The 144,179-nt window shown below is 47.6% G+C and overlaps 2 protein-coding genes, 1 long non-coding RNA gene and 1 gene segment (V, D, J or C); 2 read left to right on the top strand and 2 right to left on the bottom strand.

The window, feature by feature from the left end:
- Positions 1–10,836: 10,836 nt before the first annotated feature.
- ABHD4 (abhydrolase domain containing 4, N-acyl phospholipase B) lies at positions 10,837–21,352 on the bottom strand. The gene is made up of 7 exons (XM_048834276.2): positions 21,245–21,352; positions 19,965–20,053; positions 18,982–19,357; positions 13,026–13,180; positions 12,710–12,821; positions 12,022–12,208; positions 10,837–11,735 (listed from the first exon to the last, which is right to left on the bottom strand). The coding sequence occupies exons 1-7, from the start codon at positions 21,265–21,267 to the stop codon at positions 11,646–11,648; spliced, it is 1,032 nt and encodes a 343-aa protein (XP_048690233.1). The 5' UTR covers positions 21,268–21,352; the 3' UTR covers positions 10,837–11,645.
- A 2,674-nt stretch (positions 21,353–24,026) lies between these two features.
- Positions 24,027–29,976, top strand: DAD1 (defender against cell death 1). Of its 2 annotated transcripts, XM_048834279.2 has the most exons (3): positions 24,039–24,312; positions 28,529–28,675; positions 29,784–29,976. In XM_048834279.2, exons 1-2 carry the CDS (start codon positions 24,078–24,080, stop codon positions 28,657–28,659), a joined length of 366 nt encoding a protein of 121 aa, XP_048690236.1. In that variant the 5' UTR covers positions 24,039–24,077; the 3' UTR covers positions 28,660–28,675; positions 29,784–29,976. The 2 variants fall into 2 exon arrangements, with proteins under 2 accessions (XP_074975078.1, XP_048690236.1); XM_075118977.1 differs by lacking the exon at positions 28,529–28,675 and having other exon boundaries at positions 24,027–24,312.
- A 1,344-nt stretch (positions 29,977–31,320) lies between these two features.
- LOC125629005 (uncharacterized) lies at positions 31,321–38,239 on the top strand. Its single transcript, XR_007354334.2, has 3 exons — positions 31,321–33,855; positions 35,297–35,530; positions 36,633–38,239. It is a non-coding gene; the product is annotated as an uncharacterized LOC125629005 (long non-coding RNA).
- A 2,058-nt stretch (positions 38,240–40,297) lies between these two features.
- Positions 40,298–88,150, bottom strand: LOC125628999 (M1-specific T cell receptor alpha chain-like). The segment is given in 5 exon segments: positions 40,298–41,959; positions 42,641–42,748; positions 43,292–43,336; positions 45,020–45,298; positions 88,057–88,150. Coding segments are annotated over 4 exon segments (510 nt in total).
- Between the last annotated feature and the right edge of the window lie 56,029 nt (positions 88,151–144,179).

Raw genomic sequence — 144,179 nt, forward strand, 5'->3', positions numbered from 1 at the left:
CTGTGAAGAAGATTATTAGAACCACATTTAGGGTGAGAATTTGCATGTAACCAGTTTCTTTAGTGTATTAAGCTTAGTTTGCGTGCTCCGTTTTATTTTCTTAGTAATCAGCCTTGTTCTGTCTGCTCCCTCCTTAACTACTTAAAATACACCTGTTATAGTTAATAAATTTATTTCCGGTTTAAAATACAACCCAGTTTAGGTGAAAGGAAAAGGAAAAGGAAAAGGTGAAAGGAAAAGGACCTAGGGGTGACAGTGGACGAGAAGCTGGATATGAGTCAGCAGTGTGCCCTTGTTGCCAAGAAGGCCAATGGCATTTTGGGATGTATAAGTAGGGGCATAGCGAGCAGATCGAGGGACGTGATCGTTCCCCTCTATTCGACATTGGTGAGGCCTCATCTGGAGTACTGTGTCCAGTTTTGGGCCCCACACTACAAGAAGGATGTGGATAAATTGGAGAGGGTCCAGCGAAGGGCAACAAAAATGATTAGGGGTCTAGAACACATGACTTATGAGGAGAGGCTGAGGGAGCTGGGATTGTTTAGCCTGCAGAAGAGAAGAATGAGGGGGGATTTGATAGCTGCTTTCAACTACCTGAAAGGGGGTTCCAAAGAGGATGGCTCTAGACTGTTCTCAATGGTAGCAGATGACAGAACGAGGAGTAATGGTCTCAAGTTGCAGTGGGGGAGGTTTAGATTGGATATTAGGAAAAAACTTTTTCACTAAGAGGGTGGTGAAACACTGGAATGCGTTACCTAGGGAGGTGGTAGAATCTCCTTCCTTAGAGGTTTTTAAGGTCAGGCTTGACAAAGCCCTGGCTGGGATGATTTAACTGGGAATTGGTCCTGCTTCGAGCAGGGGGTTGGACTAGATGACCTTCAGGGGTCCCTTCCAACCCTGATATTCTATGATTCTATGATTTCTAACTGGGGGTGGGCCGAGAAATTGGGCATACCCTCTTCCACATTGAGGAAAGAGGTGAATACAATATATCTTTGGGTCTGTACTCCAAGAGAGGTGGACACCTGAGTGCTGGAGTAAGTCCCTTAAGCGGAGTCTTCCCAGAGCTGATCTGCGGCTGGGTTTGGCCCTGGCTGTGCGTGTGTTAGAGGAGGTTTTAGGAGCCTGGCTCAGCAAGACAGATTAAAGGGGGCTCAGGCTGGCAGAACAGATAGACCAGGGGTTCTCAAACTGGGGGTCAGGACCCCTCAGAGCATCGCGAGGTTACTACATGGGGGGTTGTGAGTGGTCAGCCTCCGTTCCAAACCCTGCTTTGCCTCCAGCATTTATAATGGTGTTAAGTATATAAACAAATGTTTTTAATTTATAAAGGGGGTTACACTCAGAGGCTTGCTGTGTGAAAGGGGTCACCAGTACAATAGTTTGAGAACCACTGAGGTAGACTCAGGGGTATCTCAGCACATCAGGTGGTTTCCCAAGGAGCCCAACCCAACACACCAGAAACCAGTCTCCTGAGTGGGCCTGGGAGGGAAGAATTTTCCCATCTCTCAAGAATTTTTGAGATTTCATATTCCAAATCGAAATGATGAAGAAAGTTGAAATCTCAATTTTTTTCATGAACTGAGAAATTGGAAAAACAATTTAGTTAGGATCAGTTGAAAGCTGTCATGCTGATAACCTCAAAATGTTTGTATTTTGACCTTTCCTAATACAAGTAGGGGGTAACGAACCACTGGTGCGACTTGCCAAGGGCTGTGGTGGATGCGCCATCACTGGAAATCAAGACTGGCTGTTTTTCTAAGCGATATGTTCAAGTCCAATAGCTGCGATCAAACTCGAAGCAAGCATGAATTTAGGGAAGTCCTGTGCTATGCAGGAGGTCAGACCACATGGTCGCACTGCTCCTTTCTGGCTTTTGAATCTCTGAAAGTGTGTGTGTTCTGTATGATGCAAAGTGTCTCATATACCCAAAAACAGAGGTAGCCTGCTGTGAGAACCTGGAGGACTGCCAAGGATAATAGCCTACTACTGCTTATGTCGCTGAGAGCTAGAGCTTGATCCGAAGCCGACTGAAGTCAACTGGCATCTTTCCACTGATTTCAATGGGTTTTGATTCAGACTCCTATTAATTTTCAAAGGAATTTAGGAGAATTGGGTTAAGTCCTTAGAATACACCATGTCTTGGGCTTTCACCCTAGTAGTAGAGGGAAGACATAGTGACGCCAAAGATTGTGGGTTCAGCTCCTACTGCTGACCCAGGAAGCTGAATTGCCATTTGCAGAAGGTCCGAAGAGTCTTCTGCAATTTCCCTAGACCTAGCACGTGTTGTTGTGTGGCTTAAAAGTAAAGTGATGGGAGCAATTAGGCTATCAATTCAATGCGTAGCTGGCTCTGCTTAGTGTCCACAGGGGAGTTTCTGAAGAAAGCCATTCCCTCAGCCGCACTGAAAGTTACACCTCCCAGATACCCAGGGGGCAGGGATGGCTTAAAGGTTTTTTGCCCTAACTTTTTCCCGATGCAAAACTGGAGAGGGAGAAGGGGTGCCAAACGGAAAACTTTCTCTGAAAGTTTCCTCAAAAGTCTTTGCTGTTGTCATCAGAAACCGGAGAACACTAAAAAAAGGCCAGGACTCAAACATTTAGTGTGACCCAAAACGGATTGTTTCCTCCCACAACTGCCGGTGACCCACAGCAACCCAGCTCTCCCAGAGATACCATGGAGACGGCGCCTCAGTCGGGCCCTCGCCCTCCAGCGCTTTTATTCCTCTCGCCGGTGCCCGAGGCGCTCTGGTGGGAGATGGAGCATGAAGTGCCCCTCACCCAACATCTGGGCATAGGCCAGGTACCGGAGAGGCAGCGGGGGCCCCTGGGCCTGGCCCCTCGGCGCCTCCTGGTGGAGGAGTGGCCGGTACTCCTCCATGGGCTCTGCGGAGGACACCAGGCTGCCCGCCAGCCGGTGGTAGCGGTAATTCTCCTCCCACGCGCCTCCGTCTCCGGCCACCCACAACGAGGAGGAGGGGGCAGGCAGGGGTCTGGCCTTGCGGCGCCACCGTCTCCGAGCCGGGGCCGCCCCCCTGGGCGAGGTCTCTGGGGGGCTGAGCAGCGTGTCCGGGGAGCTGAGCAGCACCTCTCGGGGCTGGAAGAGAAGGGGGGGGTTGGGTTACAGAGGGCTCGGAGGGGCGGAAAGCCCCGGGGTGGGGGGGGGTGGGCCCCACCATCTCACTCACCGCCCCCTGGCCCCTCCACCAGCGGCTCAGCAGCCCCAGCCCCCGCGCTCCCTCCTTCCGCGACCTCCTCAAAGAGACCACGTTCCCCATGGCAGGGTCCCCTCCCTGCCTGCCCCGCCTGCCCCCCACGCGGCACAGCCCCTGGGGTGATTGTGACCTCAGGGCTGGCCAGGGGGCTGTCACACTGCACTCAGCCTGGGCTCCCCTGCCTGCTCCCCACCCAGCACAGGTCCTTACTCCCCTCCCGCACACAGACCTCTGCTCCCCCCCCACATACCCCCTGCACCCCCCACCCTGATCCCTGTGCCCATCCCCACTGCCCCATTCCCTCCCTACTTTCAGGTGTCCCCCGCTGCCCAATCTCAACTGCCATCCTTTCTGGAGCACCCCCTCATCTCCCCTCCCCCCATCCATCCCCCACTGCTTCCAGAACATGCCCCCCCTCAGAATCAGCTGCCCTCCCCACTCTGCCACCCGCTTCCTACTGCCCTGTTCATTTCCTGCCCCTCCCACCCAGGTCCCACCACATCCAAAGTACCCCCCCGATCTCTGCTCCCCACCCATTCCAGGGCACCCCCCTCAGCCCTTTCCCTCACTCCCCCTCCCTGCTCCAATTGCCCCCTCCCAGCAAGACAGACATGCCAGGGCCATCCGCGTGATATCCTGCTCTTTATTTTCAGCCTCCCCCTCATCCCCTCCTCAGCTGCCCCGGCGCCCGGCCTGGACCCCCCTTTGCAGCGCCTCCTCCTGGGCGACCGCCTGGCCCAGCTCCGCCAGCGAGGCCTCCACCCGCTGCAGCCCGGAGAGAGACAGGCACCGGTCCCGGTATTGGAAATTCTCCTTCCAGCTCCGCCCAGCCTGGGGAGACGGCGCGGCAAAGCCGGGCCGCGGGGAACTCACGTCTCCGGCGCTAGGGGGCGTCGCCGACCTGGGGGGCAGCGGGGTCTGGCAGGGAACAGGAGAGGCTGCGCCTTAGCAGGAGTGCATTAAGGAGAAGTCAGAGAACATAAGAACGGCCAGACTGGGTCAGACCAAGGGTCCATCGAGCCCAGTGTCCGGTCTCCCGACAGTGGCCGGTGCCAGGTGCCCCAGAGGGAATGAACAGAACAGGGACTCATCCAGTGACCTGTTCCCTGTCACCCATTCCCAGCGTCTGGCAAACAGAGGCCAGGGACCCCATCCCTGCCCAGCCTGGCTAGTAGCCACTGACGGACCTGTCCTCCATGCACTTCTCTAGATCTTTTATGAACCTCTGCACAAAGATGGCTCCGGGCACCTAGAGTATAAAGCCAGAAGGGACCATTCTTATCACCTCGTTGGTCCTCCCGTATCACACAGGCCAGAGAACCACCCTGAATTAATTGCTATTTGAACAAGAGCAACATATCCAATATTGATGTAAAAAGCCATTGCTGGCCAATATGCCGTGACCCCAGTAAGTTGTGTTCCAACGGTTCGTTTGCTCTCACTGTTGAAACCTTACTTCTAGTCTGAATGTCACCAGCTTCCAGCCATGGGATCTTCTTAGACCTTCTCGGCTAGATTATTATAAAATTTCTGCTCCCCATGGGGGTACCTATAGATGGGATCAAGTCACTCCCAGACCTTCTCTTTGTTAAGCCAAATAGATTGAGCTCCACACATCTACCACTGTAAGGCATTTTCCCCAGTTCTTTAATCATTCTCACGCTCATCTCTCAACCCTCTCCAATTTATTAACCTCCTTCTCGAATTGTGGGCTCCTGATCTGGACACTGGATTCCACCAGTGACCAATACAGAGATAAAATAACCTCCCCGCTCCTCCGCGAGCTTCCCAGTCATTCCTCCAAAGTTCACATTAACCCTTTTGGCCACAGGGTCGCACTGGGAGTAAATGTTCCGCTGATTCTCCACCATGACACCAACTCATTTTCAGCAACACTGCTTCCCAGGATAGAGTCCCCCGCCCTGTAAGCATGGCCTAACTCATGTGCGTGCATTCAAAGTGTGGATTAACTACACTGGTTTACACACACCCATTAGGTTCAAAACACAGCAACCGTCCACACACCCTCCCCACCCCTTACAAAATACACTCAGCATACCCAGCACCACGCAAAATACACCCTCCCACAACACACACAGACACAATCATAGAAGATAAGGGTTGGAAGAGACCTCAGGAGGTCGTCTAATCCAATCCCCTGCTCAAAGCAAGACCAATCCCCCACTAAATCATCCCAGCCAGGGCTTTGTCAAGCCTGACCTTAAACACCTCTAAGGAAGGAGATTCCGCCCCCTCCCCAGGTGACCCATCTGCCCATCCATGCTCTGGTCAGGAATTTTGACCAAATTTTTTTTTTTTTAAACAGACGAACGTCCATTCATTGAAACCAAACCTTTGGGCTGGGAAAGGACAGTTTCGATGAATTTTTCAACCGAAAAAAGCTTTGAAGTTGTTTTGACATTTTCAAACCAAAAAGAATCTGTTTTTTTTCCCCTGGTTCTAGGAACAGCTTTTCGTTTGGATATTGGAGTGAAATTCGAGTAAAAATAAAATTTAAAAATCGCCACCGCCAAAGTGAAACCTTTCTGTTGACCCCAGGGGCTGGCTATAAATTATGTACCACGTGTCGGGGTGATTTTCAGGATGCATGCACCCCTTGCAGCGCTGACATGAACATGCAAAAGTAGGACCCTCCCTCCTCCCCAGATATTATGGACACCCCACAAAACAAAATTGTTGGGGGGCATTTCTGAGGATTCCAATTTGCGGGATTTGCGGTGGGAAACTCGGTCTGTCTGGAAAACGCTCCCTGGATGGAAGCAGTTTTCCCAGCCAGTTTGCGTGTCAGTGAGCGTCTCACACATGCTGTGCGTTGTACACGGATTGCGCGGGGGACACGCAGAGCATACGCATGGGCACACACAGAGCTGATCGGGGGGATAATTGTAACAGGGTGTGACGAAGTGGGACTGTTCTTAATGTTTCCTCTGAATCGTGTGGGGGTGCCTCAGTTTCCCCTAGGCAGTTCTTAAGTCTCTAGGTGGTGGGGTAAGGGTGTATGATCACTGCAGAGCCCTAGAGGCCAGTGTGACGAAGTGGGACTGTTCTTAATGTTTCCTCTGAATAGTGTGGGGGTGCCTCAGTTTCCCCTAGGCAGTTCTTAAGTCTCTAGGGGGTGGGGTAAGGGTGTATGATCATTGCAGAGCCCTAGAGGGCAGGTGTGTGCAGGGGTCTGGACACAGAGAATGGCCGACACCCTGTTTCCTGGCAACTGATGGCCTGGGCCCTTCCCCCCTGCAAGGTGAGAGCTAAAGGGTTGGAGAACAAAGGAATCAGGTGACCACCTGGCCCGGGAAAGGAACAAAGCCCAGAGGAGGAGGGGCTGGAGGGGGTTTTCAGTTTGGGGCTGGCTGGGACATGGAGTGAAGTGCAGACGTGGTTGTCTGGCTCACTACCCCCCAAAATGGACCCAGCTGAGGGGTCCCGTTCTCTGCACCTGCAAGCTCTGTTTTAGACCATGTTCCTGTCGTCTAATAAACCTTCTGTTTTACTGGCTGGCTGAGAGTCACGTCTGACTGCGAAGTTGGGGTGCAGGACCCTCTGGCTTCCCCAGGAGCCCCGCCTGAGCGGACTCGCTGTGGGAAGCGCACGGAGGGGCAGAGGATGCTGAATGCTCCGAGGTCAGACCCAGGAAGGTGGAAGCTGAGTGAGCTGTGTGTCCTGAAGACAGGCTGCTCACAGAAATGCGACTACCCCAGAGTCCTGACTGACTTCATGGGGAGCAGTCCCAGAGCATCACCCAGGGACTCCATGACACAGGACCCCAAGCTCAGGGGAGCCCCCCAAGCATCAGTGCAAAGAAAGTGAGATGGGAACGGACACGAAGTACTGGGCCCCAGATTTCTCTTGCCAGGCCTGTGTCCCCCCATCCACTCCCTGCGCCATCACTCACTGCGCAGCCGCCGGGCCCGCAGCACCCAAAGAGCCACCGTCTCTCCGCAGCCTCGCACCGGCTGCAGGCTCCCCCTGGCGCGGAGATCGGCTGCAGGGAGGCGCCACTCCCCATCCCCATGCACCCGCTCCGCGCCTGGGAGCACCGCACGAGAGGGGGAAATTGTGACCTCAGAGTCCAGCCGTGACCTCACAAGAGGCCGACAGCCTCACAGAGGGAGGTCTCAGCCAGATCCAGAGTGATCTCAGCGGACCCTCACCAGAGCCCCAAATGATCCCCCCAGGCCACCAGCCAGATCCCAGATGGGCCCCAATTTATCCCACTGCATCCCCAGCCAGATCCACCTAGCTCTCATCAAGTCTCCTTGGGTCCCACCCCACACCCTTATCCCTCTCCGGGATCTCTCCCCCCCAGTCTAGCTCCCAGGACTCTGTCCCATCTCCCCCAGACCTGGACACCCTCCATTCCTCCCCTTGCTTACTTCTGCCCCACCGCTCCTGACAATCCCCTATGGGACCCCCTAATGCTCCCCACAGCCCAGGGCAGCCCAGAGCCAGACAAGGAGGCAACCCACTGGTCTGGGATGGAGGAGCCCTGGGAGAACACGATGCAATCGCCGAAAAGGCGAATATTATTCAGGGGTTGGAACAATGTAAATCTCGGGAGCCGATGGTCCAGCCCTAGTCAGCTTTGAGGAGGCCCCGGCTGGATACTGCACCAAAGCCAGGCCCCAGAGGAGAGCAACCCAACCGATCAAAGGTTTAGAAAACCCAACCTCTGAGGAGAGGTTAAAAGAACTGGGCCCTCGTCTGCCGAAAAGAAGACAGAGGGGCTCAGATATGGGAAGGGCTGTTCTAGAGAGGCTGGGGGTCAATTGTTCTCCAAATCTGCTGGCGGTGGGACAAGACGTGATGGGCTTAGTCAGCCACAAGGGAGCTACCCAGCGCTGCAAGGAAAGAGGGGCCGGGGCTCCAGCAATTATTGTCCAGTCAGAACTGACGCAGCGAGCCCAGAGGGGCTGGAGCTGCAGACTGCCTGGTCCTGGCACACATCGCCCTGGAGAGAGAGGAGAGGTTCGAAATTAGGACGCCACCCTTTCGAACACTCAGGGGAGCGACGCTCCGGAACCGGCTCCCAAGGGAGGTCGTGGGAGTCCCGGTCCTGGGAGGTTTTTAAGAACAGGGGGCAAACACGCATCAGGGCTGGTCTCGGGTTACTTGGTCCTGCCGCAGCCCCGGGGACTGGCCGGGATGTTTCTAGGATTATTCAGGAGCAGCAGCGGGCAAGGGGGGCACCCCGCTGGGAGGGGCCACAGGAGGGCAGCAGACGCTAAGGAAGGAGACCAGGTCTCGGCAGCAGAAGGATGGACGCCCCAGGCAGAGACCTGCCCTGCAGGCCGGGCATTGGAGTCGGCACCCCCAGCTGAGCCCCACATACCCCGCTCCCTGCAGCCCAGTGCCCCCTAGCGCTGCACTGGGGCATTAGGGGCAGCTCTGACAGCTGGGGGAGAGCGCCCCCTGCTGAGCCCCCCACGCCACTCCCTGCAGCCCAGCACCCCCTGGTGCCTTGCTGGGGTCAGCCCTGCCTGAGCGCCCCTTTCTGAGCCCCCTGCCCCGCTCCCTGTAGCGCAATACCCCCCAGCTCTGCACGGGGGCATTAGGGTCAGCTCTGGGGAGAGCACCCCCTAGTGAGCCCCCACTCCCTGTAGCATAGCACCCCCTAGCCCCGCAATGGGGCCAGCAGTGACAGCTAGGGGAGAGCACCCCCCGCCCCGCTCCCTGCAGCCCAGTGCCCCCTAGGGCCCCCCTCCCATGAACCGTCCACCCTGGAGCCCCCTGGCCTCACCCCACACCCAGCCGCAGCCTGTGAACTGTGTCATCTGGGAGTCTCTTTATTGCACTTTGGCCTCTTCTCCCAGCACGGACCCAGGGTAAGATGCCCCCTCTCAGCCCCCAGCTGCTCCCGTCCCCTTCGGGGCTACCCTGACGGCCCCCTGCCCCGGAGGGGGCTCTCCCTGTGCAGCTCCAGTACCACCCCGGTGAGGAGGAGCCGGAGGGCTCCGACCCAGCCTGCGCCGGCTCCCCAGGGAGGCCCTGCGGGATGATGGAGGAGAACGGCAGGGGGTCAGAGCTGGGAGGCCTCCGCAGACCCCTTCTGCCCTGGCTGCTTCTTCTGCCCAAGGAGGGCGCTGAGAGGGGCGCGCCCAGCTGGCCAGGGACCTTCAGCAGGGGGCGCCGTGCAGCGGGGTCAGGCTGAAAGAGAGGAGCAAATACTTGGGGCACATGAGAGGGGCAGGACCGCGGAGCCGAGGCACGTCCCAGGAACGGTGGGTGGGTTTGGTTATTTCTGAGCAAGCCGAGGGGTGGAAGGGTCCGGGCCGGTCCCTGGACAGAAACCGCCCGTCTCGCTCCATGAAAAGGTCGCAGGAGCAAGATTTTTTAAACTAATTGTTTTTTCACCTAAAATGGAAAGTATGCACCAAATTCAACACGCAACTTCGGGGCGGCGGGAGGGGGGACGGGGAGGGGGACACCAAACGAAGAGAATCCAGACATTTCGCTCCGACGCGTTTCATGTCGATGCGAAAGGGCATTTCAGCTTCAAGCTTGGCCAAGGAAACACATTTAAAAAAAGGCAAAAGGCACCCGAAACGGCCAAATCGGAACAAGACCGTGGGGGAGCGGGGGGGGATTATTTCAAGTCAAAAGCTTTCCGCCCACTCTAACTTCAAGTGGAGGTTTTTGATGCAGCAACAACCAAATGGGAAACGTCTGGTTTTGGTTCCATGGAGCCAGTTCCCTGCCAGCCACCCCGGGATTTTTCAGTTCTGCCCCCAAAGCCAAAAGTCCCTTATTTATACAGCTCTGCCCGGTGGCCTTTTTGGCGACCTCATTCCCCACGCGGCCCAGATCTCACGCCGGCCACTAGCTTTCTGTGCCACTGGGACCTGATCCCCGGCTGGCATCAGCCTGGCACTGCCTCCTGGGAGTCAACATGGCTGCAGCACTGTTCACCTGCTGGAGGACCCCCACCAAGACAGCCCTTGGAGATGGGCCCCCCATCTCCGCTCCCCTACTGAATTGCGGGGGAGCACAGTGAATCACGGCCCTGGCCCAGCGGCTGGGAGACACCCTCGGCTCTAACTCACAGCACATTTGCTCCTCGGGGAGCGGCTCCGCGGAGCCCGGCCCCCCACTGCCGGCGCCAAGGGACCAGCCACCATCCTCTCGCGCTTCGACTTCTTCCCAGCGGAGACCAGGCTCCCCATGCCGGCTGCTCCTGTCTCCAGCCAGCGCCTCGGGAGGCCCTCGCTGCCAGGGGGCACCACTGTGACAGCGAGGGGCGACCTCACAAGGGGGTCCCATGGGGCTGCCGAGTGCAGGGGCTGGCTGAGACAGAAGGGTCTTAAAGGGGGGGGACTGGAAGAAGAGACAAAGTCCCGCTGCAGCTGCCTCTGGGGTGGGGCGCCGGGCTGCTCGAACAGGGGCCCTGTGTCCGGTGAACCTTGGCGCCCTGTTGGGAGCCAGGCCCCTGCTGAGCCCCCCACCCTGCAGCCCGGCACCCCCCCGCACCAGACTGGGGCACTGGCATCAGAGCTGAGCGAGGGGGGACCGCCCCCCACCCCACCCCATGGCACGGCACTGAGGGGAGACCACCCCTGCTGAGCCCCCGCCCTGCAGCCCGGCACCCCCCCGCACTCCATGCAAAGTTTTCCAGTGTCGTTTTGTTTATTAAGGTAGAAACTGGGTACAAAGGGGCGGGTCCAGGGCAAGGCACCGCGGCAAAGCGCCCGGGGCGGCCCGCAGGAGCCGAGGGGTTCGGAACATGGCACCGTTCGACGGACGCTCCTGGGCCCAGCCAGCCACCAGCGTGGGAAGATCCCTTGTGCTTCAGTGTCGCGTCCCCTGCCCACGGCAGAGCTGGGGCGCGGGCAGCCGGCGGGCTGTTCAGTCCAGCACAGGCGGGGGCCTCGCCCCCCAGCCGCTTGCCGGCCACGTGCATTCAGAACCGTGCGGTGCTCACACCACCGGGGGCCCTCGCGCCCCAGAGCCGGCTGCAGCAGCCTAAGGCACATCAGAGCAGAGGGAGATTCAGGCGGCCAGGGGTGGGGAGCCCCATGAAAAGGTCCCCCTCCCCCCCCCCCGACTATTTCCCCAGAGAGCCGGTCCCTGGCCCTGAGGCCGGATCAAATCTAGCACCCCTAGAGGGGAAAGCCCCCCGTGTCCCAGTCCCCTGCCCCCCCTGTCTCCCCCCACATCCAGGGGCCAGAGGGACGTCTCAAAGACCGGCCCTCCCCTGGGTACAGCCTGAGAGAGTGAGAAGCAAAGGGAAAGGGGGGAATGAATCAGCCCCGGAGATAGAGGAATAAACCCCTTAATCAGCACAATCTTGATGCCTCTCCCCCTTCCCGGCGCCCCGAGACTTCAGTGGCAGCGAAGGAGCCTAGGTGGCTGGGGGCTCTGGGGAGCCACAGGGGGCCGTACCCCCGCGATGGGGTGGGGTCAGACCCTCCGTCCGTCAGTCCACGGAGTCGCAGATCTCCTGCACGGCCGCGTTGAAGGCAGCAGGCTGGTCGGCGTAGACGTGGTGGGAGGCGCCGGCGATGGCCTGGAAAGGGGTGGGGGGGAGAGAAGGGTGACAGGCAGGGGTCAGGAGACAGGTCTGCCCCCCCACTTTCCGCATCCCGCCGTATTTCCCCTTCCCACTCCTCCCCAACCCCCCCATTCCCCTTAGGGTACATCTACACTGCAACACCCCCCCGCTGCAACTGCCCCAGGCCTCCCCACCCCTCTAGGCCTGGCTCCCCCCAACTGCCCCCTCCCCAAGTCCCTGCCCCCCATACGAGGGGGTGCACAGACCCACCCCATCAGCCCCAGCCCCCCTTCCCTCGTACCAGGTACCGGACGTAGCTGTCGGGCCGCAGCTCCCGCACCCGGCGCCCGGTGCTGGTGTCGATCCAGGACTCGGCGCCGTAGATCAGGGTGATGGGCAGCTCCCGCGGGAGCAGGTGGATCCGCTCCAGCATGGGACGGCGCGCCCAGCCCAGCACCTGCGTCATGGCCTTGAACGCCGTCTCGCCGCTGGGGCGCAGGGGGAGGGTGAGCCCTGCCCGGACGCCTGGGTCCCTCGCTCTGCCCGCGCCCGCGCCCCCCTCCCCCCCGGACGCCTGGGTCCCGCGCCCCCCTCCCCCCGGACGCCTGGGTCCCGCGCCCTGTCCGCGCCTCCCTCCCAATACCCCACCCCCTCCCCCGGACGCCTGGGTCCCTCGCCCTGTCCGTGCCTCTCTCACAAACCACCCTTCACCACGATCACCCCCGGGTCCCCATTCCCCCTCCCTAGGGGTGCTATCCCGGATGCCTGGGTCCCATTCCCCATCCCTGCATCTGTCAGGACTGCAGGGTCCCTAGGGATGCTGTCCCGGACACCTGGGACCCATTCCCCCTCCTAGTCTCTTCTCCCTGGTGCTGGGGCCTGTGGGTGAACTCCCCGCACTGGCATCCTGGATGCCATTCCCCCCCTGAGGCCTGGGAGCATGGTGGTGATCCCAAGGGGCTGGGGTTCCCGGGCGCCCCACCCCTCACCTGGGCGTCTGGGCGTTGCAGTGGTAGATGTACTCCGGGATAGTGTCATCCTCAAAGAACTCCGCGAATTTCTGCTTGAAGTCAGGACGGAAGCGCTGGACGAGGCCAGGACCTGGACAGAAGGATGTGGAGACAGACACCTTGTTACAGATCTGCCCCGGAGATTCACTTTCCTGCCCCCCAGTCCCACCCCCTACCCTTAGTTACCACTCAAAATAACTCACATCCCCCAGCCCCATTCCTCCCCTTCCACAGCCCTTCTCCCCTGCCCCCCAGCCCATCCTGCCCCCCTACCCCTAGCCCTCTGGTGACTCACCCCAGGGCCCGGCGACTCTCAGCACAGCCAGGGGGTTGGAGCGCCCCAGGACAGCGGCCATGGCCTTGACCCAGGTTGGGGGGGGCTGGATCTGGTTGGGGTCAGTGGGGCGCACGGGGAAGCCCCAGGGGTCCACCAGGATGAGGTGCTTCACCCTATGCCAGGCCGGGTGGGGGCAGCAGCAGAAAAGGTGAGAGAAGGACGCACGGACACCCCCACAAGGCGACTCACAGTGCCCCCCCCGAAAAGCCCCCCACCCCACAGACAGAGACAGCCCCAGACTCAACCCCCACCCCCCAAACACCAACCCACCTTGGGGAGATGGGACCTGAACAGCAACACCCTGCCCCCCAGGGGGAACCATAACTCTGCCCCCCACCTCTGTCCTCTGAGCCCCTGGGCATGGGGGAGTCTCACCCCTCTGGGGCACCTAGGCTGAGCCCCAGCGGGACCCTGGCAGGGATGGAGGGGGGTGGACGGGGGAGAAAAGGGCTGAACGGGGACAAGGCAGTAGGGGTAGAGGAGAGACGGGGGTGGGTAGCGAGGTGGGGGCGGGCCGGGGCAGGCAGTGGGCTGCGGGGGGTCCCTCACCTCTCAGGGTACATCAGGCTATAGGATCAGGGGGCGGGCAGGGCGGTATGGGGGAGGGCAGGTAGTGGGGGCTGGGTTGCGGGGGTGCCCAGGATCGGGGGGGGCAGGGAGGGCAGGTAGCGGGGGGCTGGGGTGGTCCCTCCCCTCTCAGGGTAGGTCAGGCTGTAGGATCGGGGGGCAGGGTGGTATGGGGAGGCTGGGGGGGGGGCCCTGACCTCTTGGCGTACGTCAGGCTGTAGGATCGGGGGGCAGGGCAGTATGGGGAGGCTGGGGGGGGCCCCTGACCTTTGGGGTACGTCAGGCTGTAGGATGGGGGGGAGGCGGGAGGGAAGGTAGTGAGGGTGGGCTGCGGAGGGTCCCTCACCTCTCAGGGTTCGACGAGCTGTAGGATTGGGGGACAGGACGGTATGGGGGGCCAGGGGGCCCCTCACCTCTCGGGGTACGCCGGGCTGTAGGATCGGGGGGGCAGGGCGGTATGGGGGGACCAGGGGGTCCCTCACCTCTCGGGGTACGCCGGGCTGTAGGATCAGGGGGCAGGGTGGTATGGGGGTGCTGGAGGGTGTGACGAAGTGGGACTGTTCTTAATGTTTCCTCTGAATAGTGTGGGGGTGCCTCAGTTTCCCCTATGCAGTTCTTAAGTCTCTAGGGGGTGGGGTAAGGGTGTATGATCATTGCAGAGCCCTAGAGGGCAGGTGTGTGCAGGGGTCTGGACACAGAGAATGGCCGACACCCTGTTTCCTGGCCACTGATGGCCTGGGCCCATCCCCCCTGCAAGGTGAGAGCTGAAGGGTTGGAGAACAAAGGAATCCGGTGCCCTCCTGGCCCGGGAAAGGGACAAAGCCCAGAAGAGGAGGGGCTGGAGGGAGTTTCAGTTTGGGGCTGGCTGGAGACATGGAGTGAAGGGCAGACGTGGTTGTCTGGCTCACTGCCCCCAAAATGGACCCAGCTGAGGGGTCCTGTTCTCTGCACCTGCAAGCTCTGTTTTAGACCATGTTCCTGTCGTCTAATAAACCTTCTGTTTTACTGGCTGGCTGAGAGTCACGTCTGACTGCGAAGTTGGGAGGCAGGACCCTCTGGCTTCCCCAGGACCCCGCCTGAGCGGATTTGCTGGGGGAAGCGCACGGAGGGGCAGAGGAGGCTGAATGCTCCGAGGTCAGACCCAAGAAGGTGGAAGCCGGGTGAGCTGTGTATCTTGCAGACAGGCTGCTCACAGAAAGGAGACTTCCCCAGAGTCCTCACTGGCTTCGTAGGGAGCAATTCCAGAGCATCGCCCGGGGACACCGTGACAAGTGGTGGCAGAGGTGGGATGCACTGCACCCTGTGGATGGCGCTTCCTGCAGTAAGTGACTGGGGAACAGTAAAACGAAGGGGGATTGACAGGGATCAGGCGTGCTGAAGATTCAGAGAGAGATGGTTTCAGGGGGTGGTTAACCCCTGGGAGTGTGTGACCAGCGAGAAGGACTGTGCAGTAATGGGGTCCCCCTGGGGACTGCGGTGAGCAGCCTCAGGGGCGGAGGAGCCTGCGGCTTGGCCCGGGGAGAGCGAAGGACTTTTGCAGTAACAGGGTCCCCGGGGGATTGCAGCGAGCGGTCCAAGGGGCGGAGGAGTCTGCAGCTCGACCCTGGCAAAGAGGTGGTGACCTCGAGAAGGGCTGACACACTAGGGGTTCTCCCTGGAAACTGTGGGGAGCTGAGAGCACACAGGCCTCTGAGTCCACAACAACTTGGGAGGAGCGGAGTGATGGCCTGTCACCGTCTCCGGAAGAAGGACATTGTAACCCTGTGCAGGAAGAGAGGGTTACACATTGGAAAGTTCACCAAAGCAGAGTTAATCGTGCAGCTGGAGGAGGATGACCGCTCTAAGGAACAGATTCCTGACCCAAATGGGGCTATAGCAGGATCTGGGAGCAGCTGGAGTGGTAGCCAGGCATCCCCAAGACTCCTGTCCCCGACCAGACGGGGGGTCTTCACGATCGGGTTCCCCATCGGGGGATCGGAGATGGACGGGATTGGAGCTGAGTCCGAGAGAGCAAGAGGACTGTGGGAGACAGCGAGAGCCCGAGAAAGAGCTGCAGAAGCAGCAGCAGCATGAACTGGCGGTGGGGGAGCAGAGAGGCCTAGGGGACCTCCCGGGGTGAGTGGGGATAGACCCCGGGGGGCCAGTTCCCCAGGGAACCTCGAGAGTAAATTGCTGCCCCTGGTTAAGGAGGGGGGGATGTGGATGCCCACCTCACTGCCTTTGAGCAGGCTGGTGATTTGAACCAGGGGGACCCTGCAGAAAAGCCCCGGTGTCTAGCTCCCTTGCTGGGTCCCAAGGCCACAGACTCCGTCAGCCAGATGTGTGGGGAGGTGGACAGGCTCCCACTCCTGGTCCCAGCCTATATGTCTGTGTGGAGTCTCCTGGGCTCAGGCCCCTCGGACCCCCAGTGGGAGTGGAAGGTGATGGTCAATGGGGAGACGTTCCTGGGGTGGCGAGATCCTGGGACAGAGAGAACTGTTGTCAGGCCCTGGGTGGTGCAGCCTCAGATGCTGAGGAGCTGGGTGAGGGTCCCAGGGACGAAGCCCCTCACCCTGCCTATGGCCCAGATCCCTGTGCAGACCCAGGAGAGGTGGGGCTGGCTGGTCGTTGGGGTTCTCCAGGACACCAGCTGCGAGACCCTGTTGTGGGGTGACTGTGTCTCTTTGGGACAGGAGCCAGGCCCTGCTCCTGTAACGGCCAAGGGTTTGAATTTGAATCCAGGGAACCAATCGGTGGAGAGGGAAATGGTCAGTGAAAATGCAGATGACCTGGCTGGCAGGGGGGAGGAGCGGCTAGGCTCAGGCTACCTGCCTGCCTGTAACCAGACCCCTGGGGCTGGGTGGGACAGAGAGATGCTCCCTGCCCCCTTGCACACCGGAGAGGGGGCTCAGGCTGGCTCTGATGCAGTGAGGAAAGCAGCGAGCTCGCTGCCTACCCCCACTGGGACAGCAAGGGCAGCGCTGAGCATGGGGGGAGCTGAGACCCCAGCTGAGTTGGGGGAGACACAGGCAGGGCAGGGGATCTGTCGGGAGTGGCAAGGTGCTGGGTAAGGAAAGTCTGGATGAGCCTAGGCAGCCTTGTGAGCTGATGGCTGTGTCTAGTCAGCAGGGTGGGAAGGCGAGGAGAGTGGAAGATGAGTGTCCCTGGACCTTACCTGTTAGCTGGGTGGAGAATTGGGACAGTGAAGGAAACGTGCCTGTGTCTGTCAGGGGTATTGACTTGCCTAGGGAGGGAGCTACCCTGATCTCCAAGCAGTTGTCTGTGACCAGCCTTGTGTGCTGGGAGAAGGGGAATGAGATCCCAAGCTGGGTGTCTGGTCAAAGAGAAAGTGTGTCCGGCTCTTCTTTGTCTGTGGAGCAGACAGAAGGGGCCTTTCAGCCTGTGATGGTTGAGGGTCGTGCAGTTGTCTCACAGTTTGTTCTGGATTCAGCTAAAGCCCAGGAAGGGAAGGGTCCTAAGTTTGTGTCTGCTTGGGAGACTGGCCCCGTAACTAACTAGGTCGCATCCAGTTAGTGTCTATGTAAAATCCCAGAGACCAGACAATTCTGGTGCTTGTATTTTGCCTGTTGCTAGTGTGTTGTTGGGAAAGGGTGTTGCAACTCTGTCTAATCAGGGAGAGATTAGCCTAGCCAGGGCACAAGGAGAGCATGAAGGTGATGTGATTGTGTTACCTACTGAGGGTGTGGAAACCTGTAGCAAGAAGGAAAAGATTCCTGAACTTGTGTGTGGCAAAGAGAAGGAGAATGCTTCTGACCTTTTATCTAGGAAGTCTGTAAGTTTGCCTGAAAGGGGATTGTGTAGGAATCCGCCGGATGGGCCAGAGGTAATTCTGGATGTAAGGGAGACCCAGAAAGAGTCTCTTTTTGCTCAGGAAAGTGTTCCTCTAGAGGAAGCCCTAGGTGAAGAGGGTAAGAGCAGAATTTCTGGGAGGGGTGAATTGTTGCACAGAAAAGCCCTAGGGAAAGGAATCCTCATGGAGTCTTTGCAAGCAGTTTACTGCAACTGAAGGGTGTGAAAGTGATTTAAATCAAGAAAGTTTCAGTTCCTAACAGCCAGAAATTTTCTGCTGTGAATGGATCCACTGACTTTCCTGTTGAAAGATCCTGTGTGGAGAGCTTTGAGAAGGTCTCAGATGAAGTGAAAGCTGTTAAGAAAGTTAAACAGTCCTATAACCAAGTGGCTGTGTTTGGCCAGCTTGTTGGGGAGAAGACCCAATCCCAGTTTGACCCCCTGGGGTTTTGGGGGTGGCCAGAGGGCACGGGCCGCATAAACCTTCCCACATGCGGCCTGCGAGTGCTATCGACCACCCCCGACCTAAGGGAGGGCGTGAAACTGGAAGGGCCTGGTGTAACTCCTACCAAGGAATGGGAGAGATGCTGGGGCATCCATGGGAACGTTGGTGGCTTCGAACTTCCCCAGGTCACCGGCTAAAGTGACCCCGCTCAGTTCGATCTCAAAGGGGGGAGAGATGTGACGAAGTGGGACTGTTCTTAATGTTTCCTCTGAATATCGTGGGGGTGCCTCAGTTTCCGCTATGCAGTTCTTAAGTCTCTAGGGGGTGGGGTAAGGGTGTATGATCATTGCAGAGCCCTAGAGGGCAGGTGTGTGCAGGGGTCTGGACACAGAGAATGGCCGACACCCTGTTTCCTGGCCACTGATGGCCTGGGCCCATCCCCCCTGCAAGGTGAGAGCTGAAGGGTTGGAGAACAAAGGAATCAGGTGACCTCCTGGCCTGGGAAAGGGACAAACCCCAGAGGAGGAGGGGCTGGGGGGAGTTTCAGTTTGGGGCTGGCTGGGGACATGGAGTGAAGGGCAGACGTGGTTGTCTGGCTCACTGCCCCCCAAAATGGACCCAGCTGAGGGGTCCTGTTCTCTGCACCTACAAGCTCTGTGTTAGACCATGTTCCCGTCATCTAATAAACCTTCTGTTTTACTGGCTGGCTGAGAGTCACGTCTGCCTGCGGAGTTGGGGGGCAGGACCCTCTGGCTTCCCCACGAGCCCCGCCTGAGTGGATTTGCTGTGGGAAGCGCACGGAGGGGCAGAGGAGGCTGAATGCTCCGAGGTCAGACCCAGGAAGGTGGAAGCTGGGTGAGCTGTGTGTCCTGAAGACAGGTTGCTCCCAGAGAGGAGACTGCCCCAGAGTCCTGACTGGCTTCATGGGGAGCAGTTCCAGAGCATCGCCCGGGGACTCCGTGACAGAGGGGTCCCTCACCTCTCGGGGTACGCCGGGCTGTAGGATCGGGGGGCAGGGAGGTATGGGGGGACGGGGGGGCCCTCACCTCTCGGGGTACGCCGGGCTGTAGGATCGGGGGCAGGGCAGTATGGGGGGGCCGGGGAGTCCCTCACCTCTCGGGGTACGCCAGGCTGTAGGAGGCCGCCAGGAAGCCGCCCAGGCTGTGGCCCAGCAGGATCATGGCGCTGATGCCCATCTGCTGGCGCCAGCCCTCGATGGAGCGGACGAACTCGGCCTCGGCGCCCTGGGCGTCGCGGGGGAAGGCGGGCCGGGAGCTGCGCCCAAAGCCCAGCAGGTCGAAGGCGTGAAGGGGCCGCCGGGTCCCGAGCCGGTCCAGGTTGAGCACCCACAGCCCCACGCCGCCCCCGAAGCCGTGCACCAGGACCAGGGGGGTGCGGCCCCCACCCTGCTCCGGGCACAGCGAGACGGTCCAGATGCGCGCCCAGCCCGGCAGGGTCACGTACCGCCCCACGAACCGGCTCTGCAGGCCTGCACGGAGAGGGGGAGTCAGGGGGGCCCTGAGCCAGCCCCCATAGGGGGTGTCCCCGTGCCCAGCCTGGCCGCCAGGCCCTGACCCATCGCCCCCACAGCCCAGCCCCCCCATAGGTGGTGTATCCCCCTGCCCGGACCCCAGCCCGGCCGCCAGGCCCTGACCCAGCCCCTCACACACCTCTCCTTGGCCCCTGGGTCCCCTAGTGCCCCCCATGAGGGATACACTCCCGAGACTCCTACCCAAGCCCCTGGATCAGCTAGCACACCTATAGGGGGTACTTAACCCCCTGGGTCTCCCAGACCCCCCCCAGAGGGGGTCCTGGGCCCCCTTCCCTGATACACTCCACCCAGCCCCCCATCCACCCAGGCCCCCCAACTGTGACTATGGGGGCCTCTGACCCAGCCCCCATAGGGGGATTACCCCATGGCCTCCTTACTCAACTGCTGATGTTTGCCCCCAGCCACCCCCCCAAAGGAAATACACCCCCAAGCCCTACCCAGCCCCCTGCCCACAGGCACCCCCCTCCCCCCATGGATCACAGGAGAGAGGTCCCCCATGAAGGATACACCCCAGGCTGTGTCCCCCGCCAATTTCACTACTCACACTGCAGGATCCGGGCCTCCACTTTCTTCAGGTGGGACATGGACGTGGGGCGCCAGGCAGGGAGCCAGCCGCTGAGCCAACCCTGGGGCCTGAGCCGGGGGGTGGACATACAGCCCCACAGACAGACAGTGCGGGGGGCCGGAGGGCAGACAGAACAGGGGAGCAATGCGGGAGGGGGAACACATTAATGACCCATTGGGGTCTGGCTCCAAATGAGGGCATCAACTGACCCGCCCCCACATAGAGGGACCCAGGTATCTTCCCCACCCCCCAGGCTGGGGGAGCATCTCACCGTCCTGGGGGGCAGAGGTTCCCCATCACCCACTTTGCCTCTCTCACTGGGTCCCAGCTGCCCCTCACGGGGTCCCAGAGCTCCTCTCACAGGGTCCCACTGCCCCCTGGTGTGTCCCCCCGCCCATCACCCAGGGGCTTTTCAGGGGTTGCTGCCCCATGGCTAGGGGCAAGGAGCTCTGGGGCAGGGATAGTGCTGAGTCACTCCCCAGGGGAGCAGGTGCTGGCTGCCTCTCCCGGCGGGGGTGGGGACACACACCCAGGGGACTCTCCCCCCCCCGCCGCACACAGGGGCACAGGGACACCGGGATTCAGCTGTTTGCCCCCCCAGACAACCTGACAGAATGTGTCAACCCCCTTTCCCTCCTTCCTGCCCCAGATAACCTCCTCCTGCTGCCCCCCTCTGGACCCACCTCCCAACAGTCCCCTCCCCCTTCACTCCATATAACCACCCCCCCCCGCCAAAAGTCCCCTACCCCAATGACTCCTCCTCCCTCCCCTTCTCCCCAAATAATTATCTTCTTCCTGCCCCCCCACCAGCCCCCTCCCCCAAGGATCACTCTCCTCTCTCCCCCATCGCCAAACAATCCCCTGCCCTCCAATAACCCCCTCCATTCTTCCCCCCAAATCCCCCCACCCGCTCCCCAATAACCCCCTCCCTCTGCCCCCAAGAGCCTGCCGTCCTTCCCCTCCTCTGCCCAGTCCCGCAATAGCCCCCCGCCTGCCCCCCCTCACTCCCTCCAGCTCCTCTCCTGCCTTTGCCAGACCCCTCTCCGCCCTCACAACCCTTCCCCCCCGGCCCTGCAGCTTCTCAGCCCCCCAGGTCCAGCTCCCCAGCCCTGGGCATGCCGCAGGGGGGCTCCCCCCCAAAGACGCAGCGCAGCGCTGCCAAGTCCTCGGGGCGCTTAGGGGCCATGGGAACAGGGCCCCCGCCCCGCAAAGGGACCCCAGCGACCCCCCACAAGCGGGGGGGGGTAGCGCAGACTCACGGGTCTTCCAGATCCTCCGCCATACCCGGCGCCCAGCTGAGCTCATCGCAGCTGAGCAGGGCGCGGAGTCCGGGGGCGGGGCTAGCTCGGCGGGGGCGGGGCTTCGGCGGGATGAATGGGGGCTGGCGGGATCCGGGGTCGGTCAGCGGGGGCGGGGCCGAGCCCCCGGGGCGGGGCTAGCACGGCGGGGGCGGGGCTTCGGCGGGATGAATGGGGGCTGCTGGGATCCGGGTTCGGTCAGCGGGGCGGGGCCGAGCCCCGGGGGCGGGGCCTGATGCTGGGCCGGGGAAGGAGTGGGGTGTAAAGGCGGGGTGATGTCGAATGGGCCGTGGACACTGGTTGCCCTTAGGGTGCAGCCAGCAGTAGCGGGGGGCCTGGCTTTGCCCCGGGGTGGACACAGGGTTGGGGAGATCGGATCGTAAAGTGATCTGCCCTGGGGCCGAAGGGCTCTATGGAGGGGGATGGGGGGCAATGCAACAAGGAAGAAATGGGGGGCACGTGGGTTACAAGGGGGGGCTCGGAAGGGGGTGGTTGGGTGGGGGGCACGTGGGTTACAAGGGGGGGCTCGGAAGGGGGCTGGTTTGGTGGGGGGCACGTGGGTTACAAGGGGGGGCTCGGAAGGGGGTGGTTGGGTGGGGGGCAGGTGGGTTACAAGGGGGGCTCGGAAGGGGGCTGGTTTGGTGGGGGGCACGTGGGTTACAAGGGGGGCTCGGAAGGGGGCTGGTTTAGTGGGGGGCACGTGGGTTACAAGGGGGGGCTCGGAAGGGGGCTGGTTGGGTGGGGGGCACGTGGGTTACAAGGGGGGGCTCGGAAGGGGGCTGGTTTGGTGGGGGGCACGTGGGTTACAAGGGGGGGCTCGGAAGGGGGCTGGTTGGGTGGGGGGCACGTGGGTTACAAGGGGGGGCTCGGAAGGGGGCTGGTTGGGTGGGGGGCACGTGGGTTACAAGGGGGGGCTCGGAAGGGGGTGGTTGGGTGGGGGGCACGTGGGTTACAAGGGGGGCTCGGAAGGGGGCTGGTTGGGTGGGGGGCACGTGGGTTACAAGGGGGGCTCGGAAGGGGGCTGGTTGGGTGGGGGGCACGTGGGTTACAAGGGGGGCTCGGAAAGGGGGGGGCACGTGGGTTACAGGGGGGCTCGGAAGGGGGCTGGTTGGGTGAGGGGCACGTGGGTTACAAGGGGGGGCTCGGAAGGGGGCTGGTTGGGTGGGGGGCACGTGGGTTACAAGGGGGGGCTCGGAAGGGGGTGGTTGGGTGGGGGGCAGGTGGGTTACAAGGGGGGCTCGGAAGGGGGCTGGTTTGGTGGGGGGCACGTGGGTTACAAGGGGGGCTCGGAAGGGGGCTGGTTTAGTGGGGGGCACGTGGGTTACAAGGGGGGGCTCGGAAGGGGGCTGGTTGGGTGGGGGGCACGTGGGTTACAAGGGGGGGCTCGGAAGGGGGCTGGTTTGGTGGGGGGCACGTGGGTTACAAGGGGGGGCTCGGAAGGGGGCTGGTTGGGTGGGGGGCACGTGGGTTACAAGGGGGGGCTCGGAAGGGGGCTGGTTGGGTGGGGGGCACGTGGGTTACAAGGGGGGGCTCGGAAGGGGGTGGTTGGGTGGGGGGCACGTGGGTTACAAGGGGGGCTCGGAAGGGGGCTGGTTGGGTGGGGGGCACGTGGGTTACAAGGGGGGCTCGGAAGGGGGCTGGTTGGGTGGGGGGCACGTGGGTTACAAGGGGGGCTCGGAAAGGGGGGGGCACGTGGGTTACAGGGGGGCTCGGAAGGGGGCTGGTTGGGTGAGGGGCACGTGGGTTACAAGGGGGGGCTCGGAAGGGGGCTGGTTGGGTGAGGGGCACGTGGGTTACAGGGGGGCTCGGAAGGGGGCTGGTTGGGTGAGGGGCACGTGGGTTACAAGGGGGGCTCGGAAGGGGGCTGGTTGGGTGGGGGGCACGTGGGTTACAAGGGGGGGCTCGGAAAGGGGGGGGCACGTGGGTTACAAGGGGGGCTCGGAAGGGGGCTGGTTGGGTGGGGGGCACGTGGGTTACAGGGGGGCTCGGAAGGGGGTGGTTTGGTGAGGGGCACGTGGGTTACAAGGGGGGGCTCGGAAAGGGGGGGGCACGTGGGTTACAAGGGGGGCTCGGAAGGGGGCTGGTTGGGTGGGGGGCACGTGGGTTACAGGGGGGCTCGGAAAGGGGGGGGCACGTGGGTTACAAGGGGGGGCTCGGAAAGGGGGGGGCACGTGGGTTACAGGGGGGCTCGGAAGGGGGTGGTTGGGTGAGGGGCACGTGGGTTACAGGGGGGCTCGGAGGGGTGTAAGGGACACTCTATGGGGGGACACACGTGGGGTAGAATGCGGGGGTTCCTCAGGTGGCCGTGTAGGTACGGAAAGTTCCCGGAACCGTGACTCCGGGGTCTCGTTCCCCATGTTCCCCGTCCCCACGTCATCAACCTCCTAATCGACCCAGCAACAGCCTAGCGCTGGATTCTGATTGGACCACGGAGAAACGCAAAGGCTGAAAAAGGGCGTTTCCACGCATGCGCACATGGGGGGAGTTGCTGTTGCTAGGCCGGGAGTGCGCATGCGAATTGTATTTTCAAGCTCCCCGGAAGTGCACCTTGCGCATGCCTCTGGAACATCACAGTCGGCGCCCTATGGCGATCACAATAAGACGCATGCGCATTGAGCACAAATCTGACGTGGAGGTGCCCAAGACGCCTGGGCAGCTATACTGAAGGGCTCAGTCACCGCGCCTGCGCGGTCCGTCATTGGCTTGTCTGCGCCTGCGCGCGCGCGCGGCGCCCCGGAAGTTCTCGCCGCCCTGCGGCAGGTGGCTTCCGGCCAGCTCAGCGCGCGGCGGGGCCATGTCGGGCGCGGCGGCGGCCGGCGGCGGCGGCTCGGTGGGCTCCGTGGTGCGGCGCTTCCTGGCCGAGTACAGCAGCGGCACCGCCAGCCGCCTCAAGGTGCTGGACGCGTATCTGCTCTACGTGCTGCTGAGCGGCGCGCTGCAGTTCGGCTACTGCCTGGGCGTGGGCACCTTCCCCTTCAACTCCTTCCTCAGCGGCTTCATCTCCGCCGTGGGCAGCTTCATCCTGGGCGGTGAGTGCCGGGGAGCGCCCGCCCCGTGACCCGCCGCCCGTCCCCCCGGCAGCGCCCTCCCAGAGCGACCTCTCCTCCCCCGGGCAACGCCATCCCATAGTGACCCGCCCGCCCGCCCGTCCCCCCGGCAACGCCCTCCCCCCGTGACCCGCCCGTCCCCCCGGCAGCGCCCTCCCCCCGTGACCCGCCCGTCCCCCCGGCAGCGCCCTCCCCCCGTGACCCGCCCGTCCCCCCGGCAGCGCCCTCCCAGAGCGACCTCTCCTCCCCCGGGCAACGCCATCCCATAGTGACCCGCCCGTCCGTCCCCCCGGCAACGCCCTCCCCCCGTGACCCGCCCGTCCCCCCGGCAGCGCCCTCCCAGAGCGACCTCTCCTCCCCCGGGCAACGCCCTCCCCCCGTGACCCGCCCGTCCGTCCCCCCGGCAACGCCCTCCCCCCGTGACCCGCCCGGCCGCTCCCCCGGCAGCGCCCTCCCATAGCGACCTCTCCTCTCCCAGGCAGCGCCCTCCCCCCGTGACCCACCCCGGGTTCCCCCGGCAACGCCATCCCATAGCGACCTCTCCTCCCCCGGGCAACGCCATCCCATAGTGACCCGCTCGCCCGTCCCCCCGGCAACGCCATCCCATAGCGACCTCTCCTCCCCCGGGCAACGCCATCCCATAGTGACCCGCTCGCCCGTCCCCCCGGCAACGCCATCCCATAGCGACCTCTCCTCTCCCGGGCAACGCCATCCCATAGTGACCCGCTCGCCCGTCCCCCCGGCAGCGCCCTCCCCCCGTGACGTGACCCGCCCGCCCGTCCCAGAGCGACCTCTCCTCCCCCGGGCAGCGCCCTCCCCCCGTGACCCGCCCGCCCGTCCCCCCGGCAACGCCATCCCATAGCGACCTCTCCTCTCCCGGGCAACGCCATCCCATAGTGACCCGCCCGCCCGTCCCCCCGGCAGCGCCCTCCCCCCGTGACCCGCCCGTCCCCCCGGCAGCGCCCTCCCCCCGTGACCCGCCCACCCGTCCCAGAGCGACCTCTCCTCCCCCGGGCAGCGCCCTCCCCCCGTGACCCGCCCGCCCGTCCCCCCGGCAACGCCATCCCATAGCGACCTCTCCTCTCCCGGGCAACGCCATCCCATAGTGACCCGCCCGCCCGTCCCCCCGTGACGTGACCCGCCGCCCGTCCCATAGCGACCTCTCCTCCCCCGGGCAGCGCCCTCCCCCCGTGACCCGCCCGCCCGCCCCCCCGGCAGCGCCCTCCCAGAGCGACCTCTCCTCCCCCGGGCAACGCCATCCCATAGTGACCCGCTCGCCCGTCCCCCCGGCAGCGCCCTCCCCCCGTGACGTGACCCGCCGCCCGTCCCAGAGCGACCTCTCCTCCCCCGGGCAGCGCCCTCCCCCCGTGACCCGCCCGCCCGTCCCCCCGGCAACGCCATCCCATAGCGACCTCTCCTCTCCCGGGCAACGCCATCCCATAGTGACCCGCTCGCCCATTTCCCCCGGCAACGCCATCCCATAGCGACCTCTCCTCCCCCGGGCAACGCCATCCCATAGTGACCCGCTCGCCCGTCCCCCCGGCAGCGCCCTCCCCCCGTGACGTGACCCGCCGCCCGTCCCAGAGCGACCTCTCCTCCCCCGGGCAGCGCCCTCCCCCCGTGACCCGCCCGCCCGTCCCCCCGGCAACGCCATCCCATAGCGACCTCTCCTCTCCCGGGCAACGCCATCCCATAGTGACCCGCTCGCCCGTCCCCCCGGCAACGCCATCCCATAGCGACCTCTCCTCTCCCGGGCAACGCCATCCCATAGTGACCCGCTCGCCCATTTCCCCCGGGCAACGTCCTCCCCTAGTGACCCGCCCGCCCCTGTGACCCGCCTGCCTGTTCCCCCGGCAACGCCCTCCCATAGTGACCTCTTCTTCCCCCTCCCCTGGCAATGCCCCCCCCAGCAACCCCATCCCATAGTAACCCCCCCATACTCTTCTGTAGTAATCTCCCCACCTTTCCCCTCCCATAGTAACCCCCTTTGAAACCCCATTCTGTAGTAACCCCCTGCCCCCGCATGGCAACAGCATCTTCTCATGGTGGCTGTATCTATGGGAGCGCTACCCCAGAGTAACCCCCATGGTAACCCCACCATATTTTCCATGGCAGCACCATCCCATAGGAACCCCCTCTGATCTTACGGGGGGTTCACCAAGGCCAGTAGTGGGTTGTCACTGCCTGCCCTGGGTGCTTCTGTGCAGCTTCGGCTCCGAGCCCCGACACCAGCAGCCGGTGCGCAGCACAGTGGCCTCGCCCTGCCTTCCACCAGCCTGCTTACCGCTCGCAGGGCAGCACCAGCAGCGTCCGCTCCCTCTGCCGGGACCCTCACGCAAATCACATTCACCGCCTCCGAACAGACAGAGCCCACGCCAGCCTGGGAGTTTAGCTGAAGACCGGCACTTCAGTTCATTAGACATCACTAAGATGGTTTTGTAGCCAAACAAAAATAAGCGTATTGACCAGGAGCCTGGGTTTAAGTGATTACACGTGAAAGAGGCAGGGAAGGTCACAAATAAAACAAACCACAATTCGTAATGACTGAAACGTAATTCTAGCACGTTACAAGCTTTGTCCGAGAGACAAGGTAGGTGAAATAATTCTTTCATTGGACCAAGTTCTGTTGTCAACAGAGACAAGCTTTGGCACTTGCACACAGCTTTTTCCCAGACCTGAAGAAGAGCTCTCAATAAGCTCCGAAGTTTGTGTCTCTTGCTAATGGAAGTTGGTCCAATAAAAGATATTCCGTCACCCACCTTGTCTCTTTAATATCCTGGGACCAACACGGCTACAACAACGCTGCATACAAATCTTTCCACAGTTTCCTTAGGTGAAAGAACGTGCGTTTACCTGTCTGGCCGGCTTGATTCCTGGCAGAAGACAATGAAAGCACATTCTCATCTCTGGTAAACAAAGCTAACCAGCAGCAGCATAGTGAGCAGAGCGGGGGCTCAGACTCTGCACCCCTGGAACCCTTTCTGGCTCTCAAAACACAGTGAACTTTGGGGTAACATAAGGGGGGGGCAGAGAGACATTGGCATCATCCTTCACCTGAGGAGACGAAGAAACCAAATGCCTTGGGCTCTGTTTGGATCTTGGCTGAAGATTGGCCGGCCATACTGGAAGCAAGTGTGGTGAGAAAACTACTTTGAACAAAGACTCTAGTTTAAGTTAGACTTCGGTCTTAGAAGCAGACTTTTACTTTGGTTTGTTTGAGACAATTTCTGTCCCTATTCCTTCTACTTGGTACCACTTAAATCTGTTCCTTCGCTAAGCAACTTGTTTTACTGTAAACCAGCTCAGAACTGTGTATTGAAGTGGAGGGTGTGTTAATTCTCACTCAGCTAACAGACTGCTTGGCCCTGCCTCTTTAGAGGAGCCGCATGCTTATTAAAGTCACGGGGGCTCAGCACTGCAGAAAAACATTTTGGGGAGAGCTTGGGGCTAGAGGTCCCCCTGCAACAGTAGCTGGGCGGTGGAAGCCAGTGTTAGAGCGTTAACCTGGCAGTGGGCACCAGGGCTGTGAGGCACAGTGTTTAAGGCATCCAGAGTTGCAAGGTAGGTATTGGCTGAACCCCTCGCTGGTCTGGGTGAGCCCCAAAGCGTCACACCCCTTATGGCAACGGTGTCTCATTGTAATGATTCCCCCTGCGCTGTCTGGGCACCTTCCTCTTCAGCTGCCTCCTGAGTAGGTTCATCTCCTCCTTGCGCAGCTTCGCTCTACGTGGTGGGCACCAGTCGTAACCTGTCCCCAGGCCGCCATAGTAGTCAGCAGCCTCTTCCCAGAGTAACCCCCATGGCATCCCTACTCCATAGGAACTGCTGCCTCCTCTCCCCCGCCCCCCCGCCTGGGCATCTCTTACTCAAGCTCCTCAGTTCTGTGGGCAGCTTCATCCTAGGCGGCGAGTAACCCAAGGCAACGACATACCACCCCATGGCAACCCCATCCCTGAGTGAGCAGCACTCCTGCCCAGCCTGAGCTGCTTCCTCAGAGCTATGGGCAGCTTCCTCCTGGGGGCTGAGCCTGTTCCCAGCACTGCCTGGATGTGGGCCCCTTCCTGTGGGGGTTCAGCAGCACCATGAGCAGCTCCAGCCTGGAGAAGCTGCACCACCTCCTGCTGTCTTGGTCTCCTTCCCCACCCTGTCCCCCAGACACGGCCCCTGGTGCAAGCTGCTCTCTCCTCCCGTTCCCTAGTTTGCCTGCGGATCCAGATCAACCCACAGAACAAAGGTGACTTCCAGGGCATCTCGCCAGAGCGGGCCTTCGCCGACTTCCTCTTTGCCAGCACCATCCTGCACCTCGTCGTCATCAACTTCGTGGGCTGAGCCAGGGGACCATTAGGTACGGCTCAGGGGTGGGGCCCAGCAGCATCCGACTGGGGGCCAGTCTGTTTGCCTTGGCGGCTTAAACTTCTGTGGGCTGGAAGAGAGCTGGGACTAGAACCCACAGTTTCTGACCCCCGGCCCCTCTGCTGGGCCCCACTCCACTCCCCAAGCTGGGATAGGACCCAGGAGTCCTGACAGCCAGCCCCTCTGCTGTAACCCACTGGGCTACACTCCCCTCCTCGATCTGAGATAGGACCCAGGAGTCCTGACACCCAGCCTCTCTGCTGGGCCGCACTCCCTGAGCCGGGATAGGACCAAGGAGTCCTGATACCTGGCCCCTCTGCTGTAACCCACTGCCCTTCCTCCCCCCCGCCCCGAGCTGGGACAGAACCCAGGAGCCCTGACTCCAAGACCCCCACTGCTCATCTTTCTGCCTGAGGCTGACGTGCCCTTTGAACTCTGTCAGTAGCAAACAGGATTTCTGGAGACGTCTTTTCTCTTTGCTGCTGTGAGGCAGAGGGAACAGGGAGCCTGGGTTCTGTCCCTGGCTGAGAGGAGTGGAGTTAATCCTGGTGTAGTGGCCCTGCAGGAGGCAGAGTGTCAGGGCTCAGCTGGAGACCAAGGAGTGGATGGAGTTTGGGGGGTTACAGGCCTGGAGATCTGTACGATCTACATGAGAGGTTCTCAAACTGTGGGTGAGGACCCCAAACCAGGGTGAGCAGGGATGGTTTCCCTAGCCTCTGTTTGCCAGACGCTGGGAATGGGTGATGGGATGGATCACGTGATGACTCCCTGTTCTGTTCATTCCCTCTGGGGCACCTGGCATTGGCCACTGTCGGCAGACAGGACACTGGGCTGGATGGACCTTTGGTCTGAGCCAGGATGGCCGTTCTTACTGAGCTGCAGAGGACACAGGGCTGGAATTTGGGGCGATGGAGGAGCTTGGACCAGGGCTCTGAGAGGGAAGAAATGTGAGGAGATGGGGGTCATGGAACCTGGCTGCGAGCTCAGGGTCACGGTGTTTCTGGAGGTCGGGGGGGGGAAGTCTGTGTAATTTGGGGGATCCCCCCATCTTCCCCTGCAGTAACTCCAGATATCTTTGTGCCCCCTCTGTCTCCCTGCAGGTCCTGACTACCTCTCATGGTCGGCTGATGCCATGCCCAGGGGACAGATGTGCCAGCCCCCCATGGACGTGGGTCCTGCCCCTCATGGGGAAGGGCTGCAACAGTGCAAACTGATGAGGCCTCTTGAGAAGATGGCAGCCCCTCCCCCTCACCGCTTGTGACCCCATCCCCCAATAAACCCCATTGTTCTGGGGTTCTGTGTCTGGCACTTCTGTGATGGATCAGGGGGTTCCTCAGCTTTCCCTTCCCCAGCTCACCCCCCACCGCCCCCCATTCAGGGAGACTCACCCAGCCCCACGCCTTCTCCCCAGCAGTCACTTCTGCATGACCCAGTTTCGGGGGGTGGGGGGGGAGCAGGAAGCGGGTTGCCATGGAAACCCAAACCCCATGCCCACCCCTCACTTCCCGTCTCTTATCACATGGAAACCATCGCTCTGTGGTCCAGGGCCCCCGGCCTCCAAAGCAATTGCAGGGGGGAGCTGTGGAAAGTTTGGGTTGAGACAGTACTTTGGGGGGAAGAAGGGGGGGTTGTTTCTATTTTAGGATCTTCCAGGCAAATGCTCCCCCACCTGTTTGTGTGTGTGCGTTCTCCCCCTGGCCTCTGAGTCTCCAGAGCAGCTGCAGGCGGGGGAAGGCTCTGTCCCTATTTCACACACACCCTGCCCTGCAGAGTGTTCCCCCCTGTGACCCTGGGGTTAGGGCTGACCCCCGGGGGGAGCTCACCCTCCTCAACCCCCCCTGCTCAGTGCCTCCTTGTGCTATCCTGGAACCAGCTGTGACTTGGGGATGAATGCCCCCTACTGTGTTTAGCAGAGTGCCCCCCGACTCCGCTCTGGGGCATTGGGGTTAGCTGTGACTATGGGGAGAGTCCACCACCCCACTGAGCGTTTGAGCCTCTCTCCTTATGCTACCACAGGCAAGGGCAGCTTCTGCTCCGTGCCAATTGACTGAGAGCTCCCAAATGACCAGCCGGACAATTAATTTCAGTTACTCCCAAGCTGGGCTGGGCTTGACCCACTGTCTTCTGTAGCTGTAGGCTGGCTGGGAAGAGCAAGCTGCTTGCTCTGGGCTCTGATTAGAGTGAGCAGAAGGGAGAAGCTCTCTTTGTGGGGTGGATGTGGGATAGCTGGGGTGTAGAGTGGGGCTCTAGATTAAGAGTGGGCAAACTTTTTGGCCCAAGGGCCACATCTGGGAATAGAAATTTGTATGGTGGGCTATGAATGCTCACAAAATTGGGTTTGGGGTGCAGGATGGGGTCAGGGCTCTGGGGTGGGGCCAGAAATGAGGAGTTCAGGGTGCGGGAGGGGGCTGGGTGGCGGTGTGGGGTGTGGGGTGCAGGCTCTGGGCTGGGGCTGGGGATGAGTTTTGGATGCAGGAGGATGCTCTGGGCTGGGACCAAGGGGTTCGGAGGGCGGGAGGGGGATCAGGGGTGCAGGCTCCAGGAGGTGCTTACCTCAAGCAGCTCCTGGAAGCAGTGGCCATGTCTCCCATCTGGCTCCTATGCGGAGCTGCAGCCAGGCGGCTCTGCACGCTGCCCTGTCCGCAGGTGCTGCCCCTGCAGCTCCCATGGGCCGTAGTTCCCGGCCAATGGGGGCTGTGCTTGGGGGGGGCGGGGGGGGAGGCAGTGTGCAGAGCGAAGCCCCCTGGCTGCCCCTACGCATAGAAGCCAGAGTGGGGCCGTGCTGCTGTTTCCGGGAGCCGCATGGAGCAGCCCCTGACCCTGCTCCCCGGCTGGAGCACCGGAGTGGGGCAAGCCCCTGACCCTGCTCCCCGGCTGAAGCACCGGAGTGGGGCAAACCCCTGACCCTGCTCCCCAGCAGAAGCTGGCGGGCTGTAGTTTACCCACCCCTGTGCTAGACCCTCCCCATTCCTGAGATCCCAAAGCGCGTCTCCCCTCACCCTGATCTCTCCATTAACGCATCTCGGAGCTGAGAACGGGGCAGCGAGGGACCTCGAGTCCAGGCCCTGCTGTGCTAAGCAACTCCTTCCTCTAATCGCCTTCGTAAATTCATCCCGCTCCATCTCCAGACCGGCGAGGTGGTTTGTCCCCACTCCTGCTAGGGGAGGCTGCTCCGGGCCCTCGCGCCTTGGAGAGGGCTGGAAACCTTTTTGTCATTTCCAGATTGTTTATTCAGGGCCGATTTATCCCCATGTGGTCCCCTGTCGACATTGTCTTTACACTTCAAAAGCTCTTCTCCCTTGCTGGTGTTCTACCCCGCAGCCGCACGTAGGGAGAGCAGTCGGCTCCCCTCAGCCCTCCTTCGGCTGGGCGAAGCAAGCCAAGCCTTTCCCGTCCCCCGGGGCTGTGCTTTCTTCCCTGTGTCTAGTCCCTGCTCCGGAGTGGAGCTCACCTCCCAGCTTGCTTTTCAAGCCGCACGTGTTCCAGGAGCAGCGCGTCTCCCGTGGCGTGGCTGGGTTGGAAGGGTCTCCTCTGGGAGGCCAGCAAGGGGCGTGACTTTGGGACAAGAGCCCAGTTCGAAGGTGGGCGCTGGCCTCTCCACGGGTCAGGAACGGCGGGATTCAGGTGGGACAGGGTAACAAGGTGTTGCAGCGAATGAGCAATGCTCTACGCCGACTCGCTGAGTGGACACAGCAGCCCCCGCCTCTGCGCTGGGCTGGGTGGAGCAGGGGCCTCTCTACCTGCTACCCCAGCACCCTTGTGGCTCAAGCCCTGGAGCTTTCCTGGTCCTATATACGTACCTGGCTCCATGGGATCAGGGCCCTGAGCCTGCCTAGCCCGGTGTTCCCCTGCGTACGCAACCCCTGCTGCATGAGACCAGGCCAATGGGTCCTTCTCGCCCCGTGTCCCCCCGCCCCCCAGGCTGCCATTTAAATAGAATGGGGGAGACGGTCCTCCCCATGCTTCCCACCAAGGCATGCCGGGCTGTTCTTGGCCCGTCCCAAGAGGCGGAGGGGCGAGGAGCCAGCTGCCGAGATGCTGCTCGCTGTTCCTGGCATCAGCAGCCAAGCCTGGCAGTGCTGACAGGAGGCCCCAGGCCAAGCAGGGAGCTGTGGGGAAGGGGTGCCTGCCCCGTGGGCTCCTGCCTGTGATGGCAACTCCTTCCCTGGGGCCTAAACTCCCTCCCCCACAACACGGGGTCCAGCCCTGGGGGGTGTATGTCTCAGCACTGGGTGCTCACACTGCGGGACTGGGAGCACCCTGAGGTGTCGAGTAGAGATCAGTGCCCAGCCTTGGCCGTGGGTCCACCCTTCCCATGCTCCCCAGAGGGCCAAGGCCGAGAAACTTGGCTGTTGGCGCGAATGCTGAGCTTGTCTGTTCCAGTTCTGGATTCTCCCAAGTGCGGGGGGCCCTGGGGCTATCTGCTTTCCCAGCTCACCGGCCAGCCTAGCCAACAGTATGGATCCTTGAGCGCCTCCTTGCTTCCCCTCCTCCCGGGTGACCGCACCGCACCCCCCCAGCGCCCGGTCAGGGCAAGCTGGCACCATCCCTTTCCTCCTCCACGGCGGCACCCACCAAAACGCTGTCCTGGGCTGGTCATTTCGCTGCAGTGCCCCTCTAGGACACGTTAAAATCGAGGCAATTGTCTGAGAAATGTTCCCAAAGGACAATGTTTACATTTTATCCTTGAACCCAAGAGCAGCCAGGGAACTAAGCGGCCCTCGGATGTCCTGCCGAAAGTTGCCTCCACTCACTGAAATCCGAAATAAGAACAGCTGTTCTGGGTCGGAGCAATGGTCCAATGGCCCAGTGTCCTGTCTTCCGACAGCGGCCAGTGCCAGGGGCCCCAGCGGGAACGACCAGAACCGGGCAGTTCTGGGTGATCCAGGGTGATCCCTCTTGTCCCGTCCCAGCGTCTGGCAGCTGGAGGTTTAGGGACACCCAGGCCATGGGGTTGCATTCCTGGCTCATTGCCATTGATGGACCTGGCCTCCAGGAACTTAATGTAATTATGTTTTGACCCCAGGTATATTTTTGGCCTTCACAACGTCCCCTGGTAACCAGTTCCCCAGGCTGAGGGTGCGCTGTGAGAAGAAGAACTTCCTTCTGCTTGTTTTACACCTGCTGCTGTTCGTTTCCTTGGGCGCCCCGGTTCTGACTCCTAGGCTTGTGGTAAGTGAAGGGGAAAATAACAATTACTTTCTCCACACCAGGCTTGATTTTATACCCCTCTGTCCCAGCGGCTCTCAGCCATTCCAGACGACTGTACCCCTTTGTCTTGTGTAACCCCAAGTTTCAGCTCACTTAAGAATGACTTGCCTACAAAATCAGACCTAAAAATACAACAGGGTCCCAGCCACCCTCCTACTGAACAATGGCTGACTTTGTGCCATATAATTATCAAATAACTCAACTGGAATATCGATATTGTCCTGGCATTTCAGCGTACAGCATATCGAGCAGTATAAACAAGTTGTCTGTATGAAATCTGAGTTTGTACTGACTCTGCTGTGCGTTTCATGTAGCCTGTTGTACCCCGAGGCTGTACCCCCTGGAAGACCCTTGCGGACCCCAGAGGCCTGGCTGAGAACCACTGCTCTCTCATACCCCCTTAGCCCTCTTTTCTAAGCTGACCGGTCCCAGGGCGTTTAATCTCTCCTCCTCCGGAAGCCGTCCCATCCCCCTCATCATTCTTGTTGCCCCTCTCTGCACCTTTTCCAATTCTAATGTGTCTTTCTGAGAGGAGGTGACCAGACCTGGGGGCGTGTACAGTGGCATTAGGGTATTTTCAGCTTTAGTGCTGCTTTGGGTCATTGCTCTGTGTCATGGGACTTACAAGCTAACGGTGTGTTTGTGGGTAATCTAAGCACTACACCCAGATTGCCGACACTCTTTCCCCAACCTATGTACCGTAGAACTTTTTGTAACATTAGCTTTAATAACATTTTAAAATCTGTCCCTTTCCTAATCTGCTGCGCACACACTTCCTGCTGTGTCAGATCAGACCAATGGGCTCCTCAGCACACCACTCCTCCTTCCTGCCTGCCAGGGCTGATCAGAGCGTGGGAGCTGGTTCCTGCCCGGATTGCTGAGCACCCCATCCATCCACTCCCGGGTCTCTGCCCCACGCCCTGCCACACCAGGGCAGACCAATGCACCTGGCCAACCTGGTGCGTCAGTTCCTCTACGTCCCTTGTGCCCATCTCGGCCCAGGGCAGGGGGACTGGCTGACTCAGGAGGGCAAGGAACGGGGCACAGGGCCTCCCGCTCTGGGGTGTCTGTTCCTATTGACAAGACATGAGTGCCATCTGGTGGGTTTTCACAACTTCACCAGTACCTTGGATTTAAAAGGCTACATTTTCTCCCCCTGGTGGTGAAAGATTTTCCACTAATCGTCCCAAATTACCTGAGAATATTTTTCTTTAAACCCCTTTGTGACTCACAATCCTTTCTGTCTTTCTGTCTTTCTGTCTTTCTTTCTTTCTTGCAGTTTCTGCAGATGCTGCTGCCCTCTGGTGGCTGACTTTATGAATTGCACACAGGCTGACATTTTTTCCTCCTTATATTTCATTCCTTTCAATTTCCCCCTTTTCATCTTCTCTCACTTCCCCAGGCGCCCCAAGGTCCCAGGGGCTGAGTCCTGGCTCTGCATTAGCTGCAACCGTCCCAGAGAGACCCCGAGCCTTGGTCCCTATGTAGGAAGAGGGGGGCAGCGGCAATCTTACCCAGAGGTGTATTTCCAAGGGGAACTCCAGCTCCCTGTGCAAAGGTGATGCAGGAGGAAGGTAGCAGATGACGGAGGCCCATCCTTCCATGGGAACCCTGCCCTGTACAAAGGGGTGTAGAGGTGGGTAGGGGATTATCCCCTGGGGGGACCCTGCCCCGCATAAAGGGGTGCTGAGGGGGGAGGGCGTTATCCCCGGGGGGACCCTGCTCTGTATAAAGGGGTGCACAGGAGTGTAAGAGGGTTATCCCCGGGGGACCCTGCCCTGTACAAAGTGGTGCAGAGGAGGGTAGGGGGTTATCCCCGGGGGGACCCTGCTCTGTATAAAGGGGTGCAAAGGAGGGTAGGGGGTTATCCCCGGGGAGACCCTGCCCTGTACAAAGGGGTGTAGAGGTGGGCAAGGGGTTATCCCCAGGGGGACCCTGCCCTGTATAAAGGGGTGCAGAGGAGGGTAGGGGGTTATCCCCGGGGAACCTTGCTCTCTATAAAGGGGTGCAGAGGTGGGTAAGGAGTTATCCCCAGGGGGACCCTGCCCTGTACAAAGGGGTGCAGAGGAGGGTACGGGGTTATCCCCAGGGGGGCCCTGCCCTGTATAGAGGGGGGTACATCAGTTGGTAGCAGGTGAAAGGGATGTATCCCAAAGGGGACCCCCCCTCCTTGAATGAAAGGGGGAGGGGCAGGGTCTCTATGTAGAGCTCCCCTCCCCCCTCAGGGTAATTTCCGTTCCCCTTGTGTGACTCTATACATAGGTTGTTCTTTCCACACACCCCCGGGTGCGGTCGGGGGCCGCGTGCTCTGTGGGCAGCGTCTCCTTTCTGCCCTGGCTGGTGGTCTAACGGCTGCCCCGCCACGTGCCCCCCTCCCCCCCCGCCACGTGCCCCCTTCCCCCCCGCCACGTGCCCCTCTCTGCCACGTTCATATTTTTAACTCCTCTTTCCAGAGGAAGTGGTTTGCACGGGAGGGGAGAGCTTCAAAGGTGACCCAGATCTCTGGGTGGCCGTGTTGTCATGGAAATGTTGACGTGTCCTTAACCTCACCCCCACCTGGGTTCTGAGTCATTTTCCACTTCCTGTCCTACTTGTTATTTCCTGCCTCCCAGCTGCACGGGGGGGACTTGTTGTTGACATATACAACAAACCAAAGTGGGACGGGGGGAGGAAACCTCAAAGTCTAAAAGGGTCTGTGAAGCAAACTTACTAACTTCTTGGCATCTCATGTGTTTTAGGACAACAGGGACCATGAGATCATCTCATTTGACCTCTGGTAAAAACAGAGGCCCTGGTGGTCTCCCCTGGTGAGTCCAGTGTCTCGCCCGATCACTCGCGATTGAGCGAATCTTTTGGGAAGAGCCAGCCAATCTCGATGCAGACTGGGATTTCCAAAGGGGCAGCTGGATGTTGTGTGCCTAACAGAGCCACTCAGAATGGTCTCATCCAATCAGTTTAGGATGAAAAAATGCCATTTTTTGGCAAAGTCAAAAAGTTGGGGGAAACGTCGAGCGGGATGAGTCCGAGCATTTCGACCGTGTCGAATCCACCCATTGTGGAATGGGGCATTTGGAGTTTTTGTTTTTATATATATATTAAAAAATTATAACATGTTTTAATAGGTCAAAATCAGAACAAAATATCTTGGTGGTATCAAAGGGAGATGTTTGGATTCATCCAGAATGACCTTTTTTTTTTTTTTTTTTCCCGAATTTCATTTTGTGAGAAATTTTTAAAAAATTGGTTGGTTTCAGGCTGGGGAAGAAGTTCAAACTCACAGAATTCCCTATGCAATGGAAACTCCAGCTTCCGAGCCCAACTCCCCTCGGGTTCTTTGGAATCCTAGCCTTAATGACCCCAACTGAGAGAGAATCCACCACATTCCCGGGGGCTTTGCTCCGGTGTTTACTTACCCATGACGTTAGCAATCTGCCCCTTAGTGTCTAGCTCCACTTTCCAGCCATAGGATCCCATTTTGCATTTGTGTGCCAGGTTAGAGAGCCCTGTGCTATCGGAAATCTCCCTGTTCACCTCTTCACCTTCCCTGTGATCAACTCAGTTGATTGAGCGGTGGGACTCTCTCATTGGAAGTTATTGTTTCACGTGGGTTCAATTTCCAGCTGCGCTCAGACTCCCTGGGTGACCCTCCCCCCACCAACTCGTCACTTAATAGCTCTGTGCCTCGGTTTCCCACCTGTGATGAGGGTGTCATGATCCTTCCCGGCCTCACAGGTCATGAGCATGAATGATAGGTAGGGCCGCTCCAAATTCACGGCCATGAAAAACCATGAAATCTGGTCGTTTGTCTGCTTTTACCCCCTACTATACAGAGTTCGCGGGAGAGACCAGCATTTCTCCAATTGGTGGTTCTGGCCCAAAAAGGAGTTGCGGGGGGGTCACCAGGTTATTCCAGGGAGGCTGCAGTATTGCCACCCTGCTTTCTGCACTGTTGCCTTCAGAGCTGGCTGGCCGGAGCGCGGCGGCTGCTGGCCAAGGGCCCGGCACCGAAGGCGGGGCCCGGCCAGCAGCAGCGCAGAAGTGCGAGTGACAGTCCCACCCCAGGCCACCCTACTCTTCCCTGCCGCTGGCGGCGGCTCTGCCTTCAGAGCTGGCTGGCCGGAGTGCGGCGGCTGCTGGCCAAGGGCCCGGCACCGAAGGCGGGGCCCGGCCAGCAGCAGCGCAGAAGTGCGAGTGACAGTCCCACCCCAGGCCACCCTACTCTTCCCTGCCGCTGGCGGCGGCTCTGCCTTCAGAGCTGGCTGGCCGGAGTGCGGCGGCTGCTGGCCAAGGGCCCGGCACCGAAGGCGGGGCCCGGCCAGCAGCAGCGCAGAAGTGCGAGTGACAGTCCCACCCCAGGCCACCCTACTCTTCCCTGCCACTAGCGGCGGCTCTGCCTTCAGAGCCGGGCCCTCGGCCAGCAGCCGCCGCACTCCGGCCACCCAGCTCTGAAGCCAGCACCACCGCCAGGAGTCAGGATGGCAAGTACCACAACCCCCCCTGCAATAACTTTGTGACACCCCCCCGCCCCCCCCCCCACACACAACTCCTTTTTGGTTCAGGACCACTACAATTACAACACCGTGCAATTGCAGATAAAGAGCCATGCACCTGAAGAAGTGGGGTTTTCACCCACAGAAGCTTATGGCCAAATCAATCCGTTAGCCTTTAAGGTGCCACCGGACTCCTCGTGGTGTTTGTGGATACAGACTGACACGGCTCCCCCCGATACTAGCCAAACAGCTGAAATCATGACATTCGCTATTTTTAAGATCCTATGACCGTGAAATTGGACTGTGAATTTGGTAGGGCTCGAACGATCGGACACAGGGCTGGAAGGCGCCTCCCGGGCTGTTGAGTCCCGTACCCTGCTGGCGCAGTCCATCCTGTTCATAAAGGTACCAAACTCCATCCTAAACCTCGTTGGGCATCTGTCCTCCACTGGCTCCTGCTGGGAGGCTGTTTCAGACCCTGCCTCCTCTGAGGGTTAGAAACCTTCTAATTTGTTCATGGCCAGTTTATACCCATTTGTTCTTTGGCCAACATTGTCCTCCAGCTGCTGCAATAGCTCCCTGCTCAGTGTTCCTCGCCCCCCGGTATATTTACAGTGAGCGCTCTGTCCACTCCCTCTCCTATGAGCTGCTCTCCATTCCCCTGATCATCCCAGTCGCCCTTCACCGCACCTGGCCCGGTTTGCATGAAGCTGGCTTGAGCACGGGTGCCTGAATTGCATGCAGGGTTACAGGTGGCCTTGTAGAATCCCTCAAGAGCTGGGCGCGGCTCAGATCCTAGGGTGACGGGGGTCTGTGGTTTGCCTAGAGAGAAGGGCTATTTTGTAGATTTCATGGGATTTCAGGCCAGATGGGAGCATTAGAGCTTCTAGTCTGACCCCTTGTATGACACAGACCCCTACATGGAGGGCAATTGTTTAGGTGAGTGATGCTCAGGTAAATCCAGTGCCCCATGCTGCAGAGGAAGGTGAACTCCCCCCAGTCCCTGTCAATCTGACCCAGGGCAAATTCCTTCCTGACCCCAAATCTAGTGATCCTGATCACATGAACAAGATGCACCAGCCCAGCATCTAGAAAGAGGATTGATTCTCTGTACCACGGCAGCGCCCTAGCCAGCCCTGCCTGGTGTCCCGTCGCCAGCTGGGGCCAATTCCCGATGCTTCAGAGGAGCGGGGGGGAATCCAGAATACATCCGGCCAATCGTGTCTCAGCCAGCAACGGGCTGCAGCCCTGAAGCATGAGAATGGATGCGAGTCAGCGTCTGAGTGCGGAGCTGCAGGAGTTATGAGCATGCTGACAGGAGGGCAGGGAACCCTGTTCTCCCCGTGGCCCGTGGTGGAGCGGAGATGAAGAGGATGGTTGGGCAGAGGCTAGCTATGAGCCGTCCCGTGTGACATCTTCAGGACCATTCCTGACAGCAGCTGGAAACCTGCTGAGCCGCCTCACGCTGGCGTGTGCTGCATCTCTTGCTGGAGAGGCAGTGTGGCTAGTCACTAGGACAGGCCCCGGAAGACCTGGGTTCTAGTTCTGAGCTGTCGTTTCAATGTGGGCCATTTGCTTTGGCTGATATTTTCAGCCAGTGCCCCTTAGAGGGGAAAGACCCCAAATCCCATTCCTCACCCCTCTGAGCCAGCAAGTCCCTCAGCCGTGGGGACGGATTGGAACTGGCTAGAGTGGAGAACTCCAATACCCCATTCCCTGACCCCCCATCCTGCACCGGGGAGAGGCCTTTTATCCCATTCCCAATAACGGCCAACACTGGATGCTGGGGAGAAAAATCAACCATCTTCTCACCCAAGCCCACGCATTGTCCATTAGGTGGAATTCCTTCCTGTATTTCCCCAGCTGGTGGTCCCAATAAATCTCCCAGAGCTAAACACACAAAACAGCAAGGGTTCTCACGATCAGCCAAGTTCTTTAATAGCAGCCCAGGGCAGACCAGAAAGGAAATTTGAGTACATTATCATCTCCTCAATGCGATACAAAGAAGCTTGGCAGGAAATGAAAAAAAAAAAGATACAATCTTTTCCAAAGCATAAACATGAGCAAATATCACAATTTAGAAAGGCTGAAAATAGGGAGATCAGGTTAACAGAGCTAAAGGTCGGTATAAATGCAGATTTGAAACATAAAAGCTAGGTTCAGGCCAGAGCTGGTATAAATTCATAGCGTTTATGGCAGGAAAGACTAGTCCGACTTCCTGGCTATTACATCTCCCCTGCAATGGGCCCAGAACCTGCATGTGACTCAAGCACATCTGGTGCTTGGCTAAAGCACCTCTTCCAGAATTGCTGGAAGAATTCTACACCCGGGGATCTGGCCTCAAATTCTGCAGAGCAGGGACGGTTAGAGACACATGGGGTCATGTGTACAAGTTTCTTCAAGTCACAGAGGCCCGATGGGACCATTCTGGTCTAGCCCAACTTCCTGCCTATAACACAAGCCAGAGAGTTTTGCCCGCTGATCCCTGCTTTGAGCCCGTAACGTCTAGGGGAACTACAGCGGGCCTTTTGGAAAGACATCCGGTCTTGATGTAAAGAGCACAAGCGAGGGGAAATCCACACATGCCTAGTTAAGACAGTCCAATTGTTAATTACCCTCACTGTTAATGTGCACTTTATTGCCAGGCTGAATTTGTCTAGCGTCAACTTAAAGAACCCACTACGATCAGAAATGCGTTGGCTGGATTTTCAAAGGAACTAGCTGCCTAAATGCTATTGAATTTCAAGTGGAGATGGGTGCCTCATTCTGCAAGGCACCTTTGAAAATCCCAGTGTGTGGCAGAGAGTGTAAAATTCAACCTAGGGGATTTTAATGCCCAATTCCCACTGATTTCAAAGGGAAACAGGTGCCCAAAGCCCTTAGGCTTTGAAAAATCTCAGCCTCAGTGTCTCTGTGCTTCAGTTTCCCCTTTTCAAAATAGGGTTAATGGTAAAGCTGGTTTGTTCTGCAGAAAATTTCAATGAAGACTAAAAAAATATTCACTTTTGTTGAAATTTGCACTGGAAAAAAATTGTTAAAAAAAGTTGGTTTTGGTGTTTGACAACTGAAAACTGAAAATTTTCAGACAAAAACTGAAAAATCTTGTAGCCAAAAACTGTAAAAAAACCAAACTGAAAAATATTCAGTTTTTAGCCAAACATTTTCGGTTTCTGATGAAAATTTGAAGTTTTTTTCTAGGAAAATGGGGACTTTCTGCCAAAAAAATTGAAACCCAGTTTTCCATCGAAAAATGTTTTCATGCACATTTGTTGACAGCTCTAGTTAATAGCAATTCCTTGCCCTACACTGGGAGCTTGTGAGGATAAATGTGTCAATCTGTGGAGGGTGAAAGGGAGGAGGGTCATGGAAAAACCAGGCTAGGTAGGTGAGATCCTTCTAAAACTTGCTAAGTGAAAGCACATCAGATCATTATACATCAGGCCTATATACAGAGGTGATATGGGGACCATTCATTTCATTATATTTCCTGCTGCATGGGAAGGTGAAGAGATGACACCAGGTCTCTGAGGAATTCCCATCACTCCAGATTCCATCTGTCCTCTTTCCTTCCACTCCTGTAATGAGAGAGCAGAAGGAGAGTGTCCGTTTATTGTTTACAGTGCAGTCAGGTCTGGAGACCCCAGCCAGGTTGAAGGATTTCATTGTGCTGGGTAGACAACTAGGAATGGAAAGATAAAACAGAAAGAGAGAGATGGATATCCAGATGGATAGCTACTGGCAAGGAAAGATGGATTGACAGAGGTGTGGATAGTGGGTATGATGAATAGACAGCTGTTTATGGGGTTGGATGGACAGAGAGGCGTGTGTGGGTATAGATAGGTGTGTATGGTAATGGATAGATAGTGGGAAGGGAAAATGTTGGGTGGAGATGAATAAACAGATCCTGGGAAGGAAGGAGTGATAGAAAAGAGGGACCCTTAGGTAGATAATACAAGGGCAAATGAAGGATAGAAGGTAATAGGTAGATAGATGACAGATATTGAGAAGAATGGATTGATAAATAATAGAGACTATGAAGCCAGGATAGACAGATGATAGGAAGAGAGATACCATGGAGAGAAGGATGGACAGATAGATTGGACAGAGAGAAAGATACTCTGGAGGGGAAGACGGCTAGAGAGCTACACAGATAGATGCTGCTGAGGAAAGGATGGATGGAGAGAGAGATTTGAGGGTGAAGGAAGACTGGCTGGCTGGATTACACAGATCCCCATAGCCTTCCCCATCCCACTCACTTTAGCTTTTCCACAGCCAGAAGGTCAGGAGCAGGTTAAGTGCCACTCCTTTCACAAAAACGATTCTCAGGCCCAGCAGCGTGAATGACAGGAGGTTTAGCTGATTGTCTGTAAGACAACAGTAAAACAAAGGTCACAAAAGATCAGACACACACACACTATGGATTCTGACATCTGCCTCACTCCTGACTCTTACTCGGGGGTTCGATGCAGCTGGAAGCTACAAGGAATGGGATGACATTGACCCTACCAGAGACTAGCTGACCCTGTTCACAGAGGCTGGGATTTTCACAAGTTGGGTGCCCAACTCCCTTTGAAAGTCAGTCTCTAGCTCCCTTCGGCCCACTTTGAAAGTCCCAGATGAAGCTCTTTGCCTCAGCAATTCCATACAGCAGAGAGTTCCACAGGTTAAAGAAGTGGTGTCCCTAACCTCTGTTTGCCAGAAGCTGGGATTGGGCGACAGGGGATGGATCACTGGGTGATGATCTGTTCTGTTCATTCCCTTTGGGTCACCTGGCACTGGCCACTGTCAGAGGACAGGACACTGGGCTAGATGGACCTTTGGTCTGACCCAGTCTGGCCGCTCTTATGGTCTTATGCAAGTGCTTCCTCTTATCAGTCCTAGCTTTGTCCTGGATGCTGCATCCGTACCTGTCTCAAAATTGTCATCCAGCTCCATTATCTTGCATGTGTCACCTGTAAATAAAAATACCCATCAGCTATTAATAGAAATAATCAAAACAATTTCATTCACATAAGTATCTGTGTCTTTTTATTTAGCATGTTTACAATGGCTGTGCTAAGGGGCCAGCTGAGAACAGGGCTTCCTCATGCTAGGTGCTGTGGAAACACAGACTAAGGTTCAGAGTGTCACAGATTTTATGGCTAGAAGGAATATTAGATCATCTAGTCGGACCCCCTGCATAAGACAGGCCAGAGAATTTCACCCAGGCACCCCGGTATTGATCTCAATCATGTGTCTGAGTAAAGCATCGTCCAGACGGACATCAGGCTTGGGCTGACAATAGCCAGAGCTGGAGAATCCAGCACTCCCCTGGGGATTTTGTCCCAGTGGCTAATCACCCCTGCTGCTAGAACATTGTGCCTCAGATCTCATCTCAGCTTATCTGGCTTGAGCTTCTGGCCTGGGGTTCCTCTTGTGCCTTTCTCAGCTAGGTGGAGGAGCCTCCAGGACCTGCGTGCTCCCCCTTTCGCAGCACTCAGGCACTCGAATCAAGCCACCTCGCCCTTCTGGTCAGATAAACAGACTGAGCTCTGCAGGTCGCTCACTGCAAGGGATTTTCCCAGCCTTTCAAATGGTTTCTGTAGCTCTAGTCTACACCCTTTTGAAATGTGGCTGCTGGACCTGGATGCAGTACTGGGCTCCCGCACGCTGTGTACACAGTTAAAATTACCCCCCACCCAGTCCGACTCGCCACTCCCCTGTTTACTCCTCTGTATCAGGGTGGCACGCTCCCTGAGCTGCCGAGGCTGGGCCCAGCCCGCCCTGATTCCAGGACAAGCCCCACCTGAGAGGTATCAGGAGTCAGGTGGAAGCACTAAGAAGGCCCAGCTGGGGGAAAGGCCAGAGGGCAATGGTTGTAGGAAGCCTGAAACAGCCCCTCAGTAACTGGAGAAGAGACTGGCTGCAGGAGAGGCTGGGAGGTTTTGTTTCTGGGAACGAATTCGGAAGGTTAGTTTGGAGAGTTGTGACCCCAGCAGGCAGGCTAAAGACTGATCCAGCCAGAGGGCTGAGCCACCTGTCAAAGCAACCCTCACAGGTCTGCAGTGACCTTCACTGGGGCATGCGAGCCTAGCCAGGAGCTGCTCCGCTTCCCGTGGCTGTGAAGGGATGCATTCAGGTGAGTAGGATGCTTGTTGCCATGTCCAAGAATAGTATTAGCCCTTTTCACTGCAGGGCCGCACTGGAAACTGTTCTTTGGCTGCTTGTCCGCTGTGACTCCATAATCCCTTTCAGTGTCGCTGCTCTCGGAGATACAGTCCCTTGTTCTGTGGGGGTGGCCTGTGTTCCTAGGTGTAGCCTTCGGCTGTCTCAAGGCACGTTTTATTTGACTGGCCACGTGAAGCAGGGTGCCCTGGCCGCCCCCTTGTTTACCACTCTGCCAATCTTTGGGTCACCCACAAATTTTAAGAACGGCGATTTTATATTTACTTCCAGGTCATTGATAAAGAGATTTAATGGCACCTTGCCTAGCATCGGTGCCTGTGGACCCCTACCACAAAACCCATCATCCCTGCCACCAGCTTATCCATATCTCCCACATGCCAATGAGAATGGGTCATTTCATTGGTCACCACCAATCTGGGACCAGAGCCCAGCCTGCAGCCTAGAAACCACCTCCCAGCCTGCACGTTTACCTTCCTCAGCGCTCTCCTTCATACTGTCTACTCCCACTTCATGTTCAGCAATGCAGTGAATGTTCTCCTGGTCTTCCCAGAGCACCGTCCCATAGCTTGCTTCCATTTCTCCGCTGTCTGGGTTTTTCACCTGCACAATGGAGGCATTGACGTCTGTGAGAGATCTATCTGAGATCCCAACTTTGATGTTGCCAGGGGAGAAGTCCGTGATAAGGCAAGCTGAGTAGATCCCATTTTGGGACTTCACTTGGTAGATAGAAGCTTTAGATTTTTCGAGATCTGTGAAAGAGAAAAATCACATGGTCGGGGGTCGGGGGTCACTAACCACAGTCCTTGCATGCCTCGTCATCTAAATCTGAAAACCAGGCCATGTAGCGAGAGACTTAAGATAACCTCCTCTTGGATAGACTAGATTGGTCAAGGGGCAACTTCACCCCAGTCTATACAAGGAAGAGATTTCTGACAGTAGGCAGCTCTTCTTTAATCTAGCAAAGGCAGAACAAAATCATAGAAAGCCAGGAAAGACCCCTGTTCTACTCTAGTCTGGCCTCCTGTATTACTTGGACCGTAAGAGTTGACTGAACTAATTCCTGTTTGCACTAGAGCATGTCTTTCTAGAAAAAGAGCAAACTTGATTTAAAAATTTCTCCTCCCTACACCTATTCGAATACTAGTTGATAATTGTCCTATAGACATAATCACTTCAAGCCATGAATGTTTGTTTCTTTAATCTTTCCCCAAAGGTCAGACCCTCCAGACAGCGGCTCAGTTGTCTGGTTTTTCTCTGCATTCCCTTCGTTATGGGTTTGGGATACCCAGAAAAGTCACTTTCTCACCCCTATTCTGTACTGAATGTGTCATGGTGTGTCATGGCAGTTCCACTCTCTGGTCTCTGCTCATGAATGGCTAGATTTCAGTTTTGGACTATTTGGGAGACAAGGATAGGCCTTACAGAGGGATGGACGGAGAGAGACTGCAGAGGAAATGATGGATGGATGGTTGGCTGGATATTGGAGGAGTGCAGATCAATGGGTAGATCTCAATGAGGCAAGACTGGATATGGTTGGGCAGCTAGCTAGCTATTGCCGGCGAAAGGCCAGATAGATTCGTCATTAGTTTTACAGTTAATCATTATTTGCCTGACTCTGTGCTACGTACCCCAAACCCTTGACTAACCCTAGCAGAGGGGGGGTGTGGTGGTTGTTTTTGCACTCCCTTTCTGACTGTGCGGTACTTTTGCAAATGGCTGACTGAGCAGATAACAATGAGAGGCTGGTTTTGCAGAGTGCAACGCCTGTGACGTGTGTTTGTTTCTCAAGCTTACTCGGAGCGACTGGAGACTTTGTTCTAGCTCCGAAGGCCGATTTCCTGTAACCGCCCACAGAATTCACCCCTCGCTCTGAGACTTTGCAGGCTGTTTTGGTAAATAGGCACTATTATAACCGCAGCCCCATCGCCCACGTTTCCTGTTGTTCTCTCTGCCTAAATGAACAGAGGCCTCGTCGGAGCTGCTGCCTGCTGGTATCTCTGAGGCCCTTTATCGACAGGACGGGTGCGGGACGGACGGGGCAGGTCCAAACTATACAAAACTTCCTGCCAACACACCTCAACTTTCCACTGCCAGGGCTTTGCCTAGACGTCACAGGGAAGTCCAGGGACCATTCAGTCCTTGAGCCGTCCATGGGGAGGCCAGCCCTAGTGGTGACGCAGAGGTGAATGTCTGTTCAGTTGCAACCTTGGACCAAATTTCTTCCATGCAGGCCAGCGTAGAAACCTTTCAGCCAGATTGGTGCTCACGCCCTTGAGGTGTGAGGGTAGGTATCTGATTGCCCATCCTCTCCAAGCCAGCTATTCCCTCAGCCTTGGGCTGGGTTGGTACAAGTGTCCTAGAAGCAAAAGGAATCAGATCCTATCCCCTGACCTCACTGGTCCCTCTGGATGGGAATCAGTACCATGTACATCTGAAATGCCCCCATTCTATTCCCCAACTTTCCTGAGCCAGCCGGTCCCCCCTGACTTGGGACTGGATTGCAACTACCTGCCTAGCTATGAAAAGCCTCATATCCCATCCCAGATCTGGGGCCAAATTGAAAACAGCACCCCCTAGAAACGAAAGGCCCTATATCCCATTCCCTGTCCACTGAGCCATCCCTTGTACATGGGTTTTGCACAAAGATGTATACTATGAACGTCCTCTTACTTACTAGCCTTTATTGTTAGTCTGGTCCCACTACCAAAAGTGACTTTATTTCCTCCATAATTCACACTCGGGGAAACGGCATTGCGAAAACCATTCCACGCCCTACCCCAAACCGTTAAAGGGCTGGAATCCACCTGGGGCACAGTTAAACTAGAGCTGGGAAAGTCACAACATTATATGGTCTTGGGTCATTGGTCATTTTGAAAAGTCAACCCCCAGATGGTTTGTTTGGGGTCAGACCGGAAATTAAAAACGCTGGTGAGGCGAAAAGTGTAAAAAAAAAAAAAAAAAAAAAAAAAAAATTTCCCTTGGACAAACCTGAAATGTTTTTTGGTTTTTTTTGCCAAGTATGGGGGGGCGCCATGTCCGGCGGCACTTTAAAGACGAACCCATTGATTTGGGCAAAAGCTTTCGTGGGTAAGAACCCCCCCTTCTCCAGATGCATGGCGTGAAAATGACAGATGCAGGCATCAAGATAATATATTTATATATAGCACTGTCTCTCCCCTCGTGAGGTGACTCCCTTCTCTTCATGTGTCAGTGTATCGATGCCTGGATCTGTCATTTTCACGCCATGCATCTGGAGAAGGGGGTTTTTACCCACGAAAGCTTCTACACAAATCAATGGGTTTGTCTTTAAAGTGCCACCAGACTCCTCGTTCTTTCAATTTTCACCACTTTTTAAAATGTTTTTGAATTTATTTAAATAAAATAAAATTAAACATTGAAGCAAAGTTCTTTCAGACTGAAAAGTCAATAATTCGGTTCAAAGATGTTGAAATGAAACACTGTGGGGGGTGGAGGGGGCCTTCAGGTTTTGGTGGTTTTTCCTTTTTCCAAAGAAGCATTTGGCGCAATTGACAAACTCATGAAATGCTAAGCGGTGTGGCTGACTCTGCAATTTCTACCGAAAAAAGTTTCAGAAGAAAAATGTCTCCCCGCGCTGAGTACGTTAACCATTGACACAGAAAGTAATTTAGGGTTCCCCCTTGTTTCTTGTATTTCTTCCCCTGCACCAATTTTCTGTGTTTTCACATCGGAAGGCTGCATTTGTGACCTCGTCGTGTGGCGTGATGGAAGCGATTCTGATGACACAACATCAGCCTTGTAACCGAACTTTTATGTTCCTATCTGGCGCTCTGCACCGTAGTAGCTGAGCCGCTCAGACGAGTTACACTCCCATGCCACTCAGAGTATTCCCACTCCAGGGGGAACTGAGGCTCAGATATTGCATGGCTGGATTTTCAAAGGAGCACAAAGGGAGTTAAGCATAATTAACCCCGTTGACATTTACTAGGATTTGGGTGCCTAAATCTCTTTTAAAAGTCCCAGAGAAAGTGACTTGCCCACAGTGAGCCTGTGGCAGAGTTAAGAACTGACTACAAGTCTTTGGGGTGCTATTCCCCATCAGACCCAGTGTCCATATAGCCCAGCCCTGTTGATAGTGCCCAGGGCCAGCTGCTTCCCAGGAAGATACAAGGGTCTCTGCAGTGGGCTGTCATGGCTGGATCATTATACGTATTGATATCGGGTGTTAAGTTCCTTTATGCTTTTCAAAATACCTTTAAAAATCTGGCCCTTATGAGACAATTTTCCCACAGCAGAAGTTTCTTCCTAAGGAATTTGTTAAACTCATTGAGGGGGAAAAAACAAAACAAATTCCTTGGAGGTAACTTTACATACATGCACAGGCTGAGTGTTTCAGGGAGTTCAACGCCCAACTTCCATAGAGTTTGGATCTGGGTGCCTAACTCCCTTTGGCTACATGAACACAAAGGACTCCTAGTGCGGACGCAGCTAAATCTGCAAAGATGTGCTTTGAACCGGTGTCATCAGCCCACCCCTCTGAGAGGGACAAGCTCTGTCAGTAAAAACGCAGCTTTGCTGGTCTAACTGCATCTAAACTAGGGACTTCAGCCAGCACAGGGATCAGAGCTCTTCACGCCCCTAACCAACAGAGCTATGCCAGCCCAAGATACCTGACCTCTGGCTCCTTTTGAAATCCCCAGCCATAAATTAAAGGCGGGAAGGGATCACAAACTCCTCTAGTCTGATCTGTATAACACAGGCCAGAGAACCCCACGCAGGGACACCTACATCAATCAAAACCACTTCATCCCCTTTGGGAAAAAAATATGTGAGTTGGTACAACATCTTCCATCTCTTTTTAATTGTTTTTCAATTAAATGAAAATATTTGAGCAATAAAGTTCTGTTTTATTGACAAACTTGGGCATGTTTGTTGAAGAGCCATAAACCTGAAAACCATTTTTGGATTGTTTGTGGCAAAATCCAAACCGGTTTCTTTTTTTCAAGTAACCGCATTGGGTTGCCCAAAACAAAACCAATTCTGGGGTGGTTCAGGTTTTCAGTGGAAACAAAATGTTTCTGAATAATATTTAGATGAAGTTTAGAAAATTGCGGAAACTTTTTCTTTAAACAGGGACGGGGGAGGAAAAACCCACTTCCTGACCAGCTCTAAAAAATATCATTTTCAAGCAGTGCCGAAAAGCTCCACTTAATGAAGTGCGGGGAGGGGAGGAGAAAAAAAGAAAAGGCACATAAAATAGAAGATTTTTAGGTTGATCTGGAAAAGTCAAAAGAATTTTTTGGCCTAGATTTGGCTGCTTCAGGAGCTGGATACCTCATTCACATTAAAATTTCTGGTTCAAATATAGATGATTTTACAAAGTTCTGCCATAATGACTCTTTTAATTAGGAAACTCACTTGGAAGCATTAAGAGTTCTGTTCCAGCTCCAAAGATCACTGTCCTAGGTCCAGTATTCCCACCCCAGTCCGAACCATTACAAATACTCTCCTCCAAGAATGAGTCAGAGAAACCACTCGGAAACTCTCTGACTTCAGGATGAATGTGGTGGTTTCTCTCATTGGTCTCTCAATCCAAGTGCTTACATAGGTTCCAGCTTCATAGTATCTCGCCCCTCATAAAGTTGCATGGCTTTGATCCTCATAGACACCAGAGTGGTCGTAGACTTGAGTTCTATCTATTTCTCTCTATCATTGCACTCTGGTTCCACCCTACCCTTTTCATAGCCTGACTCTCTGGGCCATACTCGCTGGGCTCGACCCTCAGCCTGCTCCCTCTACCGAATGGGAGCTTGTCATTTCCATCACCATAATTCACACCCCAGCCAAGGCCGTTACGAGAATTGCCAAAACCGCACTGACCTATTCCAGCATTTCTGCCCTCAGGGACGTGTTCGCAGTGCCAAAGTAGGGAACAGTCTCGGTACGCGAGCTGCAAGTTTTCATTCACGCTATTTCCGGTATGAGGACATTTCATGAAAATGGGTATTTACCCCCCTCTCAAACTGATCTTTTCCCATTTAAAAAAAATGGGAAAAAAAAACCTCAGTTTCAAATTTTACTTGACCCCCCGCAGTTTTCGTTCTTACATTTCAGTTTTTATCCAGCAGGTAGACTTTCCTTCACCCATTTGGAAACCCGCTGGGAGTTGTCCAGACTCCATTTTGAAATGGAAAGAATTTGTTTTCTACACTTTCTGGTTTTGAAACCATTGTTTAAAATATCCCTGGATACAATGTGCTCCCTCAATCTACCCTGAATCATTCAACTGCGGTTCCCGCAGCGAGCTCTCCTAGTCTGCCCTTCTCATTTCCTTTTTGTGCCTTGACTGCCAGCGTGGTTCCACTTCCAGAGAGAACCTGATGGCCTCCACCTCCGTATTTCACAGGCCAGGGGAGCTTTCCCAGGCCTATTTCCATTTACCAGAGTTTAACCCTCGGTTACTTAATCTAGAATACTTCATTCTATGGATACCAAGTAGAGGTGCTTGAAACTTTTCTTTGCTACCGCTCTTCCCCCACTAAACATGTTTGATTTTCAAATGTGGAAACATTGCCCTAGATTTTTTTTCCAACCTGTCAGGGATGGTCTAGATAATACCATGAGTTCAGGGCACTGGACTAGATGACCTCTCCAGGTCCCTTCCAGTCCTAGGATTCTATGATTTTTAAAGCCACCTAAGGGATTTGATTTCCTTGAAATTGTTAATGATTGTTTTTCGTTATGCTTGTTTTTCGGTTGTCATTCCACACTTTAGCTTTTCATTAGCAATTCCTTGATTGCACATTTTTGTCACATGGCTGTTGTTGGTTCCCCCCCCCCCCCCCCCATAGCAAAAATTTGTACTTTGGAACATTTTCCATTTTGGAAGAAAAATCCATTTTCTTCTCTTTTGGTAGGATTATGTTAAGCACTTCACACTGCCCTCCTACCTCCTTCTCCCCTGCCGTGTCCTCCTCACCCCCTTCCCTTCCTTTGTCCTTTCATTTAGCTGATTCCCTCCTCATTTAATTCAGCTAAAAAATCATGGCACTAACATGCCATGCTGCCATCCCGTTGTTCACTCTGACTCCTTCCCTCACAGCGGGCCTGTCTGCTCTATTTCGATTGTCCGCTCTTCGGGGCAGGGACTGGCAGCATCTCTGTCTGCACAGCACCTAGCGCAACGGGGCCCCTTTCCAGGCTGGGCCTCAGGCACTAATGTCATAAACACGATGAATAATAACATAGGGGGCAATTTTTATTCTTACCTGGCCTTAAACCTACATGGGAAGCCGCTTCAAAACAAACCCTTGGGGGGTGGGGAATAAAAACTTACCCGGAGTCACTAGAACTTTGGTCCCCATTCCAAATATGAGTTTTCCTAGCCCCTCATTACTCACACTGTGACACCTGCCTCTACAAAATGGGAGGTGACTCTTTCAACTGCTGCTCATCTTGGATATGAAGTGGAGAAGCTTGTGAAATGCTCTCCCAGTGAAGGGCTGGGAAATCCCATTGGACAAAACAATTTAACACATCTCTGGGGACCCAGATGGGTGGGAAAAACCCAGCGATGGCTAAGAGATGGAGGCATGGATTGGCTGACCCAGTAATCCCTTATTCTTCTCTCACATTTGTCACTCTGGAATTTATAGGATGATATGAAGAGAAATAAGTGAGGGTTATAAGGCCTTGGTGGGTCAGCTAGTACATTTCCAAACCATGCATATGTCTGTCTGTCTACCTACCTCAGGGCTTTGCATTGGTGCCTGTCACTATCGAATTGGGCATCTTCCAAGCTTGCATAGATACTAAGTGAGGTCCCTACAGTATATGGCAAGGAAAAATATTGTTAGAGTGGATTTCAGCTAAATATGACCTACCAGACCTCTGTGATACTATGGTGAGGAGTGGGGTATAGACATTGACTAGACTAGATTCCAACCAGTTATACTCAGGTTCCATTTACGTATGGTTTATAAAAGTTAAAGAAACAACTGATCGGTATTTATTGAATGGTTAATCAACTGTTCTTAGACTGTTATAGAATCCAACAAGTCAGTAACTAGCTCATAACCATGGATTGTACCTTTCTTTAGCACCTTCTACTGATGAGTTATAACTGTTCACAGTACATACTAAGCATGCCTCTGACAGGCTCACAAAACCGAATAACTGATTATTGACCCTTTATACATTATTTATAAATATAGCCTTAATATACCCATTTTGATAATTTTTGGTTCATAATGGGAGTTATCCAAATTCTATTTTGTAACTGACAGACATTTTCAGAATGTCCAGGTTTTGAAAACTATTTTTTAAAGTTAATGGCTAATCATTGTGTTATCTATCCATACTCCTTTCCGTTCATAGATCTATTGATTTGCCATGAAAACCTATCACAAAATACCGAGACACTGCATTTCAGTTCCATCATGTATCCTCTGCATTATGATTGATATTTTCAAAGTTAGGCAGCCAACTTCCATTGAACTTCAATGAGAACTGGTTGCCTCTCTCCCTGAAGCCTTTTTCTTTTTGTCCTTGTGCCATACTCACATGGGTTCACCATCAGCTTGGTCCCCTTTCCAAACGTGAGCTTATCTCCTCTATAACTCACACAGCCCAGGAAACCTTTATAAGAACCTTCTTCATGGCACTGACCTTACCTAATACTCTGCTTGCACTTAAGCTTTTAGGGAATGTTTCCTATTTTAGACACAAAGTCTGCAAGTCTGTTTCCAGCTGAGGTTCCAATGTGTCCATCATGGGCCCTCTTTGATTTCAAAACCTGATAGGAATTGGAGCTGGAAAAGTTCCATCTAGGCCCATATCCCTGGTCTTGGCTGATCCATCACCCGACTTGCTAATGTATTCAAGGGCGAAGATGGTCTTGTGTTTGGGATGGGACTCGGGAAATCTCGGTTCCATCCCCAGCTGTACCACAGACTCCTTTAAAATGGTCCTTTGGTTAAAGCAGCACGGAGAGGTCAACTTACTTGGGGTAACAAGAAGTTTGGTCCCAGTTCCAAATATGATTTTTCCATAGCCCTGAGTTTTCACACTATGATGACAGCCTCTACAAAATGGGAGGGTGACTGTCTCAAGTCAGTCTGATTTTTTTTCAGATGACATGAAATTTGTAAAACTATTTCGTTTCGACTGAGAAATCACATTACTCCAGTCATTTGTTAAAAGAACTGAAGAAATCCCTGGTGGAAATCTCTTGTCAAGAATCCAATATTTACCCAGAGATTGGAGTTTGACTGGGTGATTTACGAAGTAATTTACTACCCTGACTCTTCTAAACCTAGGAATTATATGATCATGTGAAAAGATTCTGGATAAAATTTCAGAAGTGACATGAGCCAGATTTAAAGGTATTTAGGCACCGAGTGGAATTTTCAACAGTCCCTAGGCACCTCGCACCCATTAACATCAATAGACGTTAAGTGTTTAGGTGCTTTTGAAAAATCCCACTCAGCACCTAAATACCTTATGGTCAGATTTTCAAAGGTATTTAGAAGCCCAAAGGTGCGGATAGGCACCTAGTCGGATTTTCAAAAGTGTCAAACAGAGTAAGGTGCCTAATTCCCATTGAATTCCGATCTGCATCTTTAGTCACCGAAATACCTAGGAAAAGTTGGTCGTTAGGAGCCCAAGTTTTGCTGAAAGTCAGTGGGTCTTAGGCTTCTAAGTCACATAAGATTTTTTCCCCCTTAGCCTCCTGAGTCACTCGAAGATGAGACCCAAGGTCATTCATTTGAAAATTGTGCTCCCTCTCAATAAATACAAGGGTTTTCATGCCCAAGTGGGTCACCTAATAGAATCTGCAGGCCTCAAGATCCTATCTATCTGTACCCTGCCTTCTGTATATGTACACATCTAATTACTCAGATCCATCTGTCTAATCATAAGTCCCTCGTTACTATATTTTCTTTCTTTCTTTCATTGTGTAGTACTGCTGTATTGATCTATCCCCATGCATACCTCTTCCTAACCCTCTGTCTATCTTTCCATCTGCAGGATCACTTAGGTATCTCTCTGTATTCCATGGACTGCGAATCATTGTCTTCTGCAGCCATCACACAATCTCTTCTTCTGCCCTTATCATTTCATCGTTATTTTATACTCACACGGCTTGACCGCCAGCCTGGTCCCCTTTCCAAACGTGAGCTTATATCCCCCACCTCCATAATTCACACAACCCAGGAAGCCTTTACAAGAACATCCGTGACTGGGCTGATATGTGACACGATTCTGCCCTCCATTAGGGTTTCCAGAACACTTCCTGCTTTGGACACCAGGTCTATAAGTCCATTTCTAACTGGATTTCTCCATGTGTCCATGATGGACCCCTTTTGCTGCCACCATCGTGTGGGAATTGGAGATGGAAAAGAGGTATCTAGTTCCAACCCCAGGGATTCCTAGGTCCCACTTAGTCTGTACTTGCTACAGCTAATGAAGTAAAAGGAAAGGCTGGTTGGTTTGTTTGTTTGTTCTTTTTGGCTGGCTGGTACAAAAGAGATCTGCCTTCAAATCCCAGCTTTGCTGTCACATACTCTGTGTGACCTTGGTCAAGTTACTTAGGCTGACATTGTCAAAGCTGTCTAGGCAACCTGGGTGCCATGAAAGCCTGGCCCACCCCCTCGCTGGTGTTATATTCGCAGCATACGTGCAGAGAAGTTAGAGTAGTTTATAGTTTTATCTTTCTGGAAGATTGCAAGGTAACACTGCTTTATCTCTTAGACTCCACAACTCTCATTATCAAGAACCAAACCCAGCAAGAGACAAAGCAGGCTTCTCCCTAAGGCAGAGAGGAACAACTTGCTCTGGGCTGGCTCTTTGCAAAATAACTGCTGAGGATCATGCACTTCCCCCTGAGCCCCCTAACCTGCAAGCAGCCCCCTTGGAATTGAAAGGGAAAGCTGTAATTTTAGCACCGGTTTTCAGTACACCACAATTGTCTAAAAGGGATGGCTGGCTTTGCTGTTGAAGCAGCGTTAGGCAAATCAAACTCACCGGGGGTAACAAGAAGCTTGGTCCCAGTTCCAAATACGACTGCCCACACTCCCTGATTAGTCACACTGTGACACAGGCCTCTACGAAATGCAGGCAATGGTCCCAGCTCATTCCCTTTACCATGTCGTACAAAACAGGTCAGAGGACTGGGGAATGATTTCCCAAAGGAAGTGACTGGAAGGAGTGTAAAAGGTCCCTAGTGAATATTATAGGAACAACAGACCATTGGCACATGGGTGGGGAAAGACCTGCCCAGTCTCTTTCATCCCTGACTTCTGTAACTCTAGGATGTATGTGATGACCTGAGAGATTCTAGCAATACACAGGAGGGTTACAAGGACTTAATAGGTCAAGTAGTGCATTTCCCAGGTGATATTTATCTATCTCATGAAAACCAGCCACAAAATATGAAGTGCTGCGTTCCAGTTCCGTCGCGCACTCTCCACATTCTGCTTTTGTGGATTTGTCCGTGTCCTGCTCATCTGAGCTGACCCTTAGCCACGTCCCTCATCCAAACGGCAGCTGATCTGCTCCAAACTCCACACAGCCCAGGAAGCCTTCACGAGCTTTCCTGACGGCGCTGAGTCACAGAGAATAAATGCCTGGCCCAAAGTTACAAAGTGAGTCAGCCACGGGGGGAGGAATGGAACCCAGGAGTCCTGTCTCACATGGCAGTATTTTAACTACTCCCAGCATGTACCGTCTACACTTGGTTGTCCGGGGAACCTGCCTCTGGTGCAGGCCTAGCCTAGACTGGAGGGGACCTCCCTTATAAATATTAGCCCAGTCGTTGGGGTAATCGCCTAGGATGTAGAATACCCATGTCCAATTCCCTTCTCTGCCTGATGTGGAGACGGGATTTGTTCCCGGCTCTCTCACATTGTAGGAGAATGCTGTAGCCACTGGGCTGTGGGACGAGGCCTTCTCATTCTCTCCTGTTGAAGCTGTTCCACTTTTTATAGTTAAGTCAATGGAGCAGGGGCTTGAATGCAGGTCTTGTACATCTACGCCCTAACCACTGGCCTACAGCGACACAAGCTGGATGAGGGAATATCTTTTATTGGCCCAACTCCCACTGGTAAAAGAGGCAAGGTTTCAAGCTACACTGAGCTCTTCTTCAGGTCTGGGAAAGGTACTCCGAGCAGCACAGCTAACTCCAAGGTGGAGCAGATGGTTTCGCATAAGTAGATAGTCACTGGGCCAGGCGAAGAGTGAGACTGACTATCCACAGTCCGTTCATAGGCCCATCCATAGTCATTCATGATGACAATGGGCACTATCAGATAAAAGAGACTGGGGCAGATAGACCCCAGGTCTGCTCCAGTCTGGCAAGGCACTCAGTCACTTTCTAGCACTTCCTCCTGCCACCGGCCCATTCATGCCCCCTCTAATGGCTCGTGGTGTAGGGCCAGAGCCTCAGGAGGCCTCAATCAGCACAGCTCCTTTGGGGTCAATGGAGCTACACCAATTCATACCAGCTACGGGGCTGGCCCTGACCTACACCTTTACTCCCGGCAGGGCCAAAACACAACCAGCTAACTGGGAAAGCGCTTCCCAAAACGCCAAGGCAGATTAAACAAAACAAAAGTCACTTGGGAACACTGAACGTACCTGGAGAAACCACAAGTTTAGTCCCAGCTCCAAACAGAAGCTGGTCCTCACTGTGACACAAGCCTCTACAAAACGGTGGGGCGGGGATAGCTCTCTGGACTGGGTGTGGAGCCCTATCCACACATAGGAGGCACTGAACACCAAGGGAAGGGGATGGAAGCCCCATTCCCCGGGACAGGTAAATCTGGCTGTCTGTTCTTGCACCTCTCTCTCTTTATCTGTCCTTCCGTCCACAGTGTCTATGCCCTTTATTTCATCTGCATTATCTGTCTGTCCTTCCAACTGGGGCATCTTTCACAGCAGTATCTCTGTCCATCTGTCTGTCTCGGTACGCACATGATCCTTGTTCCCGTGATATCTGATCACCTGGGGCGTCTATTCTGTCCCTTGTCATTTAACAAGACTTCTTACTTTTTTGCTCAGTTTCACCCCATTATTGCAGCCCCTCCAACAAACTAAGCACCCCCCTCTGGTGTCTGCACCCTGCATATTAACCCATATTCCTCATCTTACTTCTCACTTACTGGGTTCCACCTTCACCTGAGTGCCAGTCCCAAAGGTAAATCTGGTTCCTGAGCCTCCTAGTTCACACAGTGATTTTGGATGCAACCGAAACTCCACTTCCTCTGCTTTTAGCGAATCGGCTGATGTCTAGGATCCAGCTACGTATATGTGTGTATATACACTTACAACTATACGTAAAGAGAATATATGTGTAATATCTCACACACACACACACATTACTGTAACACACCTAGGGGTCCAAACCAAATCCAGGAGCACAGTGTGCTAGGAGCTGTACAAACTGAAGAAGAGACAGCTTCTGCCCCAAAGAGCCTACAGTGGAAATAGACACGAAAGTACCATATTATGAATTTGAAGAGGAGGAGCTGAAGCACCAGGAATGATTTGTCCCAGATCACACAGGGAGACACTGGCAGAATTAGAAAGAAACCCCAGTTACTCTCAGTGCCTTAACTACAAGACAATGACCACTTTCTAGAAAAAAATCAGTGCAGGGCTACGAAAATAAAATTGATTTTTCCCTCTTAGAGCTGGTCAGAAACACTTCTGCCAAACTTCCCTTCAAAGGAAAACTGAGATTTCAACTGAATGAAAACCTTCATGGAAGCTGCCTCCTTCCCTTCCCTTCCCTTCCCTTCCCTTTCATTTCATTTCCTTTTTTTTTTTTTTTAAACTCTTCTTTGGCAAACCCAAAGAACATGAAAATCAAACATTGTTGGGCGAAACCTGCAACTTTTCAGCTGAATATTTTTGGTTTTCAGGTGCTGGAAATAGAGCAATTATGGGTGTTTAGGGTTTTCCACTAAAACGTTGACCTTTTCTGATGCAAATTCCAATAAGAACCAAAAAAACCCTGTGGTTTTTGTTGAAAATTTTCACAAAAAAATCCTTCCATTTTCTGACCACCTCTAATTATTACTGAATTTCTCAAACCCACCAATGAACATCACACGGGCATCTTTGGGTTGAGCGTAAATCAACATAGCTCCATACTCAAGTGATAGTCAATGTATCCTGATTTACACCAATGGGGGGAATTGCCCTACGTGCCTGTATATAATTCTACTCTTAATGAAGTTGACAAACCAGTTTAAAAAAACCCCTGGGGCATTAAACATACCTGGAGATACCAGAAGTTTGGTCCCTGCTCCAAATGTGAGTTTGCTGTAACCCCCCGTGTTCACACCCAGACACGAGGCACTACAAAATGGTGTGTGGGGGAAGCAAACCATAGTGGGAGACAATTTAGGGCAATACACAGGAAGTCTTGGGTTGTGGATGGTATCTCCTAGGAAGGGGATGGAATTCGTGACACTTGGGTTATTTAAAGTAATTGCTCCGTTTATTTATTTATCTAATCTCCCTTTGCTCTAACGAGGCCCATCAGACACTATGGTGATGGAAATCAATGGAAAAAGATGAAAGATTGGATGTTAATTGGACAGCAAGCTACATTTCACTGATCCCTGTACTGTTACAATATCAAACAGATATTCACTAGTGTATTGCCACTCTAAATAGCCCTTAATAACACTCACTGGGAATCCAGCTGCCCTAGCCACGGCTCAAATGAATAAAACTCTGGCCTCTCACTTGGTTTGACAAGAAGCCTGGTCCCTTTCCCGAAGATGAGTTCGTAGCTGTTGATGTTCACACAGTGTTTTCTGGTACAACAAGAACATGCTCAGAATTGTCCCCACACACCCATGCAACCTCCACTCTCCCTTGGCTGCCTCCCTGAACGACAACAGGCCCGATGCACCCGCCTCAGCGAAAGGGGAAAGTCAGCGGGCACTCCACTGGAATCGGTGGAACTATTATTGGCCAATGCCTGGTGTGAGAAGAATCAGACTCACGGCACTTATTCCACAGGGGCCAGATCTTCACCTGGTGTAAATGAGTGGCGTTCCTGGGACTTCTAATAATAATAGCTACTCTTTCGACACAGTGTTGTTGTAGCCATGTTGGTCCCAGGGTGTTAGCAAGATGAGATGGGTGAAGTAATATCTGTTACTGGACCAGCTTCTGTTGCTGGGAGAGACCAGCTTTCGAGAACCTGAAGAAGAGCTCTGTGTAGCTCGAAAGCTGGTCTCTCTCGCCAGCAGAAGTTGGTCCAATAACAGATATTACTCCTTACACCACTTTCCATCCGTAGATCTCAATATGCTTTGCGAAGGAGATTCATACCATCATCCCATTCTGTGAAATGGGGATAAAGAGGCACGGAGGGGAAGGGACTAGATGGTAAGTGAAGTGAAGCGACATTGATTTACACCAGCTGAGGATTTGGCCCACATATTCTTTTCATTGAGCCTTGAAAACACTTGCAAGGATCATAAGCACTAAGTCTTATCTCTTTCTTTCTACCACTTTAGCCACCCAGCTCTTTCTATCGATCATTGTCTGTGCCTCTATTTATCCCTCAATCCATCACTCATTCTCCTTTCATTTGGCCACTTTCCTGACCCTTTTACTCTCTCTGTATTTATCACTTAGTAAATACCATGGCAGCCTCCACATAGGTCTGTCTGTCTTTTCTTTCTCTCTTGCTGCCCATTTCCATTCAATGGCTACTACACTGGATATCCGCTTACAGCCACATTCTAAGTATTCCCATTACATCAGCAGGAGCAGGTGGAATAATAGCTCGGACTAAGGTATTTAATTACACTTTTCCCAGTGCATGTTGCTGCAAACAGACGTTTCCCAGCACAGTGGCTGGATTAATAATGATCAGTTAAACCAGATGAGATTTCCCCCCATTAATGAGTGCATGATTTATTCATATCATGAATAATAGTTTCCACATCTAACTCCCTGACATTGTTTTGTCTGTTACGGGGTTTTATACTTACTGGCTTCAACTGATAACTTTGTGCCTGTCCAAAAAATCACATTGTTTCCGGCAGAGCCCCCTCTGTGCTGCCAAAGACAGGCCTATGGTTCCTCAGAACCCACTGCTCATTTTGCATCCCAAAACCAATATTTTTATCTGTCTTTCTTACACTTCACACTTCTGATATGACCTTTTCCTGTAACTTAACCTCTCATTGAATTCATCCGATACTTTAGAGAGGAGGGCTGGGAGTTTCAAAGGGGCTGAAGAGCATTAATGATAACAATACCTGCTTCTTATCATTAGTAGATCTGACCGTGCTTTTCAAAGGAGGTCAGCATCTTTATCCCCATTTTACAAATAGGGAAACTGAGGCAGGGGGCGGTGAAGTAGCAGGTTACTGGAAGAGTTGTGAATAGAAACCACGTCGGCTGAGTTCAAGTCCAATATATACCTCATTATATTCAAGTTTCTATTTAAATTAAAGGGAGATGAACAGCTCACTCCCTGAGGCAACTTTGAAAAAGCCAGTCAAGAGAACAATAGGGGACATATTATAGGGATATAAAATATGAATGAGCGAGAGAGAGATGGTAGATCTGGCACATCTATTTACCCAGCCTTTTAAGCACTGGAACAAGCTACCATGGAAAATGGCAAGTTCTCCATTTTGTGGTGGCTTCGGACAGCTTTCTGGAAGATATGCTTTACCCAAACAGTAGTTATTGGGCTCAGGGCACGGGTATATGGATGAAATGCTATGGCTTGTGTTATCCATATCCCTCAGCTATGAAAATCTATAGTACAAGAACAAGGAGACATTCAAAGAAATTGAAAGGCAGCAAATGTAACAGTGATAAAAGGAAATACTTTTTTCCCATTCAACTGGGGGCTGCTCATATGCAGAGCCAGAGACCATGCCCACCTAAGAGAGTTTATTGAGGTTTTCAAAGCTGCCTGAAGGAGTCATATGTCAGGTTCCCATTAAAAAATAATAGGAATTGGGTGTCCAAATCCCCGAGGTGGCTTTTAAAATCTCAGCCAAAGTGTGTGTGCGGGAAACGATTAATGTCCCCATTTTACAGCTGGGGAACTGAAACAGAGATTGTAGCTGGGATTTTGACACCTAACTGCTATTGAGTTTCAATAGGACCTGAGGGCCGAAATCTCTTAGGCTCTTTGGAAAATTCCAGCTTAAGTGACTTGCCCTAAAAGGGTAAATATGGGAATTGAACTTTGTTCTGCTTAGTCCTAATCCCACCTCAAACTCCCTGACCTTCTTGGTTCTCCTTAACCCTATTTACATACATTTTGTACAACTCTAAGCTCTTCCCCTCTCTGCTCCACTTCACGCTCCTCAGACATTTTCACATTCTCACCTCACATCTCACTTACTTGGCTTCACTCTCACCTGGGTTCCATCCCCAAAGATGAGTCCAGTCCCTGCTCCTCCATAATTCACACAGTGGTTCACAGAGTGACAGAAACCCTCACCCTGCATCCACCACCATCTCCTCACTGATCTACCCAGTGGTCTCTGTGCTAAGTGCAGGATATAAGGCAGAACAATTATGGCTTCTGCAAAATGACCTTTTGGATCCACAAAAGCCTTTCTAGGATATGCCGATAAATAGGAACACGTTAGTTCTTTGCCCATATATTTTCTATTATCTCAGATAGATCAGAGTGATTCTTCCCTCACTCATTCACGTGTAAATCAGGAATAATTTCACTGGAGTCAATGGGACTGGTTCTCTTTCCACTCATCGCAACGCAAAACAGGAGTACATCTATTGGAATCAATGGTTTCAGAGTAGCAGCCATGTTAGTCTGTATCCGCAAAACGAAAGGAATACTTGTGGCACCTTAGAGCATAAGCTTTCGTGAAAGCTTATGCTCAAATAAATTTGTTAGTCTCTAAGATGCCACAAGTACTCCTTTTCTTTTTATTGGAATCAATGTCACTGCCATTTGTATAACCTCATGTAACTTAGATCAACATCAGGTCCAGCTACTCATAGAGAATAGAAATTCAGCTCACCTGGGGTAACTAGAAGTTTAGTTCCACTGCCAAATATGAGTTTCCCCCTTGCCCCAGAATCAACACTGTGACACAGACCTCTACAAAATAGTGTGTCTAAGTCAAGACACATGGGTCTTCAAGGGACAGCAATCTAGGACAGTGAGATAGTTGTGGGGGCCCCAACACCTAGGACATAGACCAAAGAGAGACCCGGGGGTTGTGTTATAGGCCGGGGGGATTGGATTGTTAAACCTGGGGTGAAACTCTGGACCATTGAAGTCAATGCAAGTTTTGGCCATTGACTTCAATGGAGCTGAAATTGTAACCCTGGGTAATATATTGCTGGGAATAGAACTTTCCCATCTCAGACTGATAGTGAGTGAAGAGATGCTGTTCAGAGACTTATAAATACTCCAGTGATAAAGAAACTAGTGGCTTGTCACTGAAGTGGAGAGTAGAGAAGACCTATAGAATCCGCGGTGGTTCTCTGGGGGGGTCTCATCTCTGGATACCTAGAGTGATGGCAACTCAAGAGAGATCCACTTATTTTCCTATTTATATCAGCATTTAGCATTTGTTGCATGATCACTCCAATGCCAAATATATAGACACTTCCCCTGTTAAATTTAAACATTGCATGCAACTTTCCTGGTTTAACAAGAACCCTCATCCCATTCCAAAACATGACTTTGAAGCTACTGGCATGCAAACAGCGATTATTACTGCAGCAAAAACATGCCGAGATATCAACTTCTTTCTTTCTCTTTCTTTCTTTCTTTCCTTCCATTGCAATACCTGTATCCATCCTTACATTCAGAGTATCTGTCTCTATCTATCCTCATACATTAAAGTGCTTCTGTCTCTGAATGCTGTAAGATAAATATTCAATGCATATTTGACATTGATACTCCAGTAATGTACTTATAAATTCTCTCTCTCTCTCAGTGCCCATCACCACAGTATCAGAGTACCACTCAAGAACCACAAAACATTATATTTTCTTATAGTCCCCTCATCATTATTTATGTCTGTATGAACGAGGACTGGGGTAACAGAGACGAAGGTCGTTCTTTACCCAGCTTCCATTGACACACCTAACTTCCTTCGACTCCACTGAAAATACCACCTTAGTGTTGGTTAAATAATATTTGTGGATAAATTATCTGATTAATTTCCCCATAAAATTTCAGTTAATACCCTCACAAAGAAATGTTTCTACCATCTCTAGAGATGACTGAATAATATTCAGGTACATTCTTGCAATATTTACTCATCAATTAGTGAATCATTTTTTCATTATTTTTTTTTTCCATAATTCAATCACCTCTTGAAATCCCTTGATGTTGTTCTATCTTGCAATGGGTTACATACTCACTGGGTTCAACTGATATTTTTGTTCCTTTGCCGAAGATGAATGTATCTCCTGCCCCATAGTTCACACTGTGCTATTCATTGTATCAAAAACACGTCTAAGCTCACAGAACCTGTTCCTCAACTTCCATTCATTAGCACTGATTTCAAAACAATGGATTGGGTGTTTCCAGGATCACACCTTCAGCTAGAGAAGCAAGGATACAATCACAAAGATCTTGACCATTCTCTTCAAGGAATCCTCCTCACATGACTTAGCAGCAGTACTAAAATTAATGCCAACCATGGGGAAGAATTTCAAAAGCACAGAGGGAAGCTAGGTGATGAACTCCCACTGATTTTTTTTCCAGTGGGATTTAGGTCCCTAAATATCATAGAATCATAGAATATCAGGGTTGGAAGGGACCTCAGGAGGTCATCTAGTCCAACCCCCTGCTCAAAAGCAGGACCCATACCCAATTAAATCATCCCAGCCAGGGCTTTGTCAAGCCTGACCTTAAAAACTTCTAAGGAAGGAGATTCCACCACCTCCCTAGGCAACGCATTCCAGTGTTTCACCACCCTCCTAGTGAAAAAGTTTTTCCTAATATCCAACCTAAACCTCCCCCACTGCAACTTGAGACCATTACTCCTTGTCCTGTCCTCTTCCACCACTGAGAATAGTCTAGAACCATCCTCTCTGGAACTACCTCTCAGGTAGTTGAAAGCAGCTATCAAATCCCCCCTCATTCTTCTCTTCTGCAGACTAAACAATCCCAGTTCCCTCAGCCTCTCCTCATAACTCATGTGTTCCAGACCCCTAATCATTTTTGTTGCCCTTCGCTGGACTCTCTCCAATTTATCCACATCCTTCTTGAAGTGTGGGGCCCAAAACTGGACACAGTACTCCAGATGAGGCCTCACCAATGTCGAATAGAGGGGGACGATCACGTCCCTCGATCTGCTCGCTATACCCCTACTTATACATCCCAAAATGCCATTGGCCTTCTTGGCAACAAGGGCACACTGCTGACTCATATCCAGCTTCTCATCCACTGTCACCCCTAGGTCCTTTTCCGCAGAACTGCTGCCTAGCCATTCGGTCCCTAGTCTGTAGCTGTGCATTGGGTTCTTCCGTCCTAAGTGCAGGACCCTGCACTTATCCTTATTGAACCTCATCAGATTTCTTTTGGCCCAATCCTCCAATTTGTCTAGGTCCCTCTGTATCCTATCCCTCCCCTCCAGCGTATCTACCACTCCTCCCAGTTTAGTATCATCCGCAAATTTGCTGAGAGTGCAATCCACACCATCCTCCAGATCATTTATGAAGATATTGAACAAAACCGGCCCCAGGACCGACCCTTGGGGCACTCCACTTGACACCGGCTGCCAACTAGACATGGAGCCATTGATCACTACCCGTTGAGCCTGACAATCTAGCCAGCTTTCTACCCATCTTATAGTGCATTCATCCAGCCCATACTTCCTTAACTTGCTGACGAGAATACTGTGGAAGACCGTGTCAAAAGCTTTGCTCAAGTCAAGATACAATACATCCACTGCTTTCCCTTCATCCACAGAACCAGTAATCTTATCATAGAAGGCGATTAGATTAGTCAGGCATGACCTTCCCTTGGTGAATCCATGCTGACTGTTCCTGATCACTTTCCTCTCATGTAAGTGCTTCAGGATTGATTCTTTGAGGACCTGCTCCATGATTTTTCCGGGGACTGAAGTGAGGCTTACTGGCCTGTAGTTCCCAGGATCCTCCTTCTTCCCTTTTTTAAAGATTGGCACTACATTAGCCTTTTTCCAGTCATCCGGGACTTCCCCCGTTCGCCACGAGTTTTCAAAGATAATGGCCAATGGCTCTGCAGTCATAGCCGCCAGTTCCTTTAGCACTCTCGGATGCAACTCATCCGGCCCCATGGACTTGTGGACGTCCAGTTTTTCTAAATAGTCCCTAACCACCTCTTTCTCCACAGAGGGCTGGCCATCTATTCCCCATGTTGTGATGCCCAGCACAGCAGTCTGGGAGCTGACCTTGTTCGTGAAGACAGAGGCAAAAAAAGCATTGAGTACATTAGCTTTTTCCACATCCTCCATCACTAGGTTGCCTCCCTCATTCATTAAGGGGCCCACACTTTCCTTGGCTTTCTTCTTGTTGCCAACATACCTGAAGAAACCCTTCTTGTTACTCTTAACATCTCTCGCTAGCTGCAGCTCCAGGTGCGATTTGGCCCTCCTAATTTCATTCCTACATGCCCGAGCAATATTTTTATACTCTTCCCTGGTCATATGTCCAACCTTCCACTTCTTGTAAGCTTCTTTTTATCCATTTGTGTATTTGCAGATCTCCCCCTATAATGATTAAATAACAATTTTATAGTAATTCTAGAGAGAGATTTTCAAAGAACCCTCTGAGATGTCCATTGGAATATTGGCTATACTATTTATCAGGTTGGCAAATCTAGTTTGTTAGATTTCAGCTTTCAAATCTAACTGACATGTTGGTATATTCAAAACCATTTGACCCGCATTCATGTTTGCAGCCCTAAGAGTGTTGGGTGCCAAAATCCCATTGCAATTCAACCAGAGTTGGGTGCCTGACTCCCTCAGGCTCCTTTGAAATTGTCAAGGCACTATACAACCATTAATTAAGGAACCCTCCACACCCCGCCGGTCAGGCTGGAAAGCATTGCTATTACCAGGGCGCAGATGGAGATACCTTGAACAGTTAGTACGTGGCACGCTGGAGCACAGCAGATTTACACCCTGGCTTGCTGTGCATTAACTTGCCATGTAGACATGCCCTGGGTGTTATTCTGGCCTCAGTTACACTGGTTCAAGTCTACTGTATTACTGTTTATATGAGAGTGGAACATAAAGGTCCTAACTGAGATCAGGGCCGCTTAGTGCAGGTCGCTGCCCAGGCACCGAGGCGAGAAAGAGTCCCTGCCCTGAAGAGTTTAGTCTAACTATACAAGACACACAAAAGAGGGAGAAATGTCTCCATTTTACAGATGAGGAATTGAAGCACAGAGAGATTATGGCTAGGCTATTCCAAAGAATTTAATGGAGTTGAGTTTCAAAGGGGTTTGCTTGCCCAATGGGAGATAAGCAAATAATTCCCCCAGGCTCTTTGGAAAACTCCTTGCCTTAGGGATGTATTGCAAGGTCTCACATGGAGTCGAGCCAGGAATTGAACCCAGACCATCTGAGTCCCAGTCCAGCACCTCAATGTCTTCCTCCTTCTCTGTCCTTTTTCTCTTTCAGTGCTTATGTCATGCCCATCACCGTGGTATCTGAGCACACACTGTGGCCAGTGGAGATTAGAATAAGGCTCACAGAGAATGGGAATTCAGCTCACCTGGAGTAACGAGAAGTTTGGTCCCGCTTCCAAATACCAGCTTCGCCAATGTGCCAGTATTTACACTGTGGTACAAAGCCCTACAAAATGGCGTGTCTGTGTTGTCACATGGGTGGTTGAGGGTTAAGAATGTAGCGAGAGTACTGGGTTGTGAAATGGTAGCCCAAGGGTGGTGGGTGGACCTCCAGAGTACTATACAACAGGGAACATGAGCCTAATGAGAACTTTGTGGGCAACTTAGTTTAAGAAGCCTCATCCTATCTGTGGACATCTCTTGGCTGGAATCTAACTGAATAATGCTTAACCCCAAAGCAATCTAGATTCTTCCATTTGGTCCCATCACAAATTAGTGTGACAGACGGACAGATAGATAGACATACTTCTAGTTTTCTTCACTGACATGTTCACTATAATGAAGTGAGCTGTAGCTCACGAAAGCTCATGCTCAAATAAATTGGTTAGTCTCTAAGGTGCCACAAGTCCTCCTTTTCTTTTTGCGAATACAGACTAACACGGCTGTTACTCTGAAACCTAACATTAAACTTGTTTATTATTACTTGGCCATTCCAAATTGCCCATCTCTTCCAATGTAAAACCAGTCACTCCTTGAATAATTAAAAGGAATCAACCACATGCATCTTACTTGGTTTAATAAGAAGCCTTGTCCCACTCCCGAAGGTGAATTTGAAGCCATCATTGTTCACACAGTGTTTATCACCACAACAAAAACTTCCCCGGAACCATTTTATATACACCTATTCCACCCTGCTTATTCCAATCCTTTCACTTCTTGGATAAAATACACATCATTTATTCTGACCCATCCAATGTTTTCCTGTGCCCCCCTTAGTCCTAGTTATATTAACCCCCTTTTGGACCAAATTAAGCAGTTACTCTTCTTACCTGTCAGATTTTAGCATAATCTTCCCTCTTACTATTAGTCCTCTCGTAACACCTAGAATCTCCATCCAAGGTCAGGGCCACATTCTTATCACTCTCTTGCCTATTGCTGTGGAACCGAGGCACAGCGGTCACTGATTAGGGCCCCATTGCACTGGGGAGCTACACAAAGCATATGTGGAGAGACAGTCCTGCTCCATAGAGCTTGCAGTCTAAAATAGGAAGGGAGGTATGGGAAACAGAGACAAAATGATGCCTCCAAGGTCACAGAGCAGAGAAAGGAACAGACGCGGAGGGTCTGGAACAGGACACTGCTCCCCTGTCCGCTAGACCCCTCTAGTGCATTTAATGTCACACTTACTTGGGTTCACTCTTAATCCGGTTCCATCCCCAAAAGTGAGTTTGGCCCCAGCGCCTACATTATTCACACAGTGGTTGATGCTGTGACAGAAACATCATTCCTCTACTTCCTCTGAGCCCTTTACCAACATATGCACCTTCCTGCAGGCTGGGCTCAGGATTTAATGTAGTGAAGCCACAAATGACCTCTACAGATACAGAAAGGATACAGTCCTGGAACATGTTAATCACCAGACTGATGTTCTGTTGATCTCTGTGTTTTACGTTATCCTGGGTGGATGGGGGTAATTCTCTCCTCACCCACCACAGTATAATTCAGGAGTAACTTTAACCAAGTCTATCCATCTGTCATCTCCTTATATCGAGTCCCGTCAGATACTAGAATGATGGACAGCTGTGGGAGAACTAGAAAGGAGGAAGGGCTATTCATATCGCAATAAGCAAACAGCATGGACATCTTCGCTACACCAATATCAGGCTCACGCATTAGCACGCTGCCATTCTAATTCACCTGTCCCATCAACTACAAAACCGCCACAAAGGGTTCAAAGGGAGAACATGCATGCCTCTTACTTGGTTTAACAAGAAGCCTGGTCCCACTCCCGAAGATGAATTTGTAGCCACCAGTGTTCACACAGTGCTTACGAGCATAACAAAAACATCCCCAGAACCACCACATGGACAGACACGCACAACTTCTATCCTTGCTCATTCCCATCCTGGGGCGATTTAACTAAAACATACAGCATTTATTCTTCTACTGTATGTATGCACTACTCACTTCTCTCCCTTAGTCCTAGTGTTACCCGTCTTGGAAAGTCTTCAGGGTGGAATTTTTAAAAGCGGCTAAGGGAATTAGGTGCAATGGGGCAGAGTTTCAAACTCACCTAAGATATTAAGCAGCACAATCCTATAGGTTTTTAATGGGACTTTTCAATAGCTTTTAAAACCAGATGGGATCATTAGATACATCATCTAGTCTGAGCACCTACTACTGGCCATAGTGACCCAGTTACCCTGTATTGTTTTTGACTAAAGCATATCTTCCAGAAAGGCACCAAGTCTTGACCTGAAGACTTCAAGAAAGAGTGCCTTCTTTATTTCCCTTAGTAGTTTGTTCCAATGGTTAATCGCCCTCCCTGTTAAAATGTTGTGCTCCATTTCGATTTTGAATGTATCTGGATTTAACTTCCAGCTGTTGTTTCTTGGTATGGCTTTCTCCACAAGATTCTCCACATAGTATCCTCTCCTTTGAAGACACTTATACACCATGATCAAGTCATGACTTGAGCTTGTTTTTGATAAACTAAACAGATTGAGCTTAAATCTCACAGTGTAAGGCAGGGGTGGGCAAACTTTTTGGCTTGAGGGCCACATCGGGGTTCTGAAACGGTATGGAGGTCCGGGTAGGGAAGGATGTGCCCCCCGAACAGCCAGGCCCTTGCCCCCTATCCACCCCCTCCCACTTCCTGCCCCCTGACTTCCCCCCTTAGAACCGCTGACCCATTCAACCCCCCCTGTTCCTTGTCCCCTGAGCACCCCCTCCTGGGACCCCCCGCTCCTAACCACCTCCCTAGGACCACACCCACTATCCAACCCCCCCTGCTCCCTGTCCCCTGACTGCCCCGACCCCTATCCACACCCCCGCCCCCTGACAGGCCTCCTCGGGACTCCCACGCCCTATCCAACCCCCCCGCTCCCCGCCCCCTTACCATGCCACTCAGAGCACCAGGACTGGCAGACGCACTGCCTGGCCGGAGCCAGCCACGCCGCCACGCAGTCTAGAGCACAAGGGCAGGCCGGCGCCTCTCACAGCCACGCTGCCCGGCAGCAGCTCGCAGCCCCGCCACCCAGAGTGCTGGCGACGTGGCGAGCTGAGGCTGCGGGAGAGGGGGAGAGGAGGGGCGGGGTTGGGGGCTAGCCTCCCCGGCCGTGAACTCAAGGGCCAGGCAGGACAGTCCCAAGGGCCGTAGTTTGCCCACCCCTGATGTAAGGCATTTTCTCCTGCACTCAAATACATTTTCTGGCTCTTTTCTTGTGCTTTTGAACATGCCCCCCTAACTGCCATTGAAATTCAATGGGATTTGTGCAAAATTAATCCAAATTAATTAATGGTATGAATTAAACTAACCCAAGTTAAGGTCTACACATGGGTTTAATCCAGTTATATCTATCCACTTTGAAAGTGAATTTGGATTAACTTTCCTGAGTGTCCCCATGTTGACAAGCCCAAACTCACTTGGGCTACTTCAACAACCCCACCCAAAAGCAGTGCCTTTTGCTACTCCATGTTCACATTCATCGACTCCCAGAATATTGATCATCTTACTTGGTTTCACTCTCAGTCTGGTTCCATCCCCAAATAGGAGTTTGTCACCAGTTCCTCCATAATTCACACAGTGATTGGCCATATGTCAGCAATCCCGGCCCCACACTTCCCATCATCTCGTTACCAATTTATCCAACATTCTAGATGTTAGGATTAGGCTGTTGTCTATTGCTATATAGGCACATATGATATTGTGGGTTGAATAAGCACTTCTTGAGCACAAGGATAAACAAAGAAAGAATGGGCCTTTCCATCGATTTGAGCACCCAAATCTAACTTAACATCAATGGGAGCTGGGTACTATGGAAAAACCCATAACTGACTTGCCCAAGGAGTTTGTTGCAAAGCAAGGAATTAAGCCCCATTTTTTTTCCATTTCAGTCCAGCATTCCTGCCGGTGTATGTTATGGGCAGTTTGTAGCCATGCTGGTCCCAGGATATTATGGCAATAAGATGGGTGAGGTGATATCTTTTATTGAACCAACTTCTGTTGGTGAGAGAGGCATGATTTCGAGCTTTCACAGAGCCCTTCTTCCGGTCTGGGGTTGAGTTAGTTCCCCAGACCTGAAGAAGTGGGTTCAGTAAAAGATATTTGCTCACCCACCTTGTCTCCCTGTGTATGTTATGGTCAATCTATCCCTCTAACCCATGGAAGACTCTTTTCCCTCTGTACTTACTGGGCTCCACTGATACTCTTGTTCCACTCCCGAAGATGAGCCTGTTTCCTGCAGTATTCACACAATGCTACGCGTCCCATCAAAATCCCTTCTAGCTACAGAAATGGATCCCTCTGCTCACCCTACAAGCTCTCTTCTTGCTATTTCTTCCAGCTCCACGACAAGTCTTGGTTTTAACTATTTTCCTTGAGTTTCTTCTCTTCTTGTTGTGATTAGCATTTAGGGCTGGATTTTCAAAGTTGTTTGGGTGCCTAAAGATGCAAATTGGTGCCTAGTGATATTTTCAGAAGTGCCATAGTAGGTGAGTTTCTCCCATGGACTTTAATACTTAGGCATTTTTGAAATTCCCTTTAGGCACTGAGCTGCACCTTTAGGGCTTGAATACCTTTGTAAATCTGGCCCTTGGGCCCTGGACATAACCTACACCATAGATATCATATGAAGGAAATAAGTTTGATTCGGTCATCTGGGGAAGAGGTATAAATCTCTCTCTCTCTGTCTCTCTCTCTCAGGACAGTTAAAAATACAGAAATCCTCAGCTGGTGGGAGGAAGACTTTCCTTTCCCAACCAAAGTTCATACTTACTGGGGATCACCGAGAGTTCTGTTCCTTTTCCAAACAGGACCTTATATCCTGTATCATACACACAGTGAAATATACCACTACAGATTCTGCACTTCACCTCTAGCCTTCTCAGCATCTCCATGCTAAAGGTGTAGAGAGAGATGGAAGGGAAATGATTTCCCCATCCTGCACTGGAACAAAACTCAGATTTTTATTATTATTCTTTTTTAGAGCAAGAGACAGACAGCTAGACATTCCAGAATAGCCAATAGCCTGATGTTTAGGGCACTTCCTACAATCTGGAAAACCCAGGTTTGGGTCCCTCTTATTCCTCATTAAGAGGATCTTAAGAACGTGGGTCGCCTGCATGCCAGATGAGTGTTGTAATTACCTGGCTATTATGGGATGGGTCTCCCTGATGTTTTGACCAGAAATTCCATCCTGCACCTGAGAAACTTTCGCAATGAATAAACATTTTCCAACCAAAAGAACCCAAAACATTTTGTCAAAAATTTCCCAACCAGCCATGATAAAGAGATGACACAAGGGAAGATAGATAGACTGACATAGTTACTTACTAGGTTCCACATTTAAAATGGTTCCTGACCCAAATATCAATTTGTTTGCATCAAACACACAGTGATCTGCGTCCCAACAAAAACTAGCCTCTCCCTTCTCCAGTCTGAGCTTGTTACTGATGGTTGAAATAAATTAACCTGATTGCTCCTGGGTTTGCTACTTGCTTCATTCTCATTTCTTTGCAAGTTTAGGAAATAAAATAGATTGTAAATTAGATTAAATTTAATAGTGTTATACGTTTATCAGGAAATACTGGAGTCGTCAGAAGAATTGTTTCCTTTGTGGAAGCAATTCTCAGCTTCCCAACTTGGAAAATCCCAATTCTACAGGATAAGAACATGAGACTTTTCTATCTAGTTTATTACCCTGTCTCTGCTAGTCGCCAATACCGGCTGTTCCAGAGGAAAGTGAAAGCGACCCTGCACTGGACAGTCATGGGAGAACCCAGAGTTTGGCTTATACCCTGGTTTATAGCCCTTCCAAACTGATAAGATTTACTCTTTGCTAATGTAATTCTCCATCATCATCCATATAACTGTTCTGCTCAATGAAATCTATGCCAAGGAGTTCAACAGGCTAACTGTCCATTTTATGGGGGAGAAATTATTTCTTTTTATCAATTTTACACTTACACTATGAAGTCCTAAAAGGGCAGGGATAATTTCACACACAAATCAGTCTTTGAATCATGATTTGAGGCTGTCAGTAACTCAGCCAGAGGTTAAGGGTCTATTACAGGAGTGGGTGGGAGAGCAGGAGCTCAGACTAGATGATCATGATTGTCCCTTCTAACCTTAAAGTCTATGAGTCTAAGTACACACCTAGCCCTGTGTGAGCCAGATCCTCAGTATTTATTAAGTCAGTATTGCCCCATTTTGGTCCGTGAAACTTAGTCAATTTAGGGCAGCTGAAAGTATGTCACTGGATGGTTACAAGGGAATACAAAATGCCACAAAAATGGATGCACTGCCATTGGAAATTTGGTCTTTGAAATCAGGTTTGCTAAACACCATTCACTTGTGTCACTAAAATTTTGTCATTGATCATTATTAGTAAAGGAAATCCTTAATTCATTCATGCTACTCACTGGGTTTCACCGTTAAAATGGTCCCACTGCCAAATATCAGCTTGTCCCTGTTAGTACTCACACAGTGATCTACGGTCTAGCAAAAACCAACAGAGCTTTGTCCTCCCTGAGAGAGAGATTTTGCTCTTTCGTGGATATTATTTATCAATCACCCCTGGAACGTAGAGCAGAGAGTTGACCTCTATGTTGCATTTGACTGGTTAGAAGACTGAGCTGTCTATAGTTCTTCTTCTATCACGCAGGGAGAATTTTTAATGGCTCTAGTGACTGAATAAGGTAGACTCAGGGTAACATTTTCAAAAGGGCCTAAGTGACTTAGGGTCAACCACATGGTGGTGAGTCTCAGAGCCTGGGTCTACTGAGCCAGGCTTGCACTATGGGACGAAAAGGAGGAATGTAGACATTTGGGCTCAGAGCTGGAGGCCAGGCTGTGAGGAGACGCACTCCACTCACCAGGTTTCAAAGCCCAGGCTCCAGCCCAAGACCAAACACTGCATAGCACAAGCCTGAGTCAAGTGACCCAGGCTCTGAGACTTGTCACTGTGCGTCTTTTTTTGCAGTGTAGACGTACCCTTAGGAGGCTAAATTCCATTTTCAAATGAGATTTAGCACCAGATTTTTAAAGTCATTTCGACTCCTTAGTGGGATTTTCAAAAGCATCTGGTTTCATAAAACTGACTGATTTCAATGGGAGTTAGGTGCTTCTGGAAATGCATCTGGGCTCCTATCTGCAGCTTTAGGTGCCGAACCACCTTTGAAAATCTGGCCCTCAATATCTTCAGTGCCTTTGAAATTTTCACCCTTAAATTTCTTTCTTTTCTTCACCACCTCTACAATAATGAAAAAAACCCAAACAGTTTCTTTGTTTACCTTCCCAACAGACTGTGATACTCACTGGGAATCACCGAGAGCACCATCCCCTTTCCAAAGATCAACCTGTTTGCATCATACACCCTGTGAGACAACCCCGTACAAATATCCTCTTACGTCCCAGCTACAAGCAAGGGAATGCCAACTGCCTATTATCATGTGTACATACATCTATCCATTTATCCCAATACACACCCATCCAGCTAGCTCTTATCACCATAGATATGAGCATGAACTCTGGGGAATGAATAGAAAGTTATTTTACTAGCTGAACATTTCAGGCCGATATTTCAAGGGACCTTAAGGAGTTGTGCCCAGCTTCATGGAAATTGAAAGGGATTTGGGCATGTAGCTCTCTTATGCTGCTTTGAAATTCCCTGTCCTGATTTCAACACACATAAGTAAGTCAACTTAGGATAGCAACAACTGGAGTGAAAATATATTTCAGATCAATCAAAACCAACCAAATATACAAGTTTTAAAGAATCCCCAAAGAATCCTTTGACACCTTATTGTGTTATAAAAGCAGAATGGCTGGTTTTAACACCAATACTCCCTGGGGTTCACAGTTAACCTGGTTCCTTTCCCAAAGGTTAGCTTTCCAGCTGTCCCACTATACACACACTGCTGTGAGCTTCATCACAAACCCACTAGACCCAAGGGTGCTGATTCAGGTCTTCCTCCAGTTCAAACTCTTACCACAAATGATGTTACGCTGGATTTAGGCCCAGTATTTTTAAGAAACTTTGTGAAACAGAGATAGATGGATGGACACACAGACTGGAAAATAGGTACATACTTGGTTGAACGGATAACTTTGTCCCCACCCCAAATTGGAGTTTTCTTGCATCGCTACTCACCCAGTGCTACGAAGCCTAACAATAATACCAGCTGCTGCTTGCTTGTCATATGGACCTCTGGCCCGCTCAATGCTCATTCCCCACACTAAGAACTGGAAGCTCCATTGATTCAGGCTGGGCTTTCTGTACTCAGATCCCACTGAAATTTAATGAGACCTAGGGGTCAAACTCCCTTAGATGACTTGAAGAAGCCCAGCCACGTATAGGTGCCAAACACTTCTACAGAGATCTTTTCCTTGGGACTGGGTTTTAATTTATGGTATCTCTTAAACTGCTTCTCGGTCATTTCTGAATTGAAAGAGAGAGACACCTACTTGGAGTTACAGTAACTGTAGTTCCACCTCCAAAGATCATCTTCCCCCAGCCAGAACCATCATACACACAATACTCATTCCCTTTGCAAGAACTCCTTTGCCCTTCCTCTCCTGATGTCATTCATTAACAAAGGAGAGATTCTCAAAGGCACAAGAGGTCGGCTGGGTATCCTACTCCTATTGATAGTCAAGGCAATTTGGGTGCTTTTGCTCCCACTCTATTTGTGCTCATCAGCATTTCTTGCCCCTTCCTCTTATGTATCTGGACTTGTTAACCTAGGAGGTCCCTTCCAGTCCTACGTCTTATGTTCCTATGATCCTGGCCATCACTAAAAATTGGAGATTGTGCTGTGTGGACCACCGGTCTGACCCAGTCCGGTAAACCCTGTATCATTATTAGAGATGGTCATGAATTTTTCAACTACATGTTTTTTTTGTTAAAAAAATGCCAATTCATTGCAACCAAAACTGTTCATAAAACTGGATTAGTTTTGATGAATTTCCTGGCTTGAAAAAAAATGTGGAGGAAAAGTTATAAAATTGTCTGAACATTTTGTTTTGACATTTTCAAAATGAAAAATTCCAGTTTTCCAGGTCAAACTGAAATTAATTTATTAGGCGCATGAGACTTTAAAAAAAAGAGGTGTGTGGAGATCAAAATCGAAATGAAATGTTTTGAAAGTACTGAAACAAATTTTTGAGTGAGTTAAACCAGGAAAAAAAAATCCGTTTTTTGGTTTATGAATACTTTTGAGATTTTGCCTTTTCATCCTGATTGGAAATGGAGAAAAAAATTAAACTCTTCAAAATATTCATGGGATGGGAATACTGTTTCCTACATTATCGGTAGGTAATTATCACTGAAACACATTTTCTCACAAGTCTTTCCCAGATTAGAAACAAGACGTAATTTTTTAACAGTGAGAGCAATTAACCGTTGGAAGAGTTTACTAAGGGCTGTGGTGGATTCTCCAGCACTGACAATTTTTAAATCAGGATTGGATGGTTTTCTGAAAATAACTGCTCTAGGAATTATTTTGGGGAAGATTTGTGGCCCGTGTTATCCAGGAGTGCAGATTAGATGATCACAATGGTCCCTTCTGGCTTTGGAATCTATGAATCCATGACTTCTGCCTACAGAAATCAATTAAGCTGATCAATAATCACTGGTAACATGTTATAAAAAATATTTCAGATCTGGTAATGGTGCCTTAACATTCCTGATTTTAAACAAAGAATCTGCCAAGGTATTTATATGAAATCCAATATGGGAGTCGCGATTCCTATTAATTATATGTGGAAAGTGCTCGGATACTACAGGGATGGACAGCAGGATAAAACCATGATCGGGAGAAAGGGAATGTGGGAGGAAAGGATACAGAGAAAAAGTCACGTACTTGGTTGAACTGATAACTTCGTCCCCAGCCCAAACTGGAGTTTTCTCGCATTGTTATCACACAGTATTATGCAGCTTAACAATAATAGTAGCGATGGCTATTTGTAGTTGGGGTTCCATGCACTGAGGCTGGGTTTTCAGTGAAGTTTGTGGAACCCAGATCCCAGAGAAATTCAAAGACAGCTGTGTATCTAACTCCTTAGACTACTTTAAAAATCCCAGCAATCTACAGGTGCCAAACATTTCCATATAGATCTTTCCCTTCTTTTTGGGTAGAGTTGGTCAATTTTGTTTCATCCACTCATTCTTTCCTTTGCTGACAAATGGCTTAATGGCCAAAATGAATTTTGGATGAAATTTTCCATTTGTCTGACAAAAAAAAACAAAAAAAAAACCCAGAAACTGTTGTGTTTTTTGTTTGTTTTTGTTTTTGGGTTTTTTTGTAACTTTTGAGTTTTCAGTAAAACAGTTCAATTTTTGGTTTTCAAAAGCTGTAAAATTTTATGGAAAGCTGAAAATGATTTTTGACTCATGGATTTTGTTTTATGGGGGTTTTGTTTTGTATCTGGGGAGAGAGAAATTTAGAAAAAAATGAACATTTTTCATAATTTCCTGTGAAAAATACTTTACACTCTTTGACCATCTCTACACTGAGCTTAGATTACTCCAACTCATCAATCATTTCTTGGTCATTTCTGAATTAAATTGATGAGTCAGCTACTTGGAGTTACAGTCAACACTCTTCCACTTCCAGAGGTTGGCTTCCCCCATCCAAAACTTCCATCCACACAATACACATCCCCTTTACCAGAACCCTTTTGGGCTCTCTCTCTCTCCTGCTCCCTACCCTCCTTTTGATGGGTTGGGTGCCCAAGGAAGAGGAAGGCTGGTCCAATGATTAAGGTGTTGATGTGATATTTGAGAGACCTGGCTTTGATTTCCCACTCTATTACAGATTTCTTATGTGACATTAGTGGGACCTAGGCCCTGAATCCCATTGACATATATCTGCTTTTCTCATATTTATTTCATCCCATTTCTCTTGTGTGTACTCCCTTGTTGGACACAATTTTTTTCAGACGATAAAGAGGTAAAGATTTTTGTTTAGGATGGGATTTTCAAAGGGCCATAAGGGATTTAGGCACCCTAATTCAGTGAGGGATGGTGCCATAGCTACGGCTTTGGGTTGTTTTGCAGTGTCCTAGCCATCAGTGATATCTTGTGACAATGAGTTCCAGAGGATTATTAATACATTAAGACACTGAGAGTTTCAAAGCAAAGACCCCATAGTGTCCTGGGTGCCCAATTCTTGATAAAATGAATGGGAGTTAGACAGTGGAATACATTAAGCAGCTTCAAAAAAAATCCCACCTCATACATATATCTAACTCACCATTAAATTATTAGTAGTAGCAAATATACTTACTTGGCAATACAGTCAGTCTAGTCCCTGATCCAAAGTCATATTTATAGCCTTGATTAGCACAGTATCATAGCCCTTTACTTAAACCTGTAGGGTTGGATCTTCAGCTGGTGAAATTTTCACAGCTCTCTTGACTTCAATGGAAGTCCCCTGATTTACACCAGATGGAGATCTGAGCCCATTGGCTTCAATGAAGCTATGGACAATTTACACCCACTATGGAATCTGATTCCATAACTTTAAATTGAATTCTACTTAATCTCTGAGGGTTGGACTTCAAATGGAGACAAGCCACCTACTTGGCTGGATGAAGACTTTGGTTCCCGCTCCGAAGATCAGTTTACCAGCACTTGACCCGGTAGTCACACAATGCTTAGGGCCTTTACTGAAACCTTCCAGCCTGATCACTTCTTCTGTCCATGACTCCTTCTCTCCTGTTTCATTTATCACCCTTCTTTTCCATACAGTGCTCTAGGTCTCAACAAAAGGGATCAAATCAGGGCTTAAATTCATCCAGAGCTGTTCGGAGCACAGTGCCAGTAAATATTGTTAACCCCCTTGGAGTTTTCATAGCATGTTGGTGGAGGAGCATGAGGGGAGCTCCAGGAAATATTCTATGAGAATAGAAACCCTGGATCAAATGATAAAAGTTTCATGTGGTTCCTTCACCTTATTTTTGCCTATATCTGTGAGGAAAAAAAATAATTTGTGCAGCTTTGAAAACAGCACACTTTCAGGGTGTCCACTCTCAGGAGTCCCTTATTAAAATGATTTAATATTACTTCCACACACTCCTCCCCGGATCTTAGCACAACTGACTAGCTTTCATGCCAAGATATTTTTTTCAACATTTGCAAAATTTGGCTTTAAACACAAATGTAACTGCTGCTTTGACTCTTGAGGAGACAATGGTTTCTCCAGATTCTCATATTGTCTGCATCACCATAGTCTCTGAGCATCTCCTCCAAACTAATAACTCATCTTCCAGTCTCCTCACCTTTCCTTTCTGGAGGTTTATGGTTTGTTTTAAAGCAGAAGTTCATTCCTTGCATAATTCCTTGCTCTTATGTCTCACAGGAAAAGATACATGGATTCAAAACACGTCCATAGATTCAAAGGATGAGATTAGCAAAGCTACCTGAGGGATCTGACCATCAGGAGGGTTTGAAAATCACATCCCTTGATTTCAAGGTCAGAAGGGACCATTCTGGTCAGCTACTCTGACATCCTGAATAACACAGGCTGGAGACTTTCACCCAACGATTCCTATAACTTCTGGTGTTTTTTTAAAAAAGACATCCAGTCATGATTAAAAACTCCACACAATGGAGAATCCACCACAGCCTTGGGAAGCTGCTCCCATAATGAATCACCTTCACTGTTAAAGAGCTGCATCTTATTTCCACTTCAAAGTTTTTCTAACTTCAGCATCCAGCCCCTGCAACTTGTTACAACTTTGCCTGCTGGAAGGAAGAACCCATGTAGGAAAGGGTAGAAAAAGATCCAGTTGATGGGAGTCAAAGACAAATTCAGCCAAGAAACAAGTCAAAAAGACACTCAAAATATGAGTGCTAGGCTGTGAACTTCTCACTCAGGCTGGTGACCAATTACTATACATGAAAATAACTCATCAATGTGAGTAAAGGCTCTGCTCTATGGCCTTTACTGAGTATAGATATATTTTGCCAAAATGACCAACTGTCTTTCTTTCCCCTGCCACTACTCAGTCCAAAGAAGGAAAAAACTTACTTGGTTTAACAACGACCATGGTCCCAGCTCCAAAGATTAATTTGTTATTAGTCCCATAATCCCACAGTGTTTGCCACCTTTACAAGAAGTTCTACAGAGCTTCCTGAAGGGTGGGCACTTACAAATGGGTTCCCTGAGCTATTCCTGGCCAGGTTATTCCATAATTTTCCACCATGATTTTCCCTCAGCCATTCTCTGAAGCATTTGGTAATGATTGGAGACAGAAACCTGGGATGAGGGGATTCTTGTTCTGACCCTTCTGTTCCTATTTTTCCTTACAGTGTCAGTAAATATTCACCTAAGTCCTAAAAGAATGAAAAATGTAATAGTAAAGAGAAAAGGAGTACTTGTGGCACCTTAGAGACTAACCAATTGGTTAGTCTCTAAGGTGCCACAAGTACTCCTTTTCTTTTTGCGAATACAGACTAACACGGCTGTTCCTCTGAAACCTGTCAATAGTAAAGAGACTTAATAGAGTTGAGCAGTCAGATACGATAATCACAGGCACAGTATAAAAGCGAGAGAAAGAAAGAGAGAGAGAGATTTTCTAGAGGGAAGGACAGCAAGACATACAGAGCGAGAGAGAAGAAATCAGAATATAGAGAAAGAAATATAGAAAGACAGAACAGAAAGAAAAAAAATGATTCTATGAAGGGAAGGATGGATATCTAGATAGATTCCAAGACCAGAAGGGGACCACTGTGACCATTTAGTCTGACCTGTTGTGTAACACAGACCAGAGAACTGCCCCGCAATAATTCCTAGAGCAGAAGTTGAATGGCCTGTGTTACACAGGAGGTCAGACTCAGTGATCACAATGGTCCCTTCTAGCCTTGGAATCTACGAGTCTATCTATCTATCCTTCCTTTCTGGAAATCTTTTGTTCTCTCTGTATTTCTTTCCCTCTCTTTTGGAGGGAAGAATGGATGGGTACATAGATGGATGGATAGATTCATGGATAGATGGATATGTGACCCTAGAAACAGGACTGAGCTTCCAAGACCAAAACGTATTTTAAGGCAAAGAAATTACATACGAAGGAAGGCAACTTACTTGGTCTGACAGACAACTTCGTGCCAGAGCCAAAGTTGAGCTTGAAGCTCCCCGAATCAGTATTCACACAGCATTTCCTGCCATCACAAAAACCCTGCAAAGTTCTTGGCCCCTTTCCCTAGACATGGGCAAGAGACATGATAGCAAATCCCAAAGCTCTAACTAGAATCCCTTTGTCTAGGAATTGCAAGGACAGGATTGAGGGACACTGGCAGAGCTGGGGAGAGAGGGGAAAATCCCAGGTCTAGGATAGCAGAAAGCTGTGGGTTGGGATTGAGGAGCATCCGCAGAACTGGAAGGGGAGCCCAAGGCTTGGATAGCAAAGGGTTGTGGGTCAGAAATGAGGGGCATCAGAAAAAACTTCTGTGAGGGAGAAATTCAGTTCTGTCCAGCCCTGAGTGATTCTCCAGTTCCCACAATGTATTAAAAATAGACATCCTCAGAAACTCAGAAATTCAACTAAAACCATGAGTACGGCACTTACTGGGTACAACAAGGAGCCCTGTCCCACTCCCAAAGGTGACTTTACCAGCGCCAACATTCACACAGTGTTTCCCACTGCAACAAAAACCCTGACAGCATTGACTAGGAACTAACCTCCCTAAGCCAGAATTGGGGAGGAAGGTGCTCCACCTCAGGCAACGTTTCCAATTATATTTGACATGGATACCAAATGGGATATTGAAAGGAACCTAAAGGAAGAGAGCCCCCAAATCCCCTGGGCTCCTTTGAAAATCCAATCACAAGAACATATGTAGGTAAATAAATAGCTCTGCAGTGTGTGAAGTAGAGTGGTCCAGGTGCTAGCCAAAGCACTTGGGAAATCCAGATTCAAATCCCTCCTCTGCCATGGACAATTCCTGTCACTTTGGGCACGTCACGTGTACTCTCTGTGCCTCAGTCTCCCATCTGTGAAATGGGGACATTATTTCCCTACCTCACAATGGTGTTGTGTGGCTACATACACTAAATTCATAGACTCCAAGGCCAGAAGGGACCACTATGATCATCTGGTCTGTCCCGCCTGTATAACACAGGGCCAGAGACCTGCCCCCAAATAATTCCTAGAGCGGCTCTTTTAGCAAACCATCCAATCTTGATTTGATGGAGAATCCACCATGACACTTGGTAAACTGTTCCAGTGGTTAACTGCTCTCACTGTTTAAAATTGACGCCTTATTTCCAATTTGATTATGTCTGGCTTCAACTTCCAGACATTGAATCGTGTTAGACCTTTCTCTGCTAGACTGAAGAGCCCACTACTGAATATTTGTCCCCCACATAGGTACTTACAAACTGTAAGGAAGTGACCCCTGAACCTTCTCTTTGTTAAGTTAAATAGATTGAGCTCATGTCTACCACTATAAGGTGGGTTTTCTAATTCTTTAATCGTTCTTGTGGCTCTTCTCTGCAATCTCTCCAATGTACCAACCTCCTTCAAGAGCATGTTTTCTGCTGTACCTTATTTTGTTAGGGGAGCTGGTCTAAGCCGTAGCATCGTAAGCACTCCACTGGAGGAATGTGCTGGTACGGCTATATCAATACAGTGATGCTAGTTAACCTTGTCTAGTGTAAACTAGGTTTAACACCTCCATAAAATCCTCTGCTGCTCTCATCAGGTCCTTAATGACCAAACGCTCATTTTTAACTGAGGAAACTTTTAAACGGAAAGGCAGAGCACTTACTTGGTCTAACAGACAGTTCAGACCCAGAGCCAATGATTAACCCGTATCCCCTTGTGCCAATGTTCACACAACGTTTCCCATCATCACAAAAACCCTGCAAATCACTGGGCAGAACTCAGCACCTAAAGGATGGTGATAGGATCCCCAAAACCAGAAACTGTGTTTGGAGGACTGAGTAACTTCAGTGTAGCCGGGGTGTCTCCCACATCCATTAACAAAAATAATCACTCCCCAAACATATCAAAAATGGACATTCTCAGAAACTCACAATTCAGCTAATGCCCATCACCGTGACACAGCCAGGGGACTTACCAGGTTTAACAAGGAGCCTTGTCCCACTCCCAAAGTTGAGCTTATAAGTACCATCATTCACACAGTGCTTCCCACTGCAACAAAAACCCTAGCCAAGAGAATGGTGTCTGCCCCCATGGAACTGACACCCGTGGGCCAGGAATCTAGGGGCACAATGCTTCAGCCACTATCCACCCCATAGGCAACACACCCCGCGGTGCCCTTGAAAAATCGACTCATCAAAATGATACATAGATGGATGGATATATAATATCTACCTATATCTAAACACTAATGCAGCAATAAAATCAGCAGCTAATTTCAAGAGGGCCTTGAAGACCAAAAAGACCCTTGTGCCACAGAAGAAGTACCCATGAAGGCAGAGAACTTACTTGGTCTAACAGACAATTTGGTCCCCGAGCCAAAGTCGAGCCCATATCCCCCTGTGCCAGCAGTCACACAACATTTCCCTCCACAACAAAAACCGCAGCAAATCACTTGGCAAAGTTGAGCACCTCAAGGCCAGCAATATGATTCTGAAAACCAGGAATTTAAGGAGGAAATATTTGTTTGTAGGATTGAGTTGCATGTGTTGGCCAGGGAGCCCAGGGCTGGAATAGCAGGGGGCTATGGGTCAGGATTGAGGGATACTGGCAGATCGCAAGGAGGAGCCTAAAGGGATAGGGAGGCGGCGGGTCAGAATTAAGGGGCATTGGAAGAGTTGGATGTGGTGTGAAGATCCCAGCAGTGGGGGTTGTGAATCAGGACAGACGGGCATTAGCTATTGTGTTGGGAGGTACAATACCAGGACCATTCTGGGTCTGCGCTGAGGAACGTTCTGAGAGCTGTTCATAATGTCCACCTTCAGCAGGGTGGAATCCAAATTGAACTTTCTCACTCTCTTTTTCCTGGACACAAATTTCAGCCTCACAGTTAAAAGGAAAACACCTTTAAAAGCCCAAGCTGCAGCCCGGTTTTCCACTGGGAAAATTTGGGTTTCTGCCAAGTAGGAATGAAAATCAGCTACACTTACGGGGCTTCACAAGAAGTCTCGTCCCACCTCCCAAGGTGAGTGTGCTGCCGTAGTTCACACAGTGTTTTCCACCCCAACAAAAACGTAAGAGCTGTTCCTTGTGCAAACAGAGCTCTTCAGGATGGATTAGCCAATACATCCTAGCCTAGTGTTGATATTGTTCCATATAACGGACCAGATCCTCAGCTGCTATAAATCAGTGCAATGCCATTGATGCCAAAGATGTTACCCCAATATACAGTAGCTGGATGTATTTTGTCTGTCTACATCTCCCTGATTGTATTTAATAATTGTAGGTTACAGTCGGGGTTCTGAGACTCAGGACTCCTGGGTTCTATCCCCAGGTGCGAGAAAGGAATCCAGTCTAGTGACTTAAAAGGGGAGGGTTAGGACCCTGGACTCCTGGGTTCTAGTCACACCTCTGGGATGTGAGGAGAGTTTTAGTGTGAAGGGGCTCTAAATTAGGGTTTCTAAATTCCGTCCTTAGTTTTGGGTTGAATTATGGGGTGCAGCGGCAAGAGAAGCATGGGCTGGGAGTCCAGACACTTGGGTTCTAGCCCCTGTTCAGAGGGAGGAGAGCTGTCCTGAAGATTAGAGCAAGGGACCGGGAATCAGGATGCATGGATTGAGTTCCCTGCTCTGGGAGATAGTGGGGTCTAGTGTGCTAGAGTAGGGCGGAGAGCTGGGAGTCAGGACACCTGGGTTCTATCCCCAGCTTGGACAGGGGAGTGGAATCTAGTGGTCGCTCATGGAGTCTGAAATGTTTCTGCTCTTAGTTAAACATAATTATGTGCAATGGGAGAGATTTTTGAATGATACAAAAGGCAGGTGCCTAATGCCCATGGACTTAGATAGGAACAGCATTGCCCTTTGTGCCTTGTCCCTTTGTGAACTTCAGCAAAACCAACATATTTTCATTAAAAAAAAAAGATTTTGTCACAATTGCATTTTCTGATGGAAAAACTGTTTTGATGAAAAATTTCTAGCCAGCCCTGCTTCAGAGGCCATACAGCAGGAGAAATTAAGGACAGGAACTTACTTGGAATGACAACCAGTCTAGTTCCTCTTCCAAACACTGGCTTGTCGTACCCGCTTGTAGTCCCACAGTGTTCTCTGCCATGACAAAAATCTATCTACTGCAGAGGCCAGGGGGCCATGTTGACAAAAACATGTCAAATTGCAATGGTGGCTAATATTGAAGTCTAAATTGCTAGGCCAGGTGCTCAGTCTAGGGTAAATTGATGCAATGTCATTGAAGTTAATGGAGTTGAGGCTCTGGCTTTGTGTGTTTGGTTGGACAATTACATTGTCTAAAATGGATATGTGAAAAGGAGTGGCCACATGGGTGAGTCATCTAACTATGGATCAGAAAAAGGCAGAATTCTACTCCGGGAAGCATTGTGACTTTTTTTCCTGCTCAGATATGACAGTGATCAGTGACCCTATAAGAAGATTAGATACATACTCCACCACTTTTCAAATCCTTTCTGCCCCTTTTGTGTTTCTCTTAATTTCTCAGTCCTTCTGCTCTTATATTTTATCACTTTAATAAAAGGGAATTATGCCTCATTTCCAAAGGGAATCGATAGGGAGTTAAGTGCCTAATTCTCATTGGCTTTCATAGATTCTGAGGTCAGAAAGGACCACTGTGATCATCTAGTCTGACCGCCTGCAGAACACAGGCCAGAGAAATTCCCCCAAAATATTCCAGTTGGAACTAACCTATACCTATGAGAACTGGAGGTCCAATTCCTTGAGATGTTTTTTGAAAATCCCACATAACGTTCCAAATACTTACTTGGCTTTACAATTAGTTGTGTCCCAGATCCAAAGATGAGCTTGAAGTCATTGTTACCCACAGTGATAAAGCCCACGGCAAAAAGACTCACCTCTAGTCTTAAAAAACATTGATGCTGATATTTTCAAAGCTACCCAAGAGATTCCAAGGCCCATTTCCAATCATACAAATTAGTCTTTCAAATCCATTAGATATTTACCAGCATATCTTGGATATTATCACCTACCAGGTTCCACAGTCAATTTCGTCCCCCTCCCAAAGATCAATTTCCAACTTGCTACTGAAGACACACAATGACACATCCAATAACAAAAACAAAGCGCATTATTACTGTGCAGCAGCATCTCTTTGAATTTATGTCTCTTGGGATGTACACATGAATTTTAGCTTCAAAGAAGGTTCCAAAAGAAAAAAGTATAGTCCAGTATCTCAACCCATAACAGAGTGATCGATTGACCTACCTACCTACCTATTACAGTATCTGAGCCCTTCTTAGATTTTCACTTATTTCAACTATATTGTATTCTACAAACTCTAAGGAATCAAGTCCATTTTCTTCTGGGAGACAGATACTTATTTAAAATAATAACTATAATACTTTTGTGCTGTCCTGTCCACAACTATGCATTCAATTAAAATACTAAAGAAAAACGACTTACTGGGTGTTACAGAGAGTTTTGTTCCCTTCCCAAATATGAGCTTTGTGTTGCCTGTTCCATAATTCCCACAGCAACACACAGCCTTACAATAACCATGCACAGGGGACCAAGCCCTTTGCTCCACAGTGGAAGACTTGTTACATCCCCATTTTTGTTCACAAAAGGCATGATCCAAGGGCCATCGGGATCTTTGGAAAGAATCTCATTGGCTTTAATTGCTTTTAGATCAGGCCCATTGGAGAGAAGGGGGAAACTTACCATGTAACATTATTAATAATTTTATTTCCATAGTGAAATTGAGGATTGGTCCATAAACTCGTTGGTGCTATATCCCCAACCTGATAGATCATCTTGAAAACTGCAGGACAGAAGTTATGTTAAAACATAGAATTTCTATCTTTCTAACTGCTTGTCTATCTATCTACATAGATATATTTAGCTATATATCTGTATAGCACTCTATCCCCCACCTAGCTAGCTAGCTATCAGATAATCTAGATATATTTAGCGCTCTATCCCCACACATATCTATCTATCTATCTATCTATCTATCTATCCAAATTGTGAGATTGCCTCTAAAGACTCTGATTCTGAACGTGATTCAGATATATTACATTATACACACTGTGCAGTACAAAACCACTTACTTGGTTTTACAGACAGTTTGGTACCCGTCCCAAAGATGCTGCTTCCCCCATAGTTCCCACAGCAGTACACAGCCTTACAAGAACTGTATATGGGAGAGAGGGAACCTATTCCTCCACAGAGAAAGGCTGTCTACCTTTCCATCTTTGCTGCTATAGCACAGAAGACTGAGGGCCCAGGGATTAGGAATTGCTTTCTTCCCCTAATAAAACTAAGTTTAGGCCCATACAACAATTATTGCCATATCCCCCAACCGATTATAAATTCAGTGTTATGGACATAACTCTTCCCTTAGCTTTGTCACAATGAAGTGAAGTCCTAAGTGAATATATACAGAAGGATCTCTGTCTTTTTGTCCATCCCGCTCTCGCTCTCTGTGCTCACTCATTATCCATCAATACATCTCGGCAATGATGCAAAGACCATCATGACAGTATCTGAGCAGCTCTGGAAATTCCTAGCTCATGCATGTATATATTGCATTTGTAGAAACTCTATTAATGCCACACCACTTACTTGGTTTGACAGAGAGTTTTGTTCCCTTTCCAAAAATTAGTTTAGCGCTGTATCCTCCAGAATCCCCACAGCAGCTCATAGCTTTACAAGAACCACACAGCAAGAAAAAAGATCCTTTTCCTGTCCAGTGGAAGACTCCCTACACTTCCATCCTTCGTCACATAATACGGGAGGGTTAAGGATCTAGCACCAGAAGTTTTAAAGGTGTTTAGGTAGATGGAGATGGGCACCTAGTGGGAGTTTCAATACAGCCTACTTGCCTAATTCAAAGGTAGTTGGGTACCGAGGTGCTTTTGGAAAGATGCCCTATCTGTTGGGAAATTTTGAAAAAAATTCATTTCCCCCAAATTTTCCTCATTTGCTTTTTTTAGTTTTATGTTGCAAAAACTAAAACTAGACAGGGTTCAGAGTAGCAGCCGTGTTAGTCTGTATCCGCAAAAAGAACAGGAGGACTTGTGGCACCTTAGAGACTAACAAATGTATTTGAGCATGAGCTTTCGTGAGCATGCATCCAATGAAGTGAGCTGTAGCTCACGAAAGCTTATGGTCAAATAAATTGGTTAGTCTCTAAGGTGCCACAAGTTCTCCTGTTCTTAAAACTAGACAGTTATGATTTTCAAAAACCAATTTCCACAACAAACATCAGTTTGGGGGGGAATTATTGGATCCAGTGTCTAGGGAGTCCAGACACTCCCTGCTCAAGTCCCTGCTCAGAGAAAGGGGTGCTGTCTAGAAAGTTAGCGCAAGGATGCTTGGGTTAAATTCCCTGCTCTGGGAGGATAGTGGGGTCTAGTGGGTTAGAGAAGAGAGGTGGGCTGGGAGTCAGGACACCTGGGTTCTATCCCTAGCTTGGGATAGGGGAGTGGAGTCTAGTGGTTGCTCACGTGCCCAAAATGTTTCTGCTCTCAGTTAAACATAATTAGGTGCAATGAGGGAGATTCTTTGAATGCAGGCAGGTGCCCAATGCCCGTGGACTTAGATGGGAACCATATTGCCCTTTGTGCCTTGTCCCTCTCTGTGCATAAGATCAACCTAATAAAATAAACCCCCAGTTCAACCAACTCTCTGAAAGTCAAATTCACTTTATTAAAAAATGGTTCTCCATTAAAAAACTAAAACCACTTACTTGGCCTCACAGTCAGTCTCGTTCCTTTCCCAAAAGTCACTTTATCGTTCCCAGTACTCACACAGCAATTTGCACCATGACGAAAACACCAGCTGCCACTCTAAGGAGTTTAGCACTCTGTGAATCTATTTATGCCTAGAGTTTCCTCAACAGGAGTCAATTTTAAATCAGAAGTAAAGTTATTGTAAATTGGCTTAGCTTCTATGACTTGGAGGGAATTCTGTTGGTTTACGCCAGCTGAGAATCCGGCCCATTGTTTTATCTGAGATACATTTTGTTCTTGGATAAAATACAATATGGGCCAATTCCTCAACTGGTAAATCAACCCAGCTCCCTTGAAGCCCATGGTGCCGTGGGCCATATTTTTTAAGATATTAGATGCCTAAAAATGCAGATGTACACCTGGTGGGCTTTTCAAAAGAGCCTACGCTCCTAATTCCCCTGAAATCAGTGAGAGTTAGGTGCCTAGACTCTTTTGTAAATGGCATTGCATGACTGTCTGCTCTTACAGGCACCTAAATACCTTTAAAAATTGGCCCTATGTTCATAGACACCAGCTGAGAAGCTGACTTGCTTTTACTGTTTGGAGAAACACATTAGGTAGCCTTATTAGCACTTGTTTTAAGTTTAACTTCAAACTGTTCAAAAGAGAGACTTTTTTGTTTTTTACATAATGTATAGTCCATTGCCAGCGAGACACTGTTGAGACCAAGAACTGTGCTTCCAGGATTCAAGAAAGGACTGGACGTTCATATGGATAATGAAACCTCCAGAGTTACATTAGAGAGGACCAAAAAATAGATGGGATACAGCCCCGCCCTGGAATATTTAGAGTGGGGTTTTAGAAATTAAGGGGCTTTGGCCATCCCATGAAACTCTGAAAATTGCATTTGGTCAGATTGCAGTTATCTGAGTGATGGTAATGTTCCTTTGGAGCCTTAATCTATGTACCAAGATCACAAAACAGTATCCACACCAAACTATTCAGTTAAGCACAGTGTTTTCATTCAACGAACTTCTTCAGTTTTTCTGATGTATCTGAAAAAGCACTGTGAGATATCCTGAAATATCATTTATTTTTACCCTCCAAAAATTGAGTGAAAGGAAAAGCACTTACTAGGTTTTATCAGTAGCTGAGTTCCACCTCCAAAGACAGGTTTGTACGCATCATTAGTCACACGGCATGTCCCACCATAACAAAAACTTCAAAATTTTAATTTTTTGGAAAAAGACAGCTTTCCCTGGGCGGGCGGGGGAGGGGGGAAGAGTGATGTTTCCACACTGTATCTTAGAAATTAGGGTTTGTTGTTGTTATCACAGCAGTACTTTCCAGCACTATTCGGGAACCAGTAGGGAACCTGTGGTGCGAGGTGCTGTACAAACACCCGACAGAAAGACAATCCTGTCCCATGGTGCTTACAATCTAAGTATAAGATGAGGGAGACACAGACACTCCAACAGCGAAGCACAAGGAGGCAATGAGACCATATTCCAAACCATCTCTGGTATTTGGCTAAGCACTTTTATCCAAAATACTTGGGTGACTTTGGAAATATCATTTTAACTGTTAAACTATCCCCCAGACAATCAGATCTTCACTTCTTGTGCAGAGGATCAATGCAAGGCCAATAAGCCATGTTAGTGCCACGTTAGCCCGGAGTCACAACTCTTGTGCTGGCCCTCTCTGCACAAAGGTGAATTTTGCCATTACAGATTTGCCGTCCTTGGAGGAGAAAAGATATTACAAATGATGTGTGCTTAAGACTAGAGCTGGTTGGAAAGATTTTTCAAAAACCCCTTCCTGAATTGGGATGAAAAGCCAGTTTTTCAAAAAAAAATTGTGAAATGTAATTCCAAAAAATTATTCATTTTGGGTCATTCAAAAGATTTTGGTTTTGACCTTTTATGTTTAGTTTTTCATATATGAAATAAAGTAAACAAAATTAAAAAGTTTCATAATGAAAAATCAAAAAGGGACACTGTAACATTGCTTAATTTTTCTAATAGTTTTTCATAGAGGCCAACACACTGTCATGAAAAAGTTGGTTTTCTCTAAATCACATTTTCTGACGGAAAAACTGTTTTGATGATAATTTTCCAACCAACCCTGCTTCAGAGGCCATACAGCAGGAGAAATTAAGGATGGGAACTTACTTGGAATGACAACCAGTCTAGTTCCTCTTCCAAACACTGGCTTACTGTACCCACTTGTAGTCCCACAGTGTTCTCTGCCCTGACAAAAATCTATCCACTGCAGAGGCCAGGGGGCACGTTGTGCGATAGAGGTAAAGGAGAAAAGCATGCTGGGATTTTCAAAGAGGCCATTGGAATTCAGTGGGACGCAGGTGCCCAAACCCCTTAGTGATCCCTGAAAATCACAGGATGTATGTTTTGGCCCAGAACATTAGCACGTTTTTTACTGTCACAGCTCCATTGACTTCAATGAAGCCACACCAGTTTCTGCATAGTTTTAAAACAATTAAAGGCATCCAAGTCTCATAGGTTGCTTGGAAAACCCAGTTTTAATCTCCCTCTGCTTCAGTTCCCCCCATCTGTAAAATGGGCAGAACGATACTTCCTTCCTCCACTTTCATAGCTCACTCTGTGCGGGCCGGGCCTGTTTGAATCTGTTAGTACAGCACCCAGCACAAGGGCACTAGGCTTGCCAGCCCTCCAGGGTTGTCCTGGAGTCTCCAGGAATTAAAGATCAATATTTAATTAAAGATTATGTCATGTGATGGGACCTCCAGGAATACGTCCACCCAAAGCTGGCAACCTACATGGTGCCCTGACGTGAACTGAGGCTATAGGCACTAGTCTGCTAAGAAGGGTTCAGATACTATTGCCATGAGGACCTCTAGGTAGATAAGCAGGAAAATAATAGACTCCCTGTTGTTTGACGCAGCTAACATGAGAAGTGGACAGATCTGTGGGGGATGTGCTACAATCAGGAAGAAACCTGCAGTGCTCCCAGGAGAGGGAACCTAACAGACCTTCCATTCTCTACCTCCCACTGTGCCAACACCATGAGTAACCACAAATTGGCTGTGGTATTTTTATACAAACTCCCTAGCAACAACCAAAAACCAAGCCACTTACTTGGCATAACAAGGAGTTTGGTGCCAACTCCAAAAGTGAGCTTTGCAAAGCTGCTTCCCAAATTTACACAGCAACACGCAGCTTTACATTAACCATTTCCCTTCTCTCTGATGGTATGTCAAATTGCGATGGTCCTAATGTAGAGATCTAAATTGCTGGGCCAGGTGCCTAATCTCATGTAAATTGATGCAATGACATTGAAGTTAACAGAGTTGGCCCTGAGTGTTTAGTTGGACAATTACAAACTGGATATGTGAAATGGAGTTGCCACATGGGTGACACATCTAACTATGGATCAGAAAAAGGCAGAATTCTACTCCTGGAAGCACTGTGACTTTTTTTCCTGCTCAGATATGACAGTGATCAATGACCCTATAAGAAGATTAGATACATACTCCACTACTTTTCAAATCCTTTCTAACATGAAGAAAGAAAGAAAGAAAGAAAGAAAGAAAGAAAGAAAGAAAGAAAGAAAGAAAGAAAGAAAGGTTATTTTAGCCAAAGGAGTTACTATAATTATGTAGTTTGACCACAGGCATAACAAAAGAGTTTAGATAGATTAGATTAGATAATAAACTTGTCATCCAATAGTTACCAACCAATCCACAGATCATGAATAAACTTAACCCAATGAATAATCTTTACAGAAATGGGAGTAAAGGTAGAACCAATAGATATAATTCACAGTAATATTAGCAGGGCTCAACGAATTTCCTATTTTTGCAGGATAGACAGGTTGCAGTGCAGTAGAAATTCCTATACCAAATAGGAAAACTAAGAGCCAAACTTTCTATTGGTGCAAATCCATTGACTTAATGGCATTACATCAGCGGAGGATTTAGCCCAAGACATGTAACCACTATCTGATGAGACTGTCTGTGAGCTAGTCTGTCCTCTCGAAGAGGAAACATGCAGGTTTGTAACTCTAGAATTCCTGCCTGGCTCATAGTTATTGTTAGCAAGCATATTTACACCCTGATTCTGCGACCCTTGTGCCCAATGAGCAAGATCCTTGGCTAGTGTGAACCCAAATAGCTTATTTGACTTCAGTGGGTGTACTCCAGGAGCAAGGGGCTACTCAGCATGATTTAGGAGAATGGCAAAATCTTGTATATTTCCAATGATATATCTGCCCATATCCATGCCTACCTGGATTCACCATTAATTTTGTGCCTTTGCCGAAGGTGAGTTTCCAGTTTGATCCAGAAGCTGCACAGTGACAAACCCAATAACAAAAACCCTAGGGCTGGGATTTCAAAGGACACCTACTGAGGTAGACCAATAGATTTTTAAGGTCAGAATGGACCATGAGAACATCCAGTCTGACCTCCATGGGATTTCAGTGGGATTTGGGCACCTAATTCCCTTAGGCTCTTTTGAACCTCTCAGCTCCTTTTTACTGTCGTCTTCTCCTCCTGAATCTAGTCCCACAAACGAAAGCAACAGATCAATACAAAGTGAGGCAGATGAAGAGAACTGCCAAACAATTTCTTGCTGCCCTCACCCTTGTCACTTACTTGGCCGGACAATCAGTTTAGTGCCAGATCCAAAAATCAACCTGTTTGTTCCTCCTGTATATGGCACAGTGATTTAGAGCCAAGCAAAAACTCACCTCACTTACTCTGGACTTGTAACCTGCCTTAGCAGGGATTACAAGTTTGGGGGCAAAATAGGATCCTGATGATTTTGGATAAGCTCTTGAGCTCATGTAAACTGGCACTTGACCCATTGATTTCAGTGGCATTGCATCAATGCACATCCGCTGGGATCCCGCCGCATTGACTCCAATGGGGCTGTGATTGGTTTATACCAACTGAGGACCAGTCCCCATTGACCATGGAGCTATGGCTGATTTCCATCAGCTGGGGATCTGGCCCACTGACTCCAATGGAGGTATGCCCAGTTTACACCAGCTCCAGAGATTCCTGCTGATAACCCCACATGGCTGGAATCCCTCTGGACCATAACAGCTGAAGGTACCTACCGGGTTTGATCAGCAATTTAGTTCCCTCTCCAAAGATGAGTTTGTCTGCATTTCCTGAATATGCACTGTGATGATCCCCCTTACAAAAAGGGTCTTTTATGAGTCACTGCTCGTTTCCTAGCCCCTCCGGAAACATGCAATGCACCTCACACCAACTCCTTGATAATTTGACGATTATCTAGCCACAAAACAATTGCGTACCATGGAATCATACACATTAGAATTGGAAAAGACCTCTTCAGGCATCTATCTATCAATCGATCCATCGATCTAACCAAATGGTCAGACTGCCTCTAGTGACTCAGAGTTTGAATATGAGTGAGATATATTACATTGTACATACTATGCAGTACAAAACCATTTAATTGGTTTAACAGAGTGGTTGGTACCCTTCCCAAAAATGAACTTAGTATTCCTTCCCCCATAGTTCCCACCGCATTACACAGCCTTACAAGAACTGTGTACGGGAGAGAGAGAACCTATTCCTCCACAGAGAAATATATCATACCTTTCCATCTTTGCTGCTATGGCATAGAAGACTAAGGGCCCAGGGATTGTGAATTGCTTTCTTCCCCTAATAAAACGGAGTTTAGGCCCACACAACAATTACTGCCATATCCCCCAACCGATTATAAATTTAGTGTTTTGAACATAACTCTTCCTTTAGATTTGCCACAATGAAGTGAAGTCCTAAGTTAGTACATATGGAATGATCTCTGTTATTTGTCCATCCTATCTCTATCCCCTAGCTCTCTATCCGCACTCATAATCCATCTATACATCTAGGCAATGATGCAAAGACCATCACGACAGTATCTTAGCAGCTCTGGAAATTCCTAGCTCATGTTGTGTGGGTTGCATTTATAGAAACTCTATTAACACCTCACCACTTACTTGGTTTTACAGAGAGTGTCGTTCCCTTTCCAAAAGTTAGCTTAGCGCTGAATCCTCCAGAATTCCTAAAGCAGCTCATAGCTTTACAAGAACCACAGAGCGAGAAGAAAGAACATTTTTCTGTCCAGTGGAAGGCTCCCTACACTTCCATCCTTGGTCACATAATACAGGAGAGTTAAGGATCTAGTGACAGAAGTTGAAAGGTGTTTAGGCAGCTGAAGATGGAGATAGGCACCTAGTGGGAATTTCAATACAGCCTTCTTTCCTAATTCAGAGGTAGTTGGGTACTGAGGTGCTTTTGGAAAGCTGCCCTATCAGCACCTTCAGGTGCCTAAATACCTTTGAAAATCTGGCACTATCTTACACATCACTTTATCTTGCAAGTTGAGTTTAGGTCCATACGCTGGCTAAAGCCACATCGCTAAATCATTACAAATTCAGTACTTTGTCCAGAACTGAATTTACACATATAGATACATAGATTTAGGGCATCTGTCTATCTATGTTCCTCCTGAAAATCCCACCTCGTTATCAGTTATTTGAAACAAACCCTTTTATATTTACAAACATTATCAACACCTACCAGGCTTCACCACAAATTTAGTCCCACTCCCAAAGATGTATTTCCTGCTGCTTCCAGAGTTAACACAGTGACACAGACAATAATAAAAACCTTGTGAATTCAAATTACATTGTCAGCTCTTTTGATGCATGTCTCTTTGCACGTATATGGCTAAAACATCTAGCAATAAGTCCCACACAGAGACGTCATTATAGGTGTCCCAAGTGGTCAACTTGTGATCTATCTATCTATCTATCTATCTATCTATCTATCTATCTATCTATCTACATACTCACACACCTAGCTGCACAATAAGGACAGCAATGGTATTTTTAATCCTCTAAAACTTCATAAGACCAGTCAGTTGATACAAAAGTTGCCTTAAAAAAAGAGGCTTATTTTTCCCCTGGGGTTCTGGATATGTTTTAAGTACACTAAATTAACCGATCACAGCTGTTGAAATAAATGACCGTGCTGAATTCCCTGTTTCATGTCATTACTGCCGACTGGCTGTAATAAGAGGATATTTGGGCTAAATTCTTCCCAGGTGTAATTCCTTTCAGAACAGTCAGTTTAATAAAGGGGTGATTTTACACCAATAAAGCATACCTCTCCACCTCCTATTAGAAATAGAAGCATAGGAATAGCCAGAGTGGATAAGAGCACCTTGCCCAGGCTCCAACAATAACTAGAACCTGCTATCTCAGAGGAAGGTTTTAGGGAGTGATATGGCAGTCTGCTGTTCCTCCCTAATTCCACATCATTTAGTGGTGAGTGCATACAGGGAAGCAGGCAGACTTATAGCTCTGTTGCATTCTAACCCTTTCTGCTATGACTCTGCACATGGTGTCATTGGGTGAGATTTTCAAAAGTTCCAATGTGAGTTAGGCACCTCACTCCCGGGGACTTGCAGTGGGGCAAATGGTGTAGATTCTTTTGAAAATCTCACCCATAATCCATACACGAGAAAGATTTTAAAGGCACCTATGGGATTTAGGAGCATTTGTTCCATTGCAAATCAATGACATTTATGCTTCTAAATACCAGAGGCACTTTGAACACCCCCTGTCCCAATAATCAATGGCATTATATGACAGGGTTGCCTACAATAGTAGAGGAGGGGACTCAGTGTCCCAGGAGGCTTATTCCAGTCCTATATTCTTAAACAGCCAATCATTATTTTAAAAAATCCTGCCAAGCTCAAAGGTACCATGGGGCAGTGAGTTCCAGAGGCTTAAAATGTGTACGTATTTTTAGCTCTTTTAAATTTGCTGCCTCTCATGTTTTATTGACCACCCTCTTGTTCTTGCCTTATTAGACATGTTGAATAATATTCCTGTTACTTACTGGGATTCACTATTAGCTTTGTTCCAGTTCCAAAGGTGACCTTGTTGTTATTGCTCACAGTAATAAAAACCTTAACAAAAACCTCGCATTCCACCTCTGTAAAGCTGACACAAATGATTGAACCAACAAAGGGACACATTCAACAGTGAATCTTCTTTTAAAAGGAATACTTTCACAGTGTGACCATCTAATGAAGGGACTAGATCCTCAGCTAGGGTAAACTACGATAGTTTCATTCAATTCAATCACCTGTGCCAATTTCCAATCAACTGGAGATCTGGCCTAAAATTTTAATTTTGCTACTAGCTCTACAGACAAACGATCTAACCTGTTGAGTGACAAAGAAAGAAAGAAAGAAAGAAAGAAAGAAAGAAAGAAAGAAAGAAAGAAAGAAAGAGAAAGAAAGAAAGAAAGAAAGTTAGTTATTTTAGCAAAAGGAATTCCTATAATAACATAGTTTGATCATAAGCATAACAAAAGAGATTCGATTAGATAAAATAATAAACTTGCCATCCAGTAGTTACCAACCGACCACAGATCATGAATAAACTTGACCCAATGAACAGTCTTTACAAGTACCAAGTAAAGGTAGATCCAATAGATATAATTCACAGTAATATTAGTGGGACTCAATGAATTTGCTATTTTTGCAGGATTGATAGGTTGCAATGCAGTAGAAATTCCTATACCAAACAGGAGATGTAGGAGCCAAACTTTTCTATTGGTGCAAATCCATTGACTTAATGGAGTTACATCAGTGGAGGATTTAGCACAAGCTATGTAACCACTATCTGATGACACTGTCTGTGAGCCAGTCTGTCCTCTCGAAGAGGAAACACGGAGGTTTGTATCTCCAGAATTCCTGCCTGGCTCATAGTTATTGTTAGCAAGCATATTTACACCCTGATTCTGCGACCCTTGTGCCCAATGAGCCAGACACTTGGCTGGTGTGAAGCTGCATAGCTCCTTTGACCTCAGTGGGTCTACTCCAGGAGCAAGGGGCTACTCAGCATGATTCAGGAGGACAGCAGAATCTGAGCCTTCTATTTTTCCAGTGATACCTCTGCCCTTGTCCATGCCGACCTGGGTTCACTGTTAATTTTGTACCTTTGCCGAAGGTGAGTTTCCAGTTCAGTCCAGAAGCCGCACAGTGACAAAGCCAAGAACAAACCCCTAGGGCTGGGATTTCAAAGGACACCTACTGAGGTAGACCAATAGATTTTTAAGGCCAGAATGGACCATGAGAACATCCAGTCTGACCTCCATGGGATTTCAGTGGGAATTGGGCACCTAATTCCCTTAGGCTCTTTTGAACCTCTCAGCTCCTTTTTACTGTCGTCTTCTCCTCCTGAATCTAGTCCCCAAACAAAAGCAACAGATCAATACAAAGTGAGGCAGATGAAGAGAACTGCCAAGCAGTTCTTCATAGAAAAAATCTTTTGCTGCCCTCACCCTTGTCACTTACTTGGCCGGACAATCAGTTTAGTGCCAGATCCAAAAATCAACTTCTCTGCTCCTCCTGTATATGGCACAGTGATTTAGGGCCAAGCAAAAACTCCCCTCGCTTACTCTAGCCTTGTAACCTGCCTTAGCAGGGATTACAAGTTTGGGGGCAAAGTAGGATCCTGATCATTTTGAATAAGTTCCTGAGCTCATGTAAACTGGCACTTGACCCATTGATTTCAGTGGCATTGCATCAATGCACATCCGCTGGGATCCCGCCGCATTGACTCCAGTGGGGCTGTGATTGGTTTATACCAACTGAGGACCAGTCCCCATTGACCATGGAGCTATGGCTGATTTCCATCAGCTGGGGATCTGGCCCACTGACTCCAATGGAGGTATGCCCAGTTTACACCAGCTCCAGAGATTCCTGCTGACAACCCCACATGGCTGGAATCTCTCTGGACCATAATGGCTGAAAGTACCTACCAGGTTCAATCAGCAGTTTAGTTCCCTTTCCAAAGACAAGTTTGTCTGCATATTCTGAAGAAGCACTGTGACAATCCCCCTTACAAAAAGGGTCTTTTATGAGTCACTGCTTGTTTACTAGCCCCTCCAGAAACTTGCTATGCACCTCACACCAACTCCTTGATGATTTGATGATTATCTAGCCACAAAACTGTTGTGTACCATGGAATCATACAAATTAAAATTGGAAAAGACCTCCTCGGCCATCTATCTATCTGTCTGTCTGTCTATCTAACCAACCAATTTGTGAGACTGCCTCCAGTAACTCTGAGTTTGAATATTAATCAGATATATTACATTGTACATACTATGCACCACAAAACCACTTACTTGGTTTAACAGAGAGTTTGGTTCCTTTTCCAAAGATGAGCTTAACGTTGCTTCCCCCATGGTTCCCACAACAATACACAGCCTTACAAGAACCGCATACGGGAGAGAGGGAACCTATTTCTCCAAATAGGAAGGCTTCCTACCTTTCCATCTTTGCTCATATACCATAAGATATTAAGGGCCCAGGGATCATGAATTGCTTTCTTTCCCTAATAAAACTGAATTTAGGTCCACACAACAATTACTGCCATATCCCCCAACCGATTATAAATTCAGTGTTATGAACATTACTCTTACTCAAGATTTGACACAATGAAGGCCTAAATGAGTAGATATGGAATGATCTCTGTTTATTTGTCCATCGTATCTATCTATGTCTGCCTGTCTGTCTGTCTAAAACCAGATTGATTTATCTAGATCTCTATCCCCACTCATAATCCATCTATACATCTAGGCAATGATGCAAAGACCATCACGACAGTACCTGAGCACCTCTGGAAATTCCTAGCTCATGTCGTGTGGGTTGCATTTATAGAAACTCTATTAGCACCTCACCACTTACTCGGTTTTACAGAGAGTGTCGTTCCCTTTCCAAAAGTTAGCTTAGCGCTGAATCCTCCAGAATCCCCACAGAAGCTCATAGCTTTACAAGAACCACACAGCAAGACAAAAGAGCCTTTTCCTGTCCAGTGGAAGGCTTCCTACACTTCCATCCTTCGTCCCATAATGCAGGAGGGTGAAGGATCTAGCACCAGAAGCTGAAAGGTGTTTAGGTAGCTGAAGACAGAGATAGGCACCTACTAAGATTTTCAAAACAGCCTAGTTGCCCAATTCAAAGGTACCTGGGTATCTAGGTGATTTTGGAAAGATGCCCTATCAGCACCTTCTGGTGCGTAAATATCTTTGAAAATCTGATGCTATCTTACAAAGCACTTTTTTTGCAAGTTGAGTTTAGGTCCATACACTGGCTAAACAACATATTCAAATAGTTACAAATTCAATATTTTGACCAGAACTGAATTTACAAACATAGGTAGGGAGGTAGGTAGATTTAGGTTTTCTATGTTCCTCCAAAAATCTCAGCTCATTATCAGTGTCTCAGGATGCCCCTTCCTGTCCTCTATTCCTAAATATCCAATCATTTCTTTAAAAATCCTGTCAAGCTCAATGGTATCATGTGGCAGTGAGTTCCACAGGCTAATTACGTGTAAGAATTTTTAGCTCTTTTAAATTTGCTGCCTGTCATGTTTTACTGAATGGCCTCTTGTTCTTGCCTTTTTAGACATATTGAATAACATTCCTGATACTTACTGTGATTCACTGCTAGCTTTGTTCCATTTCCAAAAGTGAACTTGAAGTTGTTATTGCTCACAGTAACAAAAACATTGCTTGCCACCTCTGTAAAGCGCTTTACAGAGCTGACACAAATGAGTGAACCAACAAAGAGACTTAACAGAGTTGGGCAGTCAGATACTGCCATCACAGGCATAGTGAAAGAAAGAAAGATTTTCTAGGGGGAAGGACAGCGAGACATACACAGAGAGAGAAGAAATCAGAATATAGAGAAAGAAATATAGAAAGACAGAAGAGAAAGAAAAAAGATTCCCTGAAAGGAAGGATGGATATCTAGATAGATTGCAAGACCAGAAAGGCACAACTGTGATCATTTAGTCTGACTTGCTGTGTAACAGAGGCCAGAGAACTTCCCCAAAAATAATTCCTAGAGCAGAAGTTGAATGGTCTGTGTTACACAGGAGGTCAGACTAGATGATCACAATGGTCCCTTCTGGTCTTGGAATCTACAAGTCTATCTATCTATCCTTCCCTTCAGGGAATCTTTTGTTCACTCTGTATTTCTTTCCCTCTCTTCTGGAGGGAAGGCTGGATGGATAAATAGATGGATGGATGGATGCATGGACAGATGGATATGTGACCCTAGAAACAGGACTGAGCTTCGAAGATCAAAATGTATTTTAAGGCAAAGAAATTACATATGAAGGAAGGCAACTTACTTGGTCTGACAGACAACTTCGTGCCAGAGCCAAAGCTGAGCTTGAAGCCCCCAGAATCAGTATTCACACAGCATTTCCTGCCATCACAAAAACCCTGCAAAGTTCTTGGCCCCTTTCCCCAGACATGGGCAAGAGACATGATAGCAAATCCCAAAGCTCTACTAGAATCCCTTTGTCTAGGAATTGCAAGGACAGGATTGAGGGGCACTGGCAGAGCTGGGAGGGCGGGGAATCCCAGTTCTGGGACAGCAGAAAGCTTTGGGTTGGGATTGAGGGGCATCATCAGAACTGGGAGGGGAGCAAAGGGTTGTGGGTCAGAAATGAGGGGCATCAGAAAAGCACTGGGGGTGGGGGGGGAACTCAGCTCTGTCCAGCACTGAGTTATTCTCCAACTCCCAAAATGTATTAACAATAAACATGCTCAGAAACTCACAAATTCAACTAAAACCAATCACTCAGACTGAGCCCGGGCACTTACTGGGTGCAACAAGGAGCCTTGTCCCACTCCCAAAGGTGAGTTTAACACCAACATTCACACAGTGTTTCCCACTGCAACAAAAACTCTAACAGCATTGACTAGGAACTAGCCTCCCTGAGCAAGGACTGGGGAGGAAGATGCTGCCCCCCCTCCCCCCCAACTTAGGCATCGTTTCCAAGTATATTAGACATGGATACCAAATGGGATATTGAAAGGAACCTAAAGGAAGAGAGCCCCCAAATCCCCTGGGCTTCTTTGAAAATCCAATCACAAGAACATATGTAGATATACAGATAGCTCTGCAGAGTGTGCAGTAGAACGGGCCAGGTGCTAGCCAAAGGACTTGGGAAATCCAGATGCCAATCCCTGCTCTGCCATGCACTCCTTTGGGCACGTCACGTGTACTCTCTCTGCCTCAGTTCCCCACTGGTGAAATGGGGACACTATTTCCCTACCTCACAATGGTGTTGTGAGGCTTCATACACGAGAGTCATAGACTCCAAGGTCAGCAGGGACATTGCGATACCTAGTCTGCCCTCCCTGTATAACACAGCCCAGAGACCTGCCCCCAAATAATTCCTAGAGTGGATCTTTTAGAAAACCATCCAATAGTGATTTGACGGAGAATCCACAATGATACTTGGTAAATTGCTCCAATGAATAATCGCTCTCACCGATAAAAATTTTGGCCTTATTTCCAATTTGAATTTATCTAGCTTCATTTTGCAGACACTGGATCACGTTAGACCTTTCTCTGGTAGACTGAAGAGCCCATTATTGAATATTTGTCCCCCACGTAGCTACTTATAGACTGTAATTAAGTGACCCCTTAACCTTCTCTTTGTTAAGTTAAATAGATTGAGCTCAAGTCTACCACTATAAGGCAGGTTTTCTAATCCTTTAATCATTCGCATGGCTCCTCTCTGACCCCTCTCCAATTTATCAACATCCTTCTTGAATTGTAGACACTAGAACGGGACACAGGATCCCAGCAGCAGGCCCACCAGTGCCAAATACAGAGGCAAAATAATCTCTCCACTCTGACACTAAAAACAGTGAGCTGCTCAGATGTCACAGTAACGGGGACCATATATGGATCTTATTTTTTTTTAAGAGCGGGTTTGCCGGTGTACTGTATTTGGTTAGGGGAGCCGGTAAAAGCCGTAGCATGAAGAGCACTCCGCTGGCAGGTTGAGCTGGGTTGTGCAGTATAGCGATCCTAGCTGACCTGGTCCCGTGAAAACATCCCTAAAATCCTCAGCTGCTCTCATCAGGTCCTTAAAGACCAAAAGCACATTTTATCCGACAAAACATTTAAACGGAAAGGCCGATCACTTACTTGGTCTAATAGACAATTCAGTCCCAGGGCCAAAGATTAACCTGTATGCCCCCTGCGTCAGTGTTCACACAACATTTATTTTCATAACAAAAACCCTGCAAATCACTTGGCAGAACTCCACACCTAAAGGCTGGTGATAGGATCCCAAAAACCAGAAACTCTTCGTAGGACTGAGTAACATCAGCAGAGCTGGGTTGTGGAACCAGGGCTGGCACAGCAGGGGGCTACGGGTTGGGATTGAGGGGCACTGGATGAACTGGGGTACATGGGGAGCCCAGGGCTGGGATAGAAGGGGGGTACAGGTTGGGATTGAGGGGCATCAGCAGATCCAGAGAGGGAGAAGGTAGCCAGGCTGGGAGAGCAGAGGGCTGTGGGTCAGAATTGAGGGGATATCAGCAAATCTGTGAGAGAAGCTCAAGTCCCATCCAGCACTGAGTGATTCTCTCACATCCATTAACAAAAATAATCACTCCCCAAACATATCAAAAATGGACATTCTCAGAAAGTCACAAATTCAACTAACGCCCATCACTATGACACAGCCATGGGGACTTACTGGGTTTAACAAGGAGCCTCGTCCCATGCCCAAAGGCAAGCTTATAGGTACCATCTTTCACACAGTGTTTCCCACTGCAACAAAAACCCTAGCCAAGAGAATGGTATCTGCCCCCATGGAGCTGACACCCGTGGGCCAGGAATCTAGGGGCACAATGCTTCAGCCACTATCCACCCCTTAGGCAACACACCCCGTGGCATTGGCTATCAGTATAGGATGGGATTTCCATAGGGCCCTAAAGAAAGTAAGTACCTCAAACCCTTTGTGCCCTTGAAAATCCTACCCATCAAAATGAATGATAGATATTATCTATCTATCTACTATCTATCTATCTATCTATCTATCTATGTAACCCCATGCACCCCCATCTAGCTATCTAAACACTAATGCAGCAATAAAATCAGCAGCCAATTTCAAGAGGGCCTTGAAGACCAAAAAGACCCTTGTGCCACAGAAGAAGTACCCATGAAGGCAGAGAACTTACTTGGTGTAACAGACAGTTTGGTCCCTGAGCCAAAAGTGAGCCTGTATCCCCCTGTGCCAGCAGTCACACAATGTTTCCCTCCATAACTAAAACCCCCGCAAAGTTGAGCGCCTCGAGGTCAGCAATATGATTCTAAATACCAGGAATTTAATGAGGAGACATTTGTTCTTAGGATTGAGGGATGTTGGCAGAGCTTTGCGTATTTGTGGGGAAGCCTAGGGCTGGAATAGCAGGATGCTATGGGTCGGGATTGAGGGGCATTGGTAAATCACAGGGGAGAGCCTAGGGCTGGGATAGCAGGAGGCTGTAGGTCAGGATAAAGGGGAATTGGAAGAGTTGGATGTGAGGTGAAGATCCAAGGGCTGGGACAGCAGTGGGGGTTGTGAATCAGGGCAGACGGGCATTAGCTGTCGTGTTGGGAGGTACAATACCAGGACCATTCTGGGTCTGCGCTGAGGAACGTTCTGAGCTTTTCATAATGTCCACCTTCAGCAGGGTGGAATCCAAATTGAACTTTCTCGCTCTCCTTTTCCTGGACACACATTTCAGCCTCACAGTTAAAAGGAAAACACCTTTAAAAGCCCAAGCTGCAGCCCGGTTTTCCACTAGGAAAATTTGGGTTTCTGCCAAGTAGGAATGAAAATCAGCTACACTTACGGGGCTTCACAAGAAGTCTCGTCCCATTTCCCAAGGTGAATGTGTTGCCAGAGTTCCCACAGTGTTTCCCCCCCCTACAAAAATGTAAGCAGTTCTCCAGCCTTGTCAGGAAAATGACCCATTCCTTGTGGAAATATGATACGAAATGTTGATATTGTTCCATACAATGGACCAGATTCTCAGCTTCTGTAAATCGGTGTAATTCCATTGAAGTCAATGATGTTATACCAATATACACCAGCTGAATGTATTTTGTTATCTGTCTGTCTATATCTCCCTGATTTTATTTAAAAATTATAGGTTAGAGCCGGGGTTCTAAGACTCAGGACTCCTGGGATCTACCCCAGTTCTGGTAAAGGAGTCAAGTCCAGTGAGGTGGAAGGGGATGTGTTAGGACCCTGGACTCCTGGGTTCTGTTCCCAGCTCTGGGATGTAAGGAGAGATCTAGTGATAAGTGTGGAAGGGCTGGGAATTAGTATTCCTAATTTCTGTCCTCAATTTTGGGGTGAATTATGGGGTCCAGAGGTTAGAGAAGCATGGACTGGGAGTCCAGACTCTTGGGTTCTAGCCCCAGCTCAATGAGAAGAGTGGTGTCTTGAAGGTTAGAGCAAGGGACCGGGAATCAGGATGTTTGGGTTGATTTCCCTACTCTGGGAAGCTAGCAGGGTCTAGTGGGTTCGGTTGGCTTGGGAGTCAGGATGGCTGGGTTCTACCCCGGCTTGGACAGAATCTAGTGGTTGCTCACATAGTCTGAAATGTTTCTGCTCTCAGTTAAACATAATTAGGTGCAATGGGGGAGATTCTTTGAATGATATTAAAGGCAAGTGCCCAATGACCATGGATTTAGATGGGAACCGTATTGTCATTTGTGCCTTGTCCCTCTCTGTGCATAAGATAAACCCAATAAAATAAACCCCCAGTTCAACCAACTCTTTGGAAATCTAATTCACCTTTTTAAAAAATGGGTCTCAACTAAAAGCTAAAAACACTTACTTGGCCTCACAGTCAGTCTCGTTCCTTTCCCAAACGTCACTTTATCGTTCCCAGTATTCACACAGCAATTTGCACCTCGACGAAAACACCAGCTGCCACTCTAAGGAGTTTAGCACTCTGTGAATCTATTTATGCCTAGAGTTCCCTCAACAGGAGTCAATTTTAAATCAGAAGTAAAGTTATTGTAAATTGGCTTAGCGTCTATGACTTGGAGGGAATTCTGTTGGTTTACGCCAGCTGAGAATCCGGCCCATTGTTTTATCTGAGATACATTTTGTTCTTAGATAAAATACAATACAGGCCAATCCCTCAACTGTTGTAAATCAACGTAACTCCCTTGAAGCCAATGGCACTGTGGGCCATCATTTTGAAGATATTAGGTGCCACAAATGCAGATCTGCACCTAATGGGCTTCTCAAAACAAATTTCACACCAAAATATCCTGAAATGTCATTTATTTTTACCCTCCAAACACTGAGTGAAAGGAAAAGCACTTACTAGGTTTTATCAGTAGCTGAGTTCCACCTCCAAAGATGGGTTTGTACGCATCATTAGTCGCACAGCATGTCCCACCATAACAAAAACTTCCAGGACATTTCTCACCTGTATCACAGTGTTATTTACTCCCATAGCCATGTACATCTTAGATCTGTGTATTGTTTATAGAGCTGGTCCAAAAATGTAAATAATTTTCTGTGGGAAATTTTGAAAAAAATATTTCCCCAACTTTCCTGCTCTTTTTTTTTGAGTTTTGTCTGGCACAAACTAAAACTAAATACTTTTGATTTTCAAATACCAATTTCCATTAAAAAATAATCCATTTTTGATCACCACGTTTTATTTACCCAAAGTGAAAATGTTTAGCAAAAAAGGTAGTTTCCACGTTTTTCATCCAAAAAAATTGGAGTATTTTGATGAAAATTAACATTTCAAAATTTTAATTTATGTGCAAAAGACAGATTTCACTGGAGGTCAGGAGGATAGTGCTGCATCAACATTGTACCTTAGAAAGGAGGGGCAGGATTTGTTGTTGTTATTGCAGCAGTACTTAAGAGCCCTATTCAGGAACCAGGACCTATGATGCTAGGTGCTGTACAAACATCCGACAGAAAGACAATCCTGTCCCATGGTGCTTACAATCTAAGTATAAGACGAGGGGGATACAGACACTCCAACAGCGAAGCACAAGGAGGCAATGAGACCATATTCAAAACCACCTCTGGTATTTGGCTAAGCACTTTTATCCAAAATACTTGGGTGACTTTGGAAATATCATTTTAACTGTTAAACTATCCCCCAGAGAATCAGTTCTTCACTTCTTGTGCAGAGGATCAATGCAAGGCCAATAAGCCATGTTAATGCCACGTTAGCCCTCCAACTAAGCGTTGAATGAGTCATAACTCTTGTGCTGGCCCCCTCTGCACAAAGGTGAATTTTGCTATCATGGATTTGCCATCCTTGCAGGAGGAATGATACCACAAATGACAAAAGACTAGAGCTGGCTGAAAAATTTAAAAAATCATCCTGAATTGGGATGAAAAGCCATTTCAAACAAATTTTGTGAAATGAAATTCCAAAAAATAATTTGTTTTGGATCATTCAGAAGGTTTGGTTTTGACCCCATTTTCAATTTTTTTATATGAAACAAAGTAAACTTCAAAACAAAAAATGGTTTTATAATAAAAAATCAAAAAGGGACACTCTGATGGTTTTGAATTTTTTTCTATTTTTTTTTTTTTTTTTTTCCAGAAATGAACTTCAGCAAAACCAACACATTTTCATGGGTGGATGGGGGGAGGTTTTCTCTAAATCACATTTTCTGATGGAAAACCTGTTTTGAGGAAAATTTTCCAACCAGCCCTGCTTCAGAGGCCATACAGAAGGAGACAATAAGGATGGGAACTTACTTGGAATGACAACCAGTCTAGTTCCTCTTCCAAACACTAGCTTGTCGTACCCACTTGTAGTCCCACAGTGTTCTCTGCCCTGACAAAAATCTATCCACTGCAGAGGCCGGGGGGCATGTTGTGCGATAGAGGTAAAGGAGAAAAGCATGCTGGGATTTTCAAAGAGGCCACTGGAATTTAGTGGGACACAGGTGCCCAAACCCCTTAGTCATCTCTGAAAATCACAGCATGCATATTTTGGCCCAGACCCTCAGCAGCTGTAAATTGTCACGGCTCCATTGACTTCAATGGAGCTACACCAGTTTATTTATAGACTTTAAAACAATTAAAGGCATCCAAGTCTCATAGGTTGCTTCGAAAACTCAGTTTTAATCTCCCTCTGCTTCAGTTCACACACCTGTAAAATGGGCAGAACGATGCTTCCTTCCTCCCTTTGTCTATTTACATGGTTAGCTCTTTGCAAGCAGAGATTGTTCTAATCTGTTAGTACAGCACCCAGCACAAGGGCACTAGGCTTGCCAACCCTCCAGGATTGTCCTGGAGTCTCCAGGAATTAAAGATTAAATTTTAACTAAAGATTATGTCATGTGATGAGACCTCCAGGAATATGTTCAACCAAAACTGGCAGCCCTACATGGCACCCTGATCTGAACTGAGCCTCTGCTAAGAGGGGCTCAGATACTATAGCCATGAGGAGCTCTAGGTAGATAAGCAGGAAAATAATAGACTCCCCGTTGTTTGACGCAGCTAACATGAGAAGTGGACAGATCTGTGGGGGATGTGCTACAATCAGGAAGAAACCTGCAGTGCTCCCAGGAGAGGGAACCTAACAGACCTTCCATTCTCTACCTCCCATTGTGCCAACACCATGAGTAACCACTAATTGGCTGTGGTATTTTTATACAAACTCTCTAGCAGCAACAAAAACAAAGCCACTTACTTGGCATAACAAGGAGTCTGGTGCCCGCTCCAAAGGTGAGCTGTGCAAAGCCGCTTCCAGAATTCACACAACAACACACTGCCTTACAATAACCATGGAGAGACCATTTCCCTTCTATCAGATCACACATCAAATTGGGATGGTGGCTAATCCAGAGGTCTAGATTGCTCGACCAGGTGCCCAGTCTAGGGTAACTTGATGCAACGACACGGAAGTTAACAGAACTGAGGCTCTGGCTCTCAGAGTTTGGTAGGACAATTACATTTGTCTAAACTGGATATGTGAATGAGAGGTGCCACCAGGGTCCTCTAACTATGGATCAGAAAAAGGCTAAACTCTACCCCTGAAAGCACTGTGATTTTTTTTTTCCAGCTCACATCTGACAGTGATCAATGCCACTCTAAGAAGATTAGACAGATACTCTGTCTCTTGTTAAATCCTTTCTGCCCCTTGTGTGTTTCTCTTAACTTCTCACTCCTTCTGCTCTTATATTTTATTTATCAGTTTAATAAAAGGGAATTATGCCTCTTTGATAGGGAGTTACATGCCTAATTCTCATTGGCTTTCATAGATTCTGAGGTCAGAAAGGATCATTGTGATCATCTAGAATATGAATCAGAGAACTTCCCGAAAAATATTCCTGTTGGAACTAAAGTATATCTGTGAGAACTGGATGTCCAACTCCCTGAGATGTTTTTAAAAATCCCATATAACATTCCAAATACTTACTTGGCTTTACAATTAGTTGTGTCCCAGATCCAAAGATGAGCTTGAAGTTATTGTTACCCACAGTGATAAAACCCATGGCAAAAAGACTCACCTCTAGTCTTCTCAAAAATCACTGATGCTGATATTTTCAAAGCTACCCAAGGGATTCCATGGCCTGTTTTCGATTAATACAAATTAGGCTTTCAAATCCATTAGATATTTATGAACATATCTTGGATGTTATCACCTACCAGGTTCCACAGTCAACTTTGTCCCGCTCCCAAAGATCAATTTCCAGCCTGTTCCCGAAGACACACAATGACACATCCAATAACAAAAACTAAGTGCATTCACTGTGCAGCAGCATCTCTTTGAATTTATGTCTTTTGGGATGTACACATGAATTTTACCTTCAAAGAAGGTTCCAAAAGAAAAAAGTATAGTCCACTATCTCATCACATAACAGAGCAACCTGTGACCGATTGATCTACCTACCTACCAACCTACCTACATAGAGGTCCTCATTATTATAGTATCTGAGCCCTTCTTATAATGTAACTTATTTCAACTATATTGTATTCTACAAACTCTAGGAAATCAAACCTACTTTCTTCTGGGTGACAGATACTTATTTAATATAATAACTATAATAGTTTGTACTGCCCACAATCATGCGTTCAATTAAAATGCGAAAGCAAAACCACCTACTCGGTATTACAGAGAGTTTTGTTCCCTTCCCAAAGATGAGCTTTGTGTTGCTTCCTCCATAATTCCCACAGCAACACACAGCCTTACAATAACCATGCACAGGGGACCAAGCCCTCCCTATCTTTGTTCACAAAAGGCATGATGCACAGGCCACTGAGATCTTTGGCAAGAGTCCCATTGGCTTTAATTGCTTAATTTTCCCCCATAAGAGAGAAGGGGGGAAATTACCATGTAACATTATTCATCATTTTATTTCCATAGTGAAATTGACTATTGGTCCATAAACTTATTGGTGCTACATACCCAACCTGACAGATCATCTTGAAAACTGCAGGACAGGAGTTATGTTAAAGTAATGAATTGGTATCTGTCTATCTACCTGTCTATCTACATAGAGAGATTTAGATAGCCATTTGTATAGCACTCTATCCCCCATCTAGCTAGCTAGTTAGCTAGCTAGCAAACAGTCTAGATCAACTGATTTAGCTCTCTATCCCCACGAATATCTATCTATCTCTAGTAATTGTGATTTTGAATATCAATCAGATATATTATACTGTACAAAAACCACTTACTTGGTTTAACAGAGAGTTTGGTTCCCTTTCCAAAGATGAGCTTAGTGCTGCTTCCCCCATAGTTCCCACAGCAATACACAACCTTACAAGAACCGTATATGAGAGAGAGGGAACCTATTTCTCCAAAGAAGAAGGCTTCCTACCTTTCCATCTTTGCTGCTATAGCACAGAAGATTAAGGGCCCAGGGATCATGAATTGCTTTCTTTCCTTATAAAACTGAGTTTAGGCCCATACAAGAATTACTGCCATATCCCCTAACCGGTTATAAATTCAGTGTTATGAACATTACTTTTCCTCTAGATTAGCCACAATGAAGTGAAGTCCTAAGTGAGTAGATATAGATACAGAACGATCTCTGATTTTTTGTCCATCCTTCCTATCTATCTATCTATCTCTCTATCTATCTAAAAACAGATTTATTTATCCAGCTCTTATGCCCATTCATAATCCATCTACAGCTCTAGGCAATGATGTGATGATCATCACAACAGTATTTGAGCACCTCTGGAAATTCCTAGTTCATGTTATGTAGGTTGCATTTATAGAAGCTCTGTTAACACCTCACAACTTACTCGGTTTTACAGAGAGTTTCGTTCCCTTTCCAAAAATTAGTTTAGTGCCGAATCCTCCAGAATCCCCACAACAGCTCATAGCTTTACAAGAACCACACAGCAAGAAAAAAGAGCCTTCTTCTGTCCAGTGGAAGGCTCCCTACACTTCCATCCTTCGTCACATAATGCAGGAGGGTGAAGGATCTAGCACCAGAAGTTTAAAGGAGTTTAGGTAGCTGAAGACAGAGATAGGCACCTACTAAGATTTTCAAAACAGCCTAGTTGCCCAATTCAAAGGTAGTTGGGCATCTAGGTGCTTTTGGAAAGTTGCCCTATCAGCACCTTCAGGTGCCTAAATACCTTTGAAAATATATTCAAATAGTTACAAATTTAATACTCTGACCAGAACTGAATTTACACATATAGGTAGGTAGATTTAGGGCATCTGTCTATCTATGTTTCTCCCCAAAATCCCACCTCATTTTCAGTTATTTGAAACAAAAACTTTTATATTTACAAACATTATCAACACCTACCAGGCTTCACTACCAATTTAGTCCCACTCCCAAAGATGTATTTCCTGCTGCCTCCAGAGTTAACACAGTGACACAGACAATAATAAAAACCAAGTGAATTCAATTTACATTGTCAGCTCTTTTGATGCATGTCTCTTTGCACATATATGGCTAAAACATCTAGCAATAAGTCCCACACAGAGAAAACATTATAGAGTGTCCCAAGTGGGCAACTTGCGATCTATCTATCTATCTATCTATCTATCTATCTATCTATCTATCTATCTATCTATCTATCTATCTATCCCCATACACAAACACACCTAGCTGCACAATAAGGACAGGTATTTTTTAACCCTCTAAAAGTTCATGAGACCAGTTAGTTTGTACAAAAGTTGCCTTTAAAATAAAGCTTATTTTTCCCATGTGATCCTGGATATGTTTTACATAAAGTAAATGAACCAACCACAGCTGTTGAAATAAATGTCCACTTTGAATTCCCTGACTTGTGTCATTACTGCTGAGTGGCTATAACAAGAGCGATAATAGGACTAAATTCTTCATAGCTGTAGCTCCAGTCAGATCAGTCAGTTTAATAAAGGGGTGAGTTTAGCCCAATAAAATGTAACTCGCTGCCTCCTTTTAGAAACAGAAACATAGGAATAGCCAGAGTGGATGAGACCATCTAGCCCAGTCTCCAACAATAACTAGAACCCACTATCTCGAGAAATGTACAATCGTCCCTACGTTGGGAGTAGTGCAGGAGTCTGATGTTTCTCCCTAACTCTGCATCATTTAGTGGCTGGCGCATGCTCTAAAGCAGGCAGATTTATATCTCTGTTGCATTCCACCCTCTCTAAAGTATCCGCACATGGTCTCGTTGGGTGAGATTTTCAAAAGTTCCAATGTCAGCTAGGCAACTAACTCCCGAGGACTTTCAGTGGTGCATAGACACCAAAATGGTGTAGATACATTTGAAAATCTTCCCATTATCCATGTACAAAGAAGTTTTACAAAAGGCACCTAAGGGATTTAGGAGTATTCATTCCATTGTGAATCACTAGCATTTATGCTCCTAAGTACCAGAGGCACTTTGAACATCCCCCCACAATAATCAGATTATATGCCAGGGTTGCCTGCAATAACAGGGGAGGAGGCTCAGTGTCTCATGAGGCCCCTTCCAGTCCTCTACTCCTAAATATCCAACTATTTCTTAAAATATCCCTTCAAGCTCGGTGGTATTATGTGGCAGTGAGTTCCACAGGCTAATTATGTGTAAATATTTTTAGCTCTTTAAAATTTGCTGCCTTTCACCTTTTATTGAACGGCCTCTTGTTCTTGCCTGATTAAACATGTTGAATAATATTCCTGATACTTACTGGGATTCACTACTAGCTTTGTTCCAGTTCCAAAGGTGACCTTGTCGTTGCTATTGCTCACAGTAATAAAAACCTTAACAAAACCTCGCTTGCCACCTCTGTAAAGCATTTTCCAGAGCTGACACAAACGAGTGAACCAACAAAGGGCCACATTCAACTATGACTCTTCTTCTAAAAATAATACGTTAACAGTGTGATCCTCTAACAAAGGGACTAGATCCTCAGCTAGGGTCAATCAGCATAGTTTCATTCTATTCAATCAGCTGTGCTGATTTCCAAGACATGAAGATCTGGCCTAAAATTTTAATTTTGCTACTAGCTCTACAGACAAATGATAAGAAAGACAGAAAGACAGAAAGACAGAAAGAAAGAAAGAAAGAAAGAAAGAAAGAAAGAAAGGTTAGGTTTTTTTTACCCATAGGAGTTGCTATAATAATGTTGTTTGACCAAAAGCATAACAAAAGTGTTTAGATAGATAGATAGGTAGATAGATAGATACACTTGCCATCCAGTAGTTACCAACTAATCCACAGATCATGAATAAACTAAATCTACCCAATGAACAGTCTTTACAAGAATCAGAGTAAAGGTAGAACCATAGATACCGTTCACCGTAACGCTAGCGGGGCTCACGGAATTTGCTATTTTTGCAGGATTGACAGGTTACAGTGGAGTAGAAATTCCTACACCTCACAGAGAACCAGGAGCCAAACTTTCTTTTGGTGTAAATTCATTGAGTTAAGGGAGTTCCATCGGGGAGGATTTAACCCAAGCCATGTAATGACTATCTGATGTGACTGCCTGTGAGCTAGCTTGTCCTCACTAAGGCGAAACACACAGATTTGTATCTCCAGAATTCCTGCCTGACTCACAGTTATTGTTAGCAAGCATATTTACACCCTGATTCTGAGACCCTTGCACCCAGTGAGCCAGACCCTTGGCTGGTGTGAAGCTGCATAGCTCCTTTGACCTCAGTGGGTCTACTCCAGGAGCAAGGGGCTACTCAGCATGATTCAGGACGACAGCAGAATCTGAGCCTTCTATTTTTCCAGTGATACCTCTGCCCTTGTCCATGCCTGCCTGGGTTCACCGTTAATTTTGTGCCTTTGCCGAAGGTGAGTTTCCAGGTCAGTCCAGAAGCCGCACAGTGACAAAGCCAAGACGAAACCCTGAGCGCTGGGATTTCAGAGCACGCCTACTGCGGAAGAGTCATAGATTTTTAAGGCCAGAAGGGTCCAGGAGAACATCCAGTCTGACCTCCATGGGATTTCAGTGGGAATTTGGTGCCTAACTCCCTTAGGCTCTTTTGAACACCCCAGCTCTTTTCTATACCTGCTTCTCCTCCTGAATCTAGTCCCAGAAACAAAAGCAACAGATCAATACAAAGTGAGGCAAATGAAGAGAACTGCCAAGCAGTTCTTCATAGAAAAATAATCTTTTGCTGCCCTCACCCTTGTCACTTACTTGGCCGGACAATCAGTTTAGTGCCAGATCCAAAAATCAACTTATCTGCTCCTCCTCTATATGGCACAGTGATTTAGGGCCAAGCAAAAACTCCCCTCGCTTACTCTAGCCTTGTAACCAGCCTTAGCAGGGATTACAAGTTTGGGGGCAAAGTAGGATCCTGATGATTTTGGATAAGATCCTGAGCTCATGTAAACTGGCACTTGACCCATTGATTTCAGTGGCATTGCATCAATGCACATCCGCTGGGATCCCGCCGCATTGACTCCAATGGGGCTGTGATTGGTTTATACCAACTGAGGACCAGTCCCCATTGACCATGGAGCTATGGCTGATTTCCATCAGCTGGGGATCTGGCCCACTGACTCCAATGGAGGTATGCCCAGTTTACACCAGCTCCAGAGATTCCTGCTGACAACCCCACATGGCTGGAATCTTTCTGGACCATAATGGCTGAAAGTACCTACCAGGTTCAATCAGCAGTTTAGTTCCCTTTCCAAAGATAAGTTTGTCTGCATATTCTGAAGAAGCATTGTGACAATCCCCCTTACAAAAAGGGTCTTTTATGAGTCACTGCTCGTTTCCTAGCCCCTCCAGAAACCTGCAATGCACCTCACACCAACTTCTTGATGATCTGATGATTATCTAGCAACAAAACAATTGTGTACTATGGAATCATAACATTAGAATTGGAAAAGACCTCTTTGGGCATCTATCTATCTATCTATCTATCTATGGTGAATACGTTTCTAAGTCTTAACTACTCTAGCCTCTCACTCCCTCCCAGCTATTTAGGGCTTCTCTCTAAACTGACCCCCTGGGAGGAAAAGAAGTATCATTATGTCCACTTGATAAATAGGGAACTGAAGTACAGAGAGATGAAGAGACTTGCCCGAGTTTACACAGGAATTCTGTGGCAGAGCCTATGCAGTGTTTCAACCCTAAATTACTTAGCATCATGAGAAGTGTGCCTTGGAACAATTATCAGGGGGAACAATAGAAAGAGGCCATTTCACAGCTGCATGTCTGGTTTTGTGCTCCAGACCATTCTGATCTACATACTGAGCCAAGAGGAAATGTAAATTGATAGATAGCCCTGCTGGCTTTGTGATGAGGGAAATGTTGAACCCAGGAGTCCTGAGCCAGGGTCAGTCTTTACTCCCCAGACTAACCCTCCTCCCATTTGTCTGTAACATGTACACCGCTGCTGGTTTATACGGCCAAGGCGATTCTCTACAGCTTCTCCTTCGGAAACTTTTCCTGCTGAATTTCATGTATTTGAAATCCTCAAAGAACTTTTCACTATTTCAAGCTAGCATAATAACCCCCCAACACACACAAACCGATCGGTATCATCATGCCACACATCTGTCCAGCAAGGAACCATTCGACTCAAAACCAATATTTTAAATAACAAAAGATAACATTGTGTTTTGGGGGCAGATCCTCTGCTGAAGTCAATGGAGAGACTTTCATAGAATCAGAAGAGACCATTGTGACAATTCCAAGACAGATCTTTTAGAAAAACATGCAAACTTCATTTACAGTAGCTGAGGATCTTGCCTCTTTTCATCTGAAAGATATTTAGAGACACTCTTTTCCCTTCAGGACTCACTTGGGTTTACGGAGAGGCTGGTCCCACTCCCGAACGTGAGCTTCTCGCTGTATCCTTTATTATCACTGTCACAAGAACCTTTACAAAAACTGCTCACGTAACTATTTGTTGCTCTCTTTGAACCTACATTCACAGCTGTTCCACCACCATCTGTCTTAGTGCAATGGAAACTTACGATGAAATGCTGGCCCTATTGAAGTCAATGGCAAAATTCTCACTGACTTCAGTGAATCTAGGGTTTGATCCTTGGAGAACGGAAGGGTAGAAGGTGCTGGTGATATTTTTGAAAAATTAAAATCATTTTCATTCTGCAAGGTTTTGAAAATGAATATTTTCTCATTTATTGAAAATTTCCCCCCAAAAAATCACTTTCAATTTTTGTTTTCTTATTTTCAGATTTTTGTTTGAGGTTTCAATTTTCCTTTTCTTTTTACTTCTCTCCATTTTTTTCCTTTTTTTATGTTTTGTGAATGAAAGAAGAGAGGGAATGATGATAAAACAAATAACTCAGAAACCAAATGAGAAAAACAAGAAAAAACATTTTGTTTTTTTTCCCCAATTTTGCTGAATTTTTTTTTTAAGTTTTCAAAAAACATTTAAATATTTTTTCCAGCTCTAATCATAAACAAATCTTTGTTTGGAGTGTTCAAAAATGCCTAAGGAAATTTTGAAAATCTTACCCTTAATTAGTAGTTGTTGGGTAAAATTTTCAAAAGCACCTAGCTATCTTAGAAGCCAAGATCCCATTTTCAAAAGTGACTTAGGCACCTAAACAAAGTGGCTACGGTTTCATTATCTTTGATTGGGACAGCTTCTGTAGATAAAAGAGGCAAGCTTTGGAGTTTCAATGAGCCTTAAGCACCTAAGAAACTTTTAAAACTGGAACTTAGGTTCTTAAGTCACTTGGTGCTTTGAAAATTCTACCCATTGACTCCAAAATGTTTAGCTAATTACCTTCCGACTTGGAAGAATTGCCAACTCATGATTCATCCAGTAGGAGGCTGGTATTTTCAGTTGGGTTTAATGGAGTTTGAATCATAATGAGAATTCAGATCCTAAATGCATCTTGTGACTTTGAAAATGTTCCCTGTTAGATTAAAAAGGTTTTGTTTTACTTACTTGGTTTAACATTTAAAAACGTCCCTGATCCAAACACCAGTTCCCTATTGCCATATGTCACACAGCCACAAACCCTTCTACAAAAACCCACTCTCTGAGTGACACCCTCTAAAATAATCTCTTCAGTAAATAAGTCTTATGGCTGGGATATTCAAAAAGCTTAAGGGAGTTAGATACCCAAATTTCCTTGAAATCCCCTTTGAAAAGCCCAGACAGTTTCTCTCTGATTCATTTTCCCTATCTGAAAAATGGATCTAAATATCTTCCCTCTTTGTCTCTTTTATCTACTGTTTAGGGTGGAGACTGTCTCTCTCAATGTGCCTGGCACCATGGGGTCCCAGTCTTGATTAGTGCACCTTAGGTCTGAGTGGATAACTATTCTCCTGTCCCGGGAGAATTTGGGGGATTTTGAAAAAAAAATTCTGTCCCAGATTTTCATGAACTAATGAACTGATTTCTTTTCCTTTTTACTTCGGGTCACTTTTGTTTATATAATTTCTGAATATTTTGTTTTGATTTTGACCTTTATTTTAACTATTTTTTTCAGTGTAGATGAAGTTAAGTTTCTAAACAAAAAGTCATTTTGAACCGAAAAAATGAAACGTTTAGTTTTGCAATGTCAAAATCAATTTTGAAACTTTTTTCCGACTTTTTTTTTGGAGTTAGGAAATCCAGCAAAACCGACCCTTTCTTGCAGACAGTTTTTTTCCCCAAAGAATCTGCATTTTTCTGTAAAAAATATTGTAATTAAAAAATCCCAACCACCTGTATGCTAGACATTAGTGCAATGCAAATGAGAATAATCAGAAATGCAATCAAGGGTACCACCTCACAGAGGCACAATTGCCACACAATGGGAACATCCGCACAATGCATTTTGATCCAGAGTGCACACAGCATCTAACCTTTTAATGCAGGCAAAGGGGTGGCTATTGCTCAGTTATTCTGTGCACTTCTTGTGCACAAGACAATCCTGCAGACAGCAATAAGTATTAGCATGTGGAAACGTGTGATGTCTCCCCATGAAATGGGTGCATTTCCTATGTTCGTCTTACCAGGTTTGAAAAACAAAATTTCCCACTGAAGATAGTGGGCCATATCTTGAGCTGAGTTATTCCTTCCCCTGACTGTCAGTGCAGTAGGGAAAAAATGCTCACTCTTTCTACTCAAGTGCATAAATAGTTTGTACATGATGAACAGATGTTATAAGCTTGTTATAAGATATTTTAGGCATAAGCAGCGTGTGTTAGAAGCATATGAATGGAAGTCATTCTAGCAACATAGAAGTGTGGGAACTGATCCAAGGGCCATCAAATCTAGAGTCTTGACTCTGACAGAGGCTAGAATCAAATGCTTCAGAGGAAGGTTTAATCACCACACAGATGTGGTATATAAACGGCCCATCCCTTTTTATATGATGCATGGTTATAAGCAATCTTTTCACTTGTGGGACTCTAATGCAATCTGTAACTACTCAATAACCATTTGTTAGAAAAACTAGTAATAACTTATCAGCCCCTAATAAACCAATTATACAAAGAAACTTAATGTAAAGTTTGATCAAAATAAAGGGCCAGATCCACAACTGGTGTAAACTGCTGTCCCTCCATTTGAGAGAATGGGCCAGAGCCCAGCTGGCCTCTGTTGAATGCAGGATCTAGCCCTCTCCCTCCTTCTGGTACTTTGAAAAGTTTAAAATCGAAGATGCACTTACTCGGTCTAACATTTAACTTTGTGCCTTTCCCGAACTGCAGCTTGTCATAGCCAGCCCCTGTAGTCACACACTGCTTAACGGCATTTCGAAACCCGTCTCCTACTCTGCAGTCCCTCTGAGTCTCCGCCTCAGCTGCTTTTCCCTATCCAGGACTCAACCTGTGCAGATTCCAGAACCGAAGCATGTAGGTCAGGAATCTATATGAAAGAACTGATCGACCTAAGACATACCATAGCTTGGGTTGGAAGGGAAAATTCTCTCTCTTTCTCATTCTTTGCCTGTCTGTCTTGCCTGTTGGTCTCTCACTTTCTATTTCTGTTTATCACTGTCCCAGATCTTTCAGACATCCTCTCCATGGGGATATAGACTGTTAAAAATGCCTGTTTACAACGTAGATGAAGAGTTTGTTCTCCTAGCTGAACAATTTAAATAGATGGATCTATCTATTGAGATCAACAAATAAATGTGAGGATAAATGGACAATGCAGGAGATCTGATTATTGGTGATATCTGTCAATCAGTCATGTGTTTCGGTTTGTTTTTCTCACTTACCTGGCTTCACAGTTAATCTTGTCCCCTGCCCGAATATTAATTTCCCGTAGCTGTCTTTATTTACACTGCCAGGAAACACTTTACAAAAACCGTTCAGGGAGAAACTTTAACCTTCTGCTCAGTATCTCTCCTGCTGGGGAAATTAACAAAGGCCCTAACAAACAGGCATTCTGATTATTAGTGGGCAGGGGCTGGAAGTTGATTGCAGAGAGAAGGCAATTTAGAAACAAGAACTCTAGCTGTGTATGTTCCATGTGTCACTAACTATAACAACATGCTCTTTCTTTTTACAGACACGTTTCAAGAGTTTTTGATCTCTCTTTCTCTCACATCTTTCTCCCTTCATTTTGTATATTGCCTTTCAATAATTTCCCTGTTCTGACTTTCAAGAAAATTTCATTTCTATGTCACTGACTTGTTTCTGGCAAATAAGATCTGTCTATTTATCTACCTTGCAGCCCTCCTCCTCATACTGTCTGAATGCTTACATCAAAATATGAGTTTGAATCTGTATCTTCCTATCAAAATAACATTACTGAAATGGGGGGGGGAATCAAGTTTCGATATATGACTGAATCTAATGGATCTATTTTAAGCATATCTAGGGTGATTCTTTCTGCCAATGCAGACTTGGATGTAGTCAACACACGGTCACCGGCCACGCAGGCGCCCTTTGACATTCAGACATTCAGACTGCAGCTGGTTTCAGAGGAACAGCCGTGTTAGTCTGTATTCGCAAAAAGAAAAGGAGTACTTGTGGCACCTTAGAGACTAACCAATTTATTTGAGCATGAGCTTTCGTGAGCCACAGCTCACTTCTCTCCGCTAGTCCCGCCTTCATCTATTATTATCCTTTACCATTTGTATTACTGGACCTCCAAGGAGCCCCTTATGTGTCTGCTGGCCACTGCACAGACACATAATGACAGATGGTTCCTGCCCCCAAATCGCTTACAACCAAGCTAGACAAATGAAGAATGATCACTTCTGGGCAATCAAGGCACAAAGAGATGAAGTGACTTTATCAAGGTCACAGAGGGAGCCTGCAGTAGACCCAGAAATGAAACCAAATCCCCTAAGCGCCCAGCCAGTGCACTCCCCACAAGACCAACCTTCCTCTTCTATTAATGCACCGTACAAGACACTCTTGCAATACTGATGCCCATTGGAAAGACTTAGGAAAACCTGTGTACGTTTGCAGACCATTTATTTTCTCTTTGAGACTTACTTGGAATGACTCTCAAGTGAGTTCCAGCCCCAAAAATGAGCTTCCCAGAACCACCACTGCCGGAGTTACACCATCACCAAACACTTTACATAAACTGTCCGCTCCCTCGCAGAGGGCTCCCCACGCAGCTCGAGTGTCTCTTTGATGCCAATATCGTTTCTAGAGCTCGTGATAATTTTTAATTGCAAACGTATTTTTCAATTAAAAATGGTGTTTCAGCCAAATGGAATTTTTCCAGGGAAATGCTCCATATCAGTAACATTTGGGGGTTTTCATCCAAAAACTGGAGAAAAAATCCATTTTTTTGGTTAGGTTTTTTTTCAGATTTTGTTCTGAATTTTTTCAGTTTTAATTTTTTCAACAAAAATCTAAAATCTTTTGAAGAGAAGTTTCAGAAAAACCAAACACATTTTGGTTTTCATCAGAATTTTACATGTGAACAAAAACCATTTTCTGACTCACTCTGCTTATTTCCATCATGGACATTTGGTTCCTGAAATCAACTGCAGTGAACACAGGCAAATTGTGTCCATATACATCATTCCCTTCACCCCATATTTATAATTTTAAAAATGATTAATTCAATAATCAGGATACTCACTAGGATTCATATTTAACCTGGTTCCACTTCCAAAAACCTGCTTGTTTACATTACTATCCACACAGTGATACGGGGCCCAACCAAAAAATATGCATTTAATCTCCATTCCTTTGTTTATTGCCTTCGTGAATTCCAAATAAACTCATCTTCAATTACATTCCATTTCCATTTTATACACAGACTTTTCCTACCAAATCCTATTGCAACATTCACACTGGGATTTTCAAAGGAACCCAAAGGATTTAGGTGCTCAACTCCCAATGAAATGCATGAGGAGTTCTGTGCCTAACAGTCTGGGATGCCTTTGAAAATTGCAGCCTCAGATACCCACAACCTTTCTTTTACACAAAGCTTGCTGTAATGAGAGGGAATGAAGAGTTTTTAAATGATTGAACCGAGTGTGTGAGATTTAGGTTGAGATGTTGAAACTGCCTAGGAGATTTGAACAGACACCTGACATTTATTTCAATTGGTAGTGGGGCATCAAAATATTTAGCCTTTCTGCTTGCCCATCCAGCCATCTGTCAGTCTACCCGTTCCTCCCTCTGCAAAATTATCTAATCTATCTATCTATCTATCCCCACGCCTTTGAATCAATCTTTCTTTCTTTCTTTCTTTCTTTCTTTCTTTCTTTCTTTCTTTCTTTCTTTCTTTCTTTCTTTCTTCACGTAGATGATAGATAGATGGATCTGGATCAAAAGCAAAGCTGAGGATGAAAGGACAATGTGGAAGACAAATTATAATTGTTCATATTTTTAAATCCTTTAGTTTGTTTTTTACTTACTTGGTGTTACAGTCAATCTTGTCCCCTGCCCGAATATAAATTTCCAAGTGTCTGTATTTACACAGTCATGCAATGCTTTACAATAACAGGTCAGGAAGCCGCATTAATCTTCTCAGTCTGATTCCTACAGGAGAAATTAACATGGGCCCTAACCTACAGGCATCCTGATTCTTAATGGACATGCCCTGGAATCTGATTGCAAAGAGAAGGTGATTGGGAAACAGGAGCTCCATCTGCTTATTGTGCTTATCTGTGTGTGAGCAGGTTGTGGCTAATTATAATGGCACACACTTTCCTTCTACACACATGTGTTGTGAGGACTTTTTAATCTCTGGTTCCCTCACTCTTTCATTTCCTTCATTCTTTTTGCCAAATCTCAATATTCCCATTTACATTTAAAGTTCATTTCTACTTCATTGATGTTTCTGGCAAATAACAGCATCTCTCTTTCTATGTACCTCCAAAAATCCCAGTTGGTTATCAGCTATCTGAAACCAACACTTTTACATGTCAGAGAATGTATGAGATATCACCACCTACCAGGCTTCACTACCAATTTAGTCCCACTCCCAAAGTTGAATTTCCGGTTGCCTCCAGCGTTAACACAGTGACACATGTAATAGCAAAAACCAAGTGAATGCAATTTGCATCACCATCTCGTTTAATGTATGTCTCTCCACACAGAGGGCTAAAATACCTAGCACTAATTCCCAGAAAATGAAGTCATTATAGAGTGGACCAAGCAGGCAACTGGTGATTGATCAATTTATCTAACTACCTATCTCACCATAACTTCTGAATGCTCACACCAAATCCTGAGTCTGCATCTCTATCAAAACCCACAACCAATGTCCTTCAAACACTTCCCATAAATATAACTTATTGACATGGGAGAACATTTAGGAGTAACGAATCCCTGTATCAAATGGATCTTATTTAAGCATATTACTTGTCTTAGCCCTTCAGCCAAGGCAGGGTTGGCATTCAGCTGAAACATGTGAAAATAGAGTGAAAAGAATCGGATCTAGGATACACTGGGATGAATCCAGTCTAATACTGTGGACTTGTGGAAATACTCTGGATTTACTCTCGGGTCACTGATAGGAAAATCTGAACCAAGTTGGAAACACATAGGAAAAACCGTGTATTTTTGCAGACCCAGGTTTTCTCTTCAAGACTTCCTTGGAATGACTCTCAAGTGAGTTCCAGCCCCAAACATGAGCTTCCCCAAACCGCCGCTGCCGGAGTTACACCATCACCAAACACTTTACACCAACTGTCCGCACCCTCGCAGAGGGCTCCCGCGCAGCTGGCAGGTCTCTTTGGTGCCAATAGTGTTTCTGGAGGTGGTTATAATTTTTAAGTGAGAATGTATTTTTGAAAAACGATGTTTTAGCAAAGTGGAATTTTTCCAGGGAAATGTCCAATATCAATAACATTTGGGAGATTTCATCTAAAAACTGAAAACAAAAACATTTCCATGTTCTTTTTTGGTTAATTTTTTTTCCCAGATTTTTGCTGAATTTCTTGTGTTTTCTTATTTTTGAACAAAACTCTGAAATCTTTTGAAGAAAAGTTTCAGTAAAACCAAACACCTTTTGGGTTCATCAGAATTTTACATGTGAAGAAAAACCATTTTCTGATTCACTCTGCTTATTTCCCTCTTGGACATTTGGTTCCTGAAATCTATTGCAGTGAACACAGTTCAATTGTGTCCATAAAGTTCATTTCCCCCCCCCCCTTTTTTTTAATAATAAAAGAAATTATTGAACAAACAATCAGGATACTCACTTGGTTTCACATTTAACCTGGTTCCACTTCCAAATACCTGCTTGTCTACATTCGTATCCGCACAGTGATAAAAGGCCCAACAAAAAACATACATTGAATCTCCCTGTCTTTCTTTATTGCCCTCATGTATTCCTAATAGTCTCATCTTTACCTACATCCCATTTCCATTTCATACCAAAACAAATCCTATTGCAACATCCTCACTGGGATTTTCAAAGGAACCAAAGGGAATTAGGTGCTCATCTCCCAATGAAATGCAAGAGGAGTTCTGTGCCTAACAGTCTGGGATGGCTGTGAAAATTGCAGCCTCAGACACCCACAACCTTTCTGTAACACCAAACTTGCTGTAATGGGAGGGAATGAAGTTTTTAAATGATTGACTCAAGCGTGTGAGATTTAGGCTGAGATACTGAAACTACCTAGGAGATTTGAACAGACATCTGACATTTATTTCAATTGGGATTGGACATCAAAATCCTTAGCTTTTTTGTTTCCCTGTTCAGACGTCTGTCAGTCTACCTGTTCTTCCCTCTGCAAAATCTAGCTAGCCAGCTATCCCCATGCCTTTGCATCCATTTTTGCATCCATTTCCTTCTTTCTCTCCTCATGCAGATGATAGATAGACAGATCTGGATCAAAAGCAAAGCTGAGGATGAAAGGACAATGTAGAGGAGGAATGATGATTGTTCGTATTTTTAAATCCTTTCGTTTGTTTTTTACTTACTTGGTGTTACCATCAATCTAGTCCCCTGCCCGAATATAAATTTCCCATAGTTGCCTGTATTTACACAGTCATGCAATGCTTTACAATAACTGATCAGGACGAAGCATTAATCTTCCCCTCAGTCTGTTTTCTTCAGGAGAAATTAACCTAGGCCTAACCTACAGGCATCCTGATTCTTAATGGACATGCCCTGGAATCTGATTGCAGAGAGAAGATGATTGAGAAACAAGAGCACTATCTTTGTGTAAGCCGTTTGTAGCTAATTATAATGATGTTCCTTCCTTCTACAAACACATGCTGTGAGCGCTTTTTCATATCTAGTTCCCTCACTCTTTTTTTTCCCTTCATTCTTTTCATTCTTTTTGCCTAATCTTCATATTCCCATTTACACTTAAACTTCATTTCTACTTCATTGCTATTTCTGGCAAATAACAGCATCTCTCTTTCTATGTTCCTCAAAAAATCCCAGTTGGTTATCAGTCATTTGAAACAAACACATTCATTTCTCAGAGAATGCACAAAATATCACCACCTACCAGGCTTCACTACCAATTTAGTCCCACTCCCAAAGATGACTTTCTGGTTGCCTCCAGCGTTAACACAGTGACACATGTAATAGCAAAAACCAAGTGAATGCAATTTGCATCACCATCTCGTTTAATGTATGTCTCTCCACACAGAGGACTAAAAAATCTAGCACTAATTCCCACAAAGTGAAATCATTAAAGAGTGTACCAAACGGGCAATTTGTGATCTAGCTAGTGATCTCCATACATTGATCGATGGATCGATCGATCTATGTAACCATTATAACTTCTGAGTGCTTACGGCAAATTCTGAGTCTGCATCTGTATCAAAACCCCAACCAGTGTCCTTCAGACTCATCCTATGAATATAACTTATTGACATGGGAGAGCATTTAGGGGTAATGAATCCCTGAATCAAATGGATCTTATTTAAGCTTATTACTCGTCTTAGTCCTTCAGTGAATGCAGGGTTGGCATTCAGCTGACTAGAGTAAAAAGAGTTGGATCTACAATACACTGGGGGGAATCTATGCTAACTCTCTGGGCTTAATGGAAATACTGTGGATTTACTCTTGTGTCCCTCATAGGAGAATCTGAGCCCAGTTGGAAAGACTTAGCAAAAACTGTGTATATTTCCAGGCCAGGCTTTTCACTTCAAGGCTTACTTGGAATGACTCTCAAGTGAGTTCCAGCCCCAAACATGAGCTTCCCCAAACCACCGCTGCCGGGGAGTTACACCATCACCAAACACTTTACACCAACTGTCCGCTCCCTCGCAGAGGGCTCCCCAGGCAGCTGGCGGGTCTCTTTGGTGCCAGTAGTGTTTCCAGGGCTGGGTATACTCTTTCACCAAAAATATATTTTTGATGAAAAATGGCTGTTTTAGCCTAATGGAATTTTTTCAGGGAAGGGTCCAATATGCAATTTTGGGGGTTTTCATCCAAAAACTGAAAATAAAAAACTTTCCTTTTTGGGGGGGTTACTTTTTTTTCAGATTTTATTTGATATATTTTCTGTTTTCATTTGTTCAACAAAAGTCTGAAATCTTTTGAAGAAAATTTTCAGTAAAACCAAACCCATTTTGGGACCCATAGTCTTCTCCTCTGTCTGTTTCCTTCAGGGGAAATTAACATGGGCCCTAACCTACTGGCATCCTGATTCTTAATGGACATGCCCTGGAATCTGATTGCAGAGAGAAGGTGATTGAGAAACAAGAGCACTATCTGCATGTGAGCCGGTTGTGGCTAATTATAATGGTACGTCTTTCCTTCTAGACACACATGCTGTGAGCGCTTTTTAATCTCTAGTTCTCTGACTATTTTCTTTCCTTCATTCTTTTCTTTCTTTTTGCTTAATCTCCGAATTCCAATTTACACTTAAATTTCATTTCTACATCATTGCTATTTCTGGCAAATAACAGCATCTCTCTTTCTATATTCCTCCAAAAATGCCAGTTGGTTATCAGTCATTGGAAACAAACACATTCATTTCTCAGAGAATGCACAAAATATCACCACCTACCAGGCTTCACTACCAATTTAGTCCCACTCCCAAAGATAAATTTCCAGTTGCCTACAGTGTTAACACAGTGACACACATAATAGCAAAAACCAAGTGAATGCAATTGACATCACCATCTCTTTAATGTATGTCTCTCCACAGAGAGGGCTAAAACATCTAGCACTAATTCCCAGAAAGTGACGGCATTATAGAGTGGACCAAGCGGGGAACTTGTGATCTATCTATCTACATAACCATAACTTCTGAGTGCTCACACCAAATCTTGAGTCTGCATTTGTAGCAGTGTCCTTCAAACTCATCCTATAAATATTACTCATTGACATGAGAGAACATTCAGGGCTGATGAATCCCTGAACCTAATGGAGCTTATTTAAGCATATTTCTTCTCTTAATCCTTCAGCCAATGCATGGTTGGAATTCAGCGGACAAGAGTGAAAGAATCTGATCTGTGCTACACTGGGGTTTATCCAGGCTTATTGTCCGGACTCAGTGGAAACACTCTGGATTTACTGGGGTCACTGGTAGGAGAATCTGAGCCAATCTGGAAAGACTTAGGAAAACCTGTGTATAGTCCCAGACCAGGCTTTTCTCCTCCAGACTTACTTGGAATTACTATGAGGTGAGTGCCATCCCCAAACATAAGCTGCCTCCTGCCAGAGTTACACTGTCACCAAACACTTTACATAAACTGTCCGCTCCCTCGCAGAGGGCTCCCCACACGGCTGGAGTTTCTCTCTGCCATTCCCTAACTGCTCTAATATTCTCTATTATGACTCTTTGTCATTCTCAGAGGTCCCCGTGTGCCAGATGCTGCACACACACATGGTGAGAGACAGTTCCCTTCCCCAAGAGCTTAAAATCTAAACAGAGAAGACTAACAAAAAGTGGAAGGGGAAACTGAGGTACGGAGAGATTAAAGCTGGAATTTTCAAAAACGCTTCAAGGCGGTGAAATACAATGGGACTTAGGTACCTAATCCCTTGGGCTTCTTTGAAAATTACAATTAAAGCAACTTGCCCAAGATCATAGGACCCAGAACTAGAACCCACAACTCTTGGGTCCCAATCCAGCACTGTGGCAGCCACGCCATACAGAGAAGGAAGAGCAAAAAGGAAGGTTTGTCACACAGGGAGAAAGGAGGCACCAAGGCGTGATTTGTAAGGTATTTAGGTACTTGCAATCCATGTCAATCAATGGGAGTTAGGCACTGAAGTACCTTTAAAAATCTAGCCCTGCATGATTGGCCCAAGGTCTCACGGGCGGACTGTAAAAGAGTCAGAAATGTACTCCAGATCTCTGGAGTTCCAGTTCTGGGTTTTAATCATAAACCCAGCCTTCCTTTCGAATCCTGAAACATACCAGAGACTCTCACATCATGTGAGCTTGATGGCCAGGAATTCCACATGCTACGTTTTCATCCCGTGAAAGAAAAGAGATTATCACACACATATGGGTAAATCAATTCCCTGCTGGCCATGCAAGTGTATAGTATTTGGGTTTAAAAGGCAACAACATTGGCTGTAAAAAATTCTAAAGCTGGTTGTAATTTTTCATTTGAAATTTTTTTTTTCAATAAAATTTCCCTCCTTTGGTGAAAATGGAAAGTTCTGTGGGAAGGGCCCGATGTCAATGAAGTTTTTCAGGTTCATGTACAAAAATCTGAAAATCAAAATTAAAAAATTTGCTTTTTTAAAAAAAAATTGAAAAAAATCAGATGTGACCTGCTTTTTTGTTTTTCAGCCAAACCTGAAACCTTCTGAAGAAAAATGTTGTTTAAAAAAAAATAAAATAAAATGGGGTTTTTGTCACAACTGAAACCCATTTTCAGTCTCGCTCGGCTGTTTCCATTTTGGTTCAGTGAGCCTGGTTCAATCACGTTGTTCAATGTCTTGTGCCATCATCACAGGTAACAGAAATTCTGAATGCAATAACAGGATACTTCCTCGGTTCAACAGGCAACCTGGTGCCACTTCCAAACACCAGCTTCTCTGCATCGTTATACACCCAGCGACACTAGTCCCAGCAAAAACCAGCTCCCCTTCCTTTCCTTCCCTTGTCTATTGCCTTCATGTATATCGAGTACTTGCATCTTCACTCACATTCCATTTCCATTTCATATCTGACTTTTGCCACCAAACTCTATTGAAACATTCAGATATACATCTTCAAAGGAGCCCAAGGGAATTCGTTGCTCATCTCCCAACAAAATGCAACACCTTGGATGCCTTTGAAAATTGCAACTCAGACACCACCATTCAGTCTCTTTCTATTGCAGTAAGCTAGCAACAAAGAAAAGGAATGAATTTTTTTTTTTTATGCTCATATCTAGGGCATGAAATTGAAGGTGAGAAATGAACCAATCCTAAGGAAACTGGATGCATTTCTGACATTAATTTCAATTGATATTGGGCATCATAATCTCGAAGGGCTTGTCTACATGAACACTTAGCCTGCTGCATACTAAGAGTCCGTGTCTACCCTGCAGCTGATCGGTACACTGCACCCAAATCCGGGCTCCGAGTAAGGTTTGAGCCCAAGTCCTGCTTCTGTCCACACACAAATCAGTCTGACTCAGGATCTAGGTTCAAGGACCCTCCTAGGGGCATAGGTCAGAGCCCCAAGTCCTACAGTGATTTTGCTTTGTGGATGCATCTCAAGCTTAGGAGAGTAAAGACACACCTGAAGGGTGTGGGTATGTAGCCGAGTACCTGCCCTACATGGCTCTCTGCTCTATTCTAGCTGGGCCTCCCCATCCTTGCTGTTACTTTTAGCTGTGTAGTGTCCTGCTGCCTGCCTGCTGTCCATTAGTGTGGGGTGCATTTACATCCCAGCCTGCTGCAAAATAAGTATTTGTGTAGAGAAGCCCTTAGTTTTCTGTCCAGCCAGCCAGCCAGCCGTCGGTCCCTGTCCTTCCCTCTGCAGTAGATTGCCCCCTGCCATTTCTAACAAAAGAAATTCTCAATTCAATAATCAGGATACTCACTGGGTTTCACATTTAACCTGGTTCCACTTCCAAACACCTGCTTGCCAGCATTGCTATACACACGGTCATATGAGGCCCAGCAAAAACCAGCTGCACTTAACTTCCTTTACTGTGTTTATTGCATTCATATATTCTCCATAGTCTCATCTTCACTTACATCTCCATTCTATTTTATACTTTTTTTTTCCTTACGAAATTTGATTTAAACATTCAGACCTGCATTTTCAAAAGGACATAAGAGAATCACAATCTCAACTTCTATCAAAAATCAGTTCAAGTTTGGTGCCTAAGAGCCAGATTTTTAAATGCTTTTATGTGCCTAATAGGATTTTCGAAAGCATCTAAGGGCCAGATTTTAAAGGTATTTAGGCACCTGGTGGATTTTCAGAAGCACTTAGGCACCTAAAATCCATTGAAACCATGAGTTTTAGGCACCTAGGCACTTTGAAAATCCCATGAGGCACCTAGAGATCTTTAAAAATCTGGCCTTAAGTCCCTTAGGAAACTTTGAAAATTCCAACCTTAGATGCCATCTTTCAGACTCTTTCTACAATAACACTGTTGTAATGGAAGGTCATGAAGATGTCCCAAATCCTTGAATCTGGTGTGTGAGATTTAGGGAGAAATATGGGATTTGGGCACACAGCCGACATTACTCTCAGTGGGAACTGGGCATACAAATCCCTTATCTTTTGGTATATCTGTTCGTCCCTCTCTCTCTCTCAATAATACTTAGTTCTCATATCTCAGCAATGCAAGATCATACATTTCAAGGAGTCTTTCACTATAAACATTCCAGATTCACGTATTATTATGTTGACATTCAAATTGGCCATCTCATCCACAACATTGCTAATTAACCACTGCCAGAAATAACTGAAATGCGTAAATGTCAAGTTTCTTACTTGGTTTAATAAGAAGCTTTGATCCACTCCCAAAGGTGACTGCATAGCCACTACCTTTCCCACAGTGCTTAGCAGTCTAACAAAAACATGCTCAGAGCTTCCATCCACATCCATTAAGTTCCATCCCTGGTTCGGTCCCATCTTATGCCTTCATAACTAGAATGCACAGTATTTGCTTGACATGTTAAATGTGTGTGTTCCTTTCCCCCTATAAATCCTTGTTTTCAACCCCTTTGGGATCATAGTAGGCAGTTACTCTCCTAGTCTACCTACCTATGTTCCTCCAAAAATCCCAGCTGGTTATCCAGTATTTGAAAAAAGAACTTCTATATTTAAAAGAATTTCTGAGCTATCACCACCGACCAGGCTATACTACCAATTTAGTTCCACTCCCAAAGATGTATTTCCAGTGTCTTCCAGAGTTAATTCAGTGACACAAGCAGTAATAGAAACCAAGTGAATTCAATTTGCATTCCCATCTTTTTTGATGTATGTCTCTTTGCACATATCTGGGCAAGACATCTAGCAATAACTGACACAAAGAGAAGTCATTATAGGGTATCCCAAGTGGGTAACTTGTGATCTATGTCTGTCTATCTTCTTCCACTGGCGTCCATCACCATGCCATCTGGATGCTTAGATATTCATACCAAGACCAGATCCCCCACTTGTGTAAATCAGCATAGTACTTCGGAGTCAATGGGGCCACAGAATCATCTGGTGTAAATAAGCGTAACTCCACTGATATCAATAAAGCGATTTAGATTTACTCTACCTAAGGATCTGTGCCCATACCTATACGACTGTTGTCATTCCCTCAGCCACCCCAGAGATGGTTCTAGAGGTGGTCACAAATGGTCCATCAAAACTCTTTTTTTAATGGAAAATGGCTGTATTGACTTAGGACCAGATATTTAAAGGTATTTGGACACCATCTTTAGAGAAGCATACAGACCACCTTTCAAAGGAATTTTCAAAATACCTTTGAAAATCTGGCACTAAATGGATATTTCTGTGAAAACTGTTCATTTTCATAGTTTTTTGTCCAAAAACTGAAAACAGGTTACCAAAAAATGGCAGGGGGAATATAAACTATTTTGGGAGGAATTTTTCTACAAGAGCCTAAGAAACTGATGGAATTTAACAGAAAAATCATTGTCACCTCTTTTTGGAGGGAGGTGAGGGGGAATAGATATTATTTCACAGCCATGTCTAAAGGTTATATTCCCCTGGAGCATTCATCACATTAGTTAGAGTCAAACAGAAAACTAATAGTCAAATATTTTCTGACAATGATATAGCTATATAAAAAAATTCTCCTATTATCATTGGTACTGTTTCATTTCCTTGGATTTACTGTTGGGTGTGTTCCCTTCCCAAAGTTAATTTTGTTCCCTCCACTATCATCACTGTCATCAAGATCTTTACAAAAACTTGAGCCCAGTTGATATCTAAATCTCTGTCTGCACCCTAATATGGTATGGGTAAAACCCAAAATTTCGGGCACTCTCCCTTGAGAATATTTTTGGCGTATATTTTTTGTAGATCACGATTTCCTTCAGACTTACTTGGATTCACTCTCAGACTTGTCCCTTTCCCGAATATATATTTATAGTTGCCACTCACAGCAGTACACTGTAATCCAGAGCTTTACAAAAACTGGTTGTGGTAAACTTGTTCCAAGATGCTGTTTGCCTCTCTACCTACGCAGCCCAAGGTTCTCACTCCATTTCTTACTGTATTAGGAGCAAAGGCCCTGACATGAACTATCCTTAAGTGCTGTTATTAAGTCTATCTATCTATCATATGTTCTTATGTGTGGACCAGTTTCCACAGGACTCTCATTCTATCATATGTACTTATATGGCCTTCATTACTAGATTACTGAGCACTTCTCAGTCATTAAGATATTTACACTCACAGCACCTCTGTGAGGTCTCAGAGCACCATTGCTCCCGTCATGGTGACCCCAGAAGATGGGCTCACACAAGTCATTGCGTAGCAAAGTTCCCAAATCTGGCTCAGTCCTGCTAATCCACCAATCTCTGGGGCAGCCCCATGGACAGCTCTACGTAGAGTGAGGGCACCCCTTTACACGTTGATGGAGACTTTGAGAGCACGGTGGGCTGGGCTGCTTTGCCTTTCCTGACAAAAGAGCCAGAAAGTTTGCAATGTTACTTTTGAATACAAATGAAGTAGGCAAGTACTGTTACCCCAGTTTTACAGAAGAGGACCCGAGGCACAGGAAAACTAAGGGCCATATTTTGAAAGGTATTGGGGTGACTGAAGATGGAGATAGGCCTCTAGTGGGATTTTTCAAAAATACCTGAGCAGACTAGGTGCCTAATTCCCTTCAAAGTCAATGTCAGCCTCTGTTTATAGTCTTTGTCCAGTGAGGACATGAAACCATTTCCCAGATGAATGAATGCAATAGGTTAAATAGGTTTAAAACACCAAGTGGAATAAACCACTGCCATTCCAAATCCCCAGTATAGCTCCATTGAAGTCAATGGGGCCATATCCCCAGATGATGTAAACTGGGATTGCTCCATTAATTCAATGGACCAGATTCCTATCTGGTGTAAACATAGTTTGATTGAAGTCAGTGGTGCTAGATCCCCAGCTAGTATAATTCAGCATAGCTCCATTAAACCTAATGAGGCCAGATCCCCAGTGCAGCTCCATTGAGGTCAAAGGACTTATGCACATTGCACCCCAAGACGATCTGTCCTATTGATATTTCTATGTGGAGTTTTGTCCATTGCACTTACTTGGATGTACAGACAGCCTTGTCCCCTTTCCAAAGGTGAACTTCTCCAAACTGCCCCCAGCGTTACACTGCAACCAAGAGCTTTACAAAAACCCGTGGTGCAGCTCTGACTCCCAACTCTCTGTTTGAACCCGACATGCAGACAGAGCTCCCACGCCGTTCTTCCCAATGATCCAGACCAGAAAGGCGGTCTTCCAGAGTCCCATGTAAATAGTCGGAGACAGTGGAGACATGCCAATATACCCCAGCTAAAGATTTGTCCACTAGCTCTAAAAAGGACTTCATCTCCACAATGTATGATTGTGGGGATTTAATATGATCCCAATTCCTGCAGAAAGCCAATAATCTACCATGGAAAGGAGGAGCCCATGTAAAAGTGAACAGAAATAGAGTATTAAAGGACAAACTCCACTTCTGTATCTTCTCACTCATCCACCAATCTAGGTGCTTACATAGATTCCATTCCTGTGCTATTTGGCCACCTCTTTCTGTCTCTCTGTCTTCCAGGTACAGCTCGTAGGTAGCTATCATTTACGGGATATTGTCGGTCACTTATTGATTCACATCAATTCCCTGTTTTCAAAGAATCCTGGGCTTCTATTAAGCATAAATGCTAACCTGGGGTTACTCGCAGACAAATGTGTTCCTCTCAAAGGGTTTTTGTTCTCTCCACTTACTTGGATTTACTCTTAGGTGTGTCCCCTTCCCGAAGGTAACTCCATAGCCACCACTTGTATTACCCCTGCCATGAAAAGCTTCACAAAAACCTCGTCACATTAGATTGTGGCAATCTTTGAATCCTCCCTGCCTATCAAAAGTTCATTGAGAATTGACTCAAGACAAACCAAACATAGATACTGGCGAGGGAAAGGGGGAAGAGAGAGAAGGAGAGAACTACAGGGATTTATTCCCAAACAGGTCCCATCCCCGAAGGTGAGTTTAGAGAGACTCTTATCCAGGACATTGTATGTAATTTTTTTTTTTACCAAACCTGCTCTGTTGCTTCTCACTCAGATCGGTTTTGTAATTTTTACAGATGATTCCTGAGTTTCTCTCACACTATTCCATAGAAGCTTAAGAGTGAAAAGAGTAAAGGAGATTTTGCTCCATCCACTTCCTTGGATTTACCGTTAAACGCACCCCCTGCCCGAAGTTCAGTTCATCGTTGCTACCAGCCCTACCACTCCCATCGAAAGCTTTACAACAACTCGAGCATCTAAGATTTTTGGCCATCTCTGGATTTTCCCTGCCGATATAAGGATAATTATCTCACTCCAGTCTTGGCGCATGAACACAGAGCTAGACTGACTGGCTGAATTACTTTACCTTACTCATGGGGATTTACTCTCAGATTTTTCCCATCCCTCAATGTGAATGCAAAGTCATTGCTACCTAGGTCACTGTCTGAAGAATCTTCACAATGTTGCTTGGTGAGCTCTCATTCCTTTTGGCCTTGTAATTTTAATGCATAATTCCAGAGCTGGTCTGATACAATTGCCTAATGGTTTAACAGTGAAAACAATGGACCAAAAGCAGGCTGTTTTTCTAGTAATACACTTCTCTTGTGCAGTCAGTGCTTGGAAGACAATGGGGTGTTAATAAAGCAGGAAAGAACGTGCCTAATTTTAAAAATGTACGCAGTCTGAAGGACTTCATTGTGAGTACTAGAGCTGGTCAGGAATTTTCAGAGCAACCAGTTTTCTTTTTCGTAAAACTCTGGTTCCTCACCATTTGAAATGTTCTGTGAGAATGGACCCGGTTTCCACAAGACTCTCATTTGAGAGGTTTCTCAGGACTAGGGTAGAATTAGTGATTCGGATACTCACCTGGCATGTGGAAGACAAAGGTACAAGTGTCTGATCTGCCTGATTTAGACCAAGGACTTGGACCAGCATCTCTCACCTCCTCTGTGAGTGCCCTAACCACGAGGATGTAGACTCAATCTGTCTGTTTCCTAATGACTATTTACTATTGACACAAAGTGGGAAAGCTGCAACAGGAGAGATGGAAAGAACTAGCCAATAGCTTGGTGATTAGAGCATTCAGCTTGGGTGTGTGAGACAAAGATTCAGGCCCCTGCTCTAAATCAGGCAGACCAAGGACTGGAAAGTGGCTCTCCCATACCCTAGGTTAGTGTCCAAACCACCAGGCAATTGGCTTGTCGGAGGCAGGGCTTTCGGACTCTCCTGTTACATGGATAACTTCGAAAGGTCTTGGGTTCATATTGATGCAGAACAGGGACATTTTTTAAATCCCCCCAAAAAGTTTGTGGAATGGAAAACTGGTTCCCAATCAGCTCTCGTGACTACTCGTGCTGAAAATTAACCACGTCCTTAAATGCTTCGCTCTGTTTGGCCCTAAATAGGAAGATGAATTTGACTTAACACCAGGAAGTCATGAGGGGTGCACAGGTCTAATTTGGGGAAGAGTTTGCAAAGGGATGTTCTGTCAATGACTTACCTACCCTCCAAACACTCGCTGCTTGGTTCTGAAAACCAGCGCCTTTTTTCAGAGGAACAGCCGTGTTAGTCTGCATTCGCAAAAAGAAAAGGAGTACTTGTGGCACCTTAGAGACTAACCAATTTATTAGAGCATGAGCTTTCGTGAGCCACAGCTCACTTCATCAGATGTGTACCGAAGCTCATGCTCTAATAAATTGGTTAGTCTCTAAGGTGCCACAAGTACTCCTTTTCTTTTAGCGCCTTTTTTGTATCACCAAAACGGGCTCCAATTACCTCTCATGGTCCCTGCCACAATATTCTGGCTCTGGACAAATTCCCTCTTTCTTACCAGGTTGCACTTTCAATCTAGTCCCAGCGCCAAATGTCACCTTCCTTCCACCATCATTCCCACAGCAGCCAACAGCTTTACAAAAACTATAAACCTGGGGGTGGGGGGTAGCTCAGTGGTTTGAGCATTGGCCTGCTAAACCCAGGGATGTGAGTTCAATCCCTGAGGAGGCCATTTAGGGGATCTGGGGCAAAAATTGGGGATTGGTCCTGCTTTGAGTAGGGGGTTGGACTAGAGGTCCCTTCCAGCCTTGATATTCTATGATAATAGCAAATCAAGATCACACATGATATCACCTTGATCTCCATTCATTCAAACAGGAATTAATTCAGGGAAGTTCTAGGGCCTGTGTTATACAGGATGTCAGACTGAATTATTACAGTGGTCCCTTCTGACCTGGGAACCTATGAATCTATGAATGGAATAAAACCCAATTTGTGTCATTTCATTAGGTCATTCACTTAATTGATCTGTACAATCTAATATTACATGTGTTCTCTAATTTAAATGAAGCCACTTACTTGGCACTACTTTTAATTTTGTTCCACTCCCAAAGACGAATTTGTCATTCCTGTTACCCACAGCCTCTCAACACTTTGCAAAAACTCACATTCGATTCTTCTCCGGAAGTATAGAAAAAGTACAAAAATAAGGTGCAAATGCAGGACTGCAGGAAACTTCACAACAAAAATTAGAAGGCTAGAAGAAAATAGCAGCTGGTCTAACAACACCCAACAAAAGTAATCTCCCAACAAACTCCCACAAACTTCCCCTTTGTTAAAATATTCATTCCCCAACAGCCCACACGTGTCTTCCTATCACTACACCAATAAAGATATGAAATCTTCTACTAAAAAATCAGTGGCATAGGGTGAAAAAATGGATCATTTGGAATAATATAGTGTTGGACCAGATTCGTAGACCTACTTAGATTTACACCACTTGATGACCTGGCCCTGTTGACTCCAATTGTGCAAAACCAATTTACATTACCAGGGGATCTGGCCCTTGGTTTCCAATGGAGCAATGCCGATTTACACCAGTTAGGAATCTTGACCACTCATATATTTCCAGAGATTTTCATTCATGTGGACTTACTTGGATGTACAGATAACCATGTCCCCTTCCCAAATGTGAGTTTCCCTTGGGCAGTTCCCATGGTACACCATCATAAAAAGCTTTACAAAAACCAGCAGTAACTGCAGGGACAATTGTGACTCTAACCTAACATACTCTTCGAATTTTAATCAACATCAGGGTGGGCTCAAATGGCCACACATGGTCCTTATCACAATCATTTCAGCAAGAAAAATTTCCCTCCTTCTCACCAGGTTGCACATCCAATTTAGTGCCGACTCCAAATGTCACCTTCGTGCCAGCAACATTCCCACACTAGACAACTACTTTACAAAAACTCATCACAACCAAAAGCAAATACAAAATCATCTTAATATCTACTAATCATTGTGTGGAGGTCAAGCTAAGTGGCCATTTGCTCAAGTGAATCGCTTCAGTGATCCCTGTAATCTAAGATTTCATAGTTTCTCAAACTGAAACTAAAACACTTACTTGGCACTACTTTTAATTGTGTTCCACTCCCAAATACGAATTTATTGTAGTTGTCTCCCACAGCCTCTCAACCCTTTACAAAAACCCACCTTCTCTTCATCTCTGAAAAGAATGACACAGAATGTTCAGACTATGAAATTACAGATTATCTATCTATCTATCTATCTATCTATCTATCTATCTATCTATCTATCTATCTATCTATCTATCTATCACTATAGCATCTGGGTGCTTCAATATAGAATGTAATGGGGGGTTGGCATCTAACTACCTTAGGTTTCTTGGGAAATCCTAGTGTTATTTCTTAATTGGAGGCGAGTGTCCAAATCTCAAAGGTGGCTTTGAAAACTTCAGACCTACCTTTGAGATTTTTACCTAGGTGATTGTGGCTGTTTATTTTTAGACTTACTTGGGTTGACTCTCAGGTTTGTCCCACTCCCAAATGTGACTTTGTAGTTGGTGCCAGTGTGACACCATAAAACAGACCTCTACAAAAACGTGTGATGTCAGCTTTCACCCAGGATACACTTTTTCTAGCTACCTGCAAAGCTGAAGGCTCCTTCTGCCAGTTCTAATAGTGTACTTACACCCCCCTGCTGTACGGTACAAGATAATCTCAAATTAACAGAGGTGCAGAAGAAACTTTTCCTAGGGGAAGATTATCACATAACGGTCCATGAAAGGGTTTCTGGCACCTTGATGTGGAGCTGAAGAAACCGCCCACTGTCAGATATCAGAGGCTGGACCAGACGGACTCGTCCTCTGATCCAGGCTGGCACTTCATAGCTTCCCAAGCACATTTTGGCAGAGAATGTGATTTTCTTCCAACTTCCTTGGATATACGCCCAGGCTTGGATATACGCCCTGTCCCCAAGGTGAGTTTGTAGCTACCACCAGCAGGGTTACATCTTAACATGGGGCTTTACAATAAGTGGGGAAGGCAAATGTGTCCCCAGATGCTGTTTGGGGGTAAGATCTTCAGCTGCTGTAAATCAAGGTTTGGTCCAATGACTTCAAAGGATTTCTGTTGGTTTACACCAGCCAAAGAACCGGTTCTGGTTCTCTGCTTCTGGAATCACAGACCCTCACTCCATTTCTGACCAGGCTTTTAGCAAAGTCCTTAATATACAGTAGCCTTAACTCTTATGGCTAGGATTTCTGAGGGAACCTAAGACAATTAGATGCTTTGCTCTCATTGACTTTCAATGGGGATTGGGGGCCTACCTCCCTTAACCTATTTAAAAAATCCCAATCCACGTAGGTATTTATGGCCAGCTGATTGTATAAGACTCAAGCACAGAACCATGGATTTGCATGCTGGTATAACAGTGACACAGCTCTGTTGACTCCCATTGAACTACCTGAGATGTACCCTAGTTGGGGATCTGGCCCAACGAGTCTGAAGGAGCAATTCCGATTTGCACTAGCTGGGGCATTTGGCCCATTAGTTCCACTGGAGCTGTGCTGATCTGCACCAGCTGGGGATCTAGCCCATTGATCGCAGTGGGACAGTGGCTGGTTTACACAAGCCGACAACTTGTCCCACTCATACACTCATGGAGAATTTTGTTCACTGGAACTTGCTTGGATACACAGACAATTGTGTCCCCTCTCCAAATGTGAGTTTTCCATAGCAGCTACCAAAGCTACACCTTGATAAACAGCTTTACAATCACCATTGCTTATCAGTGTCACTTAAGATTCACTTTTACTCACACCAACGTATACGGAGAGATTTTCTTTCTCCCCTCTTCCAAACTAGACCAGTCAATAGCGTTGCTAGCTCAAAGGGGAAATCATGGCTGGAGCGTACATTTGAGGTGAGCTACTTTTATTACAAAGCTCACAGGAAGAAGCTCAGATACTATGGTGATAGGGGCTGAAATAAAACCATAAAGTGGGCAAAAAGAATTAAGGAAATAATCACTTCTTTCTTTCTTTCTTTCTTTCTTTCTTTCTTTCTTTCTTTCTTTCTTTCTTTCTTTCTTTGTCTGTCTCATGTATACGCCTTTATCTACCCATTTTTCTGTAATGCCATCCAAGCAGATACTTATATTAGTGTCTATGATACTGTTGGAGAGGGCGGATTTATGGACCATGAACCAGGCCACCAGCTGATGCATACTTGGCCTGGCTCCATTGACTTGAATGGAGCTGTGCTAATAGCTAAGAATTCAGGATCTAGCCCCAGACTGATAGTCCTTATTCCCTACCAGAAGCCAGGAGGAGAAGACTGGGGTGGATCTCTCCAAAATTGTCCTGTTCCGTACATTCCCCCTGAAGCTCTGGTGCTGGCCATTGTTGGAGACACAATACGAGGCTAGACGGACCGTTGGTCTGACCCAGTGTGATGGTGGTTATTAAATGGTAGAACTGATCATTTTCAAACAACCAAATAACAGTTATAAAGAATTTCTTATCTTTCCACTTACCTGCATTTATTCTTAAGTGTGTCCCCTGCCCAAAGATAAGCTTATTGGTGCCAGCAGTGTTATCACTGTCATCAAAAGCTTTACAAAAACTTGAGCATGTACATTTTTGTATCCTCCCCTCCTATCTAAGCAGAACTTATCACATTCCACTCCTGGTACATTACCAAACTGACAGATAGATTTTAAAGAGACCTGGTGAGAAGGAATATGTGTATTGAACCAACTTCTGTTGGTGAAAGAGGCTAGCTTTCAAGCTACACAGGTCTTCGGGTCTGGATGGATGGAGAGAGAAAGAGAGACAGAGAGATTTGACTTACTGGGTTTTACTCTCAAATTTGTCCTACCCAAATGTCATTTCAGACACTCTGTGTCCTAGCCCATTAGATGAAAATACGCCAGGGTAGCTCTCTCTCAAAGTGCTCTTGGAATTTTTAACAGCCACTTCCAGAGTTTATCTCTTCCCGTTCTACACAGTCTGAGTAGAGAAAGACAGTGGACCAAAAGCAGCCCTGAGTTGTAGCCATATGCTACCTTACTGAAGTCAAGGCTTTGGGGTTTTAATAAAATGGGGTTTTAATAAATTAGTTCAGCATGTGCTTAAATCTTTCAGCACTTATGCAGACAGTTGGACTAGACAGCTGCTGAAAACTAAGTCAGTCCTTCATTGCTTTGCTCTGGTGAGGCCTCAATAAGGGGATGAAACAACCATGAAGCCATTAGGGTCACCCAGAGCATAGTTGTGAGAAATTAGCATCATACAGGTTTATCTGAGGGCAGAGTTTTTGTCAGGGAATATTCCCTCCTGGACCCATCAAATCTCATACCGCTTGGTTCTCAAACCTAGCTGCTGCTTTGCGGCACCAGGCTGGACTCCGATGCCCAGACACCGTCCCTTCCGCAGTCATCTGAGTCTGGACAAATTCCCTCTATCTGACCAGGTTGCACTTTCAATCTAGCTCCTGTTCCAAATGTGACCCTCCAGTCACTGTCATCCCCACATCAGCCAAAAACTTTACAAAAACCCCTGGCAACCAAACAGCCAAGGCACCCTCCAGCTGGTAACTATTAATAATCCCATGAGCTGCAGCCTGTGGCATGTTCTCGTGTTACTCATGTCGGCCCCACACGCTCTGGCCTTGATCAGTCTCTGGTATTGAAATTAAGCCACTTATTTGGCACCACTTTGTTCTCCTCCCAGATATGAATTTCTCATTGCTATTGCCCTTTCAATGCTTTAAAAGCCTTTCAACGCTTTACAAAAAATAAACAAACAAAAAAAGTAGGAGGAAGAGAGAAATAACCCTCCTCTTCCTCTCATAAACTATACATAAAGGTATAGAGTAGCAGTCGTGTTAGTCTGTATTCGCAAAAAGAAAAGGAGTACTTGTGGCACCTTAGAGACTATGCTCAAATAAATTGGTTAGTCTCTAAGGTGCCACAAGCCCTCCTTTTCTTTTTACATAAAGGTATAATAATTCAGGTGCAAATGAGGGAGTCTCACACCCTTGACATCAGTTACAGAAACCTCCAAAACAGTTAGATGGGGAGAAAGCTAGCAAGAGATGCAATAACTCCCATAAACTCCTCTCCCCATTTAAACAAAAAATAATTCCCCAGTGACCCCTACATTTGGTCCTATTTTTGTCCAGTAAAGTTATGGAAGTCATTTACAGAGCTACAAGTGGTATTGGGTGTAAAAACCGAAGTGCAATATTTTAAGCAATAAGATATTGGACCATCTCCATGGAGTTACTTTGATTCACACCAGCTGGGGATCTAGGTCCACGAACTCCAGTGGAATGGTGCCAGTTTATGCCAGCTGGGGATCTGGGCCATTCATGTATTTATAGAGTATGATTTTGGTTTTGTTCATTTGGACTTACTTGGATGTACAGACAGGTGTGTTCCTTTTCCGAATATGACTTTCCCATAACCACCACCAGAGTTACACCACCATAAAAAGCTTTGCAAAAACTGCTGTTGAACCTAAAATACTCCTTGAATCTTAGTCAACACCAAGGTTGGCTCGAATTACCACTCATGGTCCATGCCACAATAATTTCAGTAAGAAAACATTGCCTCTTTCTTACCCGGTCGCACTTTCAGTCTAGTGCCAGCTCCGAATGTCACCTTTGTACCAGCGTTATTCACACACCCATCAACCACTTTACAAAAACTCATTGCACTCAGTCTGCAAATACAACATCATCTTGCTATCTATTAATCGTTTGCTTAGGTGATTTCAGTTAGTGATTCCTGCAATCTAATATCTAAATGGTTCTCTAGCTGAAATTAAGCCACTTACTTGGCACTATTTCTAATTTTGTTCCACTCCCAAATACAGCTTTCTCAAAGGTGTTTCCCACAGCCTCTCAACACTTGACAAAAACCCACCTTCTTCTCTTCATCTCTGAAAATATAGATAGAGTCATTACATATTTTGAGCATTCTATCTATCTTCTTAGATTGCCATCAATCACCATAATATCTGAGTACTACAATATATAATTTATTGTGAGTTGGGTGCCTTCCCCCCTTAGACTTATTTGAAAATCCCAACCCTAGTGATTTATGGGAAACGTCTCTCTAAATCCTGTAGGTGGGCTTTGAAATTCACAGCCACAGGTCTGTGATTTTTTTTGCCTAAATTATTGTAGCTGATTATTCACAGACTTACTTGGGTTGACTCTCAGGTTTGTTCCACTCCCAAATGTGAGTTTATAGTTGTTACCAGTGTAACACCATAAAACAGGCCTCTACAAAAAACTTGTGAAGTCAGCTTCCACCCAAGTTGCCTTTGTTTTCTCTAACTACAAAACAAAAGATCCTGTTTCATTTCTAACATGATTAGAAGCATATACCTTAACCTAAAATAGCCTGAAGTGCTATGAATACATTCCTAGACATAGGACTAGGACCATATGCCATCCTATTGGGTTTTAGCAAAGCACTTAAGCACATGCTTAACTTAATTGTATTCACTGAGACTTACTGGGATATACGGAGAGCTCTGTCCCCCTTCCAAATGTGACCTTCTCATAAGCAATACCTTCATTGCACCATCACAAACAGCTTTACAAAAACTCATCCTGGTAACTTTCACCCAATACACCCGGTGAGGCTCAGCAAAGACTTTCTGTTCCTCTCCTTCAGATGGGTTCAGCCACAGCGACTCTAATTCACAACTTCATTCCATAGAGCATATGATCTGCTTTTATAACAGTTCTTTCAGGAAGGAGTTCAGATACTGTGGTGATAAGTGTTAGAATAAAACCCTATGTTAGACAGAAAAGAAAGTATATACCTTAACCTAAAATAGCCTGAAGTCCTACAAATACATTCCTAGACATAGGACTAGTTACAAAACCAATATAGAAACACAGATCATACTTTTTGATTATAGCTTCACCTATTCCTCATTTCCATGGATAGATAGACTTGACTTGACTTACCGGGATTTACCCTCAGATTTGATGCTTTCTCTAATGTGAAGCTAGATCCTCTACTTCCGAGATCATTGTATGTAAAAGATTTACAAAATCTTCTAGAGCAGCTCTCAGTCAGAGAGGACATGTAATTTACACGCATCCTTCCATTGTTTTTCTCATAGCATTCCCGACTGTGTTAATTGTGAAAACAGTGGGCCCAACCCAGCCTTCAGTTGTATCCATATGCCATCCTATTGAAGTCAAGTGCTTCGATGTCAATGGGGTTTTAGCAAAGCACTTAAGCACATGCTTAACTTTAAGCAACTTGAGTTGCCCCATTGAATTCATGTGACTCAGAGCAGGTGCTGACCACTCTACTGTATTGGGGCCTTAATAGCAGGGCAAAGTTAACCTTAAGCATTGAAGTTAATAGGGTCAAACAGGTGCAACTGAAGGTAGAGTTCCTAAGTGAATATTTTCTCATTGATTC

The sequence above is a fragment of the Caretta caretta genome, chromosome 13, assembly GCF_965140235.1.
Source record: "Caretta caretta isolate rCarCar2 chromosome 13, rCarCar1.hap1, whole genome shotgun sequence".
NCBI lineage: Eukaryota > Metazoa > Chordata > Testudines > Cheloniidae > Caretta > Caretta caretta.

Bases quoted from the DNA above. Each gene is read 5' to 3' on its own strand.
- ABHD4 (XM_048834276.2), bottom strand. From the start codon at position 21,267: ATGGCGGAGGATCTGGAAGACCC. The intron at 20,054-21,244 runs GTGAGTCTGCGC...CCCCCGGCTCAG, and splicing joins GCGGAGGATCTGGAAGACCC to GCCCCAGGGTTGGCTCAGCG. The intron at 12,209-12,709 runs GTGAGGGGTGGG...CCTGCGCCCCAG, and splicing joins TGCAACGCCCAGACGCCCAG to CGGCGAGACGGCGTTCAAGG.
- DAD1 (XM_075118977.1), top strand. From the start codon at position 24,078: ATGTCGGGCGCGGCGGCGGCCGGCGGCGGCGGCTCGGTGGGCTCCGTG. The intron at 24,313-29,783 runs GTGAGTGCCGGG...GTCTCCCTGCAG, and splicing joins GGGCAGCTTCATCCTGGGCG to GTCCTGACTACCTCTCATGG.